At 38.1% G+C, this 144,179-nt stretch overlaps 1 protein-coding gene across 5 annotated transcripts; it reads right to left on the bottom strand.

Moving 5' to 3' along the window:
- Nucleotides 1–76,894: 76,894 nt before the first annotated feature.
- On the bottom strand, nucleotides 76,895–143,745 carry CENPC (centromere protein C). 5 transcript variants are annotated; one of them, XM_037042135.1, is made up of 19 exons: nucleotides 143,473–143,745; nucleotides 135,648–135,694; nucleotides 133,179–133,249; nucleotides 132,358–132,452; nucleotides 131,266–131,371; nucleotides 129,770–130,055; nucleotides 128,442–128,651; nucleotides 123,285–123,892; nucleotides 113,753–113,908; nucleotides 109,070–109,361; nucleotides 107,334–107,480; nucleotides 105,443–105,525; nucleotides 102,185–102,244; nucleotides 97,916–98,020; nucleotides 97,090–97,218; nucleotides 86,934–87,029; nucleotides 84,903–85,057; nucleotides 79,788–79,878; nucleotides 76,895–78,408 (listed from the first exon to the last, which is right to left on the bottom strand). In XM_037042135.1, exons 1-19 carry the CDS (start codon nucleotides 143,488–143,490, stop codon nucleotides 78,338–78,340), a joined length of 2,826 nt encoding a protein of 941 aa, XP_036898030.1. In that variant the 5' UTR covers nucleotides 143,491–143,745; the 3' UTR covers nucleotides 76,895–78,337. The 5 variants fall into 5 exon arrangements, with proteins under 5 accessions (XP_036898030.1, XP_036898021.1, XP_036898038.1 ...); XM_037042126.1 differs by having other exon boundaries at nucleotides 113,753–113,944; nucleotides 143,473–143,744; XM_037042143.1 differs by lacking the exon at nucleotides 102,185–102,244 and having other exon boundaries at nucleotides 113,753–113,944; nucleotides 143,473–143,744.
- Between the last annotated feature and the right edge of the window lie 434 nt (nucleotides 143,746–144,179).

Below are 144,179 nucleotides of genomic sequence, written 5' to 3'. Positions count from 1 at the left end.
GGTTTAACCTGAGTAAACCAGTGTACAAGAAAATTTAATCAAGAGAATCACTTAACAAGACTTATGTTTTAGAAAGATCACATTGACTGTAAGGTACAGTGTAGACTAGAAGGGCCAAAAGTGAATACGCGGAGACAAATTAAAAGTCATACTAACAATTCAGAGTCAATGAGAGCTGTCTCCCACACTAGCCAAACTGACCTCCTTCCAGCTAAACTTCCAGAGACCGAACACTGGGCCACAGCATGACACATGAGGCCTCCTCGAGCTCAGCCCTCTTCCAGAATCAATGCACAGAGAGTTTCCCTGCCAAACCCTTCACTCATGCAGAGCCTAAGACCAGTAAAAGAATCTGGATGTCCAGTTTGGATGAGAAAAATCTGTGCTAAACAGAAAAAGTGCACACAATGGCTTACCTTAAATTACTCTGAAAATCCCTATTTGGTGAAGCTTTTACTCTGAACATGTAGCATTCTGAAATCGAGAACAGAAAAGTCAGAGGAAAGTAAGCCCTCAAGTACCATTCACTCACTGTCTGTTAGCCACACACTGTTCAAAAATCTGACTGAGATTTCCCTGAACATCACATGAAACATGAAGAAGTTACTGAGCTGAAGACACTAGAAACACCAATATAAAATAATCAGCATGTTTCCATGTTTGGTACTAACAAATAACAGAAGTGTGCTGCAGTGAGATCCCATGTAGCTACTGAGCCAGTTGGAAATAGAACATACTCAGAGATGACCCTAGTCTGGGACTGAGATCTCTGGCTACTCGGCCAGTCTGATGGAGATTCCCTTAGTGACGCTGGGCAAGCTACCTCTCTTCACTGTCACCATTTCCCTTCACTAGCATAACAACAAGAAGATTACTTTTCCCCTCAGAGAACTCATTCGAGAGCTTGTAACAGAAGCATTTATTAATCACTTTAGATCTCTTTCATACATGGAGCCTGAAGTTCAAAGCAGTTTCATATATGCTCAGATAGGGGCCCATAAATGCCTTCAGTCTATACCAAGGGATGACCCTGCCATGTGTCACTGTTGAGAAATGAAGGACTTGTATTAAAAGTGCATAGTTTAATCAAGAGAAAACCACTAGTCAGTAGAAAATATGCAACCTTGATGTTATGGGAATTTTTTAATGTCATGTTATTAGAGCTGCTATAATTTTTCATGGAGCTATTGAATTGACAATTAAGGTAAAAGAAAAGTTTTGAAAGATAAAATGAGATCAAACTGTGAGATCCTCAGGAGCACCTGGCTCTCCTCTGGGGCAAATGCTGGGAAGCAAAGACAGCATGACAGCCACCAAAGTTGACACTGTTCCTCTTTCCAGATGAAAATTACAAATTCACAAGCTAAGTTTTGCACTCCTTTGGGATTCAATGAGCTGAACCAGGGCTTAAACAAGGTCTAAATATATAGGCCCTTAATAATACAGCATTGGTTTGTCATGTACTATCTGATTTGTGTGTAGAGCTGGTGAAATCTCTGAAAAAATCTAAGTGATCTTCTCAGGCCTTCCTATGGGTCAATAATTACAATCTTCCAAACAAGATATTTCTTAAAATCTCTAAATTTATGAGATACAACAAATATGTATGTATCCTGTCCAGTCATGAATAAGAACACATGACAATTCCATGAACATTTTACTGATTTGAGAATTGTTTAAGGGGTTAAGGTTAGGGCAAGGGGTGTGTGCATATGTGTGTCTTTCGCTTTTGTATTGTGTTTTGCAAGAGAAAGTACAGAACAAGAGAAAAGTCAGAAAATAGGAAGAACAAAATGGTGCACACCTTATTTTTATTAACTCATGTCTAAGCTTTATAAAGAGGGAGGAGGTTTGACAGCTGCAGAAGAACTAATTTTTTTTCATAGTTTCAAAAAAGCAAAAATAATTTTATTTCATTTTATTACACTTTAGAAAATAAATTCATTTCCCAGAGTGATGCTTTTTCACATCCAAAATTCTAATGCACTCTGCCCTGTGGGCTGCACGCACCATGGGAAACAGTGGGTGGGAATTATCTGGGTAATCCAAACCCAAAAAACTCAGACTTAAGAAACTACTAAAATTGTGTCCTGAAATACCTTTCTGCTACCAGAGTACACACAACTGCAGCCCACAGTCTACTCATTGGGTCAGTGGTATCTGCTATCCATGTAACCCCAGAGAGCAAATGGGAATCATTGATTTAGAGCAAATAAAAAAATCATGTAATAGCCAACCTCTCAGCTCCTCTGATCACCAGTTGTTAAGTACCTGGTCCAGGAAACATGCCCTTCAATAAGCAAAAACTGATTTTAAAGTTTGTGGTACATATGAATTTGTAGAGTCCTTGAAATAAATACAGGCCCCCGGTAGATCATTCTCCACAAGGAGGAACCAAAACCCTAGAAGTTATTCAGTCACAGCTCTTTAGCCAGGTGCACTTGTATTAGTCAGCACTAGCTGCTATAACAAAATATCAGAGACTGGGTTGCTTAAACAACAGATATTAATTTCTCATAGTTCTGCAGGCTGGAAAGTTCAAGATCACGGTGCCATGATCAAGGTATACTGGATTCCTGGTGAGCACTTTCTTCCTGGCTTATACATCAGCCATGGCACAAAGAGAGATCTGGTGTCTCTTGTTCTTCTTATAAAATCTCTAATCCCATCACAGAGGCCCCTCCTCATAACTTCATCAAAATCTAATTATCTCCCAAAGGCTCCATCTGCAAAGACTATCACATTGAGGGGTAGGGCCTCAAACATATTAATGGGGTTGGAGTTGGGAGAACACAATTTAGTCCATAGCAGCTCTCCTATATTTAAAGAAATTTAAAGTCATATTTTTTTCTTTGACAGAGGGGAAGGGAGGGAAAGAGGAAGAGAAACATCAGTGTGTGTTTGCCTCTCACGTGCCCCCCACCAGGGACCTGGCCTGCTACCCAGGTATGTGCCCTGACTGAGAATCGAACCAGCAACACTTTGGTTCACAGGCTGGTGCTCTGTCCACACCAGCCAGGGCTAAACTCATAGCTTTTAAAATGTTACTTATCACTATAACTCTACTAAACAAGTTTTTGTGGATTGTAGTAATGAAAATAGTCATGTGAACTTCTATTAGCTGCATATGCAGAGCTTATCTAAGTTCTATCCCACTGTGAATTTAGTCCCCCTAAGGGAGAATCAGGATCACTGATTCTGGAACAATTCAGTTGTTCTTTGTGCAACTTAGAAAGTACTTACTGAAAACCTGCAGGATAGAAGTTCCAGGCACTAAGAAAACAGCTAAAAATGAGCTACAAAGCAACCCTTCAAACTCAGAAGTTATTCTATATCACTAAAGCTTTAAAAAATAATAAAATCTGTCTGAAAAAAAAGTGAAATAGAGTGAAGGGAGGAGATGGGCTAAAGACAGGCATGAACCATGCTGGGAGGGGTGGACAAGGAGAAGGTAGCGCGGAGGTACTTGAGTGCAAAAAGGGTCCATTTTCAGTTTGCTAACTGGTGACCTCAATATTAACAATTGACATTAAATGTTGCTATCTATCCCAGCTTTAAACAGTAATTGAAATTGTATAAAAGAGTACCTTGATTCCTTAAAAATCTCTCAGCTACCGAGGTTAAAGCAGACTTTGGTATTCTCACTTGTCAAGCAGGTATTCTATGCCTTGGCTCAAAGAGCCACACTCCTAAAGCTAGAGGTGACTTGTAAGGTGTGGCTAGTATACTCTGTCTTCCACTTTCCATGAAAGATATTTTATGAATGAGATTTTAGTGAACTGTGTGGGTTTCTGTTGGGAACTGCTCTGCCCGGTTTCAGGAATTATAAACCGTCTCCCATATCTAAGGCTGTGAGCAACCTTCAGAATTCGAACCACTGAGGAGACAAGGCTTGTCTCTGGCAGCAAGCACTGACTCTGCTTCATCCCGCTGGCCCCCAAAGGGAGGTTGGATGGTCAGAGACAGGTGGGACCCCTCAGAGGAGGGGCAACCTAAGCCAGACACTTTCACTTGGGAGGCCATCATGGAAGGACTCGGGGGGCTGTGACAAAGAGGGAGTGATGGGCCCTTGCCCCCCAGCTGTGATGAAGCCCAAGTCCCCATGTCCTCTGGGAGAAGCACTTCCTGGCTCTAATCCACTTAAGCCTGAAAACCTGTGATGGGGAAGAGGGTGCAACCTTTCACCAGCTAGCGCAGGACCCAGGTAATCTGGCAAGATTAAAAATTTTTAACAATCCTGTGAGACTGCTTTGCTAAGAATGCTTTTAGTTAAATGTTTTTATTTTCCCACAGTTTTATAGCCTTTTAGTTGATAGACCCTGATTTAAGGAGAAGCGTTAATGGTTCTTTGTATACTATCTACTGTTTACTGCCTATCCATGATTAATAAGTTGTACCTGAACTCCTGTGCAAAAAAAGCCAATAGAAGGCTGTCTAAGCAAGGGTCAGAATGCTCTCTCTCTCCTTGAAAAAGAGTTGCCAGGCCTCTCCAGGCTGCCCTCCCCTTGAGGGGGTGGCGAGGCCTTTCTGAGGTGCTGCCCCCTTGAGGGAGTAGCTGTGCCGCCCCTTTTCCTCCACAGGACTTGGTAGTCCGTGTGAATTTGTATCATGTCTCATCCATGACACCGTGGGCACTGCTGGTCAGTGCATGCATCAGTTTTGATGCATGGAGAAGAAATTATTCTAAGAATCATGATTTTATTGTCACTTGGCAAATTTTCTATTTCCAAAATACAAGTTCTTAGAATTGTATTCCTTACGCAATCCCAGCTCATTCCACTTGTTCCAGGAAGTATGTGGTCTGCATATCTCAGGCATGTATTCCAGAATTAAGAAAACAATTCACTCTCTCCACCTAAGTGCATGGTAAATGAGACAATGCTAATGACTATTTAATGATTTTTTTAATGTATTACACTAGTAATGTATAACTCTGGAAGAAATTGGTATAGCTTTTGCCTGCATTGCATTTTGAAAACTAGTAATAGAAAAAATTTATCTTACTATATTCCACAAAATAAATTTTGTATTTCCTTTTCATTTTAAATCCTTATTTATTTATGTTCTATTTTCCCAATATTAAGGTCCTAGGGCATAGAAATAAAGAACATAAAAAATACATATACTAGCTGCATAAAAATATGATTTATTCTTGTCTAATCAAAGCAAAGTTAAACTATATTGGTGAAACCTAACATAGAACATGATAATATTTTCTCAGTTTAAAAAGTAGGTCAATATCTGTTGTAATTTATTCTTCATTCTCTAAATATATTTTCCATTCTCTCCAAGGCTATTTTACCATTTTAATGGTATTTTATGCCCTATGCAGAACTTTCTGCATAGTTCTGGAGACAGAATTTATTCCCATTTTATAAATCAGTTTCCTAGGACTCAGAGATGTTAAATACCACATCCAAGGTAACCAAGCAATGAAGTGGTACAACCAGAACTGAACCCATTGTGACTAAAACTGGTGTTTGTCCTAGATTTCTTTTCTTCTCTCCTTCTGTCCTTTTGTTTCTTTTTCTTTCCCTCCCTCCCTCCCTCCCTCCCTTCCTTTTCTTTCATTCTTGCTTTCCCTCTTTTCTTCTTTTTTTATGTCTTCCTATTTTTTTAACACCTTCTTAAGAGGAACAAGGTAAGAAAGACAAGCCATGCAGAGGTATTATTTTTCCTTTAATATCTTATTAGTAAATCAGAAGAAAAGAAAAGAAGAAAACAGGGGAGGAGAGGGGGCAGAGAGGGAAGTAGAGGGTAGGAAACTCTCTTGACCCAGCCTTTCCCCCTGATGGCTGTCCTTCCCTTTATGGTAAAACTTTTTGACAGAGTTTTTTGTCCTTTCTATTTTCAATCATGTCCTTCTTTTTCTTTCATTTTTCTAACCATGTATCCCCTCCATCACACCACTGCTACTGCTCTTAAGGCCACCATGGCCCCCACATGAGCAATTCTCTAACCTCAATTCTCCAGTCTATCAGCAGATTTGATACTATTGGTCACTCTGCTTCAAAGCACTTACTTTACTCAGTTCCTAAGTCATCAAACATTTGGGGTTTCCCTCTTCTCTCTTGAGATGTTTTCCTTGGTTTCCTTTGCTACTCTCATCATTTCCCCAAGTTTCAAATTTAGAGTATCCAGTAGCTTAGTTTTATAAATTCTTGCTTTTGTATTTTGTGATTTAATCTGGTCTCGTGGCTGTAAGTGCCATCTACGTGCTGATAACTACCAGGTTTCTGTCTCCACCCAGAACTGGGCTCCTGAACACCAGTCTGGTATGTTCAACTGCTTTCTCTACTTGCAGGTCTAGTGGAGTAGGCATCTCAAAGTTACCAAGCTCAAAATTGAACTTTTGTCATTTCTTAGCAAAATCTGTTCACAATTTTTTTCCATCTCAGCATCAGGCCAAAAACCTTGGAGCCATCCTTGATTTCTCTTTTTATCTCACACCACACAGAAAATTCACCTACAAATCTGGTTAGTTGCACTTTCAAAATATATGTGGAATCTAATTCTTAGAACCTCCTCCACTGCCACTTTGGTCTGTGCCTTGCTCAGATCATACTCATAGCCTCCTAACTAGAATTTCTGCTTTCCCCTTGCTTATCTTCAGTCTATCTAGTGTCCAAATGGCATTCTTTTTGAAATACATCATCTTATGTCAATCCTCTGCTCAGAAACCTCAAACAACTCCGAGAGTCGAATCCAAAGTCTTTACAGAGACCTCAAGCACCTGCTCCATCCAGCCGCCCATGCCTGATCTGGCTGCATGTTACTACACACTTAACCTTTCTTACTCCGGCCTGCTTGTTCATGTTCCTCAGAAGCACCAGGCACATTCTTACATCGCGGCCTTTAGCCTTGCTGGTCATATTTCCCAAAATACTCTTCCCACAGAAGTGTGCATGGCTTGCTTCCTTACCTCTGCAGGTCTTTCCTCAAATGCCTTCTTTTGAATGAGGGTTCCCTGGCCACTGTGTCTGAAATTTATTTTATGGCCATATACACCATCTTCCTCCTCCAGTACAGTTTTCTCCTTAGCTTGTCACAAAATAACATACTGTATGTTTTCAAATTGATCTTGTTTAAGGTATATCTCCCAGTTAGGATGCTCTGAGTACAGGTGTTTGTCCGCTTTGTACACTGCTCAATTTCTAGCACCAAAATAATAGTAGACAGCAATTTACTGCAGAAGGAGGCAGACAGGAGTCAAGGAGGATGGGAACAAGGAAAGAACAAATGAGGGAAGGAAGGAAGGAAGGATTGCAAGGAATATTAAAGCACTCATTCCCCTCTCAGTGTGAACACAGCCACTAGCTCGTTTGTAACACTTTAGTTACAGGCGGCACAGCCTACCCCATTGCTTCTTAGATCTAGATAAATAGAAACCAATTAGTCTCTAAAGAACAAGTGGCATCCTCTTAACCGAATGCACTTTCTAAATGCCCATATGAACCAATTAAAATATGAAGTGGCCCCAACTCCCAAGGGCTTTTTTCTTAAACAACAAACTAGAAACAGAGGCCAATACCCAAGCTGCCCCTCTACCTCGTGCCACACTTACAGCGATGGTGGTTGGCTCTAGGTAAGTGTTAAATTGCAGCTATATCCCTTTATTTCCCAAAACTAGGTTTTGATTTATCGTACTTCAGGTCTTGAGCATCTGGAATGTTCCCAAATAAACTAAAATTCCTCCATCAGTAAAACTACTGCTCATTACCTGTGTTAATTTCATCTCTTTGTCTGAACACAATCACCCCATCTGTTGCAATTCCAGCTGTGAGAGGGAGAAGAGCAAGAGGCTGAGCAGACCTAATGCAATCACTCTTTCAAAGAGAAAAAGGAGGTTTGTAGCTCAGCTTGAACGTGGTGAGAAAAAGCTAAAAATAACCAGGCAGATGTAGTCTTAATCACTTAGATCTTAAAGGTTCATAGTTCATCACTTTAAAAGCTCATATTTATATATCAAAATATACAGTATAATTTCCTGATAAATTTATTTTTAAAAATATACTCATTATATAATGCCCTGAATTATAAAAGTAGATTCTGTATCAAAGTATTATGACCTAATTCTCAACAAAAAGCTGCTAGACCCACACACCAAATTCCTGAATGTGGGTTTGGAGAACTTTAAATAAATGGAAGGCATAATATGTCATATGGTAGATGCTTAAGAAACATTCGTTTCTTTCTGTCCCTGCAAGGGAGCAGCCAAGCCTCGCTGAGATCATTTGTATTCTGTGGCAAAGTTTCTCGGCAGTTTTTTGTAGGGGAAGCCACACCTGGACCTGTATTCTTTCTTGCACTTTGCTGCCTTCCGAGGGCCTTCCTGAGACTCTGGAAGCTGGCAATGCATTTTCTTCCTCTTTAGGATAGAAAGATAAACCAGGTTGTAGTGACTCAGGATGACACTTCAACAAGCTCAATTACTATCTGGGAGGCAAGGGTATGATTTATTTCATACTCTAAAAGGGAGGGCTGTGCATGTAAAAGCAGGAAATGCTCTTGCAAGCTCTGATCCTTTGCTTAAGACAGAAGCTCAATTTCTCTCTTAATATTTCTATTTCTATCTCTCCCTCCCTCTCCTCCTCTCTCAAGGAATGGCTCTGCAGGATGAGCGGTTAAGGCAAACTTTAGTGGCGTTTAAAACCGATCAAGTCTTTACCATGAGTATTTTCATAAATGAGGCCAGAGGAGACCGTAGAAAAAATTGGAAGTATGCTAATATGTCTTCAATATAGGATCGCCAGAAACATTATGGAATGCCCAGAGATCTTTGAATTTTATGTAAATAAAATGCCATTCTTTAGTATAATTATGTCCCAAATATTGCATGGGATAAGTTTATATGTAAAAAATTATTTTTCTCAGAAATGCAAATTTAATTGGACATGCTATACTTATTTGCTAAATCTAGCAATTCCATTTCAGTATCCCTTTCCTCCTCTTCCCTCATCCCCCCAGCTCCTTAGCACCAAAAACCAGTCTGTGGTGGGAGGGCCGCTCGATCCAGTCAGGTAGGGATGGCAACCCAGGAAGACTTCACAAAGATGAGACGAAACTAAGTCAGGAAGAATTAGCATTATACAAAAGAAAGACTACCTGTGAAAGGAAAGGGGGAAGAGAGGAGAGTTCCAAGCAAAGGGAATAGTACGAGAAAAGGCCCAGAAGCATGAGAACCCACTCACGTCATAGAAACCACAAATTGCATTATTACTGGAGTATAAGATATAGGACAGAAAGTAGCAGTGATGAAAATTTTGAGTAGGAGCCGATCATGGCGTTTGCGCCAAGATCTAGGGCCTGTTTCTGCAGAGCTCTTGAAATGTTTTAAGCAGGAGATTGACATGATCCAATTTGCTTTTTAAATAAAGGCTTTTGACATCATAAAAACTAGTTCTTAGGAAGACAGAATTGAATGCAGAATTCTTTCTCAAGTACCTAGGACAGGCTAGACATGATAAGAAACTGAATTGGGGTTATATGAGAGGGATGGAGAATTGAGAGACATACTTGATAAATATTTATGAGGAAAAAATAGAAGGATCTGATGACTGATTGGATCTGATGAGAGAGGAAGAGACCAGATCTAGCACTGCAGCACGCACGCTCCGTAGATAACGAGACTGGTGGTAAAATCCCAAACACAATGAGGGCAGGTCACGGAAGGAAGTGGAAGAATAGAATGAGTTCTGTCTGGAGAAGATAGTTTTGAGTTACTTTTAGGAAAATCAACAAGGAAATGTACAATAATTATTTCCACATAGGAATTTGAGACTCAGGAGGACAAGGTTAGAGACGAAGATGTGATAGGTATTGCAATTAAGGTTATGTTTTCCTGGATGCAGTGTGGTTTTACCAGAATATAAATCAATTTCCCTCGATCCAGGGGTGGGGAGTCCAGGGCTACAATGGTGGCTAGAACCCATCTTCAGGGATTCAGGCTCCTACCTGCCTGCATCACTGTCCCCAGTGCATGGCTTCCATACTCAAGGTCACCTCCTCAACTAGTGTGGCTCCTCAAGCTCTGCCTGTCACATCTGTATCTCCAGCAGCTGAAGGAGGGCGAGGAGGATGGAGAACACTTTCCAGCATCTTGCAGCAACATCTCCTGAAATCTCACACACCACCTCACTTTGCAGCTCCTTAGCCTGACCTTAGACACATGGCCCTACACAGGCGCAGTAGAAGTTAGGAAATGTAATCTTTTAGCTGAACCCACGAACTCCCTGTATAAAAATCAGGGCTGTGTTACTAAGGAAGAGGGGTGAGTAGATATTGATTCAACACAGAGTGATCTCTGTCACATCATGAGAAAGGATAAGACTGGGGAAGAACTTGAAGAGTAAAAAGATGGTGGGTCAAGACAGTCCCAAGAATAATGATTTGGAGGCAAACCAAGGAAGGGGGACCAGTGAAGGGGAGGGAAGAGCCCAGGGAAGGAAGTGCCTTTTCATAGTTTTCCAAATAGTGATTCATTAAGCCTTTTACAGTAGAATCCATATTACATCTTTGAGAATTTTTGCTTTCTTATTTTTTTATTGACTTATAATTAACACACAATATCCTTAGGTTCAGGTGAACATCATAATGGTTCACATTCTCAAGATTTAAACTGATGCTTCTGGGGCTTTTATTGGTTATTCACATTTCCAGCTACAGTTTTGAATTATACATTTGCTTATGCCTGATGTTTGTGGTCATTTAGCGTCTTCCAAATAGGCACCTTTGAAACCACATCAGCCCCCCGGGCCATCAGAATATGCTAGAGCAGCAACTTACTGGGTAATATGTTCACTTTCAGATACTGAAATAATTTAACTCTATGGCTCATTCAAACCAGTCGGTGTAATGAGAACATTAAAAGTAACAAACCATAGATGTCAAATTGAAATGCTTAGCAGAGAGCAGAAACAAAGTTATACTGATATCCCTCAATAAAATAAACAGAGTTCATTATTGAAAGTTGTCTTTAAAGCAAAATTCTGATATTGAAATCATATTTTTCTCACTCACTTTGGCTTTTCTATGGGAAAAATCAGCCCCAAGACATATAAAGCAGAACTGTACTCTAGACCTAAGTATCCCCACCACTGATGGGAATAAGGAAATGAAACAGGAAAGAGGAGAAGAACATACAGGCTTGTACTCTCTAGATTGGAAAAAGAAGGAGAAATAAGCAGACTTGTCAATAAAGGCAAATTGGGTCTAAGTGTAGCCCAGAAATAAAAAAAAAAGAGATGCCCTGTTAATGTCGCCTACCAAAGCCAGCAAGAGTGAATTTTCAAAGCATGGTAATGTTACTAACAAGGCCATGTCTATGTTACCCAGCAAGAATAGTATCTTCCAGCTGATTAAGTACCCTCAGTGTTAACAAACGTTACACAACGGTATATGCTAAGCTGGTGGAGTATTTTAAATGCAATATGGTATTTAAGCCCCTTAAAGTTCATAAACCTCTTGAAGTTATTAGAGAGATGATATTACATAATCCCTCCCATTTACGAATAGAAAAGCAGACACAAAGAGGCTATCCCTCGTCTGTGAGATGAAAGGTGTGTAACTGAATTTTTTTATTCCAAAAGTCCTGTAAGCCTTTGGCAGGGGTGTCAAACTCATTTTCACCGGGGGCCACATCAGCTTCATGGTTGCCTTCAAAGGGCCAAAATAATGTTAGGACTGTATAAATGTAACTTCTCCTTAACTGTTAAGGAGTAGTAATTACATTCTGCCCTTTGAAGGCAACTGAGAGGCTGACGTGGCCCCCGGTAAAATGAGTTTGACACCCCTGGAAGAGCCCAGTTCCACAAGACTGCCCCTCCATCACCAGTTCAGGGGCCAATTTCAAGTCCAGGTTATCACCTGTAAATGTGACCAATTAACTATATATCAGAGGTTCTCATGACGCCCTCCTCAAGTTTAGTTAATTTTTCTAGAGAGGTTCACAGAACTCTGGAAAACACTTTACTTACTGTTTACCAGTTTATTATAAAAGGATATGGCAAAGGATATAGATGAACATCCAGTTGGAAGAGTTGCATAGGGCACGTATGTGGGAAAGTGCACAGAGCTTCTATGGCCTCCACAGATGTACCACTCTCCTCCAGGCCCCATGCTTTTCAGATTTTTATGGAGGTTTCACTTGCAGTCTTGATCAATTCTTAACTGTTTCCACCCTCTTTCCCCTCTCTGGAGAACGGGGGGCTGAGACTGAAAATTTCAAGCTTCTAAACATTGCTTGGTCTCCTCGTGATCAGCTCCCATCCAGGCGCACATGGAGCATCACCTCCTTAGAACAAAAGACACTCCTATCTCCCAGGAAATTCCCAGGGATATAGAAACTCTGTGTCATGAACCAAGGTCAAAGACCACAGATTAGAACAAAAGATGCTCCCAGTGCTCTTTTTTGTTTTTTTTTATATTTTATTTATTAATCTATAGAGGGGAAGGGAAGGAGAGAAGGAGAGAAATATCAATGTATGGTTGCCTCTCATGAGTCCCCTGCTGGGAACTGGCCCGCAACCCAGGCATGTGCCCTGACTGGGAATCGAACTGCGATCCTGTGGTTCGCAGGCCCACGCTCACCAGCTACACCAGCTACACCAGTAGCTGAGCTACACCAGCCAGGGTTCCCAGTGCTCTTAGAAAACTACATGGTTTTTTAGAAGGCATGTGCCAGGAACCAGGACCAGAAACCAAACTATGTTTTTCTTTTTTTTTTAATAATTTTTTTATTTAATTCTTGCTCATAAGGTATGTGCAAAAACACTAATAAATAAAATTTTAATTAAGGCTGTGTCAGGTAACAAAGTCCTTTTTTTAAAATTTTCACATTTAGTTACTGTTATATAATTAGGTAATCCCATAAAATGTATGTCTGGAAACTTAGATCATCCAAAGTTTTCTTAAATTATGTACATGACTGATTTCAATTTTAATTAATCCTCCTAAATAAAAATTTACAAATCTTCCTTTTCCCTTCCCTTCCCCAGTTGATCGTCTTTCAGTGTCTGATCATGACACAGTCACACATACCAAGCCTCCAGCTTGCCAACCCCAGGTTTTATCTAGAATCAGATGTAGAAATGTAACAGTAAACAAGTATAATAGTTTCCAAATTGATATCTCTGATTTCAGCACCAACAAGATCACTCACATACATTACATTACTCTCAGGCATCTCGCTTTCATGTTGATTCCAAAGTTACAGGTTTAATGTCTGCACCATAATCAGTATTACAATCCATGGTAAGTACTAGTTTCTATTGCTGCTATAATAAATGGCCACAAACTTAATAGCTTAAAACAGTTATTATTTTACAATTCTAAGGTCAGAGTCCAAAATAGGTTTTAGTGGATATCTTAGTCTATAAGACATCCACTTATAAACAGAAATTTAAACAACAGAAATTTATTTCTGCTGGTTCTGGAGACTGAAAGTCCAAGATCAGGTTGCAGACATGGTGGGCCAAGGCCCTCTTTTGGGTTGCAGACTTGCCATTGCATCCTCGCCTCCTCACAAGGCAAAGCTAGGGAACTCTGTGGGGTCTCTTTTGTAAGGGCACTAATCCCATTCATGAGGGCTTCATCTCCATGACCTAATCACCTCCCAAAGGGCCCATTTCCTAATACCATCACATGAGGCATTAGGATTTCAACATATGAATTTGGGGGGACACAAAAACTCAGATCATAGCAGTAGGCTAACACCAGCATGTTGGTACGACTGTATTCTTTTTTAAGGCTCTCTGAAAAATCCATTTCCCTGCCTTTTTCAGCTTACAGAGGCTACCCCCTTCATTAAGCTGCGGCCCCTTTCTTTAGCTTCAAATCCAGTAGTGCAGCATCTTCAAATCTCTCTCTAACTCAAGTGTCACTCTCCCGCCACCCTCATTTTTAAGGATGCTTATAATTATGTGGACACACCAATGTAATGCAGGATAATCTCCACATCTCAAGACCTTTAACTTAATCACACCAGCAAAATTCCTTTTGCTACATAAATTACCATATTTACAGTTTTGGGAATTGGCACATGACATTTGGGGGGATCATTATCCTACCTATTACAGTAAGAAAGAAAAACTGATGACAGATTCTTACTGGATCATCTACACTATTTTTTAAATAATCAGACTATTTGGGGCAAATTATATGATAATGTCCTTTAGTAAGGGCACTGATTTCTAGTTTTCTAGTCACTTTAAATAGTTAGCCATCCTCTATAAATTCTTTATTCCCAAAGAATAGTATGAACCATAAAGACAACATGGCTTTGTATGGTTCTTAAAATGTGCAGCTTTAATCCAGCTGTTTTTCAAAACTCAAAGGTATGACTAAGATCCTTGTTCTACCTTATTATCAAAGGGCTTAGGACCATAACTCTAGTCTTTTATTGTGATTCTATGCATTGTCCAAAGAACTGGTCAGTAACCTCTATGGGAGAAAAATATCAGAGTTACAAAAGAAGAAAGATTATCTGATTTACTTTCCAAATTCAGGCAGGTAAGAGAATCTATTCTGGCCTTAAAGTTCTTCAGAAGTTTCTAATTTTTCTGAAATGAACATTGGGGCATGCGTATACATGTGTGTACAGTTAGTTTGTTTAAAAAATCCCCAGAAGAGAAAAAATAATTTACCTCAGTAACCTTTTCAAGTAGGAAATAGCTCTTATTTTCCTTACACTGGCTAATCTCTGTGTGGCTGTCAAAGGATACTATTTAAGTATAAAGCAAGAAAAAGAGGTCAGAAGCCCATCTTGCTCATGTTCAGAGTAGAAATAGAAAAAGACAAGAAAATAGCAGAACATTTCTTACCAGTCTGTTTTTCCTGGTATGAGAGAAAATCTCAGTTTAAGGCAGAATGAATTTTAGCCTTTATATCAATCTTACTCTTGCAAAAAAAAAAGTTTGACCATGGGCAAATAACTTGGTCTTTCTCGACTTTGCTTCCCTGTGTGTAAAGTGTACTCAATAACAATACCTGTCACAGGGGTGCTGTGAAGTGCTTAACGCAATGCCTGGTACCCACTAAGAACTCAATCAGTGTTAGCCATAACTGTAATCTCAGAATTACTCCAGAACTGGAAAGAGATAGGTCAAAACACACATCCACCCAAGCCCAGAGCCCAAAACTTAACCCAAGGATAAGTTTTTGAAAGAAAATTAAAGAAATGCACATAAATCTTCAGATAATCAGTCAAATTTTGTTCAAGTCTTATTTTGGCAAGGCAGAGCTGCCCCTCCTCATTTTATTCTTCTTATGGAGAAATCTACTGAGAAGAACCTTCAACAAAAATGTCCTTGCTTTGATGTCCTGAGTAGAAGGAATTGGTAAGATATAAAGGAATTGAGAGCTGCCTGCTTCCTTACATTAAGGAATTAATCCTTTAACATGTTAGAATCACAAAAACAACTACCAACCACTAGGGACTGGTTAATGACAGAAAATCAAGCAAAACTGGGCTCTTATTGATTTATAATCCAGTGTGGTCTTTGGAAAATTTGATATTCAAATGCAACAAAAGAAACCTATAGGAAATAGTCCAGGCATATGGAAAGTGATCGATACATAGCATTACATGAAGGGCAGGAAAGATGGAGGCAGAGAGGAAGGCAGGTAGGAAGAGGGAGAGAAGGAGGGAGAAAAAAAGGAAAGGAGGGCTGATTCTTGTTCTCCAGAGATAGAGGATGGCCCGTGGCCAATCCTGTCCCTTCTTCCTCACTTCACACTTCCCCTTATCCAGCTCTGTCTTCCCTTTCCTGCCTCTCCCCTCCACTCCCCTTCCTCTTCCTTTCCCTTCTCTCTCTCTCTCTCTTTCTCGATCTCTATCATCTCATCTTTCTCTCACCTCCTATCGTCCCCCCAACCTAGACAAAGTCTAGGCTCAAATTTATGGAGTTCATTGGGAAATTGATTTTGGATGTGTGACCCATTCCTACACAAGCCATTCAAATTTCTACATTTGAACTTTAATTGCTCTGCCAAAACTAATTTCCCCTGTAACAAAGATCCACATCTACCTTCCAGCAAGCAGTCCCAGACTTCACAACAGCCCATGCATACAAACGGCTGTCATCACTCTCATCCTGTGCTCTATTTTACTGGAACATAAAAGCAACCCACAGAACACTTACATGATTGTAGAGAGCCTAGTGGTTTGGAAAAGAGAGTAGAAGGAAGCTACAAAAAGGTAAAGGTAGTTTTAGGGACTCACGTCCTGGGAACAAGCAGATTCTCAGGTAAAGTTAATCTGCCCAGTCAGCAATCTTCTGCTCAATATCATTGCTAAACCTGTCTGTTTGTAGTCTCACTTTTTTCCTCTGCCAAGAATCCTATAAATTTAATTATTAACCTGGTTTATTAAGCATCCTCCTTAGCAATGTAAATGCTTCCCCAAAAGTTAATGGGCTTTCAATCATATACATATTCAGTTTGAATTAATTCAATCAGATTGCTTTCCTGCTAATTCCTCGAAAGTATTTAAATGCAAAAGAGCTTTGGTTCTTGAGAAAATATAAAGGTGATGTAGAGGCACTGAGAACTATTTTTCATTATTTATCTGTTCATTCATTTGGACATATTAAATGCTTCTAGGTGCCAGGCACCACAGTACTCAGTGGCTAAGAGTGGCCATTGGGGGATGGGAGGAGGGAGGGCGGTGGTGTGCAACAAGGGAGGGCTTGGGTCAGAACAAGGGCACAGAGGCTGTGATGTGCATTGTTAGGAGGTCAAAAATATTACATCAAGGCAAGGGAAGAAAACAAAAGGGTGACCAACACATGTTACCCATTCAAAAAGTTTGTTTTATCAAAGGAAGAAAGAAAATATCACTCCTTCCATCCCTGGGGAACCCACTATTTCTAGGACACAAAACATAATAGAAATAATTTACCTATCTTCTGTGTCTTATGATAAAAATCCATTGTGAGCCCTGGCTAGTGTGGCTCAGTGGATTGAGCACCGGCCTGTGAACCAAAGGATTGCCAGTTCAATTCCCAGTCAGAACACATGCCTGGGTTGTGGGCCAGGTCCCCAGCTTGGGGCACATGAGAGGCAACCACACATTGATGTATCTCTCCCTCTGTTTCTCCCTCCCTACACCCCTGTCAAAAGATAAATAAAATCTTTTTTAAAAATCACTGTGAGAGAGACATGCTACTGATTTTACATCTTTTAAAGGTATTTCCGAATATAATTTACTCTTTTCCATTTGAGAGAAACCTACAAGTACACCACTCCAAAACCATTATGATCATGAATTCCTATTCTGATACTTGTACTGGTGATGACCTTGGAAATTATCAAAGCAAGCATGTGGAGTGGAATCTTAAATGGTAAACACTCGCGAGTTCCATTCATGTTGCATTACACTTATTTTTATGTTGTCTTTCCTCTGACTCATACTCAGGTATCGCCTGAGCTCTCAGTACAGCTGACTCTAGTTTGCTTCCTATCCCATTTGCTTCTCTACTGCAGACAATCCCGTCTATGTGAACTCTCTGTGAAACAGAAGTGAATAGGAAGCCTGAGAAAGTCTCCTGCAAGAAAAATACATGAGTTCTAATGCATGAAGTTTGTGACATTTATTTTAGTGTTCAGATATTTTCCTACATAATTTCTCTGCTTTGTTCTGGGTAGCTAAGGACCTCAGACAAATGACCTCCACTTAGACATTGTGATGGTGCAATTTACCATAATGACATCAGAAGGAAGGCTCACAGTAGAAGAGCTAATTCATTCATGCAGTGATCAAGATATATTTTGTGTTCTTAAAAAAAAAAGAAGTCTTATCTTCATCTGCCTCTGCTGTCTTCCCATTCTGACCTTCATGAGTGAGCACTGACCCATGGAAACAGGCGACCTCAGTGAGATCCAATGACAAAAGCCAATCTTCGATTCACAGATTGAAAAGACTATCACATACCTGGTGTTATATTTGAGGTATGCAAAGAAAGTTTTTCTTCCCAAAATGTGCCTCTTGTTGAATAGCTGATTTTTCTTTTACAGCTCTGCTTGGCTTAAAGTTTCATACTTCTTGTTCTTAGGCAAATGTTTTGGGGACCCTTTTGTTTTCCAAATTACAAATTACACAACTCTCTTTAGCAGTCTCCTTAGCAATCAAGGCAAATGATTCCCCAAAGTTAAGGGACTTTCAGTCGTGAACGTGTTCCTTTCAAACTGACTCAGTCAAATTGCTCTCCTCCTGACTCCTGGGAAGCATTTGAATCAAAGAGATATTTGATTGTGAAGAATAAATATTTCTCAATATATCATTGAACCTTTCATCTGTTATGGGAAGACTGTAAACTATTCCCCAATTCCTTCTCCCCTTCTCTCACAGAGAAAAAAAATTGTAACAAACCATGTGGCCGGCTAGATGGACCACATTTCCCAACTTCCCTCGAGGTCAGATGTGGCCACATGGCCTCGTGATAGTGGGAAAAAGTGACAGGTTTTTGTCTTGGCCAGTGTCTCAAGACAACAGGAATACCCCTCCACACTCTCTTTCCCTTTCCTTCGACAAGCAAACAGGACCCGGTAGAGACCATGCCCTAGGGGGTGAAGCAAACATGGGAATGAAGAAGCCTGAGTCCCTGAATGTCCTCATGGAGCAGAGAGGCCTAGCAAACTAGCAGCCCTGGAGTGACACGGGGAATGAAATAAATGATTATTTTGTATGAGCGATGGCGTTGTGAGGTTTCTTGGTTGGAGCAGTTTAGCTTTATTCTAACTGATACCTGTAGAAGCAGCTACACTGTCTATTCCTCCCTCTCCTGTAGCTTCAGCTTAACCATGACTCCACTCCCCCCCCTTGGCATTTATACACAACAAGCATTTATACAGGCTAAGAACTCTTAATATTAAAAAACAACCATCTCTCACTCCATATTCTCCACCATCTTCCTCTCTATCATTCTTCTTCCTGTCTTCACCAAACCTCTTCAAAATATTCTTTAAACTCAGTGTCTTTGCTTTTTCTGTATTTATTTAGGCATATGATCTAGTTCTGACTCTCCCACCGCCGTAAGGCTAAACGTTTATCATCTCACTTCTATGGCCATTCCTACCTCTTGAAACTCATGCACCTCACCTTTTGTGACACCCACTTTCCTGTTTTCTCTGCTTCTTTGGTTACTTCTTCCCAGGCTCATGATAGATTCTTATCCCTCTACCTGTCCTTAAATATTAGAGTAACTCGGGATTGTACCCAGGCCTCTTCTTTCACCATTCTTTACTTTGTGCACCCGCTTGATTTCTCCCACTCTCAAATGGGTAACTCCAGTCCACATTTCTCTTGAAGTCTTCTAGATTTTTATGCAATTGTCAACTGTCCTTTGACTGTCTCAATGGCCCTTCAATTTCAATATGTCCAAACCCAAACTCTTTATCTTCAACTGCCCCATTAAATCATCAGGTACTGAATCTCCTTATTATTTTTGGCTCTGTCTACCTCTTTTCATCTCTTCTAAGGCTGACTTAGTTCAGAATGTATATTATAGTGATTAAAAAGGTTGCCTGAGTTCAAATATCAGTTATACCGCTCACTAAATGTATAATATTGGACCTATTTCTTAACCTCTCTATACCTCCATTTCCTTATATGCAATACAGGGATAAAAATGGCATCTACCATATAATAATTGGGTCAAATTAGTTTACATATGTGTGTGTGTGTGTGTGTGTGTGTGTAAAGAAAGCAGTTAGAGTAATTTCTATCACACATTAAGTACTAGTTAAGTGTTAGCCACCATTATCTTTTGCAGAGATTATTATAATAACCTCTTAATTTCAACTTCCTGAACAATTATTTCTCTCTCTCCAACACTAACCTTAAGATGAAATTTCTTCTTAACCTTCGAAAGAATTTCCATTGCCTAAGGAGAAGAATATTAATATCTTAACATAATTTAAAAGGCCCTCCATGGTCTGGCCATACTCGCCTCCCTAGTTTCCCTCACCCTCTTGCTCCCATCACCTGTGGTCACTGTTTTGGCCGAGTTTAGGCTCCTTTAACAACACCCTGTGCTTTCCAAAGGAGGATGTTTAACACTAAGTGCTGCCCACCTGTCTCTGCTCCTCGTTGCATTTAACTAGGAATTAGATGCATATCTGAATTGTTTAGTTAAGAAAAACCTCTGCAACAATGTAGTGCTTGCTCCCTATGCATTTAGTGTTTAACAGAAATAATTCCCAACTGCTACCTTATTTGCCCTTGTTTGTGAGTGTGTGTAGCAGAAACCTTGCCCTCTGTATTCAAAAATCCTACTTCTGCTGTCTGAGGATATCACCTGCAGTTTGAGTGCTGGATCTTGGCTCTTGGCTCTTATTCTGCTGACCAAACAAGCAACCATTTCCTATCTTACACCAGGAAACACTTCCTCGCTTTAGCAGGCTTTGGAATAACCATGATCCTATCCCAATTGGTCTGAGGATACTATGTGTACATGTGGCAGGTGGAAGAGAGATTTCAGCTACAAACCCCAAGTTATTATCCCCCTCTCTCAGCTCCAAAGTGTGGAAAAACTCTAGGATCAGATTTCTGGGAGTAAATGCCCTCCCCAGCCTCCCATCATCACTGAGGTGACCGAGAAAGGTTTTGGTCAGGCTGCTTTACAGCCACATTCCCCTTCCCTCTTCCACACTTCAGGCCACTTATTGGTGGCTTTGCCTGGCCTTTGGTATCTCTTTATTTTCCCTTATAATCCTCTTCTTCTGTCACTGACTGCTCCTAATGCTTTGAGTTTTAGTTCCAATGCTACAAACCTCCTGATGTGTTCATTCGAAGTAATATTTGTATGCAGCTGTAAGGTCTGCAAACAACTTTTATATGCCTCATCTCATTTAACATGAGACTGTACAGCACAGCGGTCAAAGAGCATGCCCTAGAGTCTGACTCCCTGGGTTCACAATCCGTGCTCAGCCATTTACTAGCTGTGTGACCTTTGCTGAACTGTAAACTCATTCCTGGTTGAAAGCAACAGCTAAATCATCTATTTCAGCTTATACCCCATATGTAAGACATATCGCAGCTTGTGGAAGAGATTAGGTCCAAGAATCCTAACACTTTAAAGGCTCAAAATCAGAAGTTAGCTATGATTCTTCCTTTGCCTACCTTCCCATACTCAGTGACTAAGTCTGAGTGACTCTTCTGTAGTCATACCTCACTTATCTCCCCTCCTCTGTCACTCCCACTGTCACTGCATTAGTTGAGACCATTATTAGTTCACACCAACAGATCTCCTTAACTTCTCATTGCCAAGGGGGTGAGTGGTATGAAAAAGCGTATGATGCCCTGCGACCTTGTAATTCATTTGGGAAGGTGGCATTACGCACGCATGAGAAAACTAATTGTATGAGGCAATAACTACCAAAAAGAGGGCCATTGGAAAATTAGAGGAGGGGGAAGTCACATCCAGCTCAGGTGGTCAGGGAATACTTTATAGAGGACATGGTTGATTTGAGCCCTTCTTTCTTTCATTCATTCATAAACATTCATCCAACAAATGGTTATCTAGCATCCACTATTACACTAGGAATGTGTCTTAACTTTTCAGTGTAAATCAAACACAAATATTATATATTATATTTGTGCAGTAAGTTCATTAAGATCCTTGAAACTGAAAATTCTACTACAAGAATCACTAGACTATACTAATAACACCACCAAACTTATTGTTAAGCAACCACTATATTACTTACAAGACGATCATAAGTCTAAAAATAGTAAGCTAGATTACTATTAAGGGAAGGAAAACGGCCACAACACCTCCAAAGGAGACAGCACTTATCTTAGGACTAAGCCAAGGAGGATAGACACGATTGTTTAGGCCATCACATTTTTTGATAAGTCATTTTTTGAACGAAAGCTTATTGAATGAAGATATCTACTGAACTAAACATAAATCAAAATCCTATAGGAGAGTCTTCTGGGGAAGTAGCATGCCATTCCAATTTCTATAAAATTATACACATAAAAGCTACCTATTCCATCTACATCCAAAGGAAATTTCAACCAAAAACTATTCACGTGGATTCTGAGAGCATGTAGCAAAATGGAAAAAAAAATCTATGTCTAACTTCCTTCACAACTTCTCTAGCTGTGAAATTGCTTTTAGAAAACATAAACATAAAAGGAAGGCTTCACCTGTCTGGCTTTCCATCTCAATAATAGCCCTTCAATAAATAATATAGCCAAAATTGCCCTGGCCAGTATGGCTCAGTTGGTTGGGGCATCCTCCCATAACCAAAGGGTTGTGGGTTTAATTCCTGGTCTGGGTGTGTATGATCCCCAGTCCAGGTCTGTGAAGGAGGCAAACAATGGATGTTTCTCTCTCACAGCAATGTTTCTCTCCCTTCCTCTCTCTCTAAAAGCAATGAAAAATTGTCCTCTGGTAAAGATCAATAACAATAAAAATAACAATAATATGGCCACAATGACCATGGATTTTTTTCCTATATTGTTTGTTGTTTCAGGTTCACAACCAGATTCTCAGCCCAATTTAATATCATTTGAACCTCATTTGCAAGAAATGGCTTTAAGAGCAGCCTCTTCAGTTGAGTCACAAATAAGAGCAAAACTGGGCCAGTGCAGCTAATGTTGCATCAGGGACATGAATTATAGTGGGGAGGAAACACACAAGTTCATTTCAGGGTGGAGCAGAAGGAGAGGGGAAAACCGATCATGGAGGCTAAGGGCTAGGAACTCAGCTGGTACAAGCTAATACAACCTCTGGGCCACAGAGGCTGGAGAGATTTTAATTTTCCTATGTGCAAGAACAGACTGCTCTCCAGAGGGGAGCCTAGGCAATTCTGCTGCTGCTTGGGCATCATTTGAAGTCCCTACCTTAATATTCAAGCCGACCACCCATATGAAACACCACCTGAACCTCTGCCGCCGCTCTTCACCTCCCTTGTCCTGCTTAACACTTCTGGGTCAGCACTTCTCATTGCCTGTCTCCGCCAATAAAAATGTAAATCCATGGGAACAGAGACTCTGCTTTGCTCTCTGATGTATACCCTATGCCTGAAATGTAGTAAACACTGAAGTATTTTTTGAGTTTAAATAAACAAAAGGTACATTATATGTGGCACTGAGACATTGCCTTGAATCTCAGGTAAGGACACTCCATCAGAAGTAAAGCAACATCTTTTCCACTGTCACCGAGGGATTTTCAACTTGCTTAGCCAGCCCACTACCAGCTTTTACACAACTTCTTGAGAGAAGTCTCAAGAAGGAGACTTTAGGAGCCCATCTTCATTCATTCTGCTGCTACGTTCAACTTACCTATATCCTAGGATCAGATTTTTTTTCATTTTATATATATAAAGTTTATTTTCCTACATTCACCTCCTTTAAAGACTAGTGAAGGGGAGAAAGATAGAGAAAAAAGGATGGTTTTAATAAAAAATGGTGCTATTTGACTCTTCCCCCGATACCTGCCCTGTTGTTATCTATTGTGATACAAATACAGTGTAAATTTGTGATATAATCAGACACTATCTATACTATTCTCAATCATCATACACAGACTAAGTTAATTTAACTGTCAACAGAAATTGACCCCCAAAAGTTTGGATATTTCATCTCTAGAGTCATTTCAGACACCCTCCAATAGCCTGATTTCTTTACCTCTAACATGAAGGTGATGTTCTACCAGGTTTCTCAGGCCCATCTAGTTCTAATGTATTAGGACTAGAATTAGTAACTGGGAATGACACCAGAAAGCCAAACACCAGCCTCAACTGAATAATGGGAGGTTTACTGGTATGTTCTAGATGTCCTAATGGGATCCATTTGAAGATAATCTATGATTTTCATTTTCAACTTATACTCTACCTAAGATCCTAGAGCTAATTTGTGAAACTTGATAAAGTTTGAGCAGTAAGATCTTCAAAATTATTAGTTTGATGGAGCCAATTTACAGGTTAAGTTTGAAAATGTCCACAGCAGGGGCCAAGTGGAGATGCTCAAGAGGTCTGTGCATCTGCCATTTCAAAGGCTTAGCTGTGGTGAAGGAGTTGGGGGAGGGGGGGGCAGCCTGCCATGATCCACGTTCTGCATAAACATTTCCAGAAATACTCGGCAGATAATAGGGCTTCCCCTGGGGCTATGTGTTCAGAGGCACCACGTCGAGCCACCTACCATGAAAGATGTGGATGACAAAGCTGAGAGTATTCTGGATTTCCGTTTGGGCTCCCGTTCGCTCAACAGGACTTCCAAACACTGCAAACCAGGCAAAACAGCAGAAGCCACCTTAAAGGGAAAGTGCTTAATGCTTACCCGAAGAAAATAACGTAATGGTCAATGTCTGATTGATATTCAATAGCCTTCCATCATGCACCCGGTTTGTGAAATAATCTTACAATTTGAGAATTGAACGCCAGAATTCACTGCTTGCCAGACTAACACCCATCCGTTTGAAAAGCTCTGAAATCCTTCTATGCGAGATAACTGGTTGCCATCAAAGTGACACTGATCGTTCTCTCTCCTGCACTTCACATTTGAAGATGTAAGTTTTTCGGTCTAAATTTGGCCAGGAATTAAAAAGCAAACCTAAACTTCAGACATAATCATCTGGACTCAGTTTAGGAGAAGAGAGACAACATACAGGTGTTTATCCACCTTCAGTTCTGTAAAGGATGAGAAAGACACACACGAATACTATTGTACTTTGTAAATAATATCAGTAATAGTGAAAACAGTATGCATTTATTCATATTCGCTCCACAATCTTTCCTGATGACCTACAATGCTCTACTCAAGCAATGTCCAAGTACTGGGGATCCTTAAATGCCTGAGATCAGATTCCGGTCATCAAGAAGCTTGCGCCAAAGAGAAAAACACACACACACAAAATTAGTAAACAATGCAATAAATGCCATGGAGGTAAGTAAAATGTGCTGTTCAAGTCAGATGAGGGAGTCGCCTTCCCACACTGTGGTATGCGATGGGCTTTATTACCCCAGTTAAAACCTACAGCCGAAAGATCACCTAAGGTAAATATCCCTCTTCATTCCTAGGCAACAATAGCAAAAGGTTTTATTCTGTGAAATTTCTTCAAAGAACTTTTTTCCACAGTTTCATTTTTTTAGAGGTGAAGTTCTTTATTTTGCTCCTCTTCCAGGAAACCTTGAATACCATCTTTTTTAAAAGCTTTCAAAACTCTAGTGTTAAATCTAAAGGAAACCCACCTGGGTGTGCAGGTAGCTTCCTGCTGGAAGTTCCTTATCCACTTGCCTTTTACTGACCTCTAGTGGGTACATGTTGCTATAGCATGGGAAACCAACACATTCATACAGACAGTACATAGAAATGTAATCCTCTGAATCGTGTTCAATGAATTCTATCACCTATCTTCCCTTCTCCTGCCTGGATACTTACTTTTTCCTCTCTCTTTTTTCTGTAAATATCATCACAAACTCAAATTCAACGCAGGCTCATAATATACAGAATACCCCTCCACACACAGAAACGTAAGTAAAAAACCTTCCCACCACCGTAGTGCTGATTTCAGAATTATCTTTGACAAGACGGTGAACCTTAATGGTAATTATTCGAGCAGGGAACCCCATGAGATTCCAGCCAGAAATTATACTGAAACATTTTTTTCCTTTGTATGCCTTCCTTACCAAACAACTAATTTCCCTACCCATCCTTATCTCGCCTGAAAGAAAATTACATTCAGCCCAAGTTTCAGATCTAGAGTTTATTGCTAAACAAAAAATGCTCCCCTTGATTTGTGAGGCAATTGAAAGGGGAAAATTCCCTCATCTATACCCACCAGACGCCAACCCCATTGTTCCTCCCTGCCATTTCTCCTGAACTGCTTTCCATAAAGAAGAAATAAATGTGATCTATAAAGGCGTTAATAGACTTGATTACATTTGTGTAGCAAATGGCTGGGTCACTGTGTCAGCGAGGGTGTTCTAAATGTTAATGCCCAGGCTGCTGCTACCCAACTGATTGGAAGTTGAGACAAGACTGTGATAAAGACCTCAGTGTCAAAAATTTTTACAGTAATACTTGGGACCTGAAGATAGATAAGACTCTTAAAATATGATAATTAATACAATAAATTAAACTGAAGGTAAGGAAGAAGGAACATGTGTAGGAATCACGGGGCTGCAGGTGACCAAAGAATCGAAAAGCAAATCTACAGTGCTGAAGACTGAGACTGCATCTCGTAGGACCAGGTGCTCCAGGTAACATCAACTCTGCCAACTCGCCCATGTCTACCATTAGGAAGAAGGCTCTGGTTTTAAAATAGCATGGATCAAATTCTATAAGTCTCTATGTATGCATCTATCTATATTTATGACTCCTTCATACTTCGTTGAGCTGGTACTCAGGCATAATGTAAACTAGCTTTGGGAAAATCCAGAAATGGTCTCAGCATAGAAGTCTGAGGTTCCCTCAGACTTACAACTTAATAAATGCTTGACAAAGCAAAGAAGGTCAGTACTGGGAGTACAACAGGAATTAAATAAAAACTCAGAAGAATTTTCAGCAAAAAGGCTAACAGCAAGGTTAGACATCACTCTCCTTCCACCTTTATAGATACAACAACAGATTGTGCAGACATAAAGTGTAGATAAATGTTCCCAGATAAATATCAGGTAACCTTTTAAGTGTGTAAGTATAATATTGTTCGCCCAGTGTTTAAAAATCCATGCAGTTGTAAGCAGTTTGATCTCCAGAAGGATTAACTTCACTTTATGGAAGGTCATTAGCAAATCAAACCTGAGGAAGCCTTTGTAAAGGAGATCTCAGTACCCAAAGATACTGCCCTTTGTGTAGTATACACAACATTATGCGAATTCAAAGTGCTTCAGAAGAAATCAGGAGATTCACAACTCTCTGTTGGCTTTGATAGCAAAGAACATAGCACGTTCTCTTTCACCCCAGTCAATACTCCCTCCTGTTACATTTTGATCATGTTTATGCTCTCAATGGTGATAGCACAAGTTTCCACTAGGGCCACTGTTGGATGACCCAATTCCTAAACTAGAAATATGCTTAAAGCCCAAGCCAAATAAGACAGCCAGAGGGAGCAAGATTTTGATAGAATTCCATATGAGATATTTCAAAATAAGAATCCACATAGTTGTTGTGAAAAACACACAGACCTTTGTTGACATTCTTACACCGTGAGGAGGCTGACGATGATGACGATGATGACGATTGGAGGCAGTATGCATAAGACCTTAGCGGACAGACTCTGGGGGTAACTTTGCATTGCCTCCTAGCTCTAGTATAAACTGTAAAATGGGCCTAAAAATACTACATCGTAGGTTTGCTACATCATACAAGTGAAGGGCTCAATGTGTGAAGAGCACTTAGAACATTCAACAGATAACAAATGCCATGCAAAGTCGCTATTACTATTATTCTGCAGCTCAAACATTGCTTATTTGTAGTACTCAGGGTGACTAAAGACATCCTCCTTCCTGCCTTGCCCAGGACAATGATGTAATGCTGACTATACATAATCAACTTTTTCTTGAAACTCATTAATCGAAGTAGAAATTATTAAAAGCACTGAAAATTTCAGATCTAATGTGCCAAAGAAAAAGCCAAAAGGAAAAAAATCATATACTTTAATAGGACAGTAATTGATATTTATAGTACAATAACAGAACCCAGATTTTATTTCTGGGTACCTGCTGAAATCTCTGATTTCAAAAATTAGAACATCTCTTCCTTGCCCAGCTTCCTCAAATTGAATAATTTGATAAGCCAAACAAAGAAATGGCAGAGGAGGATCACACTGTCACCTTCAATACCAGATGAAGGCAACTTGGAAGATGGGGCTTAGACCGAAAATAAAGACTTACCAACCTGGTAACGGGCAGTATTGGATCTGGCACACCTGCCCAGGAGGGGGAGCTGGTGGGGAGCTTGGATTGCCTGTCTGCTGAGGAGTGGAGAGGGGCCCCTTATCTCCTGACTTCTCCCAAAATAAAAAAAAAAAAGAAGAAGAAGAAGAAGAAGAAGAAAACACAGAGGCTGAGCTATGCATGCTCAATTACTCCTTCCAAATGTGCCACCTTCCCAGGGGCAAAGTTAACTGTATTCAATAAGATCTCTCATACAGAATCCAAGAGTTATGGAAAAGCACTTCCCATTCTATGATCTTCCAGTTTCCTCTAAGCTTCTGCACTTAACTATTAATCTGCAGTTGACAAGGAGTGCAGCCCTCTTCCCGAGGGAGAAGGAGCGGTTGGTTGTCAGGGCAGCCCTGTCTTCATCACCCAGTGGACGGTCCCCAGATATCAGCCACTGCTTATCCTGGGCAGACCTGCTAAAGAATTAGATTTCCCCCAAGAAGGTCCTGATTTAGATCACAGTCACACATCAATCGAGCCAATCCCAAGACTCTCCTGTAGGCACAGCTGAAAATCAACTCTTTCCCATTTCTCAATCCACGCTTCTTTAGACACACTGTCTAATATAACATTTCATATGTTCTGCAAAAAAGTAAATATTAGAATAGGTACTCCAATAATCAAATGCCAAAAACATAGAAATTCCAAAAATTTTAATATAAAGCCTTGCCTATTGTCAACATCCCAGTGAGAATTTAAACCTCATGATTAACTTTTCTTTAAAGCCAAAAAAATTAAGTCCAACATGATTTTTTTTTTACCTTGTGAATTACAGTTCAAAGTTTGGAATTCTTAAATAAAAGTCTAAAAATTATCTCCTCTGACTTACTGCTCTGTTCACCAGATTTCTTGATGTCACTTGCAATGAGGTGTTTTATCTTGTTTAGCATCTCCGACTGCACCATCTCTCCCAGGGTCAGCATCATTACTTCGAGGCATGAATTAGTTACGTCAGTGTCAACCGCTGTGAACGCCAAACTCCAAGTGCTTTAACATGATGGAAGTGTACTTCCTGGAGCCCACTGTGGGTTTCCTGGTCCACAGGAGGGGGAGGGGGCTACGATCTTCTCTACCCTGTCATCCAGAGGCCCAAGCTGGTGAAAGAAAGCTCTGCCGTCCTCAGCACAAGGCTTCCAAGGTCGTTCTGGGCATGCAGATCCTTTTTTTAAAAGTGTATTTTACTGATTATGCTATTACGGTTGTCCCAGTTTTTCTCCTTTGCCCCCTCTTCCCGGTACCCGCTTCCTGATAGCAATATATGTCCCTTCAATTTCTACTTCCCACTTGGAGCCTGTGCTTTGGCATAGACTCCCCCTAATGACAGCATCCACACACTCTTAAGAAGAGCCTGGTTGCATCTTGCACCTGAAGGGCTATTTCTGCTACTTCTTGCCGTGGAACTATTTAGGAAAAGGAAACATGACCCCTGAGAAATAATTTCTCTTCAGTAATGAACCAACCAGAGACAACTGAAGACTGTCTGTCAGACATGAGTAACTCTTGGCCTGTGGCCAGACCAGGTGAAATTCAAAGGGGGCTCTCCACATTTCCCTCTGCGGTGTGAGACACAAGTGGAGTTTGGGGTAACAGACCCCGCACTGCCTTCCAAGACTTGGCATCAGAGATTTGAGGCTACAAATTAATTCATGCTTTGTGATAAAGGTGAGCAAAACAAATATTGGTCTGCCTAACAATGCCCAGAAAAGCTCATACAGACTGTTTTTCCTATGCCTCAGCTGCCCCTGCTTGAGCTTAAATCTATCCTTCTAAGAATTCAGTCCAATTTCACCCCTGCAAACTCATTCAGAACAAATCTATTCCTTCCTTCCTCTTCAAATCAAGATAGCAATCCTTAGAAAGATACCTGTCGTCCTTCTTACCAGTTCCGATGTGGCACGCTGTTGAGTCCGTCAGCCATCTTGACTCACTCTCTTTGTAACAAGTTCTAATGTATTTGTTTTCTGAATGTTCTACTCTAGGTAAGTAGTAAGCAAACAAAGACACTCTACTGTCATTATATATTACAGACTTCTAGAAATCCTGACTTTGTTTGAATTGACATGTTTTAATCATCCTTAACCAAATTTAAGTTTCAAGATTCTTTTAGAAATTCTGATGCTCATGTCCTTAACGCTGATGTTTCCAGTGACTACATTTGCGAATTTTTTAAATCCAAGTTCTAAAAATCACTTGCTAGTTTTGTAAACCCAGATAACTAGAAAAACTTCCTGAAACTCAGTGTCATCTTAAAATGCAATTGTAGTTCCTCCCTTTCAAGGCTGTTGTAACAAAGTACCACAGACCAGGTGGATTAAACATTTTCTCACAGTGCTGGAGATTGAAAGCTCAAGATCAAGGTGTCAGCAGCGTTGGTTTCCTCTGAGGCCTCTCTCCTCAGTTTGTAGATGGCCATCTTCTCCCTGTGTCTTCACCTGGTCTCATTCTTTGTGTTCCTGTGTCCTTGCCTTTTCTCATAGGGCCCGAGTCATGTTGGATTAGGGTCTACCCTAATGACCTCTTTTAACACTAGCTGCCTCTTTAAAGACCTGATCTCCAATTACAATCACATTTTGAGGTACTAGGGTTTAAAATACCAACATATGAATTTTGAAGAACAATTTGGTCCAAGTGAAATAGTGCTAGAGTCCCATGGAATGATCCTGCAGTAAGTGTTCGTCAAATGCCTGAATCAAGCCCTGGCTGGTGTAGGTCAGTGGATTGAGCGCAGGCCTCTGAACCAGACGATTGCAGTTCGATTCCCAGTCAGGGCACATGCCTGGGTTGCAGGCCAGTTCCCGGCAGCGGCCAGTTCCCGGTAGGGGCCAGTTCCCAGCAGGGGATGCACAAGAAGCAACCATACATTGATGTTTCTCTTCCTCTCTCCTTCCTTTCCCCTCTAAAGATAAATAAATAAAATTTTAAAAAAATGCCTGAATCAGATGATGGCCCTCCTTCCCTAACCCTCGATAAACTCTTCCTAAATTTTTGTTTTTTGGGTTATAGAGGTTTTGGGTGTTTTTAATGTTTGGGGTTATTTTTTGTTTGTTTGTTTTCTTTTGTTTTGTTTGCTTTTTGAAGGCAGGGATTCAATCATAATTATTTTTACACCCCTCCAAAGAACCTCCATAGACTTAAATAAATGGCTGATCAAGAAGCTACTCTTGAATGGAATTGAAATAAATTTAATTAAATTAATTGTTCATTTAATTGCCAAAGAAACTAAGAGCCATTGCAAAGACCTCTGCTCTTATCTATTTTAACAGTATTTTTGCTTCTGTTATTTGCCACTCCCCCCTCTCTCACAGACCCTGCTGCCATTCCTCTTTGTCGGGTCTCACAACAGAACAAACTCATCAGACTTATTCTCACCGTCTAACCTCTTTGTGGCCCCTGTTTTCCTCCTTCCCTGTGCACTGGCCAGGATAGTGAGTGGCCCTGCGTTGCTGATCAGTGGCTAATTTCCTTTTTATCAGGAATAAAGAAACCCTTAATTGCCTCCTGCAATACCACTGGCATAATCCTGACACTAACACTTCACAATGAACAGGAGGCTCATTAATAAACATGCAGTGCTGGGAAGAATTTCACTGATCCCCCTCCAGGTCATTAAATCCATACATGTTTGATGGGTAATAAAAGAGAAACGTGGAATGATAATGACAGCTGTAGGAGGCTGCTGCTCTCCTGAACCACAAGGAAAGACAGGAAATGGTCCATATACTTTTTAAAATATGTATATGTTCTACTCATTATTACCAATTTTAAGTGCCCGGGCATATTTCATAGGCAACTGGTTTGTAAATACAACTCCGACCGAGACTCCAGCATTAAAGGTCTTCAACCTGAAGCAGGGATGGGACGCCAGCCTGATGACACCAGGGGAAGCGGTGCGCTCCCCAGACGGCCTGCGTGCGGGGGTGACTCGGGGGGCAGGCGCTAATCAAAACACATTTCTGTCTGTCACCTTTTATGATATAAATAAAGGATGTTACCCTGTGTTGATGAGACATGAAGCAAGATCAGGGTCTAGTTCCAGAAATAACTCAACAAGCCAACAAAGATAAAACAGCCTTGCAAGTTTATTCTTTAAAGGTAAAATCAAAGCAGTAACTCATACCATGTAAAACAGGTATGTGATTTACTTTAACATTACATTTCTACTGCTTACCTCACAGATAAAGTCAAACACAAACTACACATAATGAAATGAAATGCCTTAAAAGAACTAATGTTAAAAATCAACACATCCTGATATAAGCCTACAATGGTAACTTGGTACGAAGCAAGCAGTGGACAAAAGTACTGTGGTAAACCTCTGATGACTGAACATTCAAAGTTTGTGATTCCTTATACTTTGCGGCAATCCAAAAAATGTACAGTCATTCTGAATTTGGCCGAGACTGATTTGAGTCATACCCCACCGCCACCCAGGAATCCGACAGAATGAAGTAAACCTCAGCACCACCGAGTTTACCTGGACACTCAGTGTCTGTTCATTTGTCCAACCCTGATGTCCTTGTCCTCTTTTATCATTTGTAGAAACTCTCATCAAATAACTATTGTTACAAAAAAAAAAAGAGGACTTGTCAGGAGGTAGGGAAGAGAAGTGTGGTTCATATAAAATCTGACATTGAGGAGAAAATCAAATGATAAAGATAATACTGGAGTGTTAAGAAACATGTAAGGACCGCCAGCAAATTGCAATTATAATGTATTATGCTTAATCTGAGCCAAGTCTGAAATTTGGTTGAAGATTATGATATGAATGCACCCTAGCCTTTATTGAAAATCATAAAGGATGAATGAAGCCTGAAGCTGTCTCGATGGAAGCTCGCACCAGAACAAAGATGATTTACCCACGTCAGAAAGCACAGTGGAGACTGTCACACATCGCCCCGGGAGCCAGACCACCTGGATTTGCTTCCAGATCCATCACTGTGGTATTTGGGGAGGGAGTGATCATATTATCTCGAGCCCTGGCACAGCCTTTTTGATAACAAGCATCATTTAATATTGACTTTATATAAAGTTACAACAACTAACTTTCAAAAGGAAAAAATATTATAGCTCCCACAAATAATGTGTTCATAATTATAAAGCACCATAAATATTTTTGTAAGTAGCAAATTGCAGTTTAAATACTATGTAATGATGAAATCACTGTAGGAGAAGGCAAGGCATTAAGGCATCAAGCACGTAAAGACATTTTTTTTAAACTTTAGGTAAAATTTTCCCAGTGAGTTCCTTACTCTCATTCTGGGAGTCCCTCTCTTCTTTCAGAGTCAGCCTCCTCCTGGCCTGGAGGCCTCTCCCACACTGTTTCCTCTACCTGGAACCAACACAACTGACTAGTCCTAACCTATACTCCTGGAGATCTTCCAGGTCTCTGTTTAAAAGTTCATTCCATAGGGATGTCCTTCCTAATGCTCCTTTCCAATCCACCCCAATCTGGATGAAGTCATCTCATTATAAACCCTCAAAACATCCTCAACTTTCTTTCATGGTACATGTTGCAATTGCAGTTGTAGTGGGATATTCAGAGGGACCTTTTCTGTCTCTCACAACTGCAACTGAAGCTCCAAAGCTGAGAACAACCGGTGCAAAGCACCCTTACATTCTCCGAGAGACTACCCAACACAGTCCATGGGATTTACCAGTAGCAGAACTAGCCTTGCAGTCCTCTCCTGGATTCCAGCCCATGTGACAGATTCTTAGTAATTGGAAGAGGAGTTATTAGAAGTTATAGAGAATTTTGGAAAAAGTATACATCCCTCCAAAACCAAGTGACAGGTTTAGAACATCATTCATAGAGGTTGTGGTGGGGGGTGATTTATCCAAAGGGAATATTGTCACCTTCAATAGACTTCTTGATCTTCCTTTGGTTATCTAGGCAGAGAAATAGAGAACTAGACAGAGAATGGGGCAGAGAGCAGCAACTCTGGCCTTCACAGCAGCCCTGTGATAAGGACAGATGTGTTTCCATGGGTACAGTAAACACTGCAAAAGGCAGCCTGGCTGTGTCCTGCTCAAGAGAGCAAGCATCCTTCCAGATGCGGGGTCTCTAGCAACTGGCAATTATCAGGGGTGCTATCAGACGTAAGGGCCGGAGCTGAAAGGGAGCTGAAAGGAAGCTGAAAGGAAGCTGCCACGGTGACAATCTGGAGTCAAGACAGGACCATGACACCTTGCACTAGTTGATTAAAAAAGCTTTTACCCCTTTTCTATAAATCTTCCTCCATCCTCAGCACAGTACCAGCTCCACACACCACGTATGAGGCCAAAAGTTGACAGACTCAGTCAGAAAAAAAAGAAATAGAAAAAACAGACCCTGCCCCTGCCCCCAGTGCATGTCCAACCAGAGGTCGAGACAGGGCTGGAAGAGAGAAACAAGCAGTGTGTCCAACAAGGGAGTGGACTTTCTACGAAGTCTAGACTAAAAAAATTTTGTACCTTAAAGTGGCTGGAAAGTTACGGGATCCCCCCTAAAAGTCATTAAGGGAATCAACAAGAATAGAGGAAGGCACTAACTGGAGAAGAACAAAACTGTTTCGTGCATGCATCCCACTAAATTCAGGCAGTCTAACTCAGATGAGATACCTATATGGTCTTGTAAATTTAGCAGTATGTTTATTTGCTTAACACTCATATCTTCCTATAAGACTATAAGCTCTGTGGGGGCAGCTCAGCACTGACACACAGTAGGTAGGCCTCTCCCTAATATCTGTCAAATAAACAAGTGATTAATATTTGTTAAATAAATAATTTTGTAGAATACTTAGAGAAGTTAATGCTCCTGAATTCTCATTTTAAAATTCTCAATAGTTCAGAATAACCATAAAAAATGTGCTCTGTTGCATCCATATAGGAAAGATACTCTGATAATCAGATTTATCAATTTAAAAATTAGACTTTGAAGCCAGAAAAGAAATTTGGTGGGGGGAGGGGGGTAGGAAAGAAAACCTTCTGCCTGAGGATTTTTTTTCTTCTGGAAATGCCATATTAAGTATAAGTTTCATATTCTTTTGGAGGAGGGGACTGTGGGGAAGCAGCATAGGACAGGTCTGATGGGAAAAACCCTCCAATAAGTAGCTGTAGCTGTTGCTTTTTTCAGAGAAAGGCAGATGGGGTGGGAGGCAGAGCGAGTTACTTTGTCCTGCTTTCCTTATAATGTCTCTCAAGGTGATATTTCATCCCAGAGTGATCGAAGTCCCTGAAACTTCAAGAACAGGCAGGCCTTTTTTTACAGGCAACAGTCAAAAAATTTTGAGCAGCTAAGCATGTTACTAGGGAATTAATAATAAATCTGTACAGATTGATATTCCCCTGAAATAAAAGGAAAGAGAAAATATTAAAAAACTGATGCTTCTGGCGAATGAAAAACTAATGGAGTGTAAACCTCTCCAGGGAGGGGGGACTCAGTGCTTGCTTTTCTTCCCAAGACGGAGGGAGGCCTGCCGCGGGAGTTAATGAGCGGGGCGCTGCTCTCTCTCGTCCTGGGACCCCGCGGGACCGGCAACACAGACCCAGCCAGACAGCACGGCCCAAGGAAAGGGCCCAAGTGGCCTGGGTTACAATGCCATCTCTGCTGCCCGTTAGCTGTGCGGCCTCAGAAAAGTAACTGAATGGCCTTGAGCCTCAGTCTTTGAAACAGAAAATGGGGAGGACAGCTCCTTAAGGTGAGAATTAAACCAGAGCATGTAGGCACTGGCTGGGATCCAGTAAGAACTCCCTAAGCTCCTGATTCGTTTCCCAGAATATGGTATGTTTTTCTAGTTAAGCTTATCTTTATCCAAAAGAGCTTCTTTATACCACCTACACAGTACTTTCTCTATTATAATAACAACTTAAGGTCTTTAACCTCATGAAGGCTTTCTCATCCAATTTTGTCCTATCAGGTTTTAGAGACATCGGTCCCTTGAAAGTGTCGATCACTTCTCTGAGTTCCATCTCCTTCCACCAGCCCTCCATCTCCCTGTCATCAGTCACCAGTGATAGATCACACGAGCTGTGAAGCCAGGGTCTATATTTTGTCACTACTGTAATCAGCATTAACGCAGAATCTAGCACTTGGTAGGTACTCAGTAGATATCTGCTACTTGAATAGATGAATATGAGATACTTTCATTAAGACAAGCTAACTGCTATATCCAACGACCTCAATATCCCACTGTCTTAAGCCAGTAAGTGTGCACTTTTCAAATATCCACAGTGGAATGTGGGTCAGCATGGGCTGGGTTCTGCGTAATCATTCAGACACTGGGATCTTTTCATCTAGTTTTTCTATTTCCTCCAGGGCCTCCCAACACTCCACTGAATTTTCTATATATAACCAGCAATTAAAGAAGAGTCCCCAGGGAGATTGTAGTGGCCAGGCCCAGATTTCAGTGGCCGGGCCCAGAAGTGATGTCCATCACTTCCCCTTACACTCCACTGACCAGAACCCGGGCACATGGTCCCACCTACCTAGAGAGAAAGCTGGAAAATGTAATATTACTATGTCCCCAGACGGAAGATGGAGCCACTAGCCAGACTCTCTCACTTAATAGGTCACTCCATATGTGTTGAGTAATCAAGTGACTAGCATTAAGAATTAGGCAGATAATTGCCATACAGAAACAATAGCCAAGGTTTGAGAATGAGATTCTAAGAGCCAGGGAGGCTTGGGGAAAAGAAGAAACATGGTAGAAGAAACCAAAATCCAAAATAAGAGACCAGGATTACAAATAAAGGCAAAAGTCCAGAACTCCAAAGACAGTGGACAATATTGTAGCTCAATGTCATTGTTACTGTAGGTGGTTAGCTAGCTACTAATAAAAGAAGGAAGCAAAGGGAATCAGACATTATTGAGCATAATCAACCAGGGAACATAAGCTTGTTTTACCAGGAAGAGACAGCTTCACACACTCCAGAGGATCATAGCATTGTCCTGCCAAGGATTAACACCCCTCCCTTTCCCTCTCCCTCCAGTACCAAATATTTTGGGAGAAGCAGAGGAGATAAACACATATGCAATAGATGTAAAAATGGCACAGGGGCAGGTGTTTGACCATAGAGGCCTATCATTCTAACCTGGAAAAGGGATCAATTGGCGAGGGGGTGAACCCATCAGAAGTCTGCAAAAAGCCTGGGAAGTTGATTGGTTATTTTTTTTAAATGCCTGGTCTGTCCAAAGCCTGAGATAATATAACCCAACTTGACAAAGAAGCATACACTCATGCTCTCTCTCACTCTCTCTTTTTCTCTGGAATGCATGCTTGCCCTGTTCATTCATGTGGTTTATCCATAGTAACCATGTGGGCCTCACAGCCACGGTAGCCAGTAACTGCCTGGACTCTAAACACAGCTCCAGGCAGAAGCTTGGGTACAACAAAGCAGGCAGGAATAACACTAAGCTACCACGATGGAAACTGAGACCACTTAGCAGCATCCTGTGGGATTTAAAGAACTAAATTTTAATATAAAACAGAAACTCTGGACACTGGCTTTTGTTTTGGATTTGCCGAAGACATGGTTGGACTTTTTCCACAGCAGGACAAACAGGGGTGGGGAATAGGAGCAGCCTTCTATTTCCACCCAAATAAACTTTGCCGTATTTCATCTTCCCTTGTGTGTCTTCTGAATGCTTTCCTTGAGATACCACAAGAACCCCACTCTCACTAGCAACAGCATCAAATATCAACACCAAGCTGATGGCAGCAAAGGTAGCGATCTAAGTTACACTTGCTTCAAGGCCACCATATTCTGAAAACAGAAGCAGGTTGGGTTTCAGATGAGGTTAATGTGCGTCAGTCTGCAGAAGTAGTGATTCAGAGGCAAGAGACTGTTGGTAGTGAAAACTACCAAAGCCATGGAGTAGCCGACATGAAAGCTGCTATTGGCTGTCTACCAGCCCTACTCACTAGATGTGATTAGGGAAGTGAAGGCTCCTTCAGAACCTGAGCCTCTTCATTCCTTATTCCCTGTTACGCATGTGTAGAGCAAGGGGCAGATCCTGAAAGGTCATGTTTTTCTGGAAAAGCAGGCCTTATCTTAGTTAGAGCTGCTATAACAATATACCACAGACCGTGTAACTTAACAAACATTTATTTTTCATAGTTCTGAAGGCTAAAAATATATCAGAATGGTTGAGTTCTGCAGAACATTCTTCCTGCTTAGACATGCATCTTCTTACTGTGAGCTCAGGTGGTAAAGAGCAGAGAGAAAAGCATACTGACTCCTGTCTCTTCTTATAATGGCACTAATCCCATCATGACAGCTCCACCCACATGGCCTAATCACCTACCAAAGGCCCCACCTCCAAATACCGTCACACTGTGGGTTAGGTTTCAATATATGAATTCTGTGGGGGACGCAAATGGTCAGCAATAGCAGGCCTTATCCTGGAAGACAGGTACAAGACCTCCTGCATTTACCTGGAAGGCAGGTGTCAGCATCTCCAGCCCTCACTGTGATGAGGCATCCTTGCCTGAACAAGAACAAGGTCCAGGACTCCCTCTGCAACTGCCTGCAGCACTGGCCTTGATAGGACAACAACAAGACTGTTCTTCCTCCCCGCTTTCAGGTTTCCCTTTTCAGCACATTTCTCCCTACTAAGCACAGTAATTAGTCCTTCTTTTTGGGTTTAATTGTGAATTCATTTTGATTAATTAGCCTCAGAGCTGACTTGGCTGTTACTGAGATGTTGGAGAGGGTTCTGGATTTATTTCATGTTCTGAGCCCTGCACTCTCTGGGATTCGTTTCTTTGTAAGCAGCAAAACTTCAAGTTCAAACTGACTATGTTAGAAAATGCTTTATGTGTCTAATTAACTATTTGTCACTTTGAGGTAAGTACAAAGTTAAAATCTCACCATCCTGTGTGAGGTGATGGATGTGTATCTTTTTATAGTTCCATGGACCAGAGAACTCAAGAATCAATTTCTACTCTTGGGTACAATGACAAAATTGTCCAATATATTAATTTGTGCTGTGACACATTACTCATGATGTAACCTTCCAAATGTTCTCTCAAAATCTTAAAGCCTCCTTCCTCTACTGATGTCGTCTTAGGTCTCTACCTACAAAAAAATCAATGTGAAAACTAAAGCTGGTAATTGTATTTAGCCCAGCAGAGCAGAGCTGAGAATCCCAATGAAATTTGTGAGAAGGGTCCAACCAAGAGACACAAGACCAAGAACTGAATCTTATGCCTGCTACTCACTATTTGATTAGGACTGTCAGACATCCATCCAGCTGAAATGAGTGCAAGTGAAATAGGGAATGTCTCAGCTCCTCCGATTGGAAAGTCCAGGAATTAGTAGTCTTCGGACACACTTAAATCAAGGAGATGGAACCACATACCAAGAAAGACTCTGTGTCTTTCTCTCTCCTGCACTTGCCTCTCTTTCCTTTTTCATTGGCTTTATACTATCAACAGTGTGTTTGAGGTGGTTGGAGCAGACAGCCACTGGCAGCAGTAGGTTACAACCCTCGGTCCAACTCAAAGGATGTGTCTTTCTCTCCGAACCTTCATAGGCAATATTTTACATTAGTCTCTAATCATCTCACCTAGCTCACCAGCCCACCCCTGAATAATCACTGTAGCAAAGGAATAAAAGAATCTGAACTATGCAGGCTGTGTCTTGTACTCCTTCTTACGGTAAGATAGTGGAGGGGAAGGGGATCAAAACACAATAATAGAATCATCAAAACCACAGAGTGAGGAAATGGGGTCCCAGTAATGCAAGATCAGGTTCTATTACCTGACGCAAAGGAAGGCCAGGATAGACACAAGCACCAGGCATTCGCTACATCACCTACTTACATCAATCACTTATTTCACCTGAAAAATATGCCTCAGAATGTCTCTATTCTCTTTACATAAAAGCAAAAGCACAAAAAAAGGTCTCAAAAAAAGGACTTCGGAGAAAAAAATATGTGTTAGATGCTCTAAAAAATAAAGCACATTTGTTGTACTGTTATGGAAAGCATACATTTGCACTGACACTTTGGAAAACAATTTGGCTTTGTAAAACTGAATATTCATAAACCCTACACAACTGTGGACTTTCACTCCCAAGCAGCAGAAACAAAGGTGACCACAAACACCCATCACTCCCCCGTAGTGCTCACCTTCCCTCTCTCACCCTACAGTTGGCCATATGGCTCCTTCAGGTAAAGGAAATGTGGATAGCATCACCTGCACTTCTGGGATAAGACAGAAGCCCTAAGCAGTTCTCCAGGGTCCCTCTTCCCCTCCAAGGAGGCGAGGGCCTCACACTCTTGAAGACAGCTCATGATGGTGCGGCTTCTGTCAGCCTACGCCCTGGGACTCCCCCACCAGGAAATCAACCTTCGTTGTGTGAAGCCATCTGCACCTGGGGGTTAATTTTTCACAGCATACTCTGCTTCTCCTGTCTGATGCAATCCTCAAGAGAAATTGTTGCTCATGTACAGCATGATCAGAGCAGCACTGCTCATAATACTAAAAATGTCTGTGGAACCCCATTGCCCATTGACTCCTATGATGAATTTTTTTAATCATGGTAGATTTACATAGGAAAATGCTACACAGTGATAAAATGTATTGCTACAATCATCACTATGTATGAATATTAACAACATAATGACAAGTGGAAAAAAGCAACTTCCAGAAGGCAGCATAGAGTGTGATGCCCTTTTTCAAAGTTTAAAAATAAGCAAGGCAAAAATATATTATTAGTCATGTAGCTATATGTTATTTTTAATTGCACTTATTGGGGTGACATTGGTTAATAAAATGATAGAGGTTTCAGGTGTACAGGTCTGTAACACAGCATCTGTGTATTGTATTGGGTGTTCACCACCCCCAGGTGTCTCCTTCCATGTATCCCTCCCCTGTCCCCTCCAAAAAAAACAACACCTCATCAACCCAGACAACAGTATGGTGATTACCAGAAGAAAGTGGGGAAGGAGATGGAGAAGGTAGAAGAGGGTATATGTCATTTTTTTAAAGCAAGAAAATGATCATCACAAAAATTAGCATAGTGTTTACTTGAGGAGGTGACACAGGATATAGGTAAAGACAATTACTGGTCATTGCAAGGACTGAGTATTTCTGTCTCCCCAAAAGTCACATTAGTTTGGTTTGGTTTGGTTTCAGGAGGATGAAGATAATATCTGATACATGAGCCTGGAAGCCATAGAATCTTATCAAGGGAATTATTTCCTCCCATTTTCAGTTTTCAAACTTTTCTCCTCTACATAGAAGGGGCAGTCACTGTCAAAATGGGAAGTTGTGGGAGTCTGTGTTTGGCTAATGAGTCTCTAAATTTGTGTCCTTTTCCTTATATTGGTCCCCTCGACCCCTTTCATTAAGATACACTTTATCTTCATATCCTCTCCAGTCTCTCATCTACCAGAACATGATTTTAACAACGAGCCTGGATTCTTCTCCTCTGTAGTATATTTCCCTTCTCCCCACTCTCTGAACAATTTCCCAGGGCAGTCTCAATAAACACAGCTTCGACAGCCCCTGTAGGCTGGTAAATGCCAACTTGTACAGTTCTCTCCTGAGCAAAAGAATGGTAACTCTGCTCACTTTTTATCTCCATTTGATGTCTAACAGAGACCTTCATATAAAACATACAATACTCACTTTTTAACTTCTCCTGAAAGTCCACTTTTCCTCCTTCATTCTTTTTTGATTCATCAATGCTATCACCAGTTACCCAGTTTCTAGAACTGTGGTTCTGGAATTAACCCTAGACAATTTCCTCCCTTTGAATATCTGGGGCAATGTTGTTAGCTTTCCCATGAAACACCGGGGCAAAAGTGGTTAGGGAAGAGTGTGAAGACCATCCCTGAAGACATGTGAAGTGCTCGTCCGAATCCCATCAATGACAGAGAGGTGGGGCATGGGTTCTCACACTAGCAGGTTCTATGTTACCAGGTAGAACTATGACCCAGAGAAACTTGACTCACTGTTACTGACAGACCATTAAGACACAGAAATAGTCAAACATATAGTTTGAATGTGTTTCTTCCACTATATTGAAACTCCCTAGAAACTATGGGCTATGTTTTATTAATCTTTGATTTCTCAATGCCTACTATGGTATACATGCCTGCTGACACATAGTAGATAACAATAGTAATTGTTATTTAAATGAATAAACCAGTGTACAATGTAACTTTGACAGTGCTACAGCTGAGGAAACTCAGAGGCACGGTGAGCCAATCCTGGGCCCCCCATCACGGGAAGACCACCCTTCAGGGAGCCCACACATCAGACCATTCCCAAAGGGAGAAGAGGTTCGGAGCAGAGCTTTGTGATTGCTTGCCAGCAAGTCATCTTGCCTTGCACTTAACATATTTCCTAGCTTCTCATCAACAAGCAAACATAAGAAGGAAGGGAAAAGGCAAGAGTTCAGGAACAAATAGCTTGCTATGTTTGGGAAACATTTGCCTTGAGGATTTGGCAGCATGATTCATATTCATTTTGTCTTTGTTTTTTTTCTGAAGTATCAACAAATAACACCATAAAAAGAAGCACAATGCGTTCACAGAATGTAAATGAGCTGAAATAAAGAGGATGTTATTTCTCTAGCATAAATATTTGCCAGTGTGGTTCAACTTTATAGAAATCATGATGAAGAGGTGCCTGCTCGTGGTCAGAGGAACACTGCATATTTGTTGTAAGCATATCCACTTGAAACTGATTATTATCTCTCTCCTATAATGTTAATGCTTTTTAAAGCATGATCATTTATTTACCTTATGATTCCACATTTTTGTCAGGTCATTTCCTTTATGCTATAAGAACCACTGTCAGGTGTTCATGGTGGTGACCCATGTCCAGCCATCCGGCGCAATATGAGGCCCGCTCAATAAACTAATAATGTCGACCTGAACAGAACAGTAAAAGCACGCCTTCTACCCACCAGGCACTACTGACTATTAACTCCTCTTCGAATACCATGAAAAGAATGGTGTGCCCATGCCAGCCCAGCAGTGGAACGCCAGTGGTGGCTTTTTGGCTCATCTTAGAAGCGAGGGGTTGGGACAGATATGCATTCACATGCTCACCATAGTTAATAATAACTTCTAAGTCTGGCATTTCCTGATAATGCAACAAGCTTATAAAACAGCTTTCATCCAAGACCTTAAAAAATGCTTAAAATCAAGCAAGTATTATCGGCATTTGGAAGATAAGAAAACCCCCAAAGATTATGCTGTTTGCCCAAGGTCAGACAGAAAAACTTACTAAAGCAAAAAGATAGCTCAAGGTAACCCACTCCCTGTCTGTTGTTCTAATTGGACAATCCTCTCCCGGGCTGGGCTTGAAGGCCTGCCTTCGGTTCTCAGCAACCACCACCGGATTGCTGAAGGCCAGGGAGCGCTCCCAAAGGGCAGCTGTGGTTAATTGAACATCTTGCAACTTGCAGATTCTGTTCTTAGTCTCATTAATTAGTTTAAAGCCTTTCTCACAAAACAAATTCTCAAAACACATGAAAATTAAGGATTTCCCCCTTGTTTTATAATCTCATAAATTAAGACATTAAAAACAACTTATAATTGAAATAAATGTGTCACATTTTCACTTGCAACTCAAGAGAAAAATAAAGTCACCAACCGTACTCAGTTAACTGCAAAGAGGCTGGAGGTGCAAAGGCCATCCGCAAGCAATCCCTCCGTGGTGCAGAGGGTGTTCTGAATTAAGTAGCACGGAGACTCATTTGAGTAAATTGCCTAACACTGGTAAAGCTCTGAAAAATGCCAAGTGATAATACCTAACTAAGACGTTTCCCTTTCATGTCTGTGCTGCTGCATCTGCTACTCCCCAGACCCTGACCACCTTTCCAGTCTCATCTCCCCTTCCTGATCATGTTAATTCCCAACAGACCCAACTTAAGTATGGCCTCCTTCCTGAATCCTTGCCTGCCCTCTCCATTTTCTACCTCATCCCTCCAGACTAAAATGCAGCCCTCCTCCCTGCCCCACGATGCTCTTGGCTTCTATCAACCACCTATTTTCCAGTGCTTGAACGGTCTCCCCGGTGTGTTAGACTGAGCTCCAAGAAAGTAGGGAAAAGTGTCTCACCTTTGTAAAAGTGGGAGAGGAGCCAGTGATTAAACATTTAGGAAAATTGTCCAAACTGGAAAAGGTGACTTTTCTATTTCAACCCCGACAAGTAAAGAGCTTAGGCTTGTTGCCCTTATTATTATTACTAGAAGAAGAAAGCTAAACGAACGGAAAACCAATGACTTTTCTTGAACCCATCAGGTAACTGAAGTTTCCAGGAAAAGAGCTGCTCCAAAATCTGGAGAGGAAGGTGGATCCAGAGTCAGGGCTGAGACCTGCTTACCTGGGAGCCGACGCCGCTGAAGCCATAACTGATAGAAACACTCAAATGACAATTTTGATGAATTGCTAGAAGCTGAGTGTGGCCTAGTGTAAGTGATAAACTCCTGGGAGCTGCAGTCTTTAGGGGCCCTCATACCTCTGTGGGTTTTGTCTCCAGGAGCCCCACCAGGTGTTTATGGTGAAGAGCCAAGAAAGATCCTGTTGTAGTTCTGGCAGGGGTAGGAAAAAATAAGCACTGTGAAATTCCCAGAGCATTCTCCACAACAAAGACCTCATTTCCAGGGGGGGAAAAAACCTGCCACAGTGTTATTCCATATGGGGATGGGCTTTTTCCTGACCCCAACCCCCTCTAGCCTTCCTATACCACCTAAAATGGACAGTGAAACTAAGAAACACTTGTGAAGAACATAACCCACTAAAAGACTGAAATTTAATCATGAGATTGCAGAACGCTTTCCTTGCCCACATCTTACCACAACAGCAACAGGGCAGCAGTATAGTAGAAACAGATTGCAGCTGAAAGAGCTGTGAGATGAGGACTCTATCCAAGGAGATTCTTGGGAAACAACAAAGACAACAGGGATTTGTTAAACAAGGACACTCAAGGAATCTGAAGCCTCAGACACCAACGCTATAGCAAACATTAATACTGCCTAACTCCTAGCCATATTTTAAAGAAGAAAGAAAGAAAACCTTGACACTAAAGGCCTATTTACCTCAGTTCTTGTAACTCAATACAATATATATAAGTTTCAGCAAAAAATCACATCATGTCAAAAAACCCACAGTTTTAAGAGGCAAAGCAAATATTAAAACCAGTCAGATATGACAGATTTTGGAATTATCATACAGGGAATTTAAAGGACTATGACTAATATGTTAAAGCCCCTAATGCAAAAAAAAAAATAGATAATGTGCAAGATCAAATATAAACAAAGATAAAAACTCTAAGAAAGTAGCAAAAAAATGCTAAAGAGAAAAACACTTCAAGAATGAAGTATATCTTTGATGAGCTCACCAATAGACAGATCCCAATCAAGAAAAGTCTACCTGGAGATGAACGAAAATCAACATACAGCAATCCCAAATCTATGGGAAACAGTAAAAGCAGTCTTAAGAGGGAAGTTCACAGCATTACAGGCCTACCTCAAGGAGCAAGATAAATCCCAAATGAACAATCTAACCCTATATCAAAAAGAACCAGAAAAATAATAACAAACAAAACCCATGGTAGAAGAAAGAAAATAATAAAGATTACAGTGGAAATAAATGACATAAAGGAAAAAAACCCAAGAGCTGTTTGAAAGGATAAACAAGATTTGAAAAGATAAACAAGATTCATAAACTTTTAACCAGACTCATCAAGAATAAAGAGAGAGGACCTAAATAGACAAAATCAGAAGTTAAGGAGAAGTAACAACTGACACCATAGAAATACCGAGGATTGTAAGAAAATACTAAAAACAACTATGTGCGAACAAATTGGACAACCTGAGAAAAATGGATAAACACCTAGAAACATGCAACCTTCTAAGACTGAATCAGGAAGAATCATAAAATATGAATAGACCAATTACAACTAACAAAACTGAAGCAGTAATCAAAAAACTTCGGGCAAACAAAAGTCCTAGACAGGATGTCTTCACAAGGCGAATTTTACCAAGCATTCAAAGAAGAACTAACACCCATCCTCCTAAACCTATCTCAAAAAAATCAAGAAAAGGAAAACTTCCAGGCTCTTTTTATGAAGCCAGCATTGTCCTAATACCAAAACTAGATAAAGACACTCCAATGAAAGAACACTACCAGTCAATCTCCTGAATAAACATAGATGCAAAAATCTTTAACAAAATTTTAGCAAAATGGATCCAGCAATACATCAAAAAGATCATACACCATGACAAATTGGAATTTATTCTGGAGATGCAATGTTGGTACAATATTCACAAGTCAATAAATGTAATATACCACATAAACAAAATGAAAGATAAATGTCACATAATCATACCAATAGGCAAAAAAATTTGGTAAAATATAGGACCTATTTATGATAAAAACTCTCTGCAAAGTGGGAATAGAGGAATCATACCTCAACATAATAAATCCCATATATTACAAACCCATAGCCATTATACTTAATGGGCAAAAACTAAAAGAATTTCATTTTAGATCAAGAATAAAGTAGCAATGTCCTCTTTCACCTCTCTTATTTAACATAAAAATGGAAGTGCTAGCCACAGCAATCAGACAAGAAGAAATAAAAGGCATCCAAATTGAAAGGAGAGAGTTAAACTGTCATTATTCACAGATGACATGATATTATATATACAAAATCCTAAAGAATCACCAAGTAACTACTAGATTTAATACATTAATTTGGCAAAGTAGCAGGTAAAACATTAATATTCAGAAATCAGTGGTATTTTTGTACACCAATAATGAACCACCCAGCAAAAAAAATTAAGAAAACAATCCCATTTACTATTGAAACAAATATAACATATAATAAGGTACCTAGAAGAGAATTTAACCAAGAAGGTAAAAATAAAAGACCTGTACTCAGAAAAGTATAAGTCACTAAAGAAAGGAATTGAGGAAAACACAAATAAGTGGAAACATATCCATGTTCATGAATAAGAAAAATTAACATCATTAAAATGTCCATCCCACCCAAAACAATCTATAGATTCAATGTAATTCCTAGTAAAATATTAGTGGCGTAGCTCACAGATCTAAACCAAATATTCCAAAAATTTATAGGAAACCACAAAAGACCCCAAATATTTTGGGAACTGCCCTGCCTGGTTTCAGAAGCTGTAACCTCACCATAGCTAAAGCAGAATGAGTGACCTTTAGACCCTAAGCCACTAAGGAGACAAAGCTTATCTCCCTGGCGGGAGTGGCACTTCTGCTCCTTAAAAGGAGGTGTGATAGAGATATCATCCCTCTATTCCCACTTTGCAGAGATAACTGCATCCATAACTGGCCCCCAAAGCTTGATGAGTTAGCCAATGACAGGTAAGATTCCCCAAGGGTGGAATGACCTAAGGCAGGCACAATCATGGGGAGGCCACAGGGAAGGACTTGGGGAGCTATAGCAAAAGGGGGTGATGGACCCTCACCCCTTGGCTTTGACATAGCCTGAGTCCTCATTCTCTCTGCAGGAAGTCTCCTAATCTCTTGGCTGCCTTACTACCCCTGCCTGACTTAAGCCTGAAACAACGCCTTACGCCTGAAACAATACCTGGTGGTGGATGCCACCCTGTGCTGGAAAGGGCGGGTTCCCTAGGGAGATCAGACCTAAGAAAGAATATATAAAATCCTGTGAAACCTGCTTTGTTTAGAATGCTCTCAATTAAATGATAAGGGTCCAAGTAAGAAGTGAGCTGGCTCCCCAAAGTTTTATGGCCCTTTAGTTATCTGACCCTGACTCAAAATAGGTTCTCAGAGTTCTTTGTGTGTTATCTATTGTTTGATCCTTACTGTCTGACAATGATTAATGAGCTTTACCTGTATTCCTGTGCAAAACAAACCCAATAAAAGCCCATTGAGGAAAAGGCTCTGGGCCCTTCTCCTTCGAGAGATTGCTACCTTTCCTCTCCAAGCAGATCATGTCTTGGTAGACCATCCGTGGAAGCCAGGGGGGCCCTGTGGGGAGAGCCCTCCCACACACAAATAGTCTCAGCAATCTTGAGAGAAATAGAAAGAAATTCTCTCAAGAACTTCTTTGAAAGAAGAACAAAGAGAGATCACACTACCTGATATCAAACTATATTTCCAGGTAATAGTAATCAAACAGCATGGTATTGGCACAAGAACAGGAATATAGATCAATGAAAGAAAATAAAGAGCACAGAAATAAATCCATGACTTTATGGTTAATTAATATTTGACAAAAAGGCAAGAACACAATGGGGTAAAGACAGTCTGTTCAATGAATTGTGTTGGGAAAACTGGACAGATATGCAAAAAGATAAAATTAGGTCACCGACATACACCATATACAAAAATAAACTCAAAATGGATTAAACACTTTAATGTAAGTTGGAAAACCATAAAAATTCTAGAAGAAAAGATAGTAAGGTTTCAGACATTTCTCATAACAATATTTGTGCCAATATATCTCACTAGGCAAGGAAAAAAATAAACAAATGGGACTACAACACACTAAAAGTTTTTGTACAGAAAAAGAAACCATCAAGAAAATGAAAAGGAAACACACTGAATAGAAGATCATATTTGCCAATAATACAGCTGATAGAGTGTTAATTTCCCAAATATATAAAGAAATTATATAACTCAATACCAGTAAGATAAACATCCCAATTATGAAATGGGCAAAGGACCTAAATAAACACTTCTCCAAGGAGGACATACAGATGGCCAATAGACACAAGACAAAATGCTCAATGTCAGTAGTCATCAGAGAAATTCAAACAAAAACCACAATGAGATATCACCTCACATCTCATCAGTAAATCAAAAAACAAATGCTGGCCAGGACATGGAGAAAAGAAAACCCTCATGCACTGTTGGTGGGAATGCAGACTGGTGGAACCACAGTGGAAAATAGTTTGGTACTCACCCTGGCTGGTAGCTCAGTGGATTGAGCATGGGCCTGCAAACCAGAGTATCACAGTTCGATTCTCAGTCAGGGCACATGCCTGGGTTGCAGGCCAGTTCCCAGCAGGGGACTCACGAGAGGCAACCATACATTGATATTTCTCTCCTTCTCTCCTTCCCTTCCTCTCTAAAGATAAATAAATAAAATCTTTAAAAAAAAAAAAGAAAATAGTATGGTACTTCCTCAAAAAATTAAAAGAACTGCCATTTGACCCAGCAAGCCCACCTCTGGAAATATATCCAAAGAAACCCAAAACACTAATTTAAAAGAATGTATGTGCTTCTATTTTCATGGCAAGAATGTATGTGCCTCTATTTTCATTTCAAGCTCTGTAAACAGCCCAAATGCCCTTTAGTAGACGAGTGGATAAAAAACTGTGCTACATTTACACAATGGAATATTATTTGGCCATTAAAAAAAAGGAAATCTTACATTTTGCTACAGCATGGATAGATCTGGACAGTATTATGTTATGTGAAACATACCAGTCAGAGAAAGACAAATACCATTTGATCTCACTTATATGCGGAATCCAATGAACAAAATAACCTGACAGACAAAATATATACAGAGGCATGGACACATGGAACATACTGATATGGAACATGGAACATGTTCTACTTACGGAACATGGAAGAAACTGAAGAAACTGAACCAACAGGCCTTGCTCAGTTTCACCAGTTTGCTAGGCTTGCTTAGTCTGACCCACTGTGCTCTGTGCCCTGCCTACTTTTTATCAAACTGAGGCAGGTGAACTAGAAGCTAGGGAAATGCCTAGGCAAGTGGAGTGGGGAAACTGAGACAGATAGTTCGACAGCTGAGCAATTTATAGCCAGATAATAACTAACAAAGTCTTATTTTCCGTAACCGAGGCCGCTTAGGAGCAAATGGTTTCCAGACTGTGCTGGGGGCAGAGCTGCCTCGGTTCCAGGCCCTTTTTGGTGACATGCTCTGAAGTTGAAACTGACCAGGGAATGACCCTGATGCCTCTATACACTCATTTTGATTCATCAGTATATCAAAGGGCACACCTGGAAAGCTGATGAATATTCTGATTAAGACCCGCCCCCCCTACACTAAAATTCCCACCATTAGGAAACAGATAAAAATCCTTAAGATAAAGGACTCAGTGCAAACTCTCCCGTGAGCACACCCATGCCTTCCCCCACTTCATTCCTTGGGCCTGTGCCTTTGCTTTCTTTCTCCTAAACTCTAAAGGTTCCCAGGAGACCTGCACCAGAGGAACAGTGGGCAGCGGCCCCTCGTTCCCAGCTCAGCCCTTGAATCTGTCTGCAGGTAATGGTTAATAAGCCTAGTAGTTAATGTGCGTGAAAAGCTGTTCTTTCAGAAACAGCAGGTGCAGGAGACCACCCCGAGTCCAGGAGACCACCAGCGATTGACCTTCGAGCTCCAGAAGAGACTGGAAGCAGTCCCGGTGGTATCGGAGCCATTGTGGGAGAGACAGACCACCGCCCAGGACACAGGGCACAGATAAAGAAAGTGACCGGTCCGTGGATGAAAGGATGCCGGGAAATTGCCGGACTGCAGTTTTCATCTGATGAGCCCCTTTCCGGAGTCCCAAATCCCTTACCTACACTTTTGCCCCCTTATAAAAAGGCTGACTTAAAAGGAAATGTAAGACGGTCCATTGGGGTACAAACCCGCAGTCTTCTCGGATCCCTGGCCATCGGAACAGAGTGTCCATAGAGATCCAGCCCCTGTCTCTGCTTGTTGGTCTGGCGGGTGAGAAACAGCACAAACATCGCCTTTTCCCGCTTCACTAAGACCTTGCATCTTCTATCCTAAGCCCTCCCTTTGTTTCACTGTCCCCTCCTTTAATAACAGTACTATCAAAATCGCATGAGGGACTCATGTCATGAAATGTCTCCTGCACAAAGTCAAGAACTCACACATTTGAGACGGCGCGGGAGCGTCCTGCCCTCAGTCCCAGCGGCCATCCAGTGGCAAAACCTAGCAGGAAAGACTCTGGAGTGTCTCTCTTTCCTCAATGAAGGCTCCCGTGTCATATAAAACTCGTACCAAATGTGTATTTCTCTCTCGTTAACGTTTTTCAGTTTAATTTTCACACCCAGCCCTTAGGAGGGTCCAGGAACACTCTCCTCCTCTAGGACACACAGACAAAGGTGAATGCGACTGAGAGGCGTTGATATAAAGCGGGCGTCTGTAACCCAGGGCCCATTTACCCTCAATGATAAGAAACAAAGTCTATGAAAATGACCATGTTCTGTCAACGATGTCTACACCTAAGTCTGATTTTACACATCCCGAGCACTTTGTTTGGACGGGGATGGAGTCTTCCTGCTTCCTCCAAATGGGGAGCGCTGCCTGCTTCTTTTGTTCTGGGAGGCCTGCTTGGTAATGGAGTCATTATCTCACCGAGGACTGAGGAAGAGAGAGTGTTCCTTCTTTCCTGCCTGCACTAAAGTGCCTGCTCCTTGACTCAGTTATTAAAATGAAGGAGCAAATAGCTCCTTGTTCTAATTTTCCTTATCAGCCTCCACAGGGCCCATTTCAGGCTGTCTGTGAAGTGCTAGAATGCAATTGTGTGCTTGAATAAAAAGGAGAAACTGAATTAGAGTCTCTTAAGACTATTATACTGTCTTATTTAGTGACACTGTTTGCCTCACCATTACTAAGCGATGACCTAAGTGTTCTTCCTGAGTAATAATAATAATGCCCACATTTAACCAGCACTTCACACTTTGCAAAGCACTTTCACATATGTTATCCTTTTTGATTCCTGCAACAACACTGGAACAGATGGGGGGCGGGTGCTGATCAGTAATGTACAAAAGAAGAGACTCAATCATGATTAAGTTATCCCTTTAACACTTAGGCAGGATTTGAAAGCGGGTGAACCTGGTACTACAGCTTGTCCTGCCTTTGGTGGGAACAGAAGATGGCCGTTAGGGACTCCGCGCTCACTCTCCGCGCCCTTTGGGTAGAGGCCTCGGGACCCTAACCTCTGGGATTAGTCTTTGAGCGGTGAGAAGGCAGGAATGAGGCAAATCAGAAGCACTTCACGTTAGCAAGCATAAACATGAAGATTCGTTATTAATCCATGCATTGTGGAGAACAGATCATTTTATAAAGAATTTGAGTTTTTGAGCAGCTGTTTTAACTGTATCTTTATAGGAATATTTTCATAGTCTGTTTAGATATTGTCATATGTGAAAAAATCTGCATTTTATAGACCATTTCAATATTGTCACAAATGATCTTTGATTGCAACTGACTCTAGCATTCTCTCTGAGAAGTAAGCATAATCCTGCCCTGGCTGGTGTGGCTCAGTGGATTGGGCGCCAGCCTGCAAACCAGAGGGTTGCCAGTCAGGGCACATGCCTGGGTTGCAGGCCAGGTTCCCAGTAGGGGGCGCGCGAGAGGCAATCACACGTTGATGTTTCTCCCCTTCTCTTCCTCCCTCCTTTCCCCTCTATAAATATAAATAAATTTGTAAAAAATCTTTTTAATAGAAGATATACTTCAAAAAAAAGAGAAATAACTATAATCCTGGAAATCTGTGTAAACCAATTTCATGACAAACTAAATTTTATGAGTTTTCTTAATTTATATAATTCCTTAAAGATGCTATTTAAATGATGCAAATAATCTCTGTTTGACTAACTTCACTATTCAATTTGTATTTTCAGTAAGTATAAAGTTTTCTTCAAGGCGAATGCGTGTGTATCAATTTTGGATATTCCGGTTGTCTGGTTTAAATCGGCCATAGCATTTGTTGAGGCCCCACTATGTGCCAGGACTCTGCTACAGACTGGGAGTTTAGACAAGCAGAGAAACCCTGTGCTCAGGTTACTCACGACCCTAGGCTGGGAAAAAACACTAGGAAAATGTTCTACTTCCCCATTTGATGGTGCCCAGGTTCCCAGGGATTTCTAAAATGATTTGTGTCATTACTAAAAATGGGTTGCATCATTGCCCAAAACAGCATCTCATCTTACCTAGCCCAGTGACTCTCAGAGGTAGAGTCCAGGCCAGAATCAAGACGGTAGGTGGCACACTGGTTAGAGCAGGAGGGGCCAGGGGAGAGGGTGAGAGAAGGGAAGGGAGCCAAGGCAAGACGTCATGTGACGCGGTCCTGCACCCCTGTGTGGGCTCTCGCTTCACAGAGAGCCAGCAGGTTGTTGAACAGGTGTCAAAAGATAAACAGAGCATATCAACAATGTTAAGAGTTCTTTGGGTGAAAATTGATTCGAATCGGGCAGCACCAAATGAAAGTTAGCTCCACTGACAGGCGTTAGGGGAAAGACTGTCCTAGAGCAGAAATGAAAGTAAAGCAAGGAAATCATTTGATTGGCTAGAGCTTAAGGCAATGCCTTATTTAAAAAAGCCTTGATGGTTATTTGTGAAGGGCTGTCTTTAGGTTTTTATTTCTTAACCTTGAGGCATTTATTTATGTTTGCTTATGTAGGCTACTAATGTATTGCAGCCACGGCAGTCTAATGGCCTCTTTGTTTAATTAGGCCTGTTTATTCCATCTAGGAACTTCTTTGGAAAGCCTATGAGAAGGAGCTACTCCTCAGAGTAGGCTCTGGAAGAAGGAAAGGAGGAGGAGTTTTGTTTCAGGCTTTTTTTTTAAAAAAAAATGACTGATCAAGGTTCACCACATGGAGAGCTAGATTGTGCAAATCAGGCCCTTCTGTCCACTCAAGAAGCCATTTACTACTCCCAGGGAAGGGTGTTTTATCAAGGTTTCCATGGAAACCTTGGTGAGGGCAAGGCACCAAAGGAGTGAGAGTAAGGGAGGGAGGGAGGGAGGGAGGGAGGGAGGAGGAAGGAAGGAAGGAACTTTGAGATAGGCATTTATTTTTTGTCTCAATATGGCATTCTTCATTTCTATGTTTTTCTCTCTATTATGTCTCCAGTAGCTGGCACTTAGTAGTTGCTCAGCAAATACTGGATAGATGAATGAATAAATAAATAGGTGAGATTAGCGTGCTCCAGACTTCATCACTGAGTTGTTAGCATTCAGCAACACCCCAGCTAGCTCTCTGGCTGTGCTATTGTATAGACTTATAATATTTTTATTCTTTGTCATATTTTTTAATAGTTTTTTCTTAACATGTATAAACACTGAATCATCTTACTTTTTTCTCTTCAGGCTGTGTTTTAAAATCTTCCTCTTCTCTTTTGTTTCTATCTCTGGTTTTCTGGACAAGGAAAAGGAAGTAGAGGAAAAAAACGTGTCATTTTAATTACGAATGCTGCTGGGGTCTCACAAAGACAAGAATGCCCTCTGGGTGGTAGGTGTCCCCAAACTGGCTCCCTTGTGGAGGAGTACATGTGCTTCATTTGGGGGAGGTGGGGGATGGGGGGGGGTGGTTCTGCCAAGGCCTTTACTCTGCGAAGTTCCTTGACGTAGGAGATCTGCTCCAGCTCAGCTTCCCACAATGCCCCTTAAACTCCCAGTTCTGCTGGCCCAGACCTCAGACTAGTTCTCCTGGAGCCCCCTCCCCTGGCAACAAGCCCTCTTAGGCAGATGTGGGGAAAGTATTGTCACCTTGGCTCAAGCCAAATTTCCTCTGAAGTATCAGTTTGTCAAGGAAGACTCCTTCAAAATGTTATGGAAATGTGCAGGGGTCATCGAGTCCTTCCAACAAAACGACAGGGAAGGGAGGGGAGGGGAGGGAGAGGAAAAAAGAAAGCACATAAAACTGGATGAAGATATCAAAAGCAATCACTTCAGGGCACTAAACCTCCTCACTCTGGGCTATCCGTCTTTGCTAATCCTTTCCTCCATCTGATTTTCTGGCCCTTGTTGCACTCAGATCACTACCAGGTGATTAGGTGGCCAAGCTAATCTAATTCCTGTTGTGGTGGTATTGATGAGCACGCATTATGCAGTGGTTAGACTATCCAGGTACCACATCTGCAGTTCACTGGGTCCTGCACAGCCTTACCCATGAGGAAGAGAGGAAAATGATAATTTTGAGCACTACTGCAAATCAATGAGGGGGATATTTGAGATAGGATAGAAAATGATTCTTTCAGGTCTTAAATCTATCATGTATCTAAGTTGCTGCTTCCTCCCCTTCCTAAAAGCATTACAATCTATATTTGTACGTAAAGAGTATGTGACAACAATTTTACAAGACTTTTTTGACACATTTTGAGATAACTTAAGAGCTCCTGATGTAACATAAACCTGGGATTCAAGTTCCTTGCACTAAATGATATATCAGTTTGTGGAAAGCTTGAACTTCCAAAACAAGACCGAAAATCCAAATTCTCCCTCCAGAGCCTTGGTTCTAATCCTTAAATTATTCTGATTTACTTTTACAGAAGCTACATGTGACAGCTGAGCTATAATTGCCAGAGGTACTGTAAATTAGATCGTGTTAATATGTCTCTCTTTGATAAAGTTAAATTCTTACAGAAAATGATTTCAAGGTGTTTAAACAAATTGCAGGTTCAGAGCGCCACCTGCTGGTATGATGTATAAGGTCTTGCAACTTCCCTTTACAGCTAATCCTCTGGTCAGATTTCTACTAGCAAAAATAAAAATAGTAAAATTTAATTTCAGAACAGAAGGAATTAATATATGTAAAAATGTGTGGGGAAAAATCACCGACCTCAGTTAGAAAACCTGACTTGGCTCTCCCAATTTCTAGCTAAGGGACAATGAGCAAGTTTTTAACATCACTGAGCCTCAGGTTCCTAATCTGTAAATATGGGTTAAAAACACGATTCCGGAAATAAGATACCAGAGGATGCTCAGGAAGGACGGCAAAGTGCTGAGAGCTTGGAGTGAGTGCAGAATGAGGAATTGACTCACACATTGATCCCAGTCTTATGAGGTGAGATTTGCAGTTTGGTAGGAAAATGAGAAGATCTTGATAAGAAAGTAAGAGACATTGTACAAGGATGCAGCCCAGTAAGAAAAAAAGCTAAAACCTAGGCCCAGGAAAAACAAAAGGGCAAGAGGCTCTGAGATGAGAGAAAATCAAACTGCGAACAAGGCCGTGAGAGGCCCAGAAAAACAGGAGATGACAGAGTCCAGATGATGACAAGGACAGAAGAGTAAATAAAGGTAAATCTCACAGGGGAGAGGTACCGCGAGGCTGGGGGCTGGCTCAGCCCTCCACTGAGCACTGAATGGCTGCCGGCAGCAGAGAGAAAGGGCCGTCAGTGGGATCAAAGTCTTTACAAAATGTGAGGGAGAGGCCGGTAGGACAGGGAGGGACAGAAGCTGGTGTGGGCAGGTGGCATCAGTGTCAAGGCAGGTGGAATTTTCACTTGAAGACCATGGTTTCCTCAGTCTCTCAGTAGGGAGATAGATAGCGACCCCAAAAGTCTTAGTGTAGTTTTAAAATGTATTAACTCCAAAATGACAAATGCTACCAACTTGCAAAACATTTACATCATTTGGCAGTTTCACTGTTTAAATATTATTCACTCTTATTTAGTTTTGTGTCTTTTAAAATATAAATTTCTAGTTTTGATTTGTAGTTTCAGTCAACATTTGCCATCTTCAATCAGAGGAACGAAATATATTTATTGAGTCAAGACTGGTTAAGACCATACAACCCACTAAGGTTCACAAGTGCTACACCCCCACAGGCCCAGCAACAATGCAGGCAGCTCTAAGTCCCATTTCACATAAATAATCATTGATATGAGAAGGCTGAGTCCTTTCCTTCTCAGTGTGACTGAGAAACACATATTTACATATTCACACATACACTCATATATACAGGGAACCACCCAAAAGCCTTGAATTTGGGAAAGTTTCCAAGCTTGTTAATGGAGGCACACAAAACAGCTGGTCAACTATTAAGATTGTAAAATAATTCGAATTTCAAAAAATAAGGTCCTACTCCTGGGGAAATTCTGCTAAATGGCCCAGGTAATAGCTTCAATTCTCTGGCTTCTAACTTGTCCTTTCTCCCTTGTACAAAGAAGTAAACTACATTAAAAATATATTTTAACAAATCTGCAGTCAATTTTACCACCTACATGGTATACGTTATGTATCATATTGTATCCATGTATCGTTTATTATATTTTCTGCTATGCATGAAAGTTTTATTATGAAAGTACAAAAACCAAGGCTGTGTTATCTGTAACATGTGCTCAGGAGTGATAGAGTGAAATAGATAAATGCAAGAAATCTGGACTCAGATTACCTGGATTCAAAATGCGATTCTGTCACTTTGGTTAGTTAACCACTTCCTTGTGGTCCAAAATGGGGATGGCAACAACGCTACTCATCTCCGAGGGACCATGGGGAGGATTTACAGAAATAACTCGTAGAAAGGTTGGTGTCATGTTATTAGCTCAGCCCTCTTTCCACCATCCTTCTCCTGTTCCTTCCCTCCCCCACACATTAATCTGGACTACGTTGGAACTATTATGAAGTGGGAAGTGAAACCTACTAAACACCCTGAACCTTCTTTTTCCAAATTCACTGTAGAAGAGAGTGCTCTCTTTTTTCTTATCTCCCCTTCCTATATAAGAATTTAGGACCAAACTGTAAAACAATGAACTTTATCTGAATTTCAGGGAGAGCTTAGCATATTTGAGCTCTGTGTCTATTTACTATAATAGACTTTAAATGTCAGATTCTGGTTCTTAAACAAACAAAAAAAAAAGTGGACTTATTCTTGGCAAGCCAGATTCTATTCTTTACTGTTCTCTGAACATAAATGAAATGGAGATTATTGAATGTTTAAAATATTTTTGAAACTATACTATTATGCCCAGATTTAATAATTTATTAACACTTCCATTAAATTAATGGCAGGGTTAATTACCTCAAACAGAATACATCATTGATTTGGGGGGAAAAAAACTTAGAGATTAGAGTCTTTCTTTGGCCATCTTGTGGTCTCATTCTCACACTGCAGTGTGCTAGTTGGGTGTCACTAAGAGCTGGATAGACTCATTGCTTGTGTATGTGATTTTAATACATCCCACCTTGGTATTTAAAGCTGCAACTTAAGACTACCAGATGATTGCATTTGGTCCTTTTTTCCCCCAAAATGCCAGGCACTCAAATGTTGGTGATTAAAAGGGAGAATGTTTTCATATACAGCTATCACTAAATAAGACAAGATGATGTAAGAAGCAGTGGAGTTCACAAAGGAGAGCTGAAACTTGCACAGCTCTCTGGGATTCCCACGGACAAGCCCCATCCTCTGCAAGTGCATCATTCCTAGTGTCTATCAGGGCAACTCATGATACCCCTGGAAGATGCCATCAACGCGATGTAGAGTACTTAACCTGGGACAGAGTGCTGCTGTGTTATGCTGCTGTTGTTTCTGTTAACGTTCCACGCTCACACTCAGAGGGCATTTCCTTCACCTCCCTCACTTCCTTCAAACTGCTGACGAAGAGGGAGCCTGAAAGGTGCCCTCATCTGCAGAGTTCTCTGCTTTCATGAGGAAGACACAACCTCAAGCTATCAGAGCCACGGTCCAGAACCATTTTAAGTTGTCTAGTTCCTGGTCTACTTTTATTTCCATCACAGGCATAAGCATCATTTTATTTACATAGCACATATAAAACAAAGGTTCTTCCTTCCATTGCTCAAAAAAAATGGATCACCAGATATAACCTTTGAAGCTAAAATAGAGTCCAAAGCTAAAACAAGCAGATCTATAATGTTCCAACTAAAACACTAACTGAACATTGGACCACAGGTACATCCATCCTTAAACAATGACCTGCTTGTCTCAGAGATAGTGTTACAAATGAATTCACTAGAAAAGAATTTCTAACCTGGTTCAGTTAGCTAGTATAGCAAATGGTTACCTGAGTAATCTATATTAGTTAGCTGCATAACAAACCATGTCCAAGCTTCGTGCCTTAAAACCATAATTCTGCAAGTCACCAATTTGGGCTGGGTTCAGCAGGGTGAATCTTATGGTCTTCCTGGCCTCATAGATGCATCTGTGCTCATCGGCTGGGTTGGCCAAAAGGTGGTTGGGCCAGGATGGCCTTGACTGGCACAACTTCTCTGTGCTGTCCGTGGTCACTCATCCCCCAGCAGCCTTATTTTCAGGGAGTCTTGAGTAGGTTTCCAAGGCCTGTTAAGGATCACACTTAGAACTTGGCTGAGAACCACGCCAGGACTCTTGAAGCCGGGCTTCAGTTTGGAGAACTGCCACTCTGCTGCATCTTATTAGAAAGAGTGATCGCCAGGACAGGGTCACATGACAAAGGCCATATATTCAGGGAAAACTGAAGGATAATGAAGGATGATTTAACATTTTTTTGTTTCATTTTTGCAACCTGGCATTTTTATACCCAACATATATCATTGCATCACCCTTATTTTGAATACTTTCAGATTTGTTCCCATTTAATGTAGGAGAATGATGTAATAGAGGAGACTCCCAATATTACCAAGAAACCACTCATTTTCCACTGAAATTTGTTCAAGTCATTTTTACAAATTTTCTACCCCATGGCAACCTCATTTTAACCTGATCATATATACATTATCTCAATAGGATGTAAGTGGAAATTTACAGTTAACTCCAATGACAAATTGACAAATAGTGCATTCCAGGGGAAAAGTTAGTGAACTAGGAATCCAATAAAACAGTTATATTTTAGTTCTACCTATGACTCCCTAACATGTTGTCTTTATAATTAAATCCAAGGACCGTAGTTACCTCAATTCATAAACTCTGTGAAGAGAAGAGAAGGAGAGGTAATGATGTGAGAAAGAAGGCAAGTGATTTTCCTGAAATATTCTTATTGAGTAGCAGCCTAATAGAATAGAAAGATTACAGGCTTGAGAAATAGAAACCTGGAGTCCACTCCCAGTGCTACCACTTGTTTGTTGATGACCTTGGAAAAAAACGTGATATCTTTAGGGCTGTGTTTGCTCATTTCCATAAATTAAGGCAATGGATTTCAAAATCCCTGCTAGTGCTTAACAAAAGTAAAAGTATGCTGACTGTGGTGGGTCCTGAGTCACAAATTACTATGCCTAATTCCCATCCTTCCTCACCCTTCTACTCATTCCCACTTTCCACCCATCCTGGGGGGAAAAAAAATTCAGAACTACATATGAAGAATGGACTCAATCCAGTTGTGCTAAGAGAATGTGCAATATAAACAGGAGACTTAAATATGCTAGAGTTGGTCATAAGTGAAACTTGTTTGACAATCAGATTACATGACGTGACCAGACAAGACAATATTGCTAGCAGCATCCTTTATGTGTGACTGGGAGTGGGAGGTGCAAAGAATAACAGAGACATGAGAGAAATAAAAGTTTTTCTCATAAAATAGATGATGTAACAGAGAGTAAAAATAAGCTCTTTTGAAGAAGTCAGATAAATAAGACTTCTAGATAAACTCCTTGAATAGCTACTGGGATCAGTGATTAGAAACAGATTGAAAGACAAAGGTCAACCTAGGAGAACATTGTATAGCTCAAGGGAGCTGAATAGGGCCACAAGTTAGAAAAGAGGAGATTCAACTTCCAGCCAAGATGAGGTATAGGTAAACATACTTCACTTCCTCGTGCAACCACAGAAAGAATTACAACAAGACCCTAAGACAAAAAAAAAAAAAACACCCAGAACCATCAGAAATACGAGCTGTATGGGAATCTGACAACCAAGGATTTAAAGAAGTCACATCCATCTGGACAGGTGTCTTTTCTACAATAGACCATACTACTAAGACAGAGACTGAAAGCAGCTCTACCCAATACACAGGAACAAAAACAGGAAGGCTGCCAAATTGAAGAGACAGAGAAATATGGCCCAGACAAAAGAGCAAAACAAACCTTAGAAAAAGAACTAAACAAGACAGAGATAACCAACCTATCAGATGCAGAGTTCAAAACTGGTGATCAGGATGTTCAAATAACTCATTGAGTATGGCAACACATAAAAAAGACCAAGGATGAAATGAAGTTTACACTAAGTGAAATAAAGAAAAAACTACAGGGAACCAAGAGTGGAAAGGATGAAGTTGAAAATCAAATCAACAATTTGGAACACAAGGAAGGAAAAAACTTTATATCACAACAACAGGAAGAAAAAAGAATTCTAAAAAAAGGATAGTCTGAGGAGCCTCTGGGACATCTCCAAATGTATGAACACATCCAAATCACAGGAATGGCAGAAAGAGAAGAGGAAGAGCATTATTATTTGAAATAATAATGAAAGAAAACTTCCCTCTTCCCGAATTTGGTGAAGGAAATAGACACACAAGTCCAGAAAGAACAGAATCCCAAACAAGTTGGCCCCAAAGAGGCCCACACAAAGACACATCATAATTAAAATGCCAAAAATTCAAAACAAAAATACAGCCTTAAAAGCAGCAAGAGCAAAGAAGATTCTTAACTACAAAAGAGTTGCCATTAAAGTGTCAGCTGATTTCTCAAAAGACAACTTGCAAGCTAGAAGAGACTGGCAAGAAGTACTTACAGTGATAAAAAGCAAGGACCTACAACCTGAGTTACTTTATCCACCAAAGCTATCATTTAGAATGGAAGGGTAGATAAAGTGCTTACCAAACGAGATAAAGCTAAAGGATTCATCATCACCAAATCAGTATTACATAAAATGTCAAAGGGACTGACTTATTTAAGAAAAAGAAGATCAAAACCATGAACATTAAAATGGCAACAAATTCACAACTATCAACAACTGAATCTAAAAAAAAAAAAACTAAGCAAACAACTAGAACAGGAACAGAACCATAGATATGGAGATCATTTGGTGGGTTATCAACCGGGTGGAGGAAAGAGGAAATGAGGGGAAAGGTGCAGGGATTAAGAAGCATAATTTGTTAGTACAAAATAGACAGGGGGAGGTTAAGAATAGTATAGGAAATGGAGAAGCCAAAGAACTAACACTATGGACATGAACTGAGTGGTGGTGGGGGGAATTCCTGGAGGGAATGGGGGTACTGGGCAGAGGAGGGCAACTGTAATAGCATAATCAATAAAATATATTTTTTTAAAAAAACGAAAAGAGGAGCTCCAGAGAGATTTCTCGGAATGGAGTGCCAGCTAAGAACCAGTAGTCAATTTGACTCAATAAACTTATCAAATGTGTATTGAGAGCCTACTTTACACCATGCAAAATTCTTACACACAAAAAAATTTTTAATGTATATCCTTGCCTTCATCAAGCATGTAGCAAGGAAATACAGACCATAAGCAATGTAATAAATATATTAGAAAGTGCTAAGTGTTAATGGAGATAAATAAAGCAGGAAAGAGATGGCTGGTCAGGTAAGTTGCAATTTTAAACAGGGCAGTCAAGGAATGTTTTAAGAAGGTGGAACTTGAACAAAGACTAAAAAGAGGTGGGGGGAGTTATATGGTGGATGTCTAGGAGAAGATGTTCAACGCAGAGCATGCCTCTTATATTCTGAGACTTGTAGAAAGGTCCGTGTAGCCGGAGTGGAGTGGGCAGAGGCGAGAAAGGAGATAGGAGGGAAGAGCTGCTGTGGGGGCGCTGTTGCGAGGACTCTAACTTCTACTTGGAGACTCCCCCAGGAAGCCGGGGGGCGGCTTGAGATGGAAGTCTGACTTGATTGGCATGGGGCTTTGGTCTCAATCTTATCTGGTTAGTTATAAAAACTTGTTTGTATAAAATAAGGGCAATTTACTTATTATAAAATAAATAAATATAAAACAGAACCAAGATCTCCAAATCAACTTATTCTTCATTCAGTTAACACATACTTACTGAGTGACCAAACAGAAGCTTAAATTCTAGAACGTATTAACACAGACCTACCACAGGACTTGAGATTTAGAGGGAGAGAGAAATATAAAGAGTCACAACTCAGATGTAACTTGATTCTTTTATAAACAAACATAACTTGCTCATAAGGCTCCATTTCCACACAACAGAAAGAAGGAAAGGGAAGGGGAGGGCAAAGGAAGGGAAGGGAAGGGGAAGGAGAAAACAGAAAAAGATCTTTCACAGTAACTTACATCTTCCAATTTAATTCCGTCCTTTTTTATCTCCTGGGTTTTGAGGTTTTCCCCTCTCAGAGATAGGAGTAAAGTTATATAAAAGAGAAAGGGCTTCTCTTCCCACATTGATCTTGCTTACTAGCATCTCTCTCTCTTAGCCTTGATCAGGTGAAATGTCTGAGTGCTGGCTGTTCTCTCAGCCCTGTCAACATCAATGGTCTCTCCCACCACTGATAACTTGGCCTTGCCCTGGCCCTAACTGATGATGGTGCTGCTTGTCTCTGACTTCCCCATGATTCACAGCTAGCCCACAGCTTTGGAATATTTAGCTGTAAGCAAGTTTGTCTCAACTTTTTAGCCACATTCTACATACTCCAAACAGATGTACAAATACGTCTGCATCTTGTTCATGCCACTCACAGGGTTCAGGGAATCTAGGAGGGCAAACCTCTGCAACCACTTCCCATGGAGGGGAACACTGCAGGATGTCTCCACCCAGCTTCTCAGATGAGAAACCAAACACAAGGTACTCTGCTCTGCAACTCCCCACAGTTCTCTGGCTTGTCTCCATTTGTCGAACTAGGGTGTAAACCCTGAGGTGGGGGCAGGGAGTAGGCCTCACACCTATCTCCACTGTGCAACTCATCTCTCTCTCCCCCAGCAAGGCTCTGACCCCTGCTGAATAAAGGTACTTACTTATCTTCCTCAGTCAGATTGATAAATGCCCTGATACAGCCTACATTCTCCCTATTCAACACCAAAGTGTCTCAGGGTCCACGTACATTCTTTTGAAAATTGAGAACTTCAAAGAGCTTTTCTATTGGTTGTCTATATTAATATGTAATGTATTAGATAATATAATGGACAGATTTATTTCCAAATTATGTTTAAATAATGATAAACAATAATGATATAATTTTTAAATGAGACATTATGTGTATTAACATAACATAGATAGTATATTTCATGGGGAAATACTAAATTTTTCAAAACAAAAAATTTAGTTTAAAAAGTAGTGTTACCTTAGGTATATAGTTATTGAAAAGGAGGGGAGCAAAGGGAATTAGATATTACACTTAATAAACTGGGAAGCTGAATCAGATATTGGGACAGCATTCCATTAAGCTTACTAGTAAATTATGGCGTTTACAGACTCAAACATTCCAGGGGACTCCTGTTAAGATTTAAACTATGGATTGGACAAGAAATCCTCCCAGGGGTGTTGCTGGCCTAGTACTGGATTATCAAAGGGAGGAGAAGGTGAAATTTACTCTACTGAGCACATTCTCAATAGAAACCATATGACGCAACTGAACTTTTAAACATGCACAATAAAAGTCAAGATGGCACAGGGGATGGTGTATCTAGCTTTGGGCATGCACAATAAGAGCCAAAAGGGGGCAGGGCCTAGCATGGAAAAAAAATGGAGAGGCAACTGGCTTGGATAGAGGGCCCAGATTCCAGTAGGTCCCAGAAAATGATTGGTTGGAGGGAGGGACCTGACTCAAACCCAGAAAGGATTAGGAAGTTGGGTAGGATGGTTTTACTAGCTCCTTGATCATTACCAAGAATGAAGATAATATATGGAGGATTAATAGAAGCTTCAGGGCAGTTGCTGCTAGAGCACTGCCCGCCCTCTATGTCCCCAAGGGTATGTCATTTCCCTTAACCCCAATAAAATCCTGCCACCATGTTTAAACTTCTCCATGTGTGTCATTTGAAATTTTCTCTCAATACCACAAATAACTCATTTTCACCAGTTACAGTAGCATTGTTTTAAATTTTTGTAAATCTCCTTAATATCTATTTAATAAATGTCTTAGTTCAGGCTGCTAGAACATCATAGACTGGGTGACTTAAAAAACAAAAATACATTCTCACAGTTTGGGAGATGGAGAAGTCCAAGATTAAGGCATTGGCTGATTCAATATTTAGTCACTTAGTTTTGCTTTGCCAATGGACACCTGCTTTCTTTGCCCTCACATGGGAGGGAGGGGAAGAGAAAGAGGAAGCAAGTCCCCCCCTCTCTCCTCAGATAAGGGCAGCGATCCCAGCATGAGGACTCCCAAAGACTCTATCTACATAGACCATCCAAGGAGATTACAGTGTCAACACAGGGATTTCAAACACAAATAACAATAGAAGACAGCTGGATTCTAGCACTGTGTCTCTATTCAATGTATTCCNGATGGAGAAGTCCAAGATTAAGGCATTGGCTGATTCAATATTTAGTCACTTAGTTTTGCTTTGCCAATGGACACCTGCTTTCTTTGCCCTCACATGGGAGGGAGGGGAAGAGAAAGAGGAAGCAAGTCCCCCCCTCTCTCCTCAGATAAGGGCAGCGATCCCAGCATGAGGACTCCCAAAGACTCTATCTACATAGACCATCCAATGAGATTACAGTGTCAACACAGGGATTTCAAACACAAATAACAATAGAAGGCAGCTGGATTCTAGCACTGTGTCTCTATTCAATGTAGTCCAATAGGCTGATTTGGTGAAACATATGAAGAAAATCTTATCATGTAGATATGTAGTCAGAAAAAAGAAGTAGCATTTTAATAGCCTTTTCAGATCATAGTGTACATTCTCTTACAGTATGACAAAACTTGATAAGTGGTAGTGTTTTGAAGGTTAGTTGCATGTTATTCCTGAAAAGCCTCATTAGTGAGTGACCTTTTTGAGCTGTGTTGCTAAAAATACATTGTTCTTACATTTTGAATGGATCTTTTACCAATACATTTACCAATACATGTATGGTTCTGGATCATATATGGCACATTTAAAATAATGGTTCACTGACACCTGCAGATCTTCCACTGGTTACTGAAAAGGTATCTTAACTTTCATGCCCAATTGCTATTGTTCTGATGCAAAAATACCACTAGACTGCATTCCCACCAAGAGTGTCTCACTTGTATGTGGAATTCATGAACAAAATAAAGTAACAAACGAAATAGAAACAGAAGCATAGATACATGGAACAGACTAACAGCTGTCAGAGGGGACAGGTGGGTACTGGATGAAAGAAGGTGAAGGGATTAAGCTAAAGAACGTAATGTATATGCATGAGCCACGGACACGAACAATGGTATGGGAATTGCCTGAGGGGTGGGGTGGCTAGGTGGGCAAGGTGGAGGTGGGCAGACAGGAAAAAAGGGGGGACAACTATAATAGCATAAACAATAAAATACAATAAAAACTAGAAAAACAATGAGATACTAATTCACAGCTACTTAGATGGGTATAACACAAATGAAATACAGAAAATAACATGCCGGCAAAGATATAGACACTGGAACCCCAGTGTACAGCTGGTGTGAATATGAAATGATATATCTGTGGAAAACAGTTTAGTGGTTCCTCAAAAGGTTAAACATAAAATTACCAGCCCTGGCTGGTGCAGCTCAGTGGATTGAGCATGTGAAGCAAAGGGTCACCTGGGTTGCAGGCCAGGTCCCCAGTAAGAGACACATGAGAGGCAACCACACATTGATGTTTCTCCCCCACTTTCTCCTTCCCTTCCCCTCTCTCTAAAATAAATAAATAAATAAAATATTTAAACAAAAAAAATCCATAAAATGACCAGATAACCCAGCAGTCCCACTCTGATGGATATACCCCAAAGAATTGGAAGCAGGGATTCAAATGAAAACTGTACAGCCATGTCTGTAACAGCATTATTCACAAGAACAGAAAGATGAAAACATCTAAGCATCCATGAACAGATAAAGGGAGAAACACAATGCAGTATATACATAAAATAGAAGATTATTCATCAATAAAATGGTAGGCAAATATTGAATGTCCCTGAAAATTTTTGAGCAAGGGAGTAGCAAAATTATGCCCATACTTTAGAATATTTAATCTAATAACAATAGGTGGTATAGATATAATAAAGAAGATATTATAGATGAGACCAAAGGTAGGCTTAGGAGGCTGATGCAAAGTCAAGGCAAGAAACAGTGAAGCCTAAGATAAAAGTGGATGTAAAGGGCTCATTTTGTCACGTAAAATACATGACAAAAGTAAGAACATAGGATTTGATAACAATTATATATAAGAGGATGAGAGGAAGAAAATATCTAGGAAGGCTAAGATTACAAACCTAAGTAGTTTTGTGTTAATTAGAGGTAGAGGAATCACAAGGAAAAGTTTGTTGGGCGTTTAACCGTAAGCAAAGGCTAGATTAAGACTGGAACATATTGAGTTTGAGATTCTGATAGGACACCCAGAGCAAGACATTCCACTGGGCATTTGAAGTATAAACTGGAGTCCAAGGGTGAAGTAAGAGCTCAAAACACAGATTAAATATTTACCTGGAGAGACATGATAGCTGAAGCAATCCGGGTGGATAAAACTCGGCTATGGTCTAGCCAACACAGGTCCCAGAAGAAAGTCACACAGAACCAGCGAATTTAATAAGAATTTAAAAGTTATGTTATAAATTGAAACTGTATTACTAATGATATCATTTCTTGCATCGTTAAGCTTATGATAGTTTACATTATGATCTGTAACTAAAATTATATTTCTGGGTCCTCTACATAGAGTTATTTTAAAATTAAAAACAAAGCTGTTACAATGTAATCATAATGAATATTATAATAATTTTCAATGTAGAATCAAAAACGGTAACCATCAAAAAATGTATCACTTGAGACATGCTGACACTATTTATAGAATTTATAGAATTACTATTTATAGAATCTTCTGTTTGTCTTTATGTTTTTTCCAGGAGTCCATTCTCAATTTTCTTCATATGCTGTCAATCAGTCATAAATGTTTGAATAACTTCATTTTCACAATTTATCTTACCCTTGCTTGACTGTGTGGTTGTGTAGATTTGGAAGAAACTTTGTCTTTCACCACCCAGTATTGCTGATGAACCGTGTGAGGCTGATTCTTGTTCCTTTGTAAGGGTCCTGTTCTATTTCTCTGAAGGGTTTTAGAATTTCCCTTTTATTCTTAGTTTAATAAGATGCATGTTTAAATTTTTTTCTTCTTGGCCCTTAGGAGATTCTTTCAATGTAACACCTCTCTTCTCCTTTGGCTCAAAATTATCTTCTATTATTTCTTTTCTCCCTTTCACTGCCTCTGTTCCATCCTTTTTAAAATTTTATCTTTAAATTATATTTTATTGTTTATGCTATTACAGTTGTCCCAATTTTTCCCTTTGCTCCCCTCCACCCAGCATCTCCCAGTCCCTCAGGCAATCCTCAATTGTCCATGATCATGGGTTATGCATATATGTTCTTTGGCTAATACCTCCACCTTCTTTCAACCACTACCCACCTCTCCCCTCACCTATTATAGCTGTCAACCTGTTCCATGTTTCTATGCCTCTGATTCCATTTTGCTCATTAGTTTATTTTGTTTATTAGATTCTACATATAAGTGAAATCATATGGTATTTGTCTTTCACTGACTGGCTTATTTCACTTAGCATAAGTGTCTCCAAGTTCATCCATATTGTAACAAAAGGCAAGATTTCCTTCTTTTTCATTGATGTGTAGTAGTCCACTGTGTAAATGTACAATAGCATAGCTTTTTTATCCAAAAAAATCTATAGATTCAACACAATTCCTATTAAAATACCAGTGACATATTTTACAGATCTAGAACAAATATTTCAAAAATTTATACAGAACCAAAAAAAGACCCCGACTAGCTTCAGTAATTTTAAGAAAGAACAAAATTGGAGGGATCACAATACCTGATCTCAAACTATACTATAAAGCCTATAATACCTTACCAAACTGTACTATAAGGCCTGTAATCAAAACAGCCTGGTACTGACATTAGAACAGGCATCTAGATCAATGGAACAGAACAGACAGTGCAGAAATAAACCCACACCTTTATGGTCAGCTAAAATTTGATAAAGGAGGCAAGAGCATACAATACAGTAAAGACAGCCTCTTCAGTAAGTGGTGCTGGGAAAACTGGACTGGCATATGCAAAAAAAAAAAAAAAAAGGAGGGAGGGGAGGGGAGGGGGGAAAGGAGGGGAGGGGAAAGAAAGAAAAGAAAGAGAAAGAAACAAATTAGACCACCGACATACACCATACACCAGAATAAACTCCAAATGGGTAAAAGACATAAATGTAAGTCACCATCCCATTACAATCCTAAAGAAAAACATAGCAATACAACTCCAGATACATTGCATAGCAATAATTTTGCCAATATATATCCCAAGGCAAGGGAAACAAAGGAAAAAACAAACTAATAGACTACATCAAATTAAAAAGCATCTGTATAGCTAAAGAAACTATCAGCAAGATGAAAAGGGAACCCACTGTATGGGAGAACATATTCGCCAATGATTTACCTGTTCCATCCTTATGAAATTTGATTTTACCTACTAAATCTCTCTATTTTGTCCCTTAACCTTTTCATCTCTTTATTATTTATCTTTCTTTTGGATTTCCAATTGGTGTTTCAACCACGTCCTTTCTAGCATGCCTACTCAATATTTAAATTTCTAAAATCTGTCTTATCCTGAGTTTCTATTTTTTGTTTTTTGTTGTTGTTTTTCACCAATAGCCATGCTTGTTTTGTGGATCAAATCTCTTCTTTTGTACTTCTGAAGACGTAACTAAAATTTTTATTGTTTAATTTTTGTTTCATTTTTCTTTTTTCTTACCTGAATTGTTTCTCTCTTCCAGTATGGTTGTGTTAATTCATTGTGATCTTTTCCCTAGTTTTTTTCCTGCTTGTGAGTTTCCTCTGCAATTTGGTTTTTCTGTTTCTCTAATAATCCTTTCATTTGAAGTGGGGAGTGGGTGTGATGTAAAAGCATGACACCTGTCAACAGGCAGGCTTCCCTGTAGGGCAGAAAGCCTGGGAACTAGGCAACATGAAGACGGGGCTGCCATTCAACAAAATAAGGCCACAAAGTACTTTAGCATTTTATAGCCATGGATGCAGCTACCTATCCTTTTAATTTATCCTCTTTGTCTATTTCTGAGGACTCAAGTTCTGTTCTACTTCTTTCTCAGAATCCAATATCCAAACCAGGAACCATTTCAAGTATCTGTTCCATTTCTTTGGAAAAAAATGGTGCTTAGTCTATTATCTTGGACTGGAAACCTCTGGGTTAGCTTCTCCAACTTTGTTAATCTTTTTTTAGCTAGCTGGGATGACTAAGTTAAATAATGTTGAGATACTATGCTTTTCATTGAATAGAATCAACAAGATTATCTTGCTGCTGCTGCTGCTGCTGTTGATGACGATGACTGGTAGTAGTATTAAAAGACTTTACAGTAGTTTTAGAGTAACAGAAAAATTGAGTGGAAAGTACAGAGAATTCCCGTATGTCCCCTCCCCTCCTTACCTACCAGTTTCTTCCATTAACATCTTGCACTAATGCGGTACATTTTTTACAATTGATAAATCATTACCTTGCATTTTTATTAAGGTATGATTGACATATAACATTATATTACTTTCACATGTATAATGCTGTATACGTTGCAAAATGAGCAGAAGTCTAGTTATGACACAGAGCACAAAACTTTTTTCTTGTCACAAACTTTTAAGATCATTCTATTAACTCTCAAATATACAATACAGTATTATTAATTATAGTCACCATGGCGGACATCCCCAGGACTTACCTATTTTATAACTGGAAGTTTAGTTTGTACCTTTTGACTGCCTTCACTCATTCCACGCACTCTTCCCGCTCCTCAGCCAACCACTCACCTGTTCTCTGTCAATGAGTTTGATGTTTTAAGATTCGACATACAAGTCAGTTCATACAGTATTTGTCTGACTGACTTGTTTTACTTAGCATAAAAACCATGTCTTAATAATAGCAACAAAAACTAAATTAAATGCCATATTGTGAAGTGCTAACAAGGCTCCAACTATTCACTCCTCCTGATTCTGTGCCCTTTGCCATGTGACTTTGCAGGTCCTCTTCCCAAAGAGATAGAGGGAATCTACTTCCTGCCCTTAAGGCTGGACTGCCCTTGGTGACTTGCTTTGGTCAACAGAACAAACCTTTGGCCAAGGTTTAGAAACCTTGAATGTTTTTTGCTTGCTTACTCTTTCCCTTTTAACACTGACAAAAGACCATGCCTGGGATAGCTAGCTATCCTGCTAGAGGAAGTAAGATATATGGAACATCTAAGCTGTCCCACTCACCCAGGAAAAGTCATCCTAGATCAGGTAACAGCCACCTGACCCTAGATATGAGTGAGCCCAGCTGAGATCAGCAGAGTCATCTAGCCAACCAGCAGCTGCCACAGACAAATAAGCAAACCCAGTCAAGATAATTCAAGCTATGTCCAAATTAGCCAATCCCTACCAACTCTTAAGGTTTGATGTTGTCATCAAGGTTTTGCAGTTGTTACACATCATTATGGTTGTTGGCACCAAATAACTAATACATACTATTGGCTTTACCAAACAGTCTGTATAGTTTTTTCCATAATATAAAAGACACATTTTTCATTTTCATCAGTAACTTAGTTGGTTTGGTTATTGTATGTTGGCTATCTTCCACGTGGTATAACGTTGACTGTTCTCAATTAATTTTTCAATTTGATTGCTATTAACTTCAACTGGTCTACCCAATTGTGAAGCATCATCCAGTGAGAAATCTCCAGCACAAAACTTTGCAAACCACTTCTGACCACAGCACCCTCTCCATACACTGAACAACTCTTTTTTTTTTGCATTTCGGTTGCACTTTTACCTTTCTTGAAGTAATAGAGCATAATATGCGGAAGGTGTTGCATATTTTCTTCCATCTTCAATATTTAAATGGGTATACAAGAATTCACCAATTTTGATGTTTTTTTAACACACAGTGAAATGACAGCTGTCACAATACAATCTAACAAAATCGTTTTAGATGAACTTTAAGAAAACTAAGCACTCTACTAGAGCACCACTAGCTTATGAAAAAAAGACAAATAAACTTTTTGGCCAATCCAATACTTAAAAATATTCCTAACATAAAAGCAAAGAAGCTGGTGATGCCATCACCTGACTTGAGATTCTGACCATGTATCCCTAAGGACGAGTATTTAAGAGTATTCTCACCTCTTGAAAGAGAGCTCCCTAAAAGAACCAGCACCCCCAAAATATCTTTGGACTTCAAGTGAGCAAAAAGTAAACTTCTACTGTGACAGATAATTGACATTTTGGGGGATGTTTGTTACAGAAGATAGTCTGTCCTGAATAACATATCTAAGACCAAACTGACATTCCACAATCTTCTGCTTGTTTACTTAAATTCAATGACAAAGCACTCAAAACTTAACTATTCCCTGACTTACATATATTCATCATGCCTCCTCTGACTCAGATCCTTTGATACATACCACTTTTTTTTATATAGAATACATATATCCATTATGTATGATAATCTTTGAAAATAATTTATATGCTGAATTTATATAACACAATAATGTATCCTTGAGCTTATACATTCTAATGTACTATCGACCCATAATAAGAAATAGTAAAACATTAAGTCCTTAGGATGAAGGGGCTTGGTGAGTGACAAGTTAAGTAGACAATGGGTTTAATAGGCTAAACCAAAGATAATTTCACTGAGCAAGTAGTTATTGTGCATGTACTAGATGTCCAGCTATAAGATGAACATTGGAAGACTCCAAGAATCATAATAGTCCTTACATTGACTCCAAGAATCATAATAGTCCTTACATTGGCACATGTATATGTTACTTTTCTAATTAAATTTAAGCTTCTTATAGGTGATAACTAAGTCTTATGCATTATTTGTATTCTGTAGTTCTACTCAGTAGGCAATGAATCACTAGCATGCACCTGTGTCTGTACACAGTTTTCCACTAGAAATGACATGTTCTACAACTCATCACAATGGTGTTCATTAATTCTAAATCAACTGCAAATAATCACAACACATCTGAAATTTAAACTAGGACTCCTCATGAGAAAAGTAAATTGAAAAGAAATGTGGACAAATTTATAGTATGCAAAATTCAAAATCAAGGTAAGTAAAAAAACTGTCTGTTACTTTCTTGACAATGATCTTGGCAAATTATTTCTTGGATAACACTGAAATTAAAAATAAAAATAAAAAATAAACTAGTGGGGCTACATCAACATATAAAGCTTCTTTATATCTATGGAAATAATCAACAGAATGAAGAGACAATCTATAAAACGGAAGAAAGTACTTTCAAACCATAACACTGGTAAGAAGTTAATATTCAGAATACATAAGGAAGTCATACAACAAAACAGAAAAAATGAGCAAAGAACTTGATTAGACATTTCTCCAAAGACATACAGATGGCTAACAGGTATATGAAAAGATGCTCAATATCAGTAATCATCAAGGAAATATAAATAAAAAACACAATGAAATATCATCTCTGATCTGTTAGGATGGCTATTATCAAAAAATAAAAGAATGTGGAGAAAATGAAACTTGTACACTATCCATAGGAATGCAAAATGGTGTAGTTGCTACAGAAAACAATAGTTTCCTCAAAATATTTAAAAATAGAACTACCATATAATACAGCAATCCCACTTAAGAATATATCCTAAGGAAATAAAATTAGGATCTTAAGCAGTTTTTTCACTCCTATGTTCACTGCAACTTTACAATAGGCAAGATATGGATACAACAAAAATATCCATCAATGGATGAATGGATAAAGAAGATATAAGCACATAGTGGAATACAAATACTTTTTAAAAGAAAACCTTTCCATATATGATAACATGAATGAACATGGAAGACATAACACTAAATAAGCTGTCACAAAAGATTATATGCTTCATGATCCCATTTATATGAAGTATCTGAAATAGTCAAATTCATACAATCAAAGAATGCAATGGTTGTTGCTGAAGTCTTGGGAGTGATAAAAATAGGGAGTTGCTGTTCATTTGGTATGTTTTAATTATGCAAGATAAATCCACTGTATAACATAGTGCCTATAGTATGCAATACTATACTGCACACTTAAAATTTTGCTAAGAGGGTAGATCTCATGTTAAATGTTCCTACCACAAAAAAAAAATGGAGCACAAGAGAACTTTGGGAGGTAATGGATTATGTTTATTATCTTGAATGTTGTGATGATCACATGGGTATGTGCATGTCCAAACTCATCAAACTGTATACATTAAATATAATTTTTAGTATGAATTATACCTTAATAAAGCTGTTAATCATTTTTAATTTATAATTTTAAGAATGTTCAGAAACAAATTCTCCTGTCATCCAAACTAACCTGGAGTGTCTTTATCAACCTATGCTCATTCAAACTTGAGGCAGGGCACTGCAATACCAGATTAAGTGCTGGGTACTTTAAAGAGGCTCATATTACTCAATTTCTCTGATAAATTCATTATAACCTATTGTCATGTAGCAGGGAAAAATATGAAGAAAGAGGAAATAATAAATGTAAAAGACTGTAAAAGTTATCCCAGATCCAAAGGAGAACCTATTTGCATGGGGTACCAGTAAGGAAAGCAACATTAAGACATGGGGTTGGGAAGGTAATGGGAATAATAATGAGAAAGTTGTTTCTACATTGCAAATAAAGGAAACTCATTGTGAGGTACATGGAACTCTACTACCACTGTACCTTTCCTGTAAATCAAAATAATTCTCAAATTTTAAGTTAATTGAATGTTGTTTGTTAATATTATTTCAAATTTCATCAGGCTGTAATACAGAAGCTTATATTCTTCTCCCATGAAAGTTTGATTCCTCACACTGAACAAAGACCTCAACTTCTGAAAGACCACAGACAAAGGTAAATATGGAATGGCTAGTGGAGATAAGTAAGAGAATCAATTATATCCTAGTCTTCAGTTGCAGAAACAAGACCAGTAGAATATGTCCTCCTTGATGTATCACTCATGAATTTCATGTGCAGTCACCTGCTCTTTTTGCACTCTACCTTCACAGTACATACTCGTATACTTGGTAGCCTGTCAGTAATTAACTTGATCATTTAATCCTTGAATTGCAGGGTATTGAGATAGGGCCATTAGAGCACTGAAGGAAGCCTTGAGATTAATGAATTAGATTGTATTCCTTTGGATAGGAAGAATGTATTTATATTATTATGAAAAGTTACATTAATTGGAAAAATCTTGTAAATTCACAAACTGGGAAGACGGATTTATATGCCTATTAGATGCTCAAAAGTTTGGTTGTGTGTATATACTTGAGTTTTAGCAGCCTGGTTATCTCCTTGATTTCCAGAAGGTCGAATAATTGCAGTCCTTCTGCCACTGGGTGTGGTCTTGTCAGTTTTGAGCATTCAGTGCAAGGTCAGGAGAGTTGAAGGTAAGATCGGTAGGGTAGCAGCAAAGGAAGCAGTGGTGGAGGGATTAACAGAACCATCCTAGTGGCAGAGATTTTACAGTTTAGCTCTGCGTCTAGAGCAGGTATTATCCATTATTGAGCCCAGTTCACTTTGAAGTAGCATCATGTACCCACTACCCTTATAATGAGTTCCTCTTCCTCTTTGAGTTTTTTTAAATAAGAATATCTATTTACTGTGCTACTGTAAAATTAAAAAAAACAGATGGTAGATAAAGGTGTGTATTATATATGTATCAAATAGACATATATGTAACATATCTACTCCCAAACATATCAAAAAACTAATGTATGTCATGTATAAAAAACATCAAGGAAAGTTATTTAGCTATAATATGGGTTTCACTTATGATCACCTTGCATATTTTCCTAAACCCTAAGTGTATGTGATTACATAGCAGATTTCTCTTTTTTGCCCCTTTATCACCCCAGACTCACTTATCTGTCTGGATCCATGCCAGTAAGACATTTGCAGATATAGAAGTTGTAAGCTCTGGGTGGCCTTGAGTACTTGGCTTTCCTCTAAAAATTCTATTTTCAACTGACAGTATAGCATTTTCATCTTGTTTACTTTCTGAATGAAAGGGGGAAAAAGACCTAGATAACCTCAGTTGACATAACCCGTACTTCCTGACAAATTAGCTCTTAGAAAAATTAATGCTCACTCCAATCACAAGCAAGCTATTGTATTTCTTCTTCTAAATGATAAAATGAACAATGATGTTTTCTAAGGAGCAGTTGACAAACTTATCTGTGTGTGTAGAGCACAGACTCTAAAACACTCATGAGGCCTCACTTCCAATACCAGTACTCATATCAATGTACATCAAAGTTCAACTAATACTCAGAGAAAGCTCATTCACACAAATACACATGGTAGTTGTTAAAACCAAGGAATTAGTTATAATCCCTTATATCTAAAACTAGCATCATGTCTTCTCAAATAAAGTATGATACTGAAAGTAGTCACTTTCACACACTGACCCAATAAAAATACAAAAAAACTTAGAGTGAAAATGAAGCATCAGTCTTTTTTCCTCTAATAGTTCTTTCCTTTCCTTCCTCCTTTATAATACAGATAAAACATTATATTGTTTATCTAAATTATGTATAGTATAGACTATATTTATCAGGAAATTTTATTTCAGAGTATTAATGAAACTTAGTAAAATATGTGTTATAAAAGGGGAACTCGTGGTCTTGTGAACATTTAAGATCTATCCTCTCAGCAACAATAATTTGGCAGCTATCCACAGGAAAGAGAAAAAAAAGAAAGTGGCTTTCTGGGAGACTTGGAATCCAGGTGGATTATAAAACCCCAGGAGAACCCAAGACCAAGGAGGGCCACTTTGAGACCGCAGACCTGGGCCCAGGTGGCACACTTGCCCATCATGGTCCAGGGTACAGATCTAAACAGCTCCGTCCACTTGTAGACCCAGCTACAGCCCTGTCTGACCTTGCTCCTGACACCACCACCATCTGCCAAGGGACCCAGGAGGAATGCCAACTGCCTGCCTATACCCTGGGTAACAGGCCTGCCTATCTCAGTCTCAGCTGTAGAGTCTGAAGCAGCCAGGCCCAGGCTCCTTTCCCTCTTAGCCTTAATCCTGCCCAGCAACCAGGTGGGAGACAAGCCTATCTGTGCCCCAAGGCAGGCCATCCAACTTCAATCCAACTGCAGATCTTGAAACAACCCTATAACCTGGCTCTAGCCCCTCTCAGCCACATGATAAATGTTATGTAACCATGTATTGCAGAAGATACAAATAAATTCAAAGCTATCCCTTGTTTATTGACCTGAGAATATTGTTAATATGCCAATATTACCCAAAGCCACCTACAGATTCAATGCAGAAACAATAAAAAATCCAATGACATTTTTCAAATAGGAAAAACAATCCTAAAATTCATGTGGAACCACAAGAGGCCCCAATTTCAATGCAGTAAATGCAATAAAAAATTTTTAAGCATTAGATGTAAAATATAATCCAGAACTCCTACAATGTATTCCCTAAGATGTCCAGTTTTCAAACAAAAATTATTAGATATGCAAAAAAACAGGAAAGTGTAAAACATACTAAAGAGAAAATGTAGTGGTTAATGGTAATAGTCTGTATGAGCTTACATATTAGTTTAGCAAAGACTTCAATACAGTTGACAGTCAATATTATATTAGTTTCAGGTGTATAGCACAGTGTTTAGACATTAATATTTATAATTTATGAAGTGATCCCCCTAGTAAGTCTAGTACCCACCTGGTACCACACAGTTAATACAATATTACTGACAGTATTTGCAATGCTGTACTGTACAACCCATTATTATTTGGTAACTATCAATTTGTACTCCTTAGTTCCTTCACCTTTTTCACCTGGCCCTCCAACCCCCCTCCCCCCTATGGTACAGTGTTGTGTATATCAGTCTGTACACCATTTTCCATTAGAAATGTGCTCTTATTGCTGAGTGGTATCCCTTACGAGCGTACCACTTTATTTCCCTCTTGATGGACATTTGGGTTGTTTCATTTATCTTTAGTGCATGGTGATGTTAAGAAGAAAGTTTGAGTCATTCTGTAATGATCGTTCACAATGACTCTTTGGTTATTAACAGAAGGGTAAGTTCTAAATAGAGGCATTATTGTGAAATCAGCAGGTTTCAGAGAGAGCATGTCCCTGCTAACACACTGATTTCAGATGTTTAACCTCTGACACTGTGAAACAATAACACTGTGTTTTAAGCCACTCAGCGTGTACTACTTTGTTACAAGAGCCCTAGAAAAGTAATACAGATGTACCATTTACCACAGTTCTTTATTACTGGATTATTTTGATTAGTGACTTAAAACTAATATTTGGAAAAGATGTTTTAAATGAACAGATACATTAATCAGATCTCTTATGACAAAGAAAGTATCCTATATTTCACTGTGGGAGTAGTGATTTGGATATTATTTTTATGTTATGAAAATTCTAAGAATATGGCCATCACTACAGGCTTTGTGTAAATTTGTGGAAAATTAGAAGATACATATAGGTGTTTGAAATATTTATCAGATACAAGTACACACAAAACTAAATAAAAATTTTATTTTAAAATATCACTAATAATTACAAATTAAATGTCCCAACAGCACAAACTATTTTATATCTATAGGCATGTATGCCTATACATATACACATACATGCACACACATATTTAAACTTTGCTTCATCTTTCATCTTTTTATCTGAGTAAAAAGAAGAACACTTTCCTCATTCAGGAGATTTTTGATGTTGTAATAATTACCTAGAAGTAAAGTGATAAGAAAATACAATTAAAAATTATTTCCGTAAGATATTTCCTTCTCATTAAATGTTTAGCCATTTCTCATGCAATTAAAGTATATGGAACCAAAAATCAATTCATCTATCCCAAAGTATCTCTTCCTTAATAACCACCGCTTGTGATCCACATAAGGCTTGAAAGAATGTAAATTTCACTTCATTTTGATCATGAATACAAAGATGAATTAGAAAAGGGTATGGGAAAAGAAAATCTCTCTGAACCCAATGGTTACTAGGTCTTTGGAACGGTTGTGAATTCTCCTAAACTAGACATATGTATGTATATATATAAGTAAGTATGAAAGGTAAAATAAAATCTCAAAGTTAAAAAAATAAAAGCAAATGATATTCTTAAATAAATTAGGTAATAAGTAACAACAACAACAAAAATACAGATGAACAGCACACTAAAGAAAGGTTTATAGAACTGAGTACCATACTGTGACTTTCTATATATTAGAAATTGATATATATTTAGATTAATAGAGTTAATAAATGTGAAGTATTCATAATAGTTTTGACACATATAAAAGACAAAGTTGTTATTATTGTCATTAGAATGTAAGCTCCATGAGGACAGGACTTTTGCCTGTTATGTGTCCCACATTCTTAGAGCTATGCTTAATAGACTCTCAATTACAATTGTTGAAGGAAGGAAGGAAGGAAGAAAGGAAGGAAGGAAGGAAGGAAGGAAGGAAGGAAGGAAGGAAGGAAGGAACAAAGGAACATATAAAGATTCCTATATCCGCCCTGGCTGGTGTGGCTCAGCGGACTGAGCACGAGCCTGCAAACCACACGATCAAGGTTCGATTCCCAGCCAGGGCATATGCCTGGGTTGCAGGCCAGTTCGCAGCAGGGGACGTATGAGAGGCAGCCATACATTGATATTTCACTCCCTCTCTCCTTCCCTTCCCCTCTAAAGATAAATAAAATCTTAAAAAAAAGATTTCTATATCCAATGACATGTTCTTCAACAGCTGACGAAGCATACTATTCTATATGTTTAAAATAATCTACTAAAATTGTTCAAGTACCTAATGTCTTAGAGATAACACAAGGGAAATAATTTTCACTCCACCCTGGATAAAACAATGTATTTTCTAACTAGATATTTTTATATTCAGCAATACTGTAAACAATCCCTGTTCAATTTTCATGCACCAAAACAATATACTTACTTAATGACAAAATTTAGAAAATATATATGTATCAAACTTCTTTGGCATTAGTTACATCATGCTTCATTTTGACCACTGTGGCTTCCATTTTTACTTACGGTGCTCACGAGCAACTATATAAACATTTAACTATGTGAAAGAAAATGTCTTTAATTATTCTTACCTGAAGGAACATAAAACGAATCCCCAGTTGTTATTATATAAGGTGTTTCATGTAAGGTACATAAAAGGTCACCAAAGTTAACATAAAAAACCTGTAAAATTAAAGTAAAATCTCATTTCAAATTGATCCATCATAACAACTATACTCCCAAGAAATTCACAATAAAGATGGCGGGCAGAAGAACTGCCTTCAAAAGATACTCATCTGTTAACCTCCAGAATTTATTATGGTATATATAGCAAAAGGGACCACCAGATGGGGAAATTATCCTGGATTACCGAGATAAACCCAATCTAATAACATAAACCCTTAAAAGTGGAGAATTTCTCCTGCTGGAAGAAGAAGAGAGATGAAGCAGAGAAGTCAAGGAAATTTAAAGCATGAGAATGAGCTGTGGTGCTGCTAGCACTGAGGATAAGAGGGCCATGAGTCAAGGAATATAGGCTACTTCTAAAAGCTGAGAATGAGACCTGGGCCAAGAGCCAGTGAGGAAAAGGGAAGTGCAGTCCTACAACCACATGAAACTGAATTTCACCAACCACATGAGTGAACCTGAAAGCACACTCATCTTAAGAGCCTCCAAAGAGGAATAAGATCTCCCAGCATCTTGATTCCAGCCTTGTAAGAAGCTAAACAGAGTACTTAGCCCAGCCCATCAGACTTCTTACATTTCAAGTCACTAAATTTGTTTTAAGTTGTTAACATAGCAATAGAAAACACAAAAGAAATTTTATTCTTCTTTATTACTTAGTGGCTTATGAAAATTCAGAACTACTAATAAAGAATACCACCTAGCTATACTGGAAAAATAGCTAGGTATTATGTAACTTCTTTAAAAGTTACATGCTTGGGACACGTAACTATCTTGAGTGGTGAGTCAAAGAGAGGACAAAAAGCAAAAATATAAAATAAAATCATACATTTAAATAAGAATCAATATCAAGAAAGTAAAAGACGATAAATCTAACTCTTGGTCATACAAGATCCCATATTCAAATGTGGCAAATTTTATATTTCATACACGGAAGGATATAACAATGATCTGTTTGGGGGGGCAACCAAGTTAAAAATGTAAAGCCTTCAAACATTGAGACTCAGATTTTGAGATTCAGCCATCAAGAATATTTTGCCATAGAAAATTACTCCTCCTCTTCCTCATCTTTCTTCTTCCTCCTTTTTTTTTTTAACCACTTTGTAAAATCAATCTAAAATACCAGAAAAACAGCAGCAGCTAGCACCTATATAGCACATACTTCACACCAGCCACTGTTCTGGGCACGTTGTTTTTACTCATCTAATGTATGTACCTACTAGTGAAACTGGTGCTATTTTAATAGCTTTTCACAGATGAAGAAAATGAAGCTCAGAGGGGTGTAACTTTCCAAGGTCACAATGTAGATGGCAGAGTTGGGATTTGAACTCAGGCACTTAATTCCAAAATTCATGCTCGTAACTACTACATATACTAATTCCCTAAGTGGGAAAAGAGCTCTTGAAGTGGTTGTAAAGGTAGTTTTATAATTTAATAAAACAAATACTTTTATTACATCTAAAAATAATTTGCCTGAAGACAAATGGTAACAAACCAATTTGTTTGTTACCAACAAACAAGTGGTGTGCTCTCTAAGCACACCACTTCCCATTTTGCAAACAGTTCACTAAGAAGGTTTGAAATACATAATAGAATGATGAATTCCTATGAATATCTAACACCCACAACCAGCCCCATTCAAAGTCTCCCTCCCTACTTCCCCTATTCCATATTATTTAGAAATGCCTACAACCAGAAAGCATCTGTAAATATTTCTGTGTGTACTGAAAGATGAGGTATTTTTATAAAATATGACAATACTACCATCATACCTAAAACTAAATGAATATTTAATATCAAAGTGTTTAAATTTCCCATTATCTCTTAAATATCATAATTTTAGGGTTTGTTTGAATTGGGATCCAAGTAAGAGTCTTAAATCACTCAGTCTACAGTGGTTCTCGTTTGGGCGTGATTTTGACCCTCAGGGGACAATTGGCAATGTCTGGGGACATTCTTGATTTTCACAACTATAAGTGTACTACTAAATTTGATTGGGTAGAGGCCAGGGATGCTTCTAAACATCCTACATTGCAAAGAATAGTTTCTCACCCCGCACCACAAGAAAGAATTATCCAGTCCAAAATGTCAACAGTGCGATGGTTGAGAAAGCCTAGACTACAGGTTTCTCTTTGTTCTGCCTTTTTTATTTCTTGCAGCTTATGAATTAGAAAAGTAAAGCAGCAAAGTTTGTGTAAAAAAATCTTTGCACATCTGGATTTTGCTGACTACAAGCCCAGAGTATCACTTGAAAGGTCTGCTATTCTTTATTTGTTGTAAATTGGTAGATATAGAGACTGAACAAATTCAGGTGGTTTTTTTTCCTTCTTTGTTTCTGTTTTTTTAAGGAGGTTGAGTGAGTAATACTACTTCACAATCTTGTATTCTTACAGCAGTAGGCACATAACATCTGGTTGCACCCTTCAGATGTGAGTAGACACTCATGCTCAATGCCTAGATCCAATAGTTTATCAGGAGTTGCAAAACAGTAATACTGCATTCTAAAAATCCTTCTTCATTCATTACTTGCAATATTTCTAACAGGAAGAAACTTTCCCTCATCTATTATTTAGTTAGCTAATAATATGGTTTATATGAGAAAGACAAGCTAAATGTTTAATTATTTCTCTTTATTTACCATATTTGTCAAAATGACATTCACTGTCTAATTTTCAAATATTTCTACCCTTTGCTCATTTGTTTTCTTTCTGTCTTCTGCTTTTTTGTTTTCACATCACTTCTGAAGTTTTATACTTCTTAATCTCTTCTTAACTTCTAGGAAAGTTCTCATAGTTGATTTGTTAGTTCGTGTGAACTGATTTTAACAAATCTACTACAATGTTTCTCTCTCTCTCTCTCTCATAGAGATTAGCACTACATTTAAAGAAAAGAGTTAATGAACTATGCTACTTCTCCATCTTATCCTTCTATTTGTTTCTCACAAACCTATACAGTGGTGCTTTGACACTCCTCATTAATTCAGAGTGCTGAAACCAAGAAGTACCAAAAAATGAAGCATTTCCTCCCGGTGGGGGGCCGGAGGTGGGGGTATCATGACTGAAACAAGTTCTAACAAGTCTGACCAGTCCCAAGCAAGTGCCTAGTAATGAAACATTTTTTTCTTGTCAAATGCAACGAGTACGGGGTTTGATGAGTCCTCAAGCTGTCTGGTGCTGAGAGATGACTGTATTTAAAAGTGTGCTTCATGTTTTAAAAATGTAAAATTACTCCTTTTATTAAAACTTCCACTAATTTTCATTATAAAAACTTAAAGGCAACATTTAGAAGAAATAAAAATCAGATATAATCACTTAATAAAATGTTATTTTTCTATAGTTCCTTCAAATTTCTGTCATTCTTATTTTAAATTCTAACAAGGAAAATATAGAATACTTTATCTTACATAGTTTGCTTAAACATTTCTCCTCAAGGTCTTCTCATGAAGCTATTTTTCAAAATAATGTATACTTAATATATATAAATAATATATAAAAACCATATAAATATATTAATAATATATAATATAATCTAATATAAAATGCTCAGTACAGACCCTAGAACATGTGAGTGCTAAATAAATGCTTATCATCATATGGTTTATCTCATTAGTAAGTCAAAATATAAATATAACCATTTTCTTCCTGCAACACATTTCAATGGTTTCCAATTACTGTAATTGCTGTCAATGTTACAATGATTAACCACATAGGTTCAGCTTCCCTAACTTTTCATTTATTTTCCTAGGAAAAATTTCTGACCGAAGAGTCATACATGAATGAGGACAAATAATCTCCCAACAATTTCTACTAATTCAGTAATTATAAAATATAATGTCCTGTGTTTTAATATGGAGTCCTTTGAATATTAGCCATGTTAAACATTTTTAAGCTCTTACTATTCCAATTTCCTTTTGCATAATAAAAGCAAAGGCATTATATTTTAATAGGTAAATACTATTAGTTCAGTGATGACATTTCATATTGCTTTATCTTCATTATTAATTGTCTCTCAAAGATTATACAGGAGTTATATATTACTTAAGTTAGTTAAATTTATAATTTTTACTCTTTAGTTAAAATGTTTGGAGTTCCATAACATTTTAAAATTGGATTAAAGAATACTTTAAAATATTTTAAATCTGAATTCTAGTTACACTGATGTAGTAATAAATTACTCTTTTGACTCTCATGTGTACCCTTCCCTTTCCTTGCCTCAATTTGCCCTTCATTGTTAATATAAACTCAACGATGTTCTTTCCTTTTCTCCTTTTTCAGCTTACCTTAATTTTTTCAGTATAAAGAACTGTTTTGAATGTGATACCCCCAATAGGCAATGATTTCATAGGTCCTGGAAATGTTATTCACTGAAGAATGTGCCTTACATGTAATATTTTTAAAATGCTGATGTAATATTTTAAATATTCTTAAAATTTGGTGATTTTCAATTCTATAATTTTTCAATTCAGAAACAGAAATATCATATACATCAGACCAATATTGCAGGAGTGTGTATCTCCCTGTGTAGAGATAGAGACTGACTCACCCTGAATCTCATTATAACCTTAGCCTATAATATTACTTACATACAGTAACATATTATTTGATACTTACTGAAGCAACTTCCAATTCTAAATCTGCTGCTAACTACTTACATGATTTGGAAGAAGTCTCTTAAGTTTTTTACTGCTAAACTGCATGATTGAAGAACTGAGATTTAGACTAAATCTAATAACCCCTTTCAGCTCTAAAATTCTAATAATCTCTGTGCAAACCAATATCCTAACATTCTTTTAAGTAAAGACCATTTCTTAAACTTCTGAATCTCAAGGCTATAATGCTATACACTGAAACTTTTAAATAACCATTGCTTGACTAACTCTAAACAGATGTAACAAACAAAAGAAGTATCTGTGCACTATAATAAGGTATCATTTCTAAGAAAACACCATGTTTAATGTCACATCATGTCCAACAAAACAGAAAAGTAGCAATAGCAAACATAAATATAGAGAGAAATATACTCACCAATGTATCCAGGCCAACATGCTGCTTTCCCTTTTCTTGATGTGGTCCTAATATCAATTTTCCAGTAGAAAAAATGGGTGTATCCAATGTTTTATATACTTTCAATTCATCATGTTCAACTGAAAATTGATACATATCTCGTGGCCTTAAAATATCTAAGGGTAAATGTTAATAAAAATATAAGGCAATAGTAATGACATTGCTCAATTATATAACAAACAGACACATAATTGTAATAGTCATTCTAGACATAAACCTGCCTTAGAAAGTCAAAAGTTATTAAGATCATTGACTTTGGAGCTACAATTCCAGGTGTCAAATTCTGTCTTACAGGCTATGTAATCTTAGCCACGTTATTTATCCTTTCTCTGTGCCAACATTTTCTGTTCTATAAAATAATAATTGTTTATATTAGAGTTGTAAATATCAAATGAGTTAACTTGTACAAAGTATTAAAACACTGGCACAAAGTAAACATTAACTAAGTCTTAGCTATTAATAATAATAATGGCACTATTCCTATTATTTCCATTAAAGCTCAAACAAAAAACAAAAGTGACTAAGACATAAGAAAGACTTCCATATATTTAAAAAGTTTTACATAGCCCACAATACAAACGTATTATCTTCATGCCAATATATTCCTTTGTGTTTATTTCACTAATTATTATGCAAAAAGATTTTTATTTATCGGGTAAATGCTCTAAGTAACAACAGTTCTAATTGTTGCTCAGAAATTACTAACTTCCGCCCTGGCTGGTGTAGCTCGGTGGATTGAGCACGGGCCTGTGAACCAGACAATCACGGTTCGATTCCCAGTCAGGGCACATTCCTGGGTTGCAGGCCAGTTCCCGGCAGGGGCCAGTTCCCAGCAGGGGATGCACAAGAAGCAACCATACATTGATGTTTCTCTTCCTCTCTCCTTCCCTTCCCCTCTAAAGATAAATGAATAAAATATTTAAAAAAAAAAGAAATTACTAACTCCCTTTTGAGTTTCTTTTTTACTCATAAGTCTTTCCGGTTCTACAAATAATACACTCTTCTATCAGCTTCTGACTTTCCCTGGATATTTGGAAATGCTAGTAATCCCACTTTACAGGACATATAAAACATACAGACTCAAGAAACAGACAAAAAGTGATGAAGTCCTAACAACACATACAACTTTTCTAACATGGTAACAGTATAGCAATGTTTTTAGTTAAAACACTAAACAAAATCGTCTGTACTTCCATCTCTGCCACCGAATAAACATCTGAATATAGAAATAACTTTGTTACTTAAGAATTCAAATGGAACTCCCTTCACTGTAAAAATTTTAAGTGTGAATACTATTATAGTTTCTCTGGTTTGACCTAGATGTCCTATGACTTAGGATAAAAGGTCTTTGGTATTCACTGAGAGTGTTCCCTACTTATTCCCACCCTACTACACTCATCCTTTCGGACCTCCAATGGTCAGCCAAGACACTAACTTTTAATGCCTACTCAACAGAGCAGGAGACATCTACAACATTGTGCCTACCCTAAAGTTAAGTGTGGCATTTGTTTGGCTGAATGACCCACTTGCCAGTCATCCCCCCAAAGTTTCATGTCCCAGGTACCATTACTGGAACTTCACTGCCAAGAAGGCTTTCCAAATCCTGCCCACAATCCCTTTGGGGTCTCATAGTAAGAGTGTGTCCTGTTGTCTGCCTGCTAACTTGCTACAGTTCCTCATAAACAGCCCTTGTCCCCATGTATCCTACTGGTCAAAGACCTGGACCCTATCAGGGAAGGCAACATGCCTGATAGTAACACCTGTATCCCAGAGCACAAATGCGTAAGGTGCTATAGGTCCCCTAAAAGTTGTCTGCCATCAATGCTCCCCCAGAGTATTCCTCATATGGGCTGCTTATTGAAGTTAGTCCCTCTACTGGGCACTGGTTCTGAAAGAACTAGAAAGAGAAAGTAGACAGGCTGGTGAGCAAGCCAGCAGTTTGTACATATTAGCTATTAAATTAAGCATTTTCAGTATTATTCCTGATCTTACCCATGAGAATAATCTTTCTTGTTTCTGGGTCCTTTACCCTTGTTGGCTGCAAAGGATCTCCAAGAGGTATATTCAGATTTAGCACTAATTTTTCCTCTGCAAAAGAAATACAATAAAAATATAAACTATGTACCTAAATTCATTTCTATTAAAAAAAAAACCTGCTCTGGCTGGTGTAGCTCAGTGGATTGAGCACGGGCCTGCGAACCAGACGATCGCGGTTCGATTCCCAGTCAGGGCACATGCCTGGGTTGCAGGCCAGTTCCCAGCAGGGGTCAGTTCCCAGCAGGGGATGCACAAGAAGCAACCATACATTGATGTTTCTCTTCCTCTCTCTTTCCCTTCCCCTCTAAAGATAATAAAATATTTTTTTTTAAATTTAAAAAAAAATAAAAAATAAAAAAAAAAACCTAGTAGGAAATACAGCTATGGACAAGTTATAAAGGAAAACTACCAGAGGCAATAACAATCTCTTCCTATTTATGAGTGACTATTCTGATAAGCACTATCTCCAAAACCACAATGATTTAATATAAAAGCAAATGTCCTATATTTCTCATTTTATGTACACCTGTTATGACAACTCTTCAACTTCTATATCAAGAAATTAAATGGTTTTGCATATTCTCAAAGAGAGCTGGAAGTATGCAATACACATTAGAAAGAAGCCATCAAAAAGTCTATTTTAACCATAGCTGGGCATTGAAAAGGGCAGCTTCATTTCACAGGGCCATTTACTCATGCAGAAATCTTTTATACTATGCTATTAATGGTTGGTTTATTTTTTTTTTAATAAAATAATTTGGACTTCCAGTCAAGATGGCAGAATAGGTAAGCGCTGTACTTACCACCACCCATACACACATTAAAATTAAAACTGATTTAGAACAATGCTGGAGGACAACTTAAAGACAAGCTGAACAGAATTTCTACCAAGAAACTACTAGAACTGATAAATGAATTCAGCAAAGTAGCAAGATACAAAATCAATATCCAGAAATCAGCTGCATTTTTATATGGCAGTAACAAACTAACAGAAATGGGAGTTAAGAAAACAATGCCATTCATAATTGCTTCAAAAAGAATAAAATAAAATAAAAAAACTGAAAAAAAAAGAATGAAATACCTAGGAATAAACCTAACCAAGGATGTAAAAGTCCTGGACATGGAAAATTACAAGACACTGAAGAAGACACAAATAAACAGAATCACATACTGGGCTCATAGATAGGAAGGATTAACATCATTAAAATGTCCATACTACCCAAAGCAATCTATATATTCAATGCCAACTCCTACCAAGATTCCAATCATGCATTTCACAAAACTAGAACAAATATTTCAAATAATTGATATAAAACCAAAAAAGGTCCTGCAAAGCAAGAGCAATCCTGAGAAAGAAGAACAAAGTTGGAGGAATCACGCTACCTAATCTGAAACTACATTATAAGTCCATAGTAATCAAAACAGCCTGGTACTGGCATAAAAACAGACACAAAGATCAATGGAACAGAATCGAGAGTCTGAAAATAAAACCACACCTTTACAGTCAACATTCAACTGAGAAACAAACACACACAATGGGCTAAGATAGTTTATTCAACAAATGGTGTTGGGCAAATTGGACAGATACCTGCAGAAAAATGATATTAGACCACCTTCTTATGCCACACACAAGAATAAATTCAAAATGGGTTAAATACTTAAATGTTATACCCCAAACCATAAAAATCCTGGAAGAAAACATAAGCAGTGAAATCTCGGACATTGCTCATTATAATATTTTACTGGATCTATCTCCCCTGGCAAGGGAAAAATAAACAAACAAATGGGACTACACCAAACTAAAAAAGTTTTGTACAGCAAAGGAAAACATCAACAAAATAAAAGGACAACCCAAAGAATGGGAGAACATAGTTGCCAATACATCAGATAAGTGGTTAATATCCAAATTTTATAAAGTACTTATAAAACAAAACACCAAAGAAAACCCAAAAACCAACCCCATTAAAAAATGGGCAAAGGATCTGAATCGACACTTCTCCAAAGAGGACATACAGATGGCCAATAGAAATATGGAAACATGCTCGATGTCACTAATAATCAGAGAAATGCAAATTAAAACCACAATGAGATACTATCTTACACCTGTCAGAATGCCTATCAACAAAAAATCAGCAAATAGCAAGTGCTGGTCATGATGTGGAGAAAGGGGAACCCTCTTGCACTGTTAGTGAGAATGCAGACTGGTGCAGCCACTCAGGACAGCAGTATGGACATACCTCAAAAAATTAAAAATGGATCCGCCTTTTGACCCACCAACCCCACTCCTGGGAATATGTCCAAAGGAACCCAAAAACTAACTTGATAGAACATAAGCACCCTATGTTCACTGCAGCATTACTTACAATCACCGAGATATGGAAGCAGCCCAACTGTCCATCAGTAGATGAGTAGATAAAACAACTATGAGACATTTACATAATGAAGTACCACTGAGCCGTGAAAAAGAAAAAAGAAAATTTTACCCTTTGTGACAGTATGAGAAAACATTTTACTAAGTGAAATAAGCCAGTCAGAGAAAGGAAAATACTATATGATTTCACTCATATGTGGAATCTAATGAATAAACTGCACTAACAAGCAAAATAGAGACAGACTCATAAGAGAGCAGGATGACAGCTAAAGTTAGAGGGAGATTAGGGGGTGGAAGGACTGAGCAGAAAGGAAAAAGAACCAATGGAAATAGACAACAGTGTAGTGGGGGAAGTGAGTATAAAGGGACTAAATGGTAATGGAAAAAATACAATAAATTTTTTTTTAAAAATAAATATATTGAAATTTTTCAAAAGGAATTCTTGTAATTAAGTATATAAAAAGAAGACACATGGAGACTGGTAAGAGGAGCAGAGATCTGAAACAGGCTGGACCCATACTCACTCTGGTGTTTAAGAACGGGGAGGAATATCGCAGCTATGGAAGTCCCCCTGAGGACTGAGGGGTCCCAGTCCCAAACTCTGCTTGCCAATCTGGAGCACCAGTACCTGGAAAAATGAGTCCCCCCAATATCTACCTGTGAATATCACTGGGGATTCCAACTGGGTAAAATGGAGGGCTACTGGAGACCCATGGGAACCCCAGCACAGATTCACTCATTCATAAACACTGGCCCTAAGCTCCAGAGAAAGGACAGCAGCTCAAAAAGTGCTAGGGACAAAGAAGAAACTGAATTGTCTGGCTTCAGGGCAAGGACTAGAGGGGCAACTCTCAGGCAAAAGTGCTCTAGCAGGCACCACTGTTCCTTCATTGAGCCCTTTCCCACACACAGCCTGCAGGAGCAAGTAGATGCCAAGTCTGAGATTCCATTAACTGGCTCACACCACTCACCACACTCTGGTGATGCCCTGAGAACCCATCCTCCCAACTCCTATGTCCAGACTGAATCTCTTTCAGCAGGTGTTTGATACAAGTAACTGGCCTCAGCCACTGGCTGGCCTCAAAATACCCTGTACCTCTTGGTAAGTGGTCCAAAGCCCAGCACCAGTGACAGCTAGCCTTGGTTTGCAGCATGGCCTCTCCCAGGTGCCTCCAAGCTCAGAACAAAAAGGAACTGGCATGACATATTCAAAGCGATGAACAGCGAGGACCTACATCCCAGACTACTCTACCCAGCAAGTCTATCATTTAGAATTGACAGAGAGACAAAGAGCTTCCCAAACAAGCTAAAGAACTGCATCAGCACCAACCCAGCATTGGAAGAAATGTTAAAGGGACTTCTTATGAAAAAATAAAAATATGAATATGAATAAAAATATGAGATAGAAAAAATTCTCACTGACAAAAACAAAAACATAATAAAAGCAGGGTGGCCCTGGCCAGTTGGCTCAATTGCTTGTAGCACTGTCCTGAGCACCAAAAGGTTGTGGGTTTGATTCCTAGTCAGGGCACATACCTAGGTTGAGGGTTTAATCCCCAGTCGGGGAACATACAGGAGGCAACTGACAAATGTTTCTCTTCCGCATCAATGTTTCTCTTTCCCTTCCTCTTTCCCTCCCTCCCCCCTCAACCCCCTCCCACTCTCTCTAAGGTCAACAAACATATCCTCAAGCAGAACTAGAAAAAAAGAAAAAACAAAAAGCTAGTGAAAAGGTTAAAAAGCAAAAATTGAAAGATCATACATAATTACAATAATAAATTAAGTAAAACAAATACACAAAAGGAATAAAATAAGACAATAACACAAATATGGAAGGACAATAAAAAATAAGTGATTAGCTCTGGCTGGTGCAGCTCAGTGGATTGAGCACGAGCCTGCGAACCACACGATCACAGTTCAATTCCCAGTCAGGGCACAGGCCTGGGTTGCAGGCCAGTTTCCAGCAGGGGACTCATGAGAAGCAACCATACATTGATATTTCTCTCCTTCTCTCCTTCCCTTCCCCTCTAAAAATAAATAAATAAATGAAATTAAAAAATAATAGTGATTGTAGAATGTATTAAAATTTAAGCAAACATCAACTTAAGACAGACTGCTATAAACATAACTTGGTATACATGAAGCACAGGGTAACCAGGAACCAAAAATCCACAGGAGACACCCAAGAAAAAAAAAGAAAGGAATCCAAACAGACAAACAAACAAAAACAAATCAGAAAGTAATCAAATTAAAGAGATAAGAGCAGGAGAATATGAAAAGCCAGAGTAAAAGCTACAGAAACATTCAGAAAACAATAAAATGGCAATAACTACATACCTATCACTAATCACTTTAAATATAAAGGAAATTACATGTTCTAGTCAAAAGACAAGGTGGATGAATGGGTAAGAAAATAAGACCCATACATATGCTGTCTACAAGAAACCCATTTCAGATGGAAAGATACACCCAAACTAAAAATAGAGGGATGGAAAAAGCCATTTCCTGCAAATAAAAATGAAAACAAAGCAAGGATATCAATACTTAATATCAGACAAAACAGACTTTAAACAAAGGATATAATAAAAGACAAAGGGGATATTTCATAATTATAAAGTGATCAATCCAACAAGAGGCTTTAAGTTTGTAAACATTTACCCACCCGAATGTAGGAGCACCTAAGTATATAAAGCAAATATATTGATTATCAATATAAAGCAATGATACTGATAAAGGGGGAGATCGACAGTAATACAGTCATAGTAGGAAACTTGAGCACCCCATTAACATCAATGGATAGATTATCCAGACAGAAAATCAACAGGAAAACAGCAGTCTTAAATGACATATTAGACCAAATAAATTTAATTGATATTTTTAGAACACATAACGCTAAAGCATCAGAATAATACACATTCTTTTCAAGTAAGCATGTAACATTTTCCAGGGTAGACTACATGATAGGCTAAAAAACAAGTCTCAATAAATTTAAGAGGATTAAAATCATATCAAATCAAGCAACTCCTCTGATTACAATAGTATGAAACTAAAAATTAATTATAAGAAGAACTGAAAACCACACAATCATATGGAGGCTCTATAACATGCTACTAAATAATGAATGGGTTAAAAACAAGCTTATGGAAGAAGTCAAAAAAATACCCTGACAAATATAAAAATACAATGAGCTCAAATCTATGGGACACAGCCGAGGCAGTTATAAGAGGGAAATTTACAGCAATATACACTTATCTCAAGAAGCAAATCAAATATCAAATGAACAATCTAACCTTACATCTAAGAAACTAGAAAAAACAAGCAAAATCAAAGTGAGGAATAAGAAAATAATTAAGATCAAAGTGGAAATAAAATAGTCTAAGAAAACAATACAAAAGATCAATGAAACTGGCTCTTTGAAAAGAAAAACAAGAATGACAAACCTTTACCCAAACTCATCAAGAAAAAAAAAAGAATTCAAACAAATAAAATCAGAAATGAAAAAGGAAAAGTGACAACTGATACCATGAAAATATAAAGAATTATAAGAAAATACTACAAAAATTATATGACAATAATTTAAACAACCTGGAAGAAAGGGATAAATCCTTAGAAACACACAATTTTCCAAGGCTAAATCAAGAACTATCAATGAATAAAGTCAGTAATCAAAATACTCCCAAACAGAAGTCCTGAACCAGGTGGCTTCACAGGTGAATTTTACCAGATATTCATAAAGTAATTAATACCTGTCTTTCTCAAACTATTTCAAAAAAATTCAAGGAAGGAAGGTTCACAAGCTCATTTTACAAGGCCAGTATTCCCCTGACACCAAAAACAGAAAAAAAAATTACAAAAAAAAGAAAGAAAATTATAGTCCAGTATCTATGATGAACATAGATACAAAAATCCTCAACCAACTATTAGTAAACTAAATTCAGCAATACATTAAAAAGATGATAAACTCTGCTCAAGAGGGCTTATTCTTTGGGATGTTAGGTTGATTCAGTATCTGCAAGTTAATTAATGTGAACATTATATAAACAAAATATAGGATAAAAATCACATAATCATATGAATAGACACAAAAAGAGCATTTGACAAAATCCAGCACCTATTTATGACAAAAACTCTCACTAAAGTGAAAAATGAGGAAACATATGTTAACATAATAAAGGCCATTTACAACAAACCTACATCTAATATCATATTCAATAGTGAAAAGCTAAAAGTACTATCCTTAAAGTCAGCAACAAGACAAGGATGTCCACTTTCACTACTTTTATTCAACAAAGCATTCAAAGTCCTAACTACAACATTCAGACAAGAAATGAAATAAATGGCATGCAAATTTGAAAGAAAGATATGAAATTATCATTATTAACATGATACTATAGAGAGAACCCTACAGATTCTACCAAAAGAACTTTTAGAGCCCTGGCTGGTGTAGCTCAGTGGATTGAGCTCGGGCCTGTGAACCAGAAGATTGCGGTTCGATTCCCAGTCAGGGCACATGCCTGGGTTGCAGGCCAGTTCCCAGCAGGGGCCAGTTCCTAGCACGGGATGCACGAGAAGCAACCATATATTGATATTTCTCTTCCTCTCTCCTTCCCTTCCCCTCTAAAGATAAATAAATAAAGAACTTTTAGAACTGATAAATGAATTCAATAAATTAGGATAAAAAATTAATATTCAGAAATTGGTTGCATTTTTATACACCAATAAGGAACTATAAGAAAGAGAAATTTAGCCCTGGCTGGTGTAGCTCAGTGGATTGAGCGCGGGCCTTCGAACCACAGGATCGCGGTTCGATTCCCAGTCAGGGCACATTCCTGGGTTGCTGGCTGGTTCCCTGCAGGCCAACTCCCAGCAGGGGATGCACGAAAGGCAACCATACATTGATGTTTCTCTCCCTCTCCTTCCCCTTTAAAGATAAATAAATAAATACTTTAAAAAAAAGAAAGAGAAATTTAAAAAACAATCAAAGTTACAATTGTGTAAAAAAAAAAACTCAGGGATAAATTTAACAAAGGAGTTAAAAGACCAGGATTCAATAAACTGTAGCATATTGAAGAAAATAATTAAAACACAAATAAATGGAAGAATATACTATGGTCATGAATAGGAAGAATTAACATCATAAAAAAGTCTGTAGTACCCAAAGCAATCTGTGGATTCAGTATAATCCCTACCAAAACACCAATGGTATTTTTCACAGAACTAGAAAAAATAACACACACACACACACACACACACACACACACACAACCACAAAAGATCAGTAATAGCCAAAGCACTCTTGAGAAGAAAGAACAAAGTTGGAAGTATCACAAAACCTGCTATCAACTACACTACAAAGCTATATAGTGATCAAAGTAGCATGGTACTGGCATAAAAACAGACACATAGATCAATGGAATAGAATAGAGAGCTCAAAAAATCAATCCATACCTGTATGGTCAATTAATCTATGACAAAGAAGGCAAGAATATAAAATGAAGTAAAGGCAGTCTCTTCAATAAATGACATTGGGGAAACTAGACAGGTAAATGTAAAAAAAATGAAACTAGATCACTTTCTTATACTACAAGAAGAAATTCAAATCGGATCCAAGACTTAAATGCAGGACACAAAATCATAAAACTCCCAGAAGAAAATATAGGCTGTTAACTCTTAGAATTCACCTTTAGTAATATATTTTTGGATATGCCTCCTCAAAGAGGCAAAACAAAACAAAAAACAAACCAGTGGGACTATATCAAACTAAAGAATTTTTTGCACAGCCAAGAAAACCATCAACCAACCAAAAAGAAAACCTACTGAATGGAAGTAGATATCAGCCAATGATACATCCAACAATGTGTTGGCCGCAAACTGTTACTTAAGTCGTACAACTTAACAGCAAAAATAAATAAATAAGTAAAAAGCAATCCAATTTAAAAATAGCCAGAAGATCTGAATAGACATTTCTCCAATGATATACAAATGACCAATAAATATATAAAACGAGGCTCAACATCACCAATCATCAAAGAACTTCAAATTAAAGCCACACCTGTCAGAATAATCAACAATCAATTTAGTACTGGCAATAATGTGGAGAAAAGGGAACCCTTATGCATTGTTAGTGGGATTGTAAATTGATGCAGCCACTTTGGAACACAGAATGGAAGTTTTCCAAAATATAAAAAACAGAACTACCTTATGATCCAGCAATTTCACTTCTGAGTATTTAGCCTAAGAAATCCAAAACACTGATTGGAAAAGATATATACACCCCTATGGTCACTGCAGCATTATTTACAATAGCCAAGATACAGAATCAACCGAAGTTTCCACCAACTGACAAATGATAAAAAATATGTGATACATGTGTATATAAATATTACTTGGCCACAAAAAAGAATAAAATCTTACTATTTGCAACTACCATGGATAGACCTAGAGGATATTATGCTAAGTGAAATAAGTTAAAGAAAGACAAATGCCATATGATTTCACTTACACGTACAATCTAAAAAACGAACAAACAAAACAGAAACACTTATACACACAGAGAACAGACTGGTACCAGATTTGGGGCAGGGGGAGGAGCTGGATGAAAAATAGGAAGGAATTGAGAAGTACAAACCAATAGTCACAAAATAGTCATGGGAGGTAAAGTACAGCACAGAGTATATAATCAATAATGCTGTAGTAACTGTATATGGTACCAGATATATCAGGGGATCACTGCTTAAGTTACATAAATGTCTAGCCACTACACTATACACCTGAAACCAATACAATATTGAATGTCAACTGTAATTGAAAAATAACTTACAGAATTTAAAATAAAATCAGTTTACATTCAAAATTTTGGGGGGAAAAAGTGGACATTAAAAAGTGAATTTACCACCCTGGCTGGGTAGCTCAGTTAGTTGGTGCATTGTCCCATAGACCTAAAGGTTGCAGTTTCAATCCCAAGTTAGAGTACATACATAGGTTGTGGGTTCAATCCCTGGTCAGGACATGTCTGGGAGGCAACTGATCGATGTTTCTCTCACATCAGTATTTCTCTCTTTCTCTGCCTCCTTCCCTCCCTCCCTTCCCCTCTCTCTCTCTCTCTCTCTAAAATCAATAAATATATCCTCAGATGAGGATATAAAATCAATAAACATATCCTCAGATATCTTCTGTATCAACTCATACTCTGAAAGTAACTTTCAGAAATAAATTCATACTCTGAAAGTAACATTAAGGTTATTTTATAAAATGCTTTTATAAAATAAAAGTGCTTTGAGAAGTAGCTCTTATGAATTTTGAAATCTATCTATGAAAACTTTTGATGTGATACATTAGAGTAAATTCACTTCAAAAATATCTTCATGGGCCCTGGCTGGTGTAGCTCAGTGGATTGAGCAAAAGCCTGCGAACCAGAGGATCGCGGTTCGATTCCCAGTCAGGGCACATGCCTGGGTTGTGGGCCAGTTCCCTGCAGGCCAACTCCCAGCAGGGGACGCACAAAAGGCAACCATACATTGATGCTTCTCTCCCTCTCCCCTTCCCCTCTAAGGGAAAATAAATAAATAAAAATCTTAAAAAAAAATATCTTCATAGACAAAACCAAGGGGCAGGGTAGAAACAAAGGGAGGTGGGTTTGACTGGGTGGGTGGGTGGGGAGTGGTAGTGGGGGAAATGCAGACAACTGAACAACTGAACAACAATAAAATAATTTTTTTAAAGAAAGAAAGAAATTCATACTTTTTTCATCATCATCAAGACAGATCCTTTTCCTATTAACTATTTTGTTCATTTTTTTCGTTTCTCCTTTTGCCTTCCTCTTAAATGATACTGTGTCAGGGGACAGTATTCCGCCAATTACAAATCCTCCTGAAATTTAACAACAAAAAAGAAAAAATATCAAATCTGGGAAACTGAAAACTTTAAAACAGAGCTCTTTTAAATTATTATAGCAATTTCCTTACAAAGTACAAAGAATACATTATCATTACTACATTCTAGAGCTAATACTTCAAATAACATAAAGGCCAACCCATTTCCCTAAAATGTTCACTATCCTAAATCTAGAAGCACTGATTAAATGATTAAACGACTTCTGTTGCTTGAAAGCAACCATCATCAGTGAAGATTTATAACAAAAGTCCAGCAATGAAATCTTTATAGTAATCCAAATGTGAATTTCAGTCCTTTGACTTAGATACACCCATCAAGGTAGCACTGACTATACTTGCCTACCTTCTATCATTTGCCTACCCTCTATCATTTCTGTAGAAATTACATGTTCTTATTTAACGCTTAACTTTATGCAATTAGAAACCTTGTTACATAGTATAGAAATAATAACTCTATAAAGCCACACACCAAAAAGAATAAGAAATCCATATCTCTACAGTAATAAGAGAAATCTGAATTTCAATCTACTCATCACATTTCAGAGAGATGATGATTAAATGAGATAATGTTTGTAAATATGTAGGACAGTGCTTAGTTAGCACATAATATATATAAATAAACTATAGTAATCCTCATGATTATTTTTTGTCTGACATTAAAATGTAAATTTTACCCGATTCCCTTTCTTTGTAATCTACTCGCTCCCCCCGCCAGTATTCCAAAGGTTTCAATCGTGTTCTCTTGGTCCTGCGCACATTTGGTGTGTTGGAGGGCAATACTGTAAAAAGATATTATACAAAAATGTAAACATATAAATGTTCAGTTGAATGATACTTTGCAGTGGAAAGATTGATATTACCTTCTAGAACACTAATGATGCTTCTAGACAAAACACTACAACAAAATTTTAAGACCTATGAGCTAATAATTAAAGTAATGCCAATGAAATACTAGGATTTTAGATTAGCAAAGATTTAAAACTTAATAATACACAGGGCTAATGATGTTAAAGGTACACAGGAACTCATATGTTATAGGTAAAAATGTAAAGTAATTGAAGACAATTTGACAATACCTATAACACTCTTTGACTCAAATTTCATTTCTAAAAAATGAGTTTGTAATAATATTCACAAAAGTGGGCAAGGTGTAATTAAAGAACATGTATGGTAATACAGTTTACAACAGAAATAGAAAATAAATATGAAATTGAAAGACATCTAAATGCTCCATAATAGGAAATGCATACATCAGGACAGTCATTTGTGCTTGTGTTTGTGATTGTGAGCACAGCACACATATCTACTCACTTTATTTGAACAGTGCCAAGTTCTCTAAACTCAGTTGAGTTAGTTGGCTATGTAATCAAATTCTTATGTTATTTGTTTTTGTTTGCTAGAGTTAAAATGGTTAAAACCATTTCTAAAAATGGCTTATCAAAATCTCCCAGTCTAACTGTATTGTTAAATAAAAATCTCCTTGCTTTTTCTTAGTTATTACTTTACATATTTTAGTTGCTAGGTTGTTTGGTAAACAAAAGTTTATGATTTTTCTATCTTATTCATAAATTATTCATGTTATCGTTGCATGTCCTTCCTTACCCTGTTCAGCACTTTTATTTTAACCTTAAATTCCACTTTGCTTAATATTAAAATTGTACTATTTTTGTTTATATGAGCCTACCTAATTCTTTGACAACCTTGTATTTTAAAACTTGTTTTAAGTGTTTCTTATAAACATATAGGTCAATTTTATTACTTAACCAAATAGAAAGTCTCTATCTCATTAGAGGAATTCAATCTATTCATACTTAGTGTAAGAAGCTTCCTTTTATTCCTTCCATCTTACTTTATATTTATAAGTTATAGTAGTGATTCTTCTAATTTTTATTGATTTGATCAAATTACCATTTCTTTTCTCCCCTCTCCCTCTTGGTCACTTCAGAGTTGTGCTGTGCTTTTTCTCTCTAATATTAGTTAACATCCCATTCCTGACACTCAAAAATTAAACTTATTTTTTTACGATTATATAAAAAAATTATTTTCCTTACCAAAACACGCTATCCTCTCTTTTTTCTATTTGGTAAAATGAAACTTTTAGACTTCAGTAGGCCCCTCTTTTCCACCAGGGATATGTTCCAAGACCCACAGTGGATGCCTGAAACCCACAGTGATACCTTCCAAGACCCAAGTGGATGTCCTGCAAATAGGACCAAACACTATATACACACTATGTTTTTTCCTATACATACATACCTTTCCACTTAAAGGAAGCCCTTTATGGCTTCTCTTTGGCATATCCAAATTGCTAGCAGCATTACTCTTGCACTTTGGGGCCATCAGCAGTAAAATAAAGGTTACCTGGACACAAGCACTGCAAAGCCACAACAGTAGTAGATCTGATAACCAGACAGCTACTAAGTAAATCGCCCAGGTAAGGCATACAGTGTGGAGACAGTGAACCAAGGGATGACTTACACCTCCGATGGGATGAAGCAGGACAATGGGAGATCTCATCATACTGCTCACAATGGCAGGCAAGTGAAAAATTATGACCTGTTTATTTCTGAAAATCTCCATGTAATATTTTCAGAGCATGGATGACCATGGATAACTGAAACTGTGGATAAGAATGGACCACTGTACTTTTATTACCCCTTTCCTGCCCCTATTTTCCTCCCCACCAAACCAACTTTCAAGATGGTCTGGATTTCAAAGTATTAGAACGAAAACCCCTACTTAACATTTATAAATCCCAAATCACATTAGCATTAAGTAGTAGACACACCCTAAGGTAATCAGGATTGAGTTACGCCCTCGTATAATCCCCTCCCCTGGGATGCTTATGGGACCTATGACTTTCTTTTCAACAACAGCAAATGGCAAAGGTGATGGGAAGTCACTCTTGTGATTACATTATGATTATACACATGACAATGTATGATATACCTATAAAGTACTATCTAGCAAAGGCAGAACTTCTTCCTTGGTGACTTTGAAGAAGCTGCTTGCTGTGAGGGGGCCTATGAAAAATGTCATTTGTCAAGTAACTGCAGATGGCTTCTAGAAGCTGAAAATAGTGGCCCACAAGCTGACAAACAACAAGAAAACACATATCTCAGTCCTACAATGTCAAGAACTAAATTGTGCCAACAAGCACATGAGCATGGAAAAGGGACTCCACTTCAAACGAGACTACAGCCCAGGCTGACACTTCTGACTTCAGTCTGTGAAAAGCTGGACAAAGGACCCAGCTAATATGTGCCTGGGCTCCTAGTCCACAAGAATCATGGGATAATAAACACATATTTTCTAAGCCACTGAATTTGTTATAATTTAGTACACAGCAATAGAAAATAAATACATATTGTTTAAATTTAACCACATATATTTCAAGATTCATTCCTTGGTACTGTTCCCTCTCTTTGGACTCATTTGTGACTTACATTAGAATACCCAACACAGATATTTTACATGAAGGAGAGTAAACTAAATCTTTGTATTATCTGGAAAACAATTACCAGAAAGAAAGATATCTTGGGTAGGTATACAATTAAATGGATTGTAATACATTTCTGAAAACAGATGTTACTTTATTCTTCCAGACTACAGATGTTACAGACTACAGATGTTACAGACTACAGATGTTACTTTATTCTTCCAATATTACACAGATGGGCAGTGCTTGGTCATTTAACTTTGTTCTTTCTGCATGGAAATTTTCCTCTATCCTTAAAATTTAGGAATTTCATTCACTGTATGTGTAGAAGCATATCTTTTTCAATAATTCTGTATGCCAGTTGGTAAACTCATTCAAACTGCAGATTCAAGCTTGTATTTAATCCAGAAAGTTTTCTTTAACTGTTTTCTTTTTTCTAGAGATTCTATTACTTGCATGTTTTGTCTGCTATCTCCATGTTATTCACTGGATATCTTTTTTCCTTGTGGATTATACTTCTACTCTGAGGAATTTCTTCCATGTCAACACCAGCTACTAAATGAGCTCTTATTAGTGACTATTTTTACTTTCAGTTCATTTGCCAACTGTTTAAACTGAAAAATCATGATATTTTAGTACCAAGAAGTCTTCTATGCTATAACTGAACCCCTGAATGTGCTCATATTTCTTTGGCTTACCTATTATTCATCAACTATAGAATTTATAGCTCACCAGAAGTTGTCTACTATTCTTATAGGTAATTCTCAAAGATAATGCTGAAGCCCCTGCCCAGGAACATTTTTTCTTTTGTTTACTATTTCTGACTCTAGTCAGTATTCCACTCCAAGACAAGCATTAAGCACGGTATAGTGATCTCTCTTCAGATGGGCTTGCAAAATACTAACTGAGATGTGAGTTTGTGGTTGAAGCAATTAGAGAAAGCTCCACTGGTTCTTTCCAGGCACAAGTGCAAGGGCACTCACAGCCTCAAGTATAAGCAGAAACATAAAAAGCCACTCCAATTCCACAAAGGTGGGAGGTCCCATGAACTCCGCCTGGCTAGTATCTCTGTGGTGGAACCACAGAGCTTTAATCCTCACATAGATCTCTATGGGTGCCCCAGACCCCAGGCTAGTACTACTTTACTGTCTTATCTACTGCTTCAGTTAGGAGTGACCTGGATAAAAATGGAAGGAGAAGTTTCAGGGATACAGTCTACCTAACTATATTTTATAGAATTCTACATCCTAGGTTCTTAGCCTAGGTAGGATCACGTTCTTACTATGACAGAAAGAGTGAGAGAGCTACAGGATTTACATATTGGCAATAAAGAAACTCAGTGGCCTGTGATGATTTAGTGTGAAATTCATGAAAACTAAATATATAGTTTTAATTTATCTGCCAATTAATCCAAATAATACTTCCTCCTGCTTGAAAAAATTAAGTATATTTAGAAACAGAGGTTTTATTATACAAAAACATTAAAAGACAGAACTAATCTTACCTAATTTGTGATGTATTTTGTTCTCTTGTGCTACTTTAGATCTTTTTACTCTTGAGTTATCTGCAAAATTCAAAAGATAAAAATTTTACCTGACAATGTATTTTGTTACTCCTTTAGCTTTTCACTGTTAAGGACTAAGACTGATGAAAGTGTAGCATTTGTCTAGATTTTAGTATATATCTAGTGAGCAAAAGACTTAAAAACAAAAAACAAAAAACATGTTTTCCTTGTGGACTTGGCTAAAATAACTCACTGGGTAGATAAAAATGTAGGGCATAATAATGAACAATTAATATGTTCATAACATAATCTATGATCTTTAAAGTTCTAAATTAGTACAATTGTACTGAATCTAGTAGTGTGCCAATTATGTCAGGAACTCTCAGTTTTGGTATAAAAACTGTTTAAATAAATAAACAGGTAAATAGCACCTGAATATAGCTGCCTCAATTCTTTCTCTTCCCATGCACACATGTTCTTTATTAACAGATGGAGTCTAATCCCCTTCTTGAATTTCTGCTGGCCATAGTGACTTCCTTGACTAGCAATGCAGCAGAAACAATGTTCTGGGACTTCAAAGGCTAAATCTAAAAAGGTATACAGGTTCCACCTGAGCATCTTGATCTTTACCCTGGGGACAGACAGCCACCATATATAAAGACTCACTGCCCTGAGATCGACACGCTATGAGAAAACCCATGCTCACCACATGGAAAGGTCATGTGGAAGAAAAGAGATGCTTGGCCAGCCCCAAACTGTTCTAGCCACCCAGGTCGGGTGCCAAATATGTAAGTGAAGAAGTTTCCTTGAACTTTCTGCCCAGTGAGCTTTCAAATTATTTCAACCCCAGGAACTTGCATCTGACCACAACGATATGTACAGCCCAAGTGAGAACTGCCCAGCTAAGCCAAGTCCACCCATCAAACCATGATAAAGAACAACTTAAGCCACCAAGTTTTGGAGGGTTATATGGCAATATGTAAATGGAACGGTTAATGTCCATGAATTGGCTAAAATGTTTAATATAATTTTGCATGTAATATGCATTTCCTGAAAAGTAGATCTAAGCTTTCATTATATTCTCAAATGAGTCCATGAGAGCAAAAGATTATTAAAAATGACTGAATTAGATACTTTATAAAACTGCTGGTTTGGAAGAAGCTTTATTGATCATAAGATAATTTCTCTGTCCAGAACAGCCAAATTTATAGATATTAAAAACAGATTAGAGAATGTCTGGGGGAGGGAGAGAGGTGGGAATGTGCCTGCTAAAGAGTATAAAACTTCTTTTGGTGGGTAATAATAATGTTCTAAATTTTAGAGTACATAATTCAATAGTTAACCATATGGTATTATAAAGTATATCTCAATAAAGCTGTTACCAAAATAAATAAATAAATAAATAAAATCCAATTTCTCATGCAATCCTCTCTAAAACAAGGAGAAGACTAGTCTCTGCTTGAAAATTTTGCCATGACAGTGGGTTTTGGAGGCAGTTGGTGGAGTCAGAGAAGAAACAAAACACATAAGTAAATATACTGAGGATAATAGGAGCCAGGTTTCTTACTACCCGAGAAAGGGTTTATAAAAGTAGACTGGGGTCAGATGTACTGATATGAAATCATGATTTCTAAATATAAATACAGAAATAGATATAGATGCTTGTGTATATATAACGTAGACATATAGTTGTGAAACTATTTTGTATCTCAGTTCACTAAAAAAGCCTAGAGGTGATGATATCCCAATAACAAAGGGCACACCAGGCACCCAGATATAAGCTTCTACATGCCATCGTCTCCTAAAAAGAAGCTGGTTCCTTAGGAGAAATAACTTATTCCAGAGTTAAGACAGGGTCCTTCAAATATACTATGCCAAAAAAATAAGACAATATTCAAAACATGATAGAAACATGAAAAAAGGACGTAAGTACCAGTTTAAAGGATATCTACTAGCCAAATGTGGCATAATTTGAGTATCCGAATAAATGATGAAGATTATAACCTATCTGAATAAAACCCAGTAGGAACCCGGGTTTTTTATAGGAACCCAGTAGTAGTCCATAATGATGTAACCATATAATGAATAAATGGGGAAGGGGTTAAAAAAACCTATTTTTATGAGATATAACTAATTAATAAAGGAATTACAGAAAATGAAAATAATTTGGTATCATTAATGGCTGATAATTCAAGTGGGAGTCTTAACAGATGCCAAGATTGGTGTGAAGGTTTGAAAAAGAACAAGTTATTAAAATAGTATCAGGACATCGTACTATAAAACACATCAATTATGAAAGACAAAAACTGTGTCTTTAGGTAAATAAATATGGCTATAATTTGAGGAGACAGTCAACATCACCAGTAGGAGATGGGTCAACACTGTGAGCCTCCTGACGTGATATGCAAAAAACACAGCATCATTTCAGCAGATATTTCTACAGAATGCATGGATAGCATCTCATCACAAGGAAACACCAGGCAGATCCAGGTTGAAGGTCATGCTTAAGAATGAAAAGCCTATACTTTCTTGAGTTAGAAAAAGCTTAAGAAACTATTCCTTATTGAAGGAAACTGAAGGGACAAGAAAGCGAAATACATTCCACTATCCCAGACTACATCCTGAACCAGAGAGAAAAAGAAACACTGAAAAGAACTGCTGGTGGATTACACATGGAGTCACTGAAGGAACACAGTAAGTCTTAACTTAATGTCATCAACAGGGTCTTAGAAACCGACTTTAGGTGAAATAACATATAAGGAAACAAATTTTACCACAGGACAGATAATATAGATAAGAGTTAAGTTCCTATGCCATATTTCTAATCACAAAAGCCAAATACCAAAATTTCTAAATTAAGATCCAAAGCAGTTCTAATATTAAACATTGATAAATGCGAGCTATACATATTCAAAATAGAGAAAATAGTATAAAGAATCTGATATACCCATCACCACTACATGCCTAATTTTGCTTCATTTATATACCATTATGTTAGAGTAGCTATCTTAACTGCCAATTACTTCATTATATCTTACTTCAAAGAAAGCCTCATTCTCTGTCTTGTCTGTCTTGTGTCCTTCCTTCTCTCATCTAGATATAAGGTCTCAGTAATTTCTAAATATATAGTAAGGCTCTTAAAGAGTAAATATTCAAAACATTTGCCATTGGTGTTTATTTAAATAAAATATAGCCCACCTAATTCCATATGCATGATCCTGTAAAAATCAAGACAATAAAAAACATACAATAACTTACCTGAACTTTCCTGAACTTCCTCATCACTTACAGCTGAATTATTCTTTCCAGACATTAAGTAATTCTTGAGCCTGGAAGGTCCACTTAAAAAAAAAGGAAGAAAAAAGCAAACCATAAAATTGGTGCTTTTTATAATACATATATCTAAGTATCTATTGGGTTGGCCAGAAAGTCCATTTAGTTTTTTCCCATAAGATGGCTCTATTAGTGCTTAGTTGTTTTAACTCATCTGAAACAGTTTTGTTACATGTATTGTGACAGCTATCATAACAGTGCACATTAAAAAAAACTTATCAAAATTGGTGAATTTTTGTGTAGCCATTTTAATATTGAAGACAGAAGAACAATATTTTCAGGACACTATGCTTTATTATTATAATAGAGGTAAATATGCAACTGAAATGCAAAAAAAGGATTTGTGCAGTGTATGGAGAAGGGGCTGTGACTGAAAGAATGTGTCAAAAGTGGTTTACAAGGTTTCATGCTGGAGATTTCTCACTAGATGATGCTCCACAATCAGGTAGAGTAAGTTGATAGTGATCAAATCCAGACATCAGTTGAGAACAGTAAACATTATACCACATGGGAGACAGTTGACATACTCAAAATATCCAAATCAATAATGTTCTGGGTGAAAATGAACAATGTGTCTTTTAATTTATAGAAAAAACTAAATGGACTTTTTCACCAACACAATACCTTAAAGGTCATTTCCCCCCTAAAACTGACAATGGTGTCTTACTTATAAAACCAACAGTGATGTTATAGATCCTCAAGAATATACTTACTTGCTGCATAAAACAAAGAATCTACAATTTAATTCTGTAACTGACTATTAACCATGATACTGAATTTTACAGCATTTTAAACTAACTCATGGGTCAGAGTCACAAATTTAAGTCATATCAAATAACACTGTTCAATAAAAATCAAATTATAAGAAATAAAATTATATATAAATCAGCCTAAAAAAAAACTACCACCAAAAAATGGAATTTAACATAGAGTCCAGAAATCATTCAGAGATTATTTATCTTATATCAGCCTAGGTCCCTTTCTTCCTATTATGAATGTATTAAAAGGCCTAGTAGACATAACCCACCAAATAATAAAGAAATCTTAGCCATCCCTTAAGTCTGAGAATCTACTATAATTTACCATTTCTTCATTTTTAAAAAGGATCTAGGACTTCAAATATTGTAAGAGTAGGTTAATCTGGTTTGCTCATTGAGTGTGCTTGCTTTAGACAGAGTAGAGCAAAAGTAAGTTCATAGTTGTGAGTATGCAAATACAGTTTACTTTTATATTATTATTTATTAATTATTTTCCATACAAACAACTATAAACCTACTTTTGCCCCACTCTGTATATCCAAAAATTCTTAGATATTCTTCCTCTCAAGAGGCAGGGCCTAATTGCCCTCTCCTTGAATGTGGTCTAAACTTAGATAGAATAAAATAGAATAAAGTGAAGATGACAGTGTGCAACTTTGGAGACATTAAAAGGGACTATGACCTCCACTGTAGTCACACTTGCTCCTAGAACACTTGCTTTGCGAGGAAGTAGCTGCCATATTGAACAGCCTTACAGAGAGGACCAAATTACAAGAAACTGGGGCCTCCACCTAATAGCCAGCTAAGTGTATCACTTGTAAGTATACCCACCTTTTCCAATCAAGCCTTCAGAGCACACACTTTAAATGAAAGTAACACCTCAAGAGAATCCCTGAATCAGAACTAGCCAGCTAAGCTTCTCCCAGGTTTCTGACTCACAGAAACTATGAAATAATAAATGTTTGCAAGCCAGTATTAACCTTTGAGGTAATTTGTTACACAGCAATGAGTAACTAACATAGTGAGTAAATCCTATGATCCTTAGAGCACATGCATACCTTCCTTCCAAAACTAACGTCTTAGGCTCTCTAGAATCAGAGTCAGACTCTACTGGTGTCTTGCAAGGATGTCCATTGCTCTGAGACTTTAGATGAACATTTTGTGCAGTCATAATACCATCCTCATCTTTTGGGCTTCCTGTAACTCTATAAAAATGACAAGTTTGTAATTGTTTACATTTCTTCATATACTATTTCTTCCAGAAAAAACACAGATATTTTTTTAAAATAAGAATTCACCGAAAATACCTAACAAGTCCTTGGCACATGATATGAGCACTCAAAATATGTAAACTATTATCATCTTAGGAGGAGAAGTATTACGATGTATTCCTAATTGTAAAAATCAATTTTTTTAGAGTGCTGGCTAAGATGGAGGCATAGGTAGAAATGCTTCACTTCCTCACACAACCAAAGAAGGATAACAACCAATTTAAAAACAATAAACAAAAAAAAAAAAAAATAAAAAATAAAAAAAAAAAAAATAAAAACAATAAACAACCAGAAGTGCCCCAAATCAAACTGTATGGAACTCCGACAACCAAGGAGTTAAAGAAACATGCTTCCAGACCAGTTGGAGGGGTGGAGATGGGCAGCCTAGGGTAGAGCACATGCAGCAAGGCGGTGGACCCCACTAGTGAGGCGGGGCTGGCTGAACAGGAAACTAAAGACTCAAACCTCTAGCTGCACAATACTACGAGGGTTGCGAGAGTGGGAGAAACTCCCAGTGTCACAGGAGAGTCTGTTGAAAAGTGGGAGTGGAGCAAGCAAGCAGCATTGTTTCCTCTCTGACCCCTCCACCATAGTGCCACATGCAGCAAAGAGGGTTGCCCTGCCTCAGAAAATAACTAAGGCTCCACCACTTTACAACATAACAGGTGCATTGAGACAAAGAAATGGGGCCCAACTGAAAGAATAGATGAAAACTCCAGAAAAAGAGCTAAGCAATGAGGAGATAGACAACCTATCTGATGCAGAGTTCAAAACACTGGTAATCAGGATGCTGACAGAATTTATTGAGCTCTGTCGCAAAACGAAGGCTACACAAAATGAAATAAAGCAAAATATACAGGAAACCAACAGCAAAGGGAAGGAATCTGGGACTCAAATCAATGATTTGGAACAAAAGGAAGAAATAAACATTCAATCAAAACAGAATGAAGAAACAAGAATTCAAAAAAATAAGGAGAGGCTTAGGAACCTCTGGGACACCTTTAAGCTCTCCAACATCCAAATCATAGGGGTGCCAGAAGAAGAAGAACAAGAGCAAGAAATTGAAAACTTATTTGAAAAAAATAATGGAAAATTTCCCCAATCTGGTAAAGGAAATAGACTTCCAAGAAGTCCAGGAAACCCAGAGAGTCCAAAAGAAGTTGGACCCAAAGGGGAACATACTAAGGCACATCATCATTAAGTTACCACAGATTAAAGATAAAGAGAGAATCCTAAAAGCAGCAAGGGGAAAGGAGAAAGTTACCTACAAAGGAGTGCCCATAAGAATGTCAGCTTATTTCTCAAAAGAGACCTTGCAGACAAGAAGGGGCTAGAAAGAAATATTCCAAGTCATAAAAGGCAAGGACCTACGTCCAAGATTACCCTCTCCAGCAAAGCTATTATTTAAAATGAAAGGGTAGATAAAGTGCTTAGCAGATGGGCAGATAAAATGCCTCTCTATAAATGATCAACTATAGACAAAACAATGAAAATAACTATACTGTAAAAATAACAGACATTACCTAAGATGATCAAGATGTTTCTTCTTATCCATGTCTGCCTCATCACATTCCAAAGACTCATTCTGGGAAGAACCAGAAGTTTCATCATGGTCAATAATTCCTCTAGAAACTTTTGCATTTAAGGTCTTCTGCACTCTTGAGCGGCCTGAATTAGCTCTCTTCTTCCCTTTAAGTGGAACAGGTTTTTTTCCAATATTCTTAGATGATTGATTTGTTTTATCAACAGGTTTTTGCCCACTGTTGTTATGCACTGACAATTCATTTCTTACTGAAAAATCGCTATAAACAAGGCCTGAAAGAATCAATGATAACTTAAAGTTAGCATAAAACTTATCCAGATAATGTGGTATATTGAAATACTAATATTACCAGGAACCTAAACAACAAAACAAACAAGCAAGCAAAATATAAACAAAGACACTGAAATAGAGAACAGGCTGACAGGGACCAGAGGGGAGAGGGGAGGGAATTTCAGGGGAAAAGGGGAAGGATTTACAGGAACAAGTAAAAAGGACACATGGACAATAACTAAGGTGGGGGTGGAAATGGGAGGGAGGTGAGGAGCACTGGAGGGGTGGGCTGGGATGGGAGTATAAAATAGAAAACTGTACTTGAACAATAATTTTAAAGAATACTAATATTATATTTACATATAAACACACACACACACACACACACCAATCTCATAGACTACATCTGTTTTCAAATTAAAGTCATAAACCAGGCAGTTCTTCCATTTTTTGATTCATGCATGAAACTCTTTAAGTTTATCACAAGCTTCCAAAACTACTTTCTCTGGCTCTGCCCACTACTCTTCCAGCCACCCTGAAGATACTGGTATTCTCCAAGGTTCCAGCTTCATCTTCTCACTCTCTGTACTTTCTTTGAGTGACCTATTAATTACTATATATGTGCTGGATCTTTACCTACCTCTCTCCCCAAGTCTGTCCTTCTGGTTTTAGTTCCTATATTAATGAAAAGTACAACTATCTACCCTAAATCAGAAATCCCATTCACCCAAGACTCTTGCCGCTATTCACAATCAATCCCTAAACCCTCTCAGTTCTTTCTTAATGCCTCTCAAACCTGCCTCTCCCAAGCTCTCTTGCCTGTCAATAGCAGGGACTCTCATCATTTCTTTCTTTTTTAAAAAAATATATTTTATTGACTATGCCATTACAATTGTCCTATTTCCCCCCCTTCATCCCCCTCCACCCTGCACACCCCTCCCCCACCATCCCCTTTAGTTTATGTCCATGTGTCTCAAGGTCTTTAGACTCTATATTTCCCCTACTATTCTTGCCTTCCCCCCTATCTATTTTCTACCTACCATCTATGCTACTTACTCTCTGTACCTTCTCCCCTCTTCTCCTCCTCCCACTCCCCTGTTGCTAACCCTCCATGTGATCTTCATTTCTATGAAGATCCATTCATTCCGTCCCTGATCTAGCTGTCCTCTTAGATTGCTTTTGTTTTAGGTGTGGTTGTTAATAACTGTGAGTTTGCTGTCCTTTCCCTGTTCATATTTTTTATCTTCTTTTTCTTAGGTAAGTCCCTTTAACATTTCACATAATAAGGGCTTGGTGATGATGAACTCCTTGAATTTGACCTTATCTGAGAAGCACTTTATCTGCCCTTCCATTCTAAACGAAAGCTTTGCTGGATAGAGCAATCTTGGATGTAGGTCTTTGGATTTCATGACTTGGAATACTTCTTTCCAGCCCCTTCTTGCCTATAAGGTCTCTTTTGAGAAATCCGCTGACAGTCTGATGGGAACTCCTTTGTAGGTGACTGTCCCCTTATCTCTCACTGCTTCTAGAATTCTCTCCTTCATTTTCGTCTTGGCTAATGTAATTATGATGTGCCTTGGTGTGTTCCTTCTTGGGTCCAACTTCTTTGGGACTCTCTGAGCTTCCTGGATTTCCTGGAAGTCTATTTCCTTTGCCAGACTGGGGAAGTTCTCCTTTATTATTTGTTCAAATAAGTTTTCCGCTTGTTGCTCTTCTTCTTCCCCTTCTGACAGCCCTATAATTCAGATGTTGGAACGTTTAAAGATGTCCTGGAGGTTCCTAAGCCTCTCCTCATTTTTTTGAATTCTTGTTTCTTCATACTTTTCTGTTTGGTCATTTTTTTCTTCCTTCTGGTCCATTCCCTTGATTTGAGTCCCAGTTTCATTTCCATCACTATTGGTTTCCCGGGCATTTCCCTTCATTTCAATTAGTTTAGCCTTCATTTGTTCCTCTAATTTGTGACTAAAATCAACCAGTTCTGTGAGCATGCTTATCACCAGGGCTTTGCATTGTGCATCTGATTGGTTAGCTATTTCTTCGTCGCTTAGAGTTACTGGCTCTGAGGCTTTGAGTTCTTGAGCCGTAATGTTTAGGTCTGTTCGTGCCTGTTCTGTATGAGGGGCAAAGCCCTAGGTGTTCACCAGGGCAGGGCAACTCAGACACTGGGTAGTGATGCTGTACGTGGGGGCGGGGTCAGAGGGGGCAATGGCGCTCCCTTCTGCTGCTTCCTGCCGCTGGGGCCTGTGAGATCTGTCTCACTGCTCGCTCCTTCACCTGGTTTATCTGCATGCCAATGTGTGACTGCGGTCAGCCTGCTGCCTTGCGCCCTCACTGGGTCCGCCCGCTGCTACCCCACACCTAGGATCTGCCAATGGCTGCCTGTGCGACTGGGTCGGTCCAGCAAATCTTTCCTGACCGACCCTGAGCCGCCACTGGATCCGCCCCTCATACCGGTCTGGCTGAATGTTTCATTGTTGTCGGACTTCTGAATGGTTCAATTTTCTGTGTTTTGGTTGCATTTTTGTTACTAAAACTTTGTTGTCTTTAAACTCAGTTGTGAGAGGAGGCACAGTGTTTCCACCTACACCTCCATCTTGGCCGGAAGTTCTCATCATTTCTTATCTGGATTATTAAAATAGCCTCTTAATTAATCTCCCTTTCTCCAGCCTTGCTATTCTTTAGTCCATTCCTCACAGTGCTTAAAAACATCCTTGGAAAACACAAGTTAGAACTTTATAACCCTGCTTAAAATCTTTTAGTGATTATCTATAGCTTAAGAATTAAATCCAAATATTTTCAATACTAACTTTTTTCTATATCCAGAGTGCTTAGTTCATTAACCAACCAAAATTTTCAACACTCCCCTCCAAACAAACAAAAACCTAGCAATCCTGAACTTTTTTTGCATGGTTTTTAAAGGGTCATTCCTAAACCAGCAGGATCAGCACTACCTGGGAAATTTGTTTGAAATACAAATTCTTAGGCCTCCCCCTTCATTCTTCTCTAGTTCAGGACAAAAAAAAAAAAAAACCCTGAGTCATCATAGATTCTTCCTTCTAACTCTAATCTTTCATACTTCCTATAAGTTTCTTTCTTTTTTTTAACATTTTATTTATTTATCTTTAGAGAAGAAAGAAAGGAGAGAAGGAAAGAGGAGAGAAGGAGAGAAGAACCATCAATGTATGGTTGCCTCTCGTGAGTCCCCTGCTGGGAACTGGACCGCAACCCAGGCATGTGCCCTGACTGGGAATCGAACCGCGATCGTCTGGTTCGCAGGCCCGTGGTCAATCCACTGAGCTATACCAGCCAGGGCTATAAGTTACTTTCAAAAGACACAAATCCAACCACTTTTCATTTCTTCCTTCCTACAATCTAATGTCCATGCTTCCATTTTTGCAGTCCTAGTTTCTTCTCTACATAGCAATAATAATTTAAAAGATGAGTCAGTCATATCACTTGACTGCTTAAAATCTTCCAGTAGCTTCCAATACACTTTACCTAAACTTTACCATAGCCTGCCCCACTGACTTCATCTCCCCTAGCTTAGTCTTCTTTGCTCAAGAGAGCTTAATCTTCTTGGCCTTCTTCACATTGCTCAAACATGCCAGGCATGCCCCATCATCATCTATTCAAATACTGTTCCCTTGGTCTGGAATGCTTCATCTTAAATTATTTTCATGGTTCCCTCCTTCACTTTTTTTCAAGTATGTGCTCTGAAAGATTATAATGAACTCTCATTACTACCATTTAGGAAAGAGTATTCTGGTCTATCCTCTTACCTACCCCCACACCTACCATCTATTTCCCACCTCTATTCTTGATCTGCTTTATTTCTTTTTATTACCCTATCAATTCATGAATCACTATCTATATTGTTGATTTTCCCCATATTCCCCATACTAGAATGCAAGACTACAGAAAGCAAGAAAATTTTTTGCTTTTTGCTTTGTTTTCCCATAGTTGTACCCTATATCTAGAATACTATACATGTAAAATAAAGCCTCAGTGAATATTTTTATAACTAACTGATTTAATATTTCCATTAATGAACTTTGTCAATAGATTTTTTCTGACCCTAACCACTGTGGCTTAGCTAATTGGGCATCCTTCCACAAAGCAAAAAGTTCCCGGTTTAATTCCCAGTCAGGGCACATGCCTGAGTTGCTGGTTCAGACCCCAGATGGGACTCATTTGAGAGTGAACCAATCAATATTCCTCTCTCATGTCAATATTTTTCTCCCTCTCTCTCTTTCTCACTCCCTTCTCTCAAAAAACAAATAAATAACATCTTTAAAAAAGAAGATGGTCTTTGGAGAATCACAGTATATATAACTCAACATAAAACCTCTTACACAATAATTTTGTGAAGACGATTTAAATAAAAAATACTTACTCTGCTCTGATTTTACCATCCACCAACTAGATGGGCGCCTGGAAATTCTATGACTTCTTGTGACAGTCAAAGTCATTTCTTCAGGTGTAAGAGTGTTCTTCTTTGACCCACTTGAAAAATCCTTCTTCTCACATTCCCTATTTTTTCCCCGATTTGCTGTATGAGAAACATTTGCGTGACTTTTCCTACTTCCTAAATGAAAGAAAACCATAAAAACAATTCATAATCTACTGAACCAAACTGTTTTCAGAATAGAACAGATTTTTTTGTTTTAAAACTTTCAATTATAGAAATTTCTTAAATTCATCCTATGGGCTTTTTTTCATTTTTATTTTTTAAAAGTACCATTTTACCATAGGATCTCTAACTTTCTGTCAGTTAAATGCAAACTTTTCACACTGCTTGATAACTAACATATACTCCTGAAACAAAAAAATAAGTATATTTGGAAAAGGAAAGATACAAGATATGATTCCTTCCCACTGCTTACCAATGTCCTACCTAAAAAAAGTAACTACTGCTTTTCTGTTTTGAAATAATTCATGATTTCTGTCAATTAATTTTTTGGAAGAGGAGATTTGAAATGAATTTTCAATAAAGACATCTTTCATATATTAAAGAAAGACTGAACAGAATTTAAAAAGACAAAACAGAATGAAAAGAAACAATATCATGAACTACAGAGATAAATGAAAACATTTGACATCAATAGTAATTTCACTTTACTACAAAGGCAAATGAGTAAAAAAGAAATCTAACAGAAGGAACAGATAAATTCTAGCTTTATTTTTGTGACTAACAACCAAGAAGAGGGGGAAATGAGAGAAAAACAGGCTTATTTAATATAAATATTGCCCCTGACATAGGCAAACCACCAAAATGCACTTAAAATTAGAGAATTTCAGTTTTTTCAGAAGTAGGTTTAAAACATTAGATGTTAGTTGACAAAATGGATAATTTTCTTGACCATCAAATTAATTACAAAACTAGCATTTATTAAGCATCGCAGACAAAGATTACTATAGAGCCCACAGAAGGAATTAAAATCTTATCAAGTAATAAAACACATAAAGTGAATTCCATAAAAGTACATAAGACCAATAGAGCAGGCACTGCATATAACCACATAAGTAGTTATTACACAATACAGAATAAAAAGAAAACTGGAGAGCATCATGCTAAGTAAAGTAAGCGAGGCGATGAAAAGGAAATACCATATAATCTCACCTATAAGTGGAAATTAATCAACAAAACAAACAAGTAAGCAAAATATAACCAGAGACACTGAAATAAAGGACAAATCTGACAGTTACCAGAGGGGAGCAGAGGGAGATAATGGGGGAAAGAAGGGCAAGGGTTGTTAAGAAACATGTGTAAAGGACCCATGGACAAAGCCAAAGGGGTAGGACTGAGGGTGGGAGTAGGTGGGAAAAGTGGTGGTGGGAAAATAGAGACAACTGTATTCGAACAACAATAAAAAAATGATAAAAAAATAAACGTAAAAAATAAAGGGGATATATGGTAGCAGAAAAAATATAATAAAAATAAACTATTAAGAATAAAAAATGGGCAAAATAAAAAAAAAACATAATAGGAGTTGAAATCTGAAAATAGAAGACCAGTGTGATTTTCTTATCACTATAAGAAAATTTGGGAAAATACTCAGAGATGATATCTAATGCAAAAGGATATTTTTCTCGAGGTTTGAATGTAAAGAAAGTGCAAAAAACCAAACTATTAAACTTGGGGAATATGGAAAGTCACAAAAATTCTTAAGTGAAATGAGGAAAAGTAATCAATAAAGAGAGAAGAAAATCAAACTAAGAAATAGGGAGTGAACCAGAATATTACAGTATTGGAAATTACCTAGTATTCTGTTATGCTAGAATGAAAACTGAATCTTAGCCATCTTTATTATGTACAACATATAATAGTGTGTTTGGCACATAGTATCTCAATAAATAAGCCATTAAACAATGAATTCGGATTGAAGCCAGTGTTTCACTAGGCAAATGTTTCCCTAGGCAATGAAACTGGCAGAAGTGTTACCCAGCATGAGCTTTCTAAGATACTTATCTAAGTTTTTGATACTCAAAGTATGGTTACAAACTATCTATACCAGAATCACCTGGGAGACATTTAGAAATACAGAATTTTGGATCCATCCCAAACCTACTAGATCAGTTTTTTAATCAATATTTTAATAAGATCCACAGGGGAATTCAAATGCACATCCAAGTTTGAAAGTACTATTCTAAGAGATTCAGTCATTCTCCCTGTTAAACTTATACAGGAGATAGAGAAATAGAGGAGAAAAATGAGCCAATTTATGCCAAGGTCCCTTACTCAACATCACTCTATTTTTTAAGTTATAGAATTTGGCAATTCTTTAAATTTTGCATAAAGACTATTACTTAGCTTATAAAAGTAGTAAAAGAAAAATACTAACCTGATACTGAACGCACAAAAAGTTTATGAAAAAGGAGAGAATCTACTTTACCAGTATTGTTCATGATAATAGTACCAACCAGCACTCTGAAAGTGATGACAATGGGAGATACTAGAAGAGTCACCACATACAATATAAAAACTCAACAGTAAAGATCTTTCAGGGAGTGGTAGAAAATAATAAAGGGTCAATTTATGAAACACTAAGCAAAGATAGCAAAACTGTCAACATGGTTGGCACTGATATGTAGTTTAAGAAATTATTTGTTACAATTGCAAGAATCCTCATCGATGAACTTCATTTTCCTGCACATGATTTCTCTACCCTCATCTTTCTTCTCCAACTCTTCTTCTATTTCCCTCCCATTTTTCCCTTCTCTTACTCTTGTCAAAGTATTCTCAGAAACTATTCTAACCAATGAAACGTGCTTGTGATGACAGAAAATATTGCCCATGTTCATGACAACCTAAAAGAAAAAAAATCAGTATGAACAATGAGGAGAAAAGAATCTGAGGGGGGAAAGGCTATCATTAAAGACTTATTTGGATAAAACTTCAACTTCCCATCAAAACGGCAGCATAGGCAGACATGGTTCACCTCTTTGCAGAAACCACATCAGAATCACAACTAAAATGTAGAACAACAATCACTCAGAACCATCACAAATCAAGGTGAATGAAAAAGTCTAACAACTATGGAATTAAAGCAATCACATCCACCCAGACTGGTAGGAGGGGCGCAGACATGGAATAGGCTGGTCCCTCACCCACTTGTGAGTGGTGAGGGAAAAAAATTCAGGAAAGATATTTCAGGAGCAGAGTCTCAGCTCTACACCAGGTGCCTCAGCCCAGGGTTCCAGTGCTAAGAAGATAGGTCCCCACAACTTCTGGCTGCAAAAACCAGTGGGGATTGAGTCAATAGAAAAAATCGCTAGAGCTCCAAGCAGTTCCTCTTAAAGAACCCACACACAGACTCACACTCACTCCCTCTGAGATCCAGCACTAGAGTAGCAGCTTGAAAGGCACCAGTGATATACAGGGAGAAACTGAAGTGTCTGGCATTAAGGAGAAGAGAGGCCATTGTCTCCTTTCTAAACCATCCTCCCACAAGCCAGAAAGCTCCATCAATCTGGCTATCACTGTTTGACCTGCCTTCGATACACCCAGAGACTCTACCCCTCCCAACTTATAGGCCCACCCAAGCTGTTTTTCCACATGAATGCTGGCTTTGGCTCATGCTTCATAACTTCCTAAATCGTCTCAAACAAGCAACAGCTGGCCTCAGTGAACCCCAGGCCTGGCACTAGCAGTAGCGAGCCTACACTCACAGCTTGGCTTTGCTTGGGGCCTCCAAGCCCAGCACAAATAGCAGCCATTCAGATGCTTTGTAACTCAGGCAGGGTGGCTCCAGGCAAAACACAGATGAGAGCTGATCTTGGCCTATACCACCAGGGAAACCCCAGGACCAGTGCATCTAATGGACAGCTACAGATGACGTCAGTGCACCATCATGCTGACCGTGTACAACTGATCCTCCACAAAGGGCGAACGTTGGCAATAAGTGGTCACAGTCAGTCCTTTCAGCTGACTGGCCTGAGTAAATCCCTCCCACTGACCTGCCAACAGCAAACAAGGCTACTACATTAGGCTACACTACCAAGACAGCAGAGTCAAAGCAGTCCACCTAATACATAGAAACAAATATAGGGAGGCTGCCAAAAAAAGGACACAAAGAAACATGCTTCAGATGAAGGAACAGATCAAAACTCCAGAAAAAGAGGTACACAAAACAGAGATAAGCAATTTAGAAGATGTAGAATTCAAAATACTGGTTATAAGGATGTTAAGGAACTTAGGACCTCAACAACATAAAAAAGATCCGGTCAAAAATGAAGGACACACTATTGAAATAAAGAACAATTTATAGGGAAATAATAGTAGAGTGGAAGAAGCCAAGAATCAAATCAATGATTTAGAACATAAGGAAGCAAAAAACAACCAATCAGAACAACAAGAAAGAAAAAAGAGTAAAGAAAAATGAGGATTGTATAAACAGCCTCTGGGACAATTTCAAGAGGTCCAACATTCATATCATAGGGGTGCCAAAAGGAGAGGAGAAAGAGCAAAAAACAGCAAACCTGTTTGAAAAAATAATTAAAGAAAACGTCTCTAATTTGGTGAAGGATATAGACATGGGAGTCCAGGAAGCACCAAGAGTCCCAAACAAGATGGATGCAAAGAGGCCCGCTCCAAGACACATCATAATTAGAATGTGAAAGGTGAAAGATAAAGAGAGAATCTTATAAGCAGCAAGAGAAAAGAAGTTAGTTACCAATGGGGAGTTCCCATAAGACTCTCATTTGACTTCTCAAAAGAAACTCTGCAGGCTAGAAGGGACTGTCAAGAAATATCCCACATCATGAGAAGCAGGGACCTACAGACAACATTTCTCTACCCAGCTAAGATATCATTTAGAATCAAAGGGCAGATAAAGTGCTTCGCAGACAAGAAAAAATTAAAGGAGTTCATCATCACCAAGCCCTTTATTATATGAAATGTTAAAAGGCCTTATTTAAGAAAAAGAAGATCAAAACTATGAACAACAAAATAGCAAAAACATACATACGTACAAACAATTAAATCTAAAAATAAAAGGAAGCAAACAAGAACAGAGATAGAATCATGGATACGGAGATTGTTTTGATGGTGGCCAGATTGGGAGGACTGCCTGAGGGACTGGGGAGTGCTGGGTGGAGAGTGGCAAAGGGGGGGAAACCTGTAATAGCATAGCATTGCATAGCAACTGTAATAGCATAGTCAATAAAGTGTAATATTAAAAAAGACTGATTTTGACAATGATACAGAAAAAGAATATACAAAGTCAAAAACAAACCACTTAACAGTATCATTTCAGAAACTAGTGCAAGATCAAGAAAGACTGAAAAGTGAAGACAAAGTATTTAGAAAACTAATAAACAAGCGCTCATACAGAAATACAACTGATATATGAACAGCTGGTAATGTGAAGAGTGTTAATTTAAAACTGAGGGGACATGTCGTACATAGGGGACTTGTGCCCTGACTGGTATGGCTCAGTTGGTTGGGCATTGTCCCACAAACGGAAAGGTCATTGGTTCAATTCCCAGTCAGGACACATGCCTGGCTTGCAGATCAGATCAGGATGTGGCACTTAGAAGAATCAACTGATCGATGTTTCTCTCCCTCTCTCTCCCGTTCCTTTTCCCTCCCTCTAAAAGTAAATAAATAAAATCTTTAAAAAAAATGAAGAGAAGTGACTTGTGAGTGATAAATTTTTTACTACTGCAGAATATTTTACATATTTACATGTAAATAAGTAGGATTCTGAAACTGAGTCATATTTTAATAAACACAACAAAATTATTCATCCAAATAGACAATACTTCTGTCACTGATGACTATATATTCCAATGACCCACAGATCTGATAGCTGCTAAGTTTAAGATCTGGGAGATATTTTAAAAATGGGAGAAATATAATTCTTTTTCTCGTAGAATTATCACTTTAGACTCTAGAAGAAAATACAGAAATTCATCAACTAATTATGTTTGATAAAATAAAAAGGGTGCCCTGGATGGTGTGGCTCAGTTGGGTGGAGCATCATCCTGTAACCAAAAGGTTGCAGAGTCAGTTCCTACTCAGGGTACATGGCTAGACTGCAGGTTCCTGGGTCCAGGCACATGCAATCCCAGGTCAGGGCATATACAGGAGGTAGCCAATTGATGCTTCTCTCTTCCATCAATGTTTCTCTCTATCCCTTCCTCTTTTTCAGAAAAGCAGTAAGAAAATGTCCTTGAATGAGGATTAAAATAATAACTATAATAATAAATTAAGTAATAAAAAGTGTTGCTTGGAGTGTGTACAGGAATATATCAGGGTGGGGTAATAATCGAGTGAAGTGATATTTAACCTGAGTACAAAGCTTGATGTGGAAGTGGGTACATTTAGAAAAAAATTTCTGGGCAAAAGGAACAACATATTAAATGGCCCACAGGTGAGAAAGTGGTCTGTGGAGGGGACTGAAAGAAATTCATTATATAGTAACCCAGGAGATGAATCTAAAATGGTAGAGAGAAGCCAGTGTCTATAAACTGCTACAGCAATCTAGAAATAAATTATCGGTGACTCTAGATTGGCTAGGGGGACTAGCAGAGAGTGGAGAGAAGTAACAGATGTGAAAACTACTTAGGAGGAAGCAAAGACTTACTGACTTCATATGGATTGCTAGGTAAAGGAAAGAGTTAAAGATGATCTGGTTTCTTTCTTGATCTAGTATATTTATTATAGTTCCATTTATGAAGACATGAAAACTAGAGGACAAGCAAGTCTGGAGAAATTTAGTTTCCAATAATCAGTCTGAGAAGCCTGTGAGACATCAAAAGTGGAAAAATCAACTGGTTCAACGGAAGTCATCAGTTCAGGCACTACCAATTTTGTCAAGTGCCTTTTGAATTAAAGACAAATTATCTTCAGAATAAAAATATCATTGGAATTAAATTATCTTCATATTATTTGTCTTTGAAAAGTGGCATGGTTGGCTGAATAATGGCCCCCCAAAGATGTACTCATCTTAATCCATAAAATCTGTCAAAATGCTACCTTACATGTCAAGATACTCTGCAAATATGATTAAGATTATAAACCTTAAGTTATCCAGGTTCATCAATTTCATTACACATGTCCTTAAAAATAGTAGTCAGTGAAAGAGATAGTATGATGGAAAAAGAAGCAACTGAAATTTGAAATGTGAGAAGGCTAGCTAGCACTGCTGGTTTTGAAGATGCAGGAGGGGAGCCATGACTGAAGGAACATAGGTGACCTCAAGAAGCTAAAAAAGGCATAGTCTCTCCCAGAACCATCCAAAAGTAATTGAACCATGTCAACATGTTGATTTTAGCCCAGTGAGATCCATTTCAAACTTCTGACCCTCAAAATTGCGAAATAAAAAATGTGTGTTGTTTTAAGCTACTAAGTATGTAATAATTTGTTATGGAAGCAATAGAAAATCAATACATTGGTATGATAATTAATCTTAATATTATATCCCCTAACCAATCTAGATAAAAATTTAATATATATGAAATTAATGCACAAAAACATAGAACATACTCAATAAATGTTTAACACTAATAATTCAAGACAGTATCCATCCAGTATACTTTCTTGATATGCTTCTTCCTAAGAAATTATCGATAAATCAAAATTTTGAGGCTACAATTTTGTAAATTCATATTCTACTTAAGGAACTAGTAGGAAAAAAACTTTCTTGTAATGTAACTATCCTTCTCAGTTTAGATTGTTTATGTTGTATTTTCTTTAAATGGTCAGCTGCTAATTAGAAACTGAAAGAAGCAAAAAATTGAGAACAATTCCAATAAAAATATGGCACCTGCCTAACATTTACAAAAGAGGTCCACAAAGTAGAAATGCTTGCTTTTTTTCCATTTTAAGCAGAATTTTTCAAATACACATAGGCACACATAGACAAAATTGAAATCTGACAACTATTATTTCTAGATATAAATCTGTTATAGAATACATAAAAAGAAAGATGAAATAATGAGTAATTAAGTAATAACTATATTAGAGTTTGTTTTTATAAAAACTAGCTTAAATATTGTGCCTTAACATGACCTTTCTCCCCTCTAAATCAGCAATATACTATAGTCATCTAGAACGTTCAGGCACCTATACAGTTCTCGTCAAGCGAGTTTTCTGATTGGCTAATAGTTTTTCCAATTTGAGCATCAAAAACATTTTCACTTATTTTAAGACTTCGTGATAGAGCTGAAAAAAATACAGATTCTAAAATAAGACAGATCATTGGCCAGCATTTTTTAACCTCCTTTGAATGTTATCTCATACCTTACAGAATTGTCAAGAAGGATTAAATTATATTACATACATATAAAGTATCTAATACATTTGATAAGTGCTTTCTATTCTTCTAATATTCTGGATAAAATTCTTTCTGTAAGAATAACTACATTTTCTCTCTATTACTTAAACAGTGGAACAAGGAACGCAAAATTGATCTATTTTTCATGACAGTGTCACATCACAAACCTCAACCACTTATACCATACTGACACAAGGAAGGCAGCCACACTCCAGATTTATCTAGGACAACACTAGTTTTATGCTTACTGTCCTTGAATCTTCTCTCAAGCTCAAGTGTCCCAATTTGGATAATAAATGATATAGTGACCCAAGATACAAAGATCTATTGAGATATTAGATGATTGTTCTCGGTGCTTCCATTATCCTCCTGTGAATGTATGTATATCTGTTGGTCTAGAGAACCCCCACCAGACTGATCTTTTTTATTGGTGAAAATTGTCTTAGTAATCTTTGTTATTTCACTTTTGTTTAGCATTTGATGTCTGTTAGATAAACAAGTAAATGATGGAATAGAAGAGTATGAATTTCTATCCTGTAAGAAATAGCCCCACACCATCCTGGGGTTTTTGTTTGTTTTTCTTTATCCTCGCCCAAGGCCAAGGACATTTTTTCATTGCTTCTTTTTTAGAAGGAGGAATGGAGAGAGGAAGGGAAAGGGAGAAACACTGATGTGAGAAACATTGATTGGTTGTCTCCCACACATGCCCACACCAGGGACTGAATCAGCAACCTAGGCATGTGCCATGACAGGAATCAAACCCACAACCTTTCAGTTATGCTTGGATGACACTTGAACCAGCTGAGCCACACCAGCCAGGGCCATCCTGGGTTCCCCACCCCACAATTTATACTTAAATAAACCTCAAGAATATATGCTGTCTTCTTTGAGTTCTTGTTACTACCTGTTTTACTCACCTTTCTCTCTCACTTCTCCCTTTATATATGCTTACCATGTTAAAAGTTACACAAAAATCAAGCAACTTGTAATTGAATTACATGTAAAAAGATTCTAGAAAAAACCTACAGAATTTTGAGGCTCTTTATAGATTTAGTCTTTGTCTACTTCCCAAAGCTAAATAGGAATATTAAAAAAACATAAAGTAGTAGAATAATGTTAGCAGTTATATTTAATATAAACACTTACCCACAGGTGGCATCTGTTTTTTGGAAATATGAACATTTCTCTTCTCTTCACATGCTTCCATATTTTTGTCTGAATTTCTTTGTGACTTGTCTCGAGCAATGGGTGACATATTTGTTTTTTTATCTTTAGCTTGTTCCATACCACCCTGTTCTTCAAATACAGTGGCCTTAACTTTTCTTTTCTGTTTTTGTTTTATAGTCCTTTTGTTTGCAGATGATTTTTTTGCATTCTTAGAATACATTCCATTTTTTGTAGATCTACAATTATTTTCCATTTCATCTGACAAAATACAATTCCTACCCAGTTTTCTTTGTTCAGAGGGCTGAGAGTTCTCTACTGGGTGACCTTCACCAGAATGTTTGTCATTTGTCAATGTCGCAGGTGTTACACTGTGATGTTTTTCTCTTGACTTCTTACTTTGAGAGAGTGCAGTGCTCTCACTACGGGATACGGTACATTGTTTTGGAGGAACAGCCTTTCTTGGTATAGTAATCCAAGACCGACTGGCAAAATCATCTGATTCATCAATTATAAATTCATCTTCTACATTCATATCATTTGCAGGAGATGACTGAGATGGAGCAGTTGCTATATACCTAACAACAGGACTAAAGAAAAAATATGTTACAATAAATAACAGCTCACAAAAAAATAAAGCTCTTACTTTTGCTTAGTGAAGAATATAATCTAGATAGTAAATAAAATCTACTATCTTTTAAAAAAGATTTTATTTATTTTTAGAGAGAGGGGAAGGGAAGAAGAAAGAGAGGGAGAGAAACAACAACATGTGGTTGCCTCTCTGACCTGGCCTGCAACTCAGGCATGTGCCCTGACTGGGAATCGAACCAGCAACCCTTTGTTCACAGGCTGGCACTCAATCCACTGAGCCACAGCAGTCACGGCAAAATCAACTATCTTTTAAATAGAAGTTCATGTCTCCTCAATTTCACCTTACCCTTAAAAGGCCTTCCTTCCTTTTATATGTCTATAATCTGATCACAATCATTCATAACACTAATGGTGTCACAGAAATTTAGAGCTGGAAGAAAGCCTAAAATCAACTAATATGATGATCCCACCCATTGCTTATTTATTAAAAAATTGAAACCCAGCCTGGTTGGATGGTTCAGTTGGTTGAGTATGGGCCAGTGCACCAAAAAGTCTGCGGGTTTGATTCCCAGCCAAGGCATATAGGTTGCAAGTTCAATCCCTGGTCAGGGTACATATGAGACGCAACCGTTCAATGTTTCCTTCTCTCTCTTTCTCCCTTCCTCTCTCCCTAAAAATCAATAAACATATCTGGCACAGGAAATAGCATAGGAAGAACTCTGAGACTGTGCTACTGTTGCTAGCCAGCGGCTATCAGCCAGTGACTATCAGCTACCGTCCTGGTTGCCAGGTAATGCCTTTTAGCACTTAGGTAGCAGCTAGGAATGAGCATCCAGAGGGCAAATAAAGGCAAGGCCCTCACCATTACAATCTAACAAATAACTTAATACAGGGGTAGGCCTTACTTGGCCTAAAAGCCAAGGAAGACATGTCTCACCCGTTCACCTAGTAGTCCTGAGCCTGGTTCAATAAGGCTGCCAGGCATTCTGAACAACAAGCAAAAATTGATAGTGCAGAAGTGGGGTGGAGCCCTTGAAAGTCTGTATGTATCATCTCCACTAGCTGGGAAAAGGAAAACCTTGAGACTGTGTATTTATTCCAAGGCCTAGAAGGGGGGAGGAGGAAGGGGTCTATAGTGTCCAAAACAGAAACAAAACAAAACATAAAGCTTTGGTTAGCTGCCTGCCTCCAGTCACGTATGCAAAATGAACAAATACAGTCTGGAGTAAGGGGATTTGGGCTAATAGGCCCCCACACCTACCTGCATGATTAGTCATGTCTCCCTGGGAGAGCTGGCACCACCTTTACCAGTCAATCAATATGTAACGCCCTCACTCCCATCCTGCCAACTATGTTAAGTCCTCGGAACAAAGGTCCCCCTCTCCATGTCTTTCTCTCTCTCTGCTTCTTGGCCCTTTAGCCACACAGGGGGCCTCTGTTCACCTGTACTATAGGCACTCTCTTTTTTGGCGACCCAGACTCTGACCACCTGGGTGCTGATCACCTGGACTCTAGTCACCCTGCTCTCACCACCCTTGCTTTTCCTTTCCCACCAGAACTCAGCACTAATAAACTTTGCCTGGATGCTAACTGGCTTACTGATCCGTAATTCTTTACTGTGTCAGCAAGAAGAACCAGGTTTCTCCCAGTAACATATTCTTAGGTGGGGTAAAATAAAAAGCTGAAACCCAAAGATGTGTAACTATAGTCAAGATATATTGAATGACAGTCCAAAAATGCATGCTATTATTACATGTTATATTAAATTATATGTTTGTACAGATGTCTCTTTAGATTTCTTATCTAAACTGGGTTTCCAGACCCAATTCCAATGTGGTGTAGGGGTTCCTCCCATACCAACAAATAATTTTTCAGATACCACCAATAATATATCTGAGAATTCTGATCAATTCTGGCACTGTCTACCCAGAGACAGCATCAGATGGCACAGGTTAAGAGTTCAATCCTACAAGAACCCCTATACACCCACATACTTTTCAGGTGTCAGCCACAGCCCACACTACCTACACTTCTGACAGACTAGCCATACACTGAAGTTTCTTAACAACCCCCTCCAAGTCAGAATGTCAATTCCAAGTCCAGACTGCTACCTATACTTCTGACCAACTAGCTATAAATGAGAGGTTCCCACAACTCCTTCCTTGGGTTTGATTAATTTCAACCACTCACAGAACTCAGAAAAAACATGTTACTAAATCATTCCTTTATTGCAAAAGGATGACACTGAGGAACAGCCAGATAAAAGAAATGTATAGGGCACGGTATATGGGAAGGCACTCTGGGCTCATTGCATCTCCAAGTGTTCACCAACCAGGAAGCTCTTAGAACTCACCTTCATGGGTTTTTAATGGAGGTTTCCTTACATAGTTGTAATTGATTAAATCAATGGTCATTGGCAATTGACTCAACCTCCCCTCCCTGGAGGTGTGGAGTAAGCCTGAAAATTTCTACTAATCACAAGGTAGTTTCCATTGGCAATTAGCCCCCATTCTTACCAATGCTTTCCAAAAGTTACCACATTAACAAAACGAAAGACTTGTTTTCACTATCAACACTTAGAAAATTCCAAGAATTCGGGCCATTGTGAACCATGAATTGTGACCAAGGACCAAATATATATATGAAATAAATTTTAGTCATCTAAATGACCAAAAATTTATTTCTTATGAACCACAATATTGCAACATCTAAAGAAAAATTATTTCTGAGACATCTTCAAGTCTAATATCTAAGAAAATACTAGTAAATTATATTATGTGAAAAAATCATTCTAGGTATGAATAAGTCACACACCATTTTCATGTATGTATCAGTATGTAATCATGGTATAGAAATAAATGGAATATATCAAAAAAAGTAAGTGCACTGGGATTAAACAGCACCTCTTCCAATTAGTTGGGAAGCTTTTCAGAGAAAAAAAATTATTCAAAGGATTATACCCCTCCAAAATTCACATATTAAACCTAATCCCCAATGTGATGGCATTTGAAGGTGAATAGGTCAAGTTGGAATAATCACAAATGGAATAGTATCCTTATGACAGAACCCCAAGAAAGTCCCCTTGCCACTTCCTACCATGTGTGAGGTTACAGCAAGAAGATAGCCATCTATGAACCAGAAAGCAAACCTCACCAGATACTGAATCTACTGGAGCCTTGATCTGGACTTCTCAGCCTCCAGAACTATGAGAAATAAATTTCTGTTGTCTATAAGCCACAGTCCATGGTAGTCTGTTACAGCAGCTCAAATAGACTAAGACAACACTAGAGAAAGATAACTTCTGGCTAGATGCAAAAACCAAAAAAGACTTTGTGGCACTTGAGTTGGATCTTGAAGGATGGACAAGTTATGGTCATGAGGAAATGTAAGGAAGACAATCAAAAGCAAGAGTATGAACAAAAGCAATGAAGCAAGAAAGAACTAAGAATAGTGAGGAGCAATTAAGAATAAAATCAACTTTACTCACTAGTTGATCAAAAAGAACACTAAAAAATAATTGTTTTGGACATGGATATAATTAGCCCATAAGTATACCATATTTTATCAGATGGTGAAGACAACATTCATAAAAAGCACAAAAGATCCCACAGAGAGAGAGAGAGAGAGAGAGTGATCTCAACTATAGAGCAAAGACTGAACAAAAGAGGCATTTCATTCATGCATTCATTCATTCATTATGTTTTTATAAAACTGTCCTAACATATAACAGAAAACACAGAAAAACTCCAAACTCCTAGAAAGAATAGCTTCTGTCTTAATCTACTAAGAAACACATAAAATAGCTAAACTATAATGCAAGGCATGAAACTATTTAAAAAACAATGGAGTTGGGACTTGGAAAAACACTAGAAGTCTAGCATGGAGCATAAAAGAAAACTGAGATTGGCATATGACAAGGGGAAAAGGTGTGCCAAAGCAAGGACAACTGCAATACGTATGACCAAACTGGTAGAAACAGTTAGCGAAGCAGGATAAAGGCCTTAAATGCCAGCTGACAAATCTGAAGTTTATTCTATAGACCACCCTATAGAACACCCTCAGGTTCTCATCCTAGCTGCCTTTATATCTAGCTAACTAATGCACAGCCTTAGGTAAGAATCACTGTTTTGAAGTTGCAGAACCACAGAAGGTTTTCCAGTATTAACAGATTAAAATTCATTTTACAACTATCCTTTATTAACACAATCAGAACAAAGAAAAAACTTTGAAACCCTTAATAGTGAAATAAAGACACCCAAACATAATTCTATTTATAAATAATATGTTCTTTGAGAACATACGAACTAGTAAGTTCGTTAGCTGAACAAACTTATTTCCTGTCTACTTTAGTGCCTACTAAACAATGGTTTTAGGGGATTTAGTGTTAAGAAACAACATTCTCTTTACAAGTTAGGTATCATTCCAACTAATCTCAGTGTCAATTAAGACTCATTTCTAGTTAAAAATAGCATTCAGAATCCATAGATATAGTAGTTCATAAAATGTGAAAGAAAAAATATCTCAAAGCACAGTTTCTCAATAACTCACCTGGATTCATTTTTTCTGTTTAAAGTCTCTAAAAACAATGCTGAAAAACTCTTTTTAGCTTGTGGTTGAATTTCATATTCTGAATCTTGTATTATTTTCTGAGATGTTTCAGATGGTTTTTTCTCTTGTGGTCTTTCTGATACTTCATCCTCTATACCTTTGTTCTCTATTTCTGCTTTCTTTGAAATATCTTTATCTTCAAAGTCTAACCTAAAAGGTTAAAAAGAAAACAAGCAGAATAAGCCCAGTTTATGAGTTTTCCTGAATTCCCTTACAGTGATAACACAGACCACTTACAAAAATTTCTACTAAGCCTTTATTAAAAATTTATAAATGTTGATGTGTAATCTTACACAAATATACAAGACAAAATCACTCAGAAATACTAAGTTTTGTTTGTATTTGTCAATAGAAAAAAATTAAAAAGATAAATCATACACCAGAAATGTATAGCTTACAGCACTAGTTCTTGAACATTTGATAGAAATTCGAATTATTTAGAGAATCTTATTCAAATATAGATTCTGATTCAGTAGGTCTAGGGCACAGTTTGAGATTCTGTACAGCTTATTCTCAAATGATGTTATTTTGTTTAGCATGTTTTCATTATTAAGTTGATGAGATGCCAAAGGAACTCTTGTTTCTATCAATTAGCTTATGGTAAAACTGGTTTAATTACACTTCATTTCACTCACAGTCACAAAACCCATTGATGACATTTAGTGAGCACTTACTGTATTATTAGTAAGCTTCCAGATAATTCCATTGCTCTGATCCTTAGGTATAGGCCATTCTTTAAATCACAAACTCTTAGAATGTACTTAACTGATTGGCTCCAAAATCACACAATACCTTTGACAGAAATTATACTCATTGCAGAGGTCCCCAACAGCAAAAGACCTTGAATAATCTATTTTGCTTCTTAAAAATCGAAGAAAAAGCTCCAAGAAATGGACATGAGTTTACAGTAACTCATCCTTAATAATACTGATCCTTTGTTACCCTGGAAATGACCTGATACATATCTACCCTGTTAATTACAAATAGCGTAGAAAAATTATTTCTAAGTTATTTCTCTTAGAAATGTATCAGAAAAAAAAAATACATTTTCCACAAACAGTAGAAAAGTTACCGCCAGCTTCTCTAAAGTACACTTTAAGACCTTCCTTATTAAATACTAAACTGAATATATACTGAATATATTATATTCTCCTCATAACATTAATATTCTTCAATACTTACTATAAAATCCATGAGATTAAATTATGTACTTTTTAATATAAATGGTAAAACTTTTATAGTAGAATATTTAAATTTTAAAAGTTCACCTTTTTCTGGTTTTAAGAGAAATCTCTGTACTTGAAGATAGCGTATTTATTGAATCTTCAAAAATGTAGGTGTCTCTCTTTTGCCCAATAGGTGAAACAGCATTTTGCAGTACTGATGTATTTGCATCCAAAAGAACGAAAGGTGAACCAACAGATAGGTAAAATTCTTCATCGGCTTCAATGTGATGACCTTTCAGTTTTTTACCTAACAATTTTCTTGAGTTAGGTGTATTTTTAGAACCAACATCAGTTGCCAAAACTTTCTGATGAACTTCATGAGTCTGGACTAGAAGAAAATTATGTGAAGATATTTTAGTATTTTTAAATAATATAAGAACCTTTTTACAATTCATGAACTATTTCAGTTAAAATAATTTTTAGAAGACTCACAGATAACTAAATTTATAATCAAAGATCTACAATTAAAATACATGAGTACATACTTTAAAGTTATAATTTCTGAAGTTAATGAACTGAAATACATATTTTGGTTCATTCTCTGAAGTTTGAAATTACAGAAATACTCAAATATAGAAAATTCACAGTTTTATCGATAGTCAATTTATTCAAGATCTGAATATATATGCATGGGTGAAACAATGAAGTAATCTTAGAGAAATTAAAAGATTCCATCTTTATTTATTTATTGAAGGAACCCTTAAATTTTTTAAATCTTTTTTTACAAGATTTTTTACATTTATTGATTTTTAGAGAGGGGAAGGGAAGGAGAAAGAGAGGGAGAGAAACATCAGTGTGTGGTTGTCTTTCATGAGCCCCCTACTGGGGACCTGGCACAAAACCCAGGCATGTGCCCTGATTAGGAATCAAATGGGTAACCCTTTGGTTTGCAGGTCAGCACTCCACTGAGCCCCACCATCCAGGGCAAGATTTAATCTTTAGATTAAGAGTAAACTAGGACAGCTAACTAAGCACATATTTAAACATATACACACACATATATAGAATAACAGAGACATATACAGTATACAGATATAGAGCTATATATCAGATATGTGTATCCATAAAGGAAATATAAATATAAATATAATCTTTGCATTTACATATACATATGAAGATTTGTATATGTGTGTGTATATATATATATATATATATATATATATATATATATCCTCTTAACCCTCAACTTTCAAATATCAAAGAAAACAATGACTGGGTAGCATTCACACGGATTCATGTTCTTTTTTTTTAAGATTTTATTTATCTATTTATAAATAAATGAGGTGAAGGAGAGAGGGAGAGAAACATCAATGTATGGTTGCCTTTTGTGCATCCCCTGCTGGGAACTGGCCTGCAGGGAACCGGCTTGCAACCCAGGCATGTGCCCTGACTGGAAATGCAACCGCAATCCTCTGGTTCGCAGGCTCGCTCTCAATCCACTGAGCTACCAGCCAGGATTTGATTCATGTTCTTAAAAAGCAAAGATAGATAGACAGACAGACATCTAGGTAAGTAACACCCACGGGCAAGCCGCCAACCTGATTCTTTGTCAGCTTTCCTTGGTTCTACAGTAAACTGCTGAGAGGCTCCTTTTTTTCTTAAAGAAACCGAAACAGACTTTGAATGTGGTATCTGGGACTGAGCCTAAAGGAATATAATATCACATATACTTCATTAAATTACCAAATCTGATTAAAAACATTTGTTGTTAAATTGAAAAAAAAATCAAGTATTTAAAAATAGTAAGCCAGGTTGTAGAGTTCTGCACACCAGGAATTCTGCACACTTATTTCTACTACATGAAATACTCTGCAAAACTTTAGTATACTACCAGAACCAGGATTCTGATACTGATAAACTACTTTAAACTACTTTAGAAAACAATTTGACATTATCTAGGAAAGAAAGACAATATTATTCAATGCAAAGATCTTAAATATTAGCAAAACAAATGCAAGGAAACTTAAAGTAGATTTAACTTTCAAAAATCAATGTATCACATTGGAGAAGGTCTCTCAGTTCTGAAAGAAATAGATCTGTTCATTCCATTCACCAAAATGCTATATATGTTTAATTATTTGTTTATGCCAGTTTCTTATAAATATTATTTATAGCATTTGATTTTTACCTCCAATTTGTATTGTACTTTTGAATAATTTTTCTTCAATCATTAGTTTCAAAAACTCTATTTGCCTCTATTTTATGATTGCAGGTTGATTTTGGAGACTTAAATCAATCTGGCCTTTCAAGATATATAAGCAATCAAATATTGATTTTCCCATATAGCAGCAACAATTGCTTCAGTTTTCAGAAAACAATCAAACTTGACAACCTAGATTAGGAACTTCAAAAGCTGTCCACTTTCCTAAAAACCTAAGTATTTTTTAGAAGTGAAAAATGACTGTGTTATAATTTGATAATTCACATTCTCAGATCTTTAATTTCAAACACAGGAATTATCAATTCAAAATTTTCAGAAATACCTCCAAATTTTATAGAAAAATCAGTGGGAATATAACATTCCCTTTTAAGAATAAGACTTACAAACAACTAAAATGTACCTAACTACACTGAGTATTGCTTCACTTATTAAAATATTAAAACTGTACTACCTTTTCTTTTTGACTTACCTCTCTAATTGGTGACTGAGGACAAGTGTCTTTTTCTTTGGGTGTTGAATAAAGTATTGATTTTGTAGAATTTGTGCTAAAATCATTGGCAAGACCTAAAAAAAATTTTAAAGGAAGAAATTTAAAAAATAAAATACAGTATAAAATCTTTGGGTTACAATTAACAGAATCTCTACATGACACATAAATCTGCTTACTCCTTAAATACAACTAGCTTAAATGAAGTACAGACATCAATACAATATTCAAATGTTCCTAGAAGGCACCAGGAATTAAAAAAGACAAGCAAGATGCTGAAGAATTATGTGTCGGATCTTTCAGAGCTTATATAGAAGATACTTTTTCACGAGCTGTATTTATTTCTTTGATTGGCCTATTTTCTTTTTCCAGTACCTTCTGACACTGACCAGCACTTGGAAAAGTTTTTGACATAATTCACCATTTCTCTAGAAGTGGGTGCAGATCACCAAATATTATTTCAATCCCTCTAGTGACCCCAGGAATTCTGCACACTTATTTCTATTACATGAAATACTTTTTTCTTGTGTATGATAATTATTTATGAATTTCCAGACTATGGGAATCTAGTGTGAACTAAAGAGAATGACAATCATTCTCATTTTTGCCTGTATTACCCTCTGAGTACCAGAAGACACTGAATACACGAAAGATTACACGTGTAATCAAAATTCCTGGGAAAATATTTTATAATATTTCATAATAGATGCTGAAATATATTAAATGCATTTGATTATTAGTGTGACAAATTACTATCTTCATCCTTCCAGACCCTCAAAGTCCATTTGGAAATGAAAGCTTACTTTTTTCTTCAAAGCAGTCTTTTAAGATTACCAATATGTTCTGGTCTTGCCTCAAATTAATGTCAGGTGCCCTAATAAAAAGGAAAGAAGAAAAATATTTTAACATATTATTTCCAGAAAGTATTTGTTATTTACATTACCATCTACTTTGAAAATTCCCTTTCTCCTTATTACAAAACGTTAATTAATGGGAAAAACATCACCTTTACCATCTGAGGACAAAATAAGTGCTTGACTCCAAGAATTCCCAGAAAAGTATGTGAAGTAGTATGTCATTATCTACATTAATAATTACATCCCTAGATAGGATAGCAATGTCTAAAGCTGTGTAAGACTTTAGATGTACCTAAACAAGAACACAAATTATTTTGAACAAATCCATTTAGTCCTGAAATTATTTTTTTAATAAAGACTCTACTGTCACAAGTCCTAACAGCTCCAAGTAACACAGTCTTTGCAAGTTCTCAAATGCACTTTTGATTCAATATCATTAATCTTAGCAGTAGTTTATGAATTAGTATAAATTTTTAATTAAAAATTATATTAAGTTGTACATTCACATGCAGTTGTAAAAATATAAGAGATCCCTTTTTCACCTTACTGTTTTCCTTAAATTTCAAAACACTCTGCAAAACTTTAGTATACTACCAGAACCAGGATACTGATACTGATACAATCCACCAATCTTAATCAGATTTCTCCAGTTCTGTATATACTAATGCGTGTATATATTTAGTTCTGTACGATTAATCATATATGGGTTCAGATATCACTACCACAATCAGGATACTAAACAGTTCCATCACCAACAAAGATTCTTTTACTGACCCTTTATAACCACACCTACCACTTTAGTCCCACTGAACAAGCTGCATCCTTCTATTACCATTTAATCCATTCTTCAGAGTGCTTTCTTTTCCCATAGCTGTCATCAGTTGTAACAGCCTCTTCCTAGTCCATCATTTATCAAATTAACTTCTTTTCTCACTGCCTCTAAGCCACTGCTTGCATACATTACTATTTGTTTCTTAATATAAAATAACTAAAATGACTACTTAGTGGACATAGAAATCATTATTTTAGGTTATAATCCAAGCAGTGGAACTGCTGGGTCAAAAACAGTTCCATTTTAGTTTTCTGAAGAAATTCCATACTGTTTTCCACAGTAGCTGCACCAGTCTGCAATCCCACCAACAGTGTACTAGGGTTCCCTTTTCTCTACAACCTCACCAGTATTTGTTGTTTATTGATTTATGATGGCCATTCTGACCAGTGTGAAGTGATACCTCACTGTTGTTTTAATTTGCATCTCTCTGATAGCTAGTGATGCCGAGCATCCTTTCATATGTCTCTGGGCCCTTTGTATGTCCTCCATAGAGAAATATGTGTTCAGGTCCTTTGCCCATTTTTTAATTAGATTTTTTTGTCTTCCTGGTACAGAGTCATGTGAATTCTTTACATATTTTGGAGATCAAATCCTTTTTTTTTAAGATTTTATTTATTTATCTTTAGAGGGGAAGGGGAGGAGAGAAGGAGAGAAACATCAATGTATGGTTGCCTCTCATGAGTCCCCTGCTGGGAACTGGCCTGCAACCCAGGCATGTGCCCTGACTGGGAATCGAACAGCGACTGTGAGATCAAATCCTTTAAGAGGTATCATTTGCAAATATATTTTCCCATATGGTTGGTTCCCTTTTCATTTTGTTGATATTTCCTTTGGCCATGCAGAAGCTTTTTATTTTGATGAAGTCCCATTTGTTTATTCTTTCCTTTATAACCCTTGCTCTGGAAACACCAATTCAAAAAAACCTATGCACCTCAATGTTCATAGCAGCATTATTTACAATAGCCAAGTGCTGGAACCAGCCTAAAGGTCCATCAGTAAATGAATAGATCAAAAAACTGTGGTACATTTCACACAATGGAATACTACACAACAGAAAGAAAGAAGGAGCTCCTACTCTTTGCAACAGCATAGATGGAACTGGAGAGCATTATGCTAAGTGAAATAAGCCAGGCAGTGAAAGACAAATATCATATGATCTCACCTATAAGTGGAACTTAATCAGCAAAACAAACAAGCGAGCAAAATAGAAACAGAGACATGGAAATAAAGAATAAGCTGCCAGTAACCAGAAGGTAGGTGGGAGGAGGATAACAGGGGAAAGAAGGGGAAGTGTCAAGTCGAGGAACTTGTAAAGGACCCAAGGACAAGACAAGGCATGGGGAAGGACTGAATGTGGGAGGTGGGGGTTGTATATGGCAAGGGGAGAGTAATGGGGGATAAACAGAGACAACTGTAATTGAACAACAATAAAAGAAAATTTTAATTATAGAAAGAATGCATTTAAACAAATAAACCATTATTTTGGTCAAAGATAATAATTTTTCTTTTCTTCATTTAAAAATTCTACTTTCTGAAGATGGTAATAAAAGTCATCTTAAACTATACATAAGTATATAAATCACCTAGGAGGTTGGCAAAATCTTCTTCTGTAGCCATTTTTGAGATGATCCTGAAAAAAAAAAAAGTCATCAATTTGGTTTCTTTGCTTAAAATGTATTCAAATACAAGTTTTCTTCAAAATACTTTCACCCCCAATATTAGCATGCTAGAAAATTTGTTATTCATCTATGCAACAGAAAGAAAGAAGGAGCTCCTACCCTTTGCAACAGCATGGATGGAATAGGAAAGCATTATGCTAAGTGAAGTAAGTCAAGCGGTGAAAGACAAATACCACATGATTTCACCTTTAATAGGAACCTAAACAACAAAACAATCAAACACGCAAAATATAACCAAAGACACTGAAATAGAGAACAGGCTGACAGTGTCCAGAGGGGAGAGGGGAGGGAATTTCAGGGGGAAAGTGGAAGGGTTTACAGAAACAAGTATAAAGGACACATGGACAAAAACAAGAGGGGTGGAAATGGGAGGGAGGTGGAGAAGGCTGGAGGAGGTGGGCTGGGATGGGAGTAAAAGGCAGAAAACTGTACTTGAACAACAATTAAAATAAAAAAATTTAAAAAAGTGTTATTCATTTATTCATTGAGCAAGTATTTGTTAATGACCTATGGCAATACTATAAAGAGGAACTATTCTCTACTGTTTACAAACCTTTACCTCTATCATTTCCCACCCTTGGATTTATTCTATCTTCTTCCTCTTCTTTCTTCACATTCCCCATACCTTTTCTTTTTTTTTTAACATTTTATTTATTTATCTTTAGANTAAAAAAATTTAAAAAAGTGTTATTCATTTATTCATTGAGCAAGTATTTGTTAATGACCTATGGCAATACTATAAAGAGGAACTATTCTCTACTGTTTACAAACCTTTACCTCTATCATTTCCCACCCTTGGATTTATTCTATCTTCTTCCTCTTCTTTCTTCACATTCCCCATACCTTTTCTTTTTTTTTTTAACATTTTATTTATTTATCTTTAGAGGGGAAGGGAAGGAGAGAAGGAGAGAATATCAATGCATGGTTGCCTCTCGTGAGTCCCCTACTGGGAACTGGCCTGCAACCCAGGCATGTGCCCTGACTGGGAATCGAATCACGATCATGTGGTTCACAGGCCTGTGCTCAATCCACTGAGCTACACCAGCCAGGGCTCCCATACCTTTTCCATCCCCCAAATCCTAAGTATTTGGCCTTCTAATAATTAAAATTGGTTGACTAACTATATCTACTTATCTCCTTTCACTAAAAAAAAAATTCCTCTAAAGTAATAGTAAAGGACAAAAAATGCCATAAAACAACAATGAAAAAGAGAATGGAAGAGAGGACCATGTACAGACAAATTTAACAACTTTCTGGAAGAAGAAAATTAAATGAATCATAATTTACGAAACAGAATGAAAGCAGTAGTAGCCTAAAGTAAGCTCACAGAATACAGTCCTTGATGAGGAATTTATAAAGCTGATATGCCCAGAAGAAAGCCATAACTATGCAGAACTAGGAAACTCGAGCTCTAGAGGAAGAATAGTAAGAAAGGGAATCAAAACAGAGCAATTAAAACGTACACAGAATAGCAGACCTCCACTACCCCTATCCACTTTAACGGAGCTCCAAAACAGTATCCACCATCTCAGTCTTAAATACAAGCAAATATGAATTACCAGACATTTAAAAGTCTCTAAAACAAAAGGGAAAAATCAAGGTGTAAATTTTTTAAATAAAACGAAAAATGGCCTAAGAAGAAAGTAATATCAAGGATGAGAAAGAAAAAAAAAGTTTCAAAAACAAGAAAACATTAATCTCTACCTTCAACAGAGATTTGAGATAATACTGGACTCAAAACTAAAACGGTATACTATACACACTAAACAGAAAGTAAGAAAATTCTTAATAATGAGAAGCACAATTGCCTAAATAAAAATGCAATTAATTATGAAAAAGCTGAGGATGGGGGGGAGAGACGAGAACAAAACAAAAGACAAAGAGGAGAAAGAAAAAATGGAGAAAGAATAAAACAAAGAAGATCCAAAAATTAGAAGATCCAATAGTCATTCCAGACATACAAAGAAAAAGTCATATTCTAAGGAAATATAAAATCCAATTTCCCAAATCTGCAGGCCATCAATAGCAGCAAAATGAATTTAAGATCCATACCTAGGAACATAACACTGAAATTTGAGAACTGAAAAAAGAAAGATCCTAGATGCTTCCAGACAGAAAAAATATGTAACCCCAACAAAGAAGCAGCCCCAGTCAATGGAAACAACAGGAAAAATAAAACACATAAACATGCTGTAATGGAGGTTGAGAGCATATCTGTGATACTCTGGGTCCTGTCTCTTAATTGTAAAATCTATAAAGTTAAATTTTCTACTTACAAATTGGGTAGTAATAGGATAAATAGCATGCTTTTAAAAAAAGCCACATTATCAATACCAAACATTTATTAAGTCTTCCTGTTAACCTGGCCCAGTGGGCTATAAATTACCCCACTCTATGTGGGCATTCCATTTACCCTACTCATGCTCTGACATCCTGAGTTTGTCCATTCTCCTGACTCCACTCAGGCTCCTACATACTGCAGTGAGGGTCCCCCCACCCACAGGGACCCTGCCTTGCCTGGCCCACCTAATGGCCTTTTAATTGAATTGTATATTCCAAAAAATGAAAACCCCTATTAGATTTTTAAGAATCTAGATTTTTCTAATCTAATTTTTAAGAATCTTGACAGCACACACTTTGTCTTAAGCTAGTTTATATTCCCACAGCCTTGCCTGGCACATTGTATACCATACAAATATCATTTTTTCAAAATATCTTTTTGACATGCTAAATAAATAAAACCAAAAACTTACGAGATAACGATGTCTTGCCTTAAAGAAGGTAAGAGTATTTCACATAGCCTGTTATCCTCAGGAAGTACCTAAGCAGCAAAAGATGAAATCTACTTCATAGGTAACAAAACGAGGAACAAACACATCAAACCCATCTCCATTCATTTTATCACAGTCATTTGAAGAAAAGTAACTCGAGCCCTTTGGTCTGTCCAGCAACCAGCACTTTGAACACTGAAGTTAACTCCTGAAAATGTCAGTTACCTACATTCCAAGGTCTAATTTAAGGCCACTCTTCTAATTTCACACAGTAAATTGAAAAACGCATCAAATTTGCACACATTTTTAACCTTTAACACCTATTAAGTCCCTTGTGTTCCCCCACCCTTTTTAAATCTTAGCCCAAGCATATGTTTACTGAACTTAGAGAAAAAGGAAGGGTCGGGGAGAGAAAGGGAGAGGGAGAGGGGGAAGGGGAGAGAGAGAAACAGACACAAACAGAAACACTAACTGGTTGCCTGTGGTATGTGCCCTAACCAGGGATGGTACCCTGCAACCTAGTTAGGTCCCCTGACTGGAATTCAAACCTGCAACCTTTTTGGTGTTTAAGATGGACACTCCAACCAAATCAGCCAACCAGCAAGGGATGTCCCCCTTTAAAGTAGAAAATTTTAAAGCTTGGATAGTTCATTCATTAGACAAATATTAACTGAGCATCTACTACAGGTCCAGGCACTATTTAGGCATAGTTAAGAACAAGTGATGAACAAAACAAGATCTCTTAATCCTCAATTAAATCTTAGAATGTAAAAAATTTTAATTTTCAAAACAAATACACAATCGAAAACTGCCAATTTCAACTCATTCTTTAGTGAGTTTCAATTTTAGTTTCTTCCACTCACTGCAAGATTGTTTCTTAAAGAAAATAATACACACATCAGCAGGGTTCCTAAACCCAGCACTACAAACATTTTGGGCTGGATGACTCTGTTGTGAAGGCCAATTATATATATTGTAAGATGATGCTTAGTAGAATCCCTGGCCTCCACCTACTAGGTGCCTTTAGTACCCCCTTACCAATTTCTTCTCAGGGGAACCTGAAATTTTTCCACACCTCACCAAATGTCTCCTAGAGGACAAAACCACTCCCAGTTAAAAGCCACTAAGTACAGGAATGAAGAAGGATTATCTCCTCTCTCTCCCCCTTTTTTTTTTGTCTTTTTAAATGGATTATAATGTACAGTGAATTATTAGAACTAAAGACTTTAAACAGCTCAGAGATTATGAAAAGAATTTGAAAAATAAACTGTGGTTAAAAGATGATCAGATAACACAGACTGGGAGAAATATTTGCAGACACATCTTATATACAGAGAACTTTAAAAACTCAGTAACAAGAAAACAACCCAAATAAAAAATAAATAGTCTAAAGACCTTAATAGACACATCACCTAAGATGATATATGGATAGCAAATAAGTATATCAAAAGAGGTCACTAAAACAATAATACTATTATTAGAATTTCAAAATCTGGAATACTGACAATTCCAAATGTTGGTGAAGATGTGGAGCAATAGGAACTCTCATTCAGAATTCCAGCCAAGATGGAGGCATAGGTAAATAAAATTGGCCTCCTTGCACAACCAAAAGGACAACAAATTTAAAAACAAACAAAAAACAACCAGAACTACCAGAAAATCAAATTGTACAGAAGTCCGGAAAACAAGGAGTTAAAGAAGAAATATTTATCCAGATTGGTAGGAGAGGTGGAGCCAGGGAGCCAGGGAGGAGGGCACAAGGAGCCAGGCAGTGGCTGGAGGACCAGGCAGACAAGGCTGCAACTGGCAATCCCACATTCACCTGCGGATAAACCAGGAGGAACAACTAGAGAGTGAGACAGACCATGCGACCCAGGGTTCTAGTACAGGGAAATAAAGCCTCAAAACCACTAACTGAAAAAACCTGTGGGGAGTGAGGTGGCAGGAGAAATTCCCAGCCTCACAGGAGAGTTCGCTGGAGAGACCCACAGGGTCGTAGAACATAGGAAAGCCTATATACCCAGGAATCAGCACCAAAAGGGCCCAATTTGCTCGTGGGTAGTGGTAGAAGGGACTGAAATGTGGCAGAGAGTAGAGCAAGCGCCATTGTTCCCTCTTGGACCCCTCCCCCACATACAGCATCAAAAAGTAGCAATGTGGGTTACCCTGCCCTAGTGAATACTTAAGGCTCTGCCTCTTATATGTAATGGGCAGGTCAAGACAAAAAAAAAAAATGGCCAAAATGAAAGAACAAATCAAAGCTCCAGAAAAAATACAACAAAGTGACAAAGAGATAGCCAATCTATCTGATGCACAATTCAAAACACTGGTAATCAGGATGCTCACAGAACTGGTTGAATATAGTCGCAAATTAGATGAAAAAATTAAGGCTATGCTAAGTGAAATAAAGGAAAATATACAGAGAACCAACAGTGACGGGAAGGAAACTGGGACTCAAATCAATAGTGTGGACCAGAAGGAAGAAAGAAACATCCAACCAGAAAAGAATGAGGAAACAAGAACTCAAAAAATCTGAGGAGAGGTGTAGGAACCTCCGGGACATCTTTAAATGTTCCAACATCCGAATCATTGGGGTGCCAGAAGAAGAGGAAGAGCAAGAAATTGAAAAGTTACTTGAACAAATAATGAAGGAGAACTTTCCCAATCTGGCAAAGGAAATAGACTTTCAGGGAATCCAGGAAGCCCAGAGAGTCCCAAAGAAGTTGGACCCAAAGAGCGACACACCAAGGCACATCATAATTATATTACCCAAGATTAAAGATAAAAAGAATCTTAACAGCAGCAAGAGAAAAGGAGACAGTCACCCACAAAGGAGTTCCCATAAGACTGTCAGTTGATTTCCCAAAAGATCCTCCCAGGCAAGAAGGGGCTGGAAGGAAGTTTTCAAAGTCATGAAAGGCAAGGACCTACATTCGAGATTACTCTATCCAACAAAGCTTTCATTTAGAATGGAAGGGCATAAAGTGCTTTCCAGATAAGGTCAAGTTAAAGGAGTTCATCATCACAAGCCCTTATTACATGAAATGTTAAAGGGACTTATCTAAGAAAAAGAAGATGATCAAAAATGTGAAGAGTAAAATGACAACAAACTCACAACTATCAAAAACTGAACCTAAAACAAAAACAAAGCAAATAACTAAAATTGGAACAGAATCACAGAAATAGAGATCACATGGAAGAGTGGGAGGTGGAGGGAAATGGGAGGAAAGGTTCAGGGAATAACAAGCATAAGTGGTAGGTACAAAATAGAAAGGGGGGGTGTTAAGAATAGTATAGAAAATGGAGAAGCACAAGGACTTACATGTATGACCCATGGACATGAAGTAAGGCGGGGGGGGGGGGAATGCTGATGAGGGGTAGGGTGGAGGGGAATAAAAGGGGAGAAAAAAATGAGAGAACTGTTAATAGCATAATCAACAAAATGTACTTTAGAAAAAGGAACTCTCATTCATTTTGGAATGCAAAATGGTACACTACTTTAGAAGGCAGTGTTTCTTATAAAACTAAACATACTATTACCATATAACCTACCAATTATGCTCCTTTGTACTAATCCAAAGGAGTCGACAATGTACGTCCACGCAACAATCTGTATACAGATGTTTATGGCAGCTTTATTCACAATTGCCAAAATCTGGACGCAACCAAGATGCCCTTCAGTAAGTGAGTGGATAAACAATGTACGTTTATCAGAGACAATGAAAAGTTATTCAGCACTAAGAGGAAATGTACTATCAAGCCATTAAAAGACATAAAGGATCCTTAAATGCATATTGCTAAGTGAAAGAAGTCCATGAAAAAAGGCTACATACTGGATAATTCCAACTATACGACATTCTGGAAAAGGTGAATATGGAGACAGTAAAAGATCAGTGGTTACCTGGGCTGGGGTGGTGGGGGAATGAGTAGCAAGCACCGACAACTTATAGGGCATGAAAACACTCTGAATGATACCATAAAGGATACATACGATTCTTTGTCCAAACCCACAGAATGCACACCAAGAGTGAACCCTAACAAAAACTAAGTACTTTAAGTGACAGTGTTTCAATGTTGACAATGGAGGAGGCTAGGCCTGTGTGAGGTCAAAGGGTATATGGGAAATCTCTCTGTACCTCCTCTCAACTTTGCTGTAAACCTAAAAAAATTAAGTTTTTTCAAACAGTAAATTTTATCCCCCTTCTCTCTCCCCAATATTCCTTTTTATTATATAATATAAATAATATATGTGTTCACAGTACAAAATAGTACCCCTCATACTCTCCTTTTATACATCTCTTTATGCAGACAAATATAACCTTACATAAATGGAAGTACATCGATGCTGAAGACTTTCTTAAAAAGGTGGGGGGAAGGCAGAAAAACAAGTTTAGGATAGGGGATGATGTCGTTTGTGTGACCTATGGTAACCATAAGCGAAGTGTGACGTACGGAATAGCAAATTCCGAGGGAGCTCCGAAACCCATAAGCAAACAATGCCCTCCCCGGTCATTGACAGCTTGCACCTTTCACAGCCGCCCTTCAGAAGACGTCATCCATAACAGACTCTCCATGAATAATCTGCTTCTGCAGACCCGCCTGTCTGAAGCACAGGCACACTTTTAAGGCATTTCACCAGCTTCTCCAACAGAAAATTATTTGGAGGGTTAGGAACTGGAGTGAGTCTAAAAAGTAGAAATCACAAGATTCCCTGAAGAGAAAGACGCCAGTCATCACGACCGAAATCACGATAAGAAAACTTGACAAAACAGTAGAAGTAAATAAGCTCTGACGATCGGCAAACATTCACTCCAGATACCAAAACATTCGCGCGGCCTTCCCACTGAAACCCCCAAAAGTCACAGACTGGGCCCAGTTTCGTTCTCCCCGCTCCTCGAGCGCGAGCGCCGCGGGCAGCGGGACTCCCACTGGCCTGAAGCAGCCAGCACGGCACTTACAAGACTGGACGCAGCCATGTTCAGACCCCGCTGCGCCCGCGCAGGTAATAGGTGAGAGCCCTCCCGGGCGGCGCCTAGAGGACGCCCTGCACTGACTGTGTCGTAAGGATAGCGGCTGGGAGGCGAAGCAGAGGCACGCAGTTAGCAGGGCGGCAGCAGGAGCAGGGAGCTTCTAGCCAACCAGAGAGCGCCCGCCGGGGCCCTCGCCCATTGGCTCGGACCTTCGCAAACACCAAGAGCCTAGCGGGCACCCCAGTTTGAAATGGGCTGCACATGCGCAAAATGGGCCGCGCAACCCAGTCAGAGGACAGCCGTTATAGGCCCGCCCCCTCATTGTAACCCGCTGCAGCTCCGCCCTTCGAAGTCCCGCCCCAGTTCCTTCCCGTGGCCCCGCCCCCTTTCCTGTGCGACGCGGAGGCTGAGGGTAAAACTGGGCGTTTATTTTACAGGTTCGGCTTTGGGCACCGTTTTCGCTCTTTCAGCGCTTCGTGAAACTTTTCTGCGATTCTGTTGTAAAGCAAAAAGTTATAGTATTTTATTTTTTTCACTAAATGTGTGGGTAATATTTTCATGATCCATTGTTAACAAAATGATTTATGTAAATATCGATGATTTACGCGCAAAGTCCCGAAAGAAGTACTGGATCAGGAATCTTGAAACCTGCCCCAGCGACTCAGGTATATCATCTAAGACAAACTGACGCCGTT

This window comes from Sturnira hondurensis, unplaced genomic scaffold, assembly GCF_014824575.4.
Source record: "Sturnira hondurensis isolate 20B ecotype Veracruz unplaced genomic scaffold, ASM1482457v3 Scaffold0000566, whole genome shotgun sequence".
NCBI classification, from domain to species: domain Eukaryota; kingdom Metazoa; phylum Chordata; class Mammalia; order Chiroptera; family Phyllostomidae; genus Sturnira; species Sturnira hondurensis.
The sequence above is the reverse complement of the archived record's forward strand: the minus strand, read 5'-3'. Positions and strand labels throughout refer to the sequence as shown.

Bases quoted from the DNA above. Each gene is read 5' to 3' on its own strand.
- CENPC (XM_037042126.1), bottom strand. The intron at 123,893-128,441 runs GTGAGTTATTGA...TTTTTTCTTTAG, and splicing joins AACAGAAAAAATGAATCCAG to TCCTGTTGTTAGGTATATAG. The intron at 97,219-97,915 runs GTAAAATTTACA...GTTAAATTTCAG, and splicing joins TTACAAAGAAAGGGAATCGG to GAGGATTTGTAATTGGCGGA.